Source organism: Diaphorina citri, unplaced genomic scaffold, assembly GCF_000475195.1.
Source record: "Diaphorina citri unplaced genomic scaffold, Diaci psyllid genome assembly version 1.1 scaffold542, whole genome shotgun sequence".
NCBI classification, from domain to species: domain Eukaryota; kingdom Metazoa; phylum Arthropoda; class Insecta; order Hemiptera; family Psyllidae; genus Diaphorina; species Diaphorina citri.
In genome coordinates, this window is record NW_007377976.1 from 69,627 (window position 1) to 179,669 (window position 110,043).

General features: G+C 37.8%; 6 protein-coding genes and 5 long non-coding RNA genes across 11 annotated transcripts; 5 read left to right on the forward strand and 6 right to left on the reverse strand.

The window, feature by feature from the left end:
• Nucleotides 1-11,892: 11,892 nt before the first annotated feature.
• Nucleotides 11,893-29,856, forward strand: LOC103509905 (motile sperm domain-containing protein 2). Its single transcript, XM_026824099.1, has 10 exons — nucleotides 11,893-12,282; nucleotides 13,232-13,378; nucleotides 13,592-13,769; nucleotides 14,120-14,283; nucleotides 15,080-15,290; nucleotides 17,068-17,085; nucleotides 17,670-17,811; nucleotides 24,286-24,474; nucleotides 25,333-25,554; nucleotides 29,008-29,856. Exons 1-10 carry the CDS (start codon nucleotides 12,207-12,209, stop codon nucleotides 29,203-29,205), a joined length of 1,545 nt encoding a protein of 514 aa, XP_026679900.1. The 5' UTR covers nucleotides 11,893-12,206; the 3' UTR covers nucleotides 29,206-29,856.
• LOC113467740 lies at nucleotides 18,179-18,796 on the reverse strand. Its single transcript, XR_003391701.1, has 2 exons — nucleotides 18,708-18,796; nucleotides 18,179-18,219 (listed from the first exon to the last, which is right to left on the reverse strand). It is a non-coding gene; the product is annotated as an uncharacterized LOC113467740 (long non-coding RNA).
• A 1,723-nt stretch (nucleotides 29,857-31,579) lies between the features above and the next one.
• LOC113467741 lies at nucleotides 31,580-32,026 on the forward strand. Its single transcript, XR_003391702.1, has 2 exons — nucleotides 31,580-31,640; nucleotides 31,851-32,026. It is a non-coding gene; the product is annotated as an uncharacterized LOC113467741 (long non-coding RNA).
• Nucleotides 32,027-36,104: 4,078 nt separating this feature from the next.
• LOC103509906 (nipped-B-like protein) lies at nucleotides 36,105-42,581 on the forward strand. Its single transcript, XM_026824100.1, has 8 exons — nucleotides 36,105-36,425; nucleotides 36,751-37,019; nucleotides 37,193-38,652; nucleotides 39,515-39,605; nucleotides 39,773-39,964; nucleotides 40,926-41,098; nucleotides 41,169-41,944; nucleotides 42,073-42,581. Exons 1-8 carry the CDS (start codon nucleotides 36,182-36,184, stop codon nucleotides 42,345-42,347), a joined length of 3,480 nt encoding a protein of 1,159 aa, XP_026679901.1. The 5' UTR covers nucleotides 36,105-36,181; the 3' UTR covers nucleotides 42,348-42,581.
• Nucleotides 42,582-44,471: 1,890 nt separating this feature from the next.
• LOC103509907 (methyltransferase-like protein 17, mitochondrial) lies at nucleotides 44,472-46,208 on the reverse strand. The gene is made up of 5 exons (XM_008474538.1): nucleotides 46,204-46,208; nucleotides 45,784-45,949; nucleotides 45,318-45,461; nucleotides 44,847-45,060; nucleotides 44,472-44,614 (listed from the first exon to the last, which is right to left on the reverse strand). Exons 1-5 carry the CDS (start codon nucleotides 46,206-46,208, stop codon nucleotides 44,472-44,474), a joined length of 672 nt encoding a protein of 223 aa, XP_008472760.1.
• A 439-nt stretch (nucleotides 46,209-46,647) lies between these two features.
• Nucleotides 46,648-47,188, reverse strand: LOC108252467. The gene is made up of 2 exons (XR_001809522.2): nucleotides 46,946-47,188; nucleotides 46,648-46,806 (listed from the first exon to the last, which is right to left on the reverse strand). It is a non-coding gene; the product is annotated as an uncharacterized LOC108252467 (long non-coding RNA).
• A 1,423-nt stretch (nucleotides 47,189-48,611) lies between these two features.
• Nucleotides 48,612-49,312, forward strand: LOC103509900 (xenotropic and polytropic retrovirus receptor 1-like; the record flags this gene model as incomplete). Its single annotated transcript, XM_008474529.3, has 1 exon — nucleotides 48,612-49,312. A coding segment is annotated over one exon (615 nt), but the record flags the coding sequence as incomplete, so codon positions are not given.
• A 612-nt stretch (nucleotides 49,313-49,924) lies between these two features.
• LOC103509915 lies at nucleotides 49,925-78,450 on the forward strand. Its single transcript, XM_026824101.1, has 24 exons — nucleotides 49,925-50,076; nucleotides 50,707-50,975; nucleotides 51,505-51,622; nucleotides 51,966-52,070; nucleotides 52,552-52,590; nucleotides 53,498-53,556; nucleotides 54,481-54,580; nucleotides 56,652-56,857; nucleotides 57,651-57,842; nucleotides 58,153-58,439; nucleotides 66,258-66,357; nucleotides 67,184-67,320; nucleotides 67,622-67,685; nucleotides 68,122-68,267; nucleotides 71,220-71,324; nucleotides 71,608-71,770; nucleotides 72,596-73,093; nucleotides 73,893-74,211; nucleotides 75,008-75,139; nucleotides 75,318-75,442; nucleotides 75,952-76,449; nucleotides 76,907-77,233; nucleotides 77,822-77,841; nucleotides 78,195-78,450. Exons 1-24 carry the CDS (start codon nucleotides 49,926-49,928, stop codon nucleotides 78,448-78,450), a joined length of 4,416 nt encoding a protein of 1,471 aa, XP_026679902.1. The 5' UTR covers nucleotide 49,925.
• Nucleotides 60,544-60,909, reverse strand: LOC113467742. The gene is made up of 2 exons (XR_003391703.1): nucleotides 60,843-60,909; nucleotides 60,544-60,639 (listed from the first exon to the last, which is right to left on the reverse strand). It is a non-coding gene; the product is annotated as an uncharacterized LOC113467742 (long non-coding RNA).
• LOC103509899 lies at nucleotides 64,633-65,472 on the reverse strand. The gene is made up of 2 exons (XR_541394.3): nucleotides 65,350-65,472; nucleotides 64,633-64,770 (listed from the first exon to the last, which is right to left on the reverse strand). It is a non-coding gene; the product is annotated as an uncharacterized LOC103509899 (long non-coding RNA).
• A 2,258-nt stretch (nucleotides 78,451-80,708) lies between the features above and the next one.
• On the reverse strand, nucleotides 80,709-82,865 carry LOC103509917 (protein THEM6-like). Its single transcript, XM_008474548.2, has 2 exons — nucleotides 82,744-82,865; nucleotides 80,709-81,932 (listed from the first exon to the last, which is right to left on the reverse strand). The coding sequence occupies exon 2, from the start codon at nucleotides 81,716-81,718 to the stop codon at nucleotides 81,056-81,058; it is 663 nt and encodes a 220-aa protein (XP_008472770.1). The 5' UTR covers nucleotides 81,719-81,932; nucleotides 82,744-82,865; the 3' UTR covers nucleotides 80,709-81,055.
• Nucleotides 82,866-110,043: the final 27,178 nt, after the last annotated feature.

Below are 110,043 nucleotides of genomic sequence, written 5' to 3' on the forward strand. Positions count from 1 at the left end.
ACTTTCGTGTTCCTGGTAAAAAGACCTTTAATTTGATATATAGGTCGACCAAGTTTGGATAAGTCCTTCTATGGGAACAGACAGACAGACACACAGACAGACGACACCGAAGCGAATACAATAGTCCGTCCGTATACCTTTTATTATTTACTATTGTAATTTAATAAAGGAAGAACGGACTAAAAATGAATAAACAAAAAATCTACAAGTTGGGGGAAGTTCATTAAAAGTTTTCCCCATAAAATGACAATGTTGAGATTTTGTATTCAATATGTTATCAAGTTATCATTGTCATGATACCTTGTTATATTCATTGTCATTTTATTTCTCTTGTTATAATCATTGTTATGATATTTCTCTTGTTCTCTTTAGTTTGTGTTGGTATTGTTTGCAGTTCGACATGCTGTCTCAAGCGTCTTCCGAAACTCGTAGCTAATTATAAGTTTGGTGTTACCCTTTCCGGAACGGCTCTCATAACTTGAGGCCCGGGCTTACTGTTGAGATCGATTTCTGCTTTCAATGGTCTGGCTTGGGGACGTTGAACAGGGAGTAGACCAGCCTGCGTTTCCCTTGCTAAAGAAGTAGCAAAGGTTGAGTGCGAAAGGCATCCACTCGTAATTATGAGTCTGGTTGCTCCTGTCTTGTGAGAGGGTATGCAATTTTATCACTGCGACCTTTTTAGATCTATTTAGATCTATCCACTCGTAAAGTTTGTAGCCAAAACGAAATGTCAGCTCAAAGAAATCACCCTAGTTAGGGCTGAGAAGCTGACGAAAAATGCCAACCCCATCTGTACACCGGAAAAGGAGGAGAAAAAGAAGATCTTTTATCATGTAATCAGTATTGTCATTCCCTCAATAAATTAGTCCTTGTGATCCGGGCCTTACTGAAAGTTTTGAAAAAAAGACCATATTGATAGTGACTGTTGCCATAAAAAAGACTTACTTTTCTATGGGAACAGACAGACAGACACACAGACAGACGACACCGAAGCGAATACAATAGTCCGTCCGTATACCTTTTATTATTACTATTGTAATTTAATAAAGGAAGGACGGACTAAAAATGAATAAACAAAAAATCTACAAGTTGGGGGAAGTTCATTAAAAAGTTTTCCCCATAAAATGACAGTGTTGAGATTTTGTATTCAATATGTTATCAAGTTATCATTGTTATGATACCTTGTTATATTCATAATTCATTGTCATTTTATTTCTCTTGTTATAATCATTGTTATGATATTTCTCTTGTTCTCTTTAGATTGTGTTGGTATTGTTTGCAGTTCGACATGCTGTCTCAAGCGTCTTCCGAAACTCGTAGCTAATTATAAGTTCGGTGTTACCCTTTCCGGAACGGCTCTCATAACTTGAGGCCCGGGCTTACTGTTGAGATCGATTTCTGCTTTCAATGTCTGGCTGGGGGACGTTGAACAGGGAGTAGACCAGCCTGCATTTCCCTTGCTAAAGAAGTAGCCAAGGTTGAGTGCGAATGGCATCCACTCGTAAAGTTTGTAGCCAAAACGAAATGTCAGCTCAAAGAAATCACCCTAGTTAGGGCTGAGAGGCTGACGAAAAATGCCAACCCCATCTGTACACGGGAAAAGGAGAAGAAAAAGAAGATCTTTTATCATGTAATCAGTATTGTCATTCCCTCAATAAATTAGTCCTTGTGATCCGGGCCTTACTGAAAGTTTTGTCTCCGACAAGCTGCAAGAACAAAATGTGTTGGGGTATGCGAAATAAAATCCACCTTTGTTCTCATTATGCAAAAAAATACAGGTAGGTAGATATTTGTAGTATTTGAGTAGATTTCCGTTTGTTTTGTGAAATCCATGTCTCAAATCTGTTCTTCAAGTGCTACCACTGGAAACGATTCAGGCTTTTATTCTGAAAAAATTTATTCAAACAACCCGAAATTTTCTTCTTCTTCCTCTTCTTCTCCATCTTCTTCTTCTTCCTTTTCGTAGTATTCTTCTTCTTTTGAATTTTTTGTCGCAATGTTTGTTTTCCGCTGGGTACCTATTACCTACCAATATCTATCTATTATAAAGAAATGCAAGCTTTTATCTGTTTCTTTCACATAACACCTAATCCACTATCCACACGTAGCTCTGGCTATGTGTGGATAGTAGACCTACTCTAGGTATAGGTATTAGGTTTAGGTATACTTTACTAGTGTTTCGAATAAGTATTCCTCACCTATTTAGAACTTCCTAAAAACGAATCAATCTCGTCAAATTCTACCATAAGCACGGCTAGATACTCATTGTGGGAAACCAAGAACCACAAGAAAACTTTCCAATGCTGTGGCACATGAAGATAGCCATAACTTTCAAAAACAAAACTGATAGTTCTCGAAAAACATGACTGTAGGTACTGAAATGTGTGGCTTACCATCAACTTGTTCGAGAAATGGGCGATTTATTGGAATTGAAAACAGGCGATTGCTTCCAAAAGTTTACCTGTGTGCTTGTGACGTGTGAGAAATGTGTCAATGACTCTTTGTTCTCATTATGCAAAAAAATACAGGTAGGTAGATATTTGTAGTACCTATTTCAGTAGATTTCCCTTTGTTTTGTAAAATCCATGTCTCAAATCTGTTCTTCAAATGCTACCACTGGAAACGATTCAGGCTTTTATTCTGAAAAATTTATTTAAACATTTTCTTCTTCTTCTTCTTCTTCTTCTTCTTCTTCTTCTTCTTCTTCCTCTTCGTAGTATTCTTCTTCTTTTGAATTTTTTTGTCGCAATGTTTGTTTTCCGCTGGGTACCTTTTATACCTACCAAGATCTATTATAAAGAAATGCAAGCTTTTATCTATTTCTTTCACATAATACCTAATCCACTATACACACATAGCTCTGGCTATGTGTGGATAGTAGACCTAACCTAGGTATAGGTATTAGGTTTAGGTATACTTCACTAGTGTTTCGAATAAGTATTCCTCACCTATTTAGAACTTCCTCAAAACGAATCAATCTCGTCAAATTCTCCCATAAGCACGGCCAGATACTCATTGTGGGAAACCAAAAACCACAAGAAAACTTTCCAATGCTGTGGCACATGAAGATAGCTATAACTCTCAAGAACAAAACTGATAGTTCTCGAAAAACATGACTGTACTGAAATGTGTGGCTTGCCATCAACTTGTTCGAGGAATGGGCGATTTATTGGAATTGAAAACAGGCGATTGCTTCCAAAAGTTTACCTGTGTGCTTGTGACGTGTGAGAAATGTGTCAATGACAGATGTCCGGAGACCCTTGCAAATGTCGCGGCTTACTCATTATAAACTTAATATAGGAGAGGATTGGGTGAAATAAACAGGATAGAGTTTCGGGCCGGTTGAAGAAGCACTTGCCATTCGCCGTTCTTGTCAGGTTAACAAATTGATAGTGGTTTCGTTCAGAGAAAACACAGAAAATGGTTCTATAGATCTAGACTTTTGTGTATACTTTTCCTAGGTTATGCAAAAAGCGTGAAACGATTTTGGTGGCTGTCACAACATTACAAGACTCGAAATTCTTTCACAACCTATTCTTGGCGGCTGCATCTAGCTTCTAGCTGAAAGGATAATGTAGCTGAATGACTGAATAATCCAGTTGTGACTTTAGCATCTTGACAGTTAAATTGAGTACAACATTGAATTTCCAAGTGTCTGAATGTCAGTGTTTGGGATTCATTATTAGAAAACAAAATGACCCGCGGTCAATCTAACTTGCTTCAGATGGAAACAAGAAAATAAGTAATTGAAAATCTGACGCCGGATGATATTTCGGAGTGTTAAATCCTTTACCCTAAAAGTCAACGAAAGCAGAACAAAAGAATTCAATCTAGACAGAGGAAATGAGAACCTCTCGTCTTAGATTAAAAAATACTGGTAGTGCTGACCTTAATAGAGCGTTTTATCCTCGTGACTGAAAGTTGAAAGTCCTGTGGGACTAGGGAGGTGTTTTCAGTAAATATTATCAAGTCCTTCAGTCAGCAAAAGACTGTTAATAAACCCACAGGTTGTCAAAAATAAATATTTGATCTTTCGCTCCACTGCCCTTCACCTTGAATTCTAAATGAGATTAAAAACTGTCTCGGTTATATTTTTTCCGAAATTCTAACCAAAATGCAAGGCTAGGAATCAACAGGATAAAAGAGTGAGGTATTTGGTGTTATTACAAGCTTACAAAGCTTTTGATAGGTATCAAATACAGTGAGTCATTCTTTGGAGATACCTAAATTCAAATAAGGCTTTACGCGACATCGACATAGATTTCTTAACTAAATACTAGATACATTCGCGCCCCAACTTCTTGATTTAAAAGGCAATTTGCTGAAGCAAATAACTTTGATCCAACAACCCAAAACTTGAAATAATATTTTACAAAGAAATTACTAAAGACAGCTGTATCTTTTGTATTATGGTAATGTCGAGATTAAAAAAATGGCTTTTCATACTTGTGATTATGAAAATATGCTAGGATGAGGGCCTTTGTTATCTTGCCCTTAGCCTATTTACCTCTTAGCCTGCTCTACGTATATTGCTATGACAATGTCATTAGGGATCAACTTGTAATTTTTTTATTTAGATTGTAATTAATAAATAGAGTTGGTATGGAACTATGTATTAAAAATAATAATATTTAGGTAATAAATTCGTAGAACTTAGCTATAATTCTTATGTTTAATTCAAACTTATAGCAGCAGGATCAACTTGTAATTTTTAGTCCGTCCTTCCTTTATTATTTTATTTAGATTGTAATTAATAAATAGAGTTGGTATTGAACTATGTATTAAAAATAATAATATTTAGGTAATAAATTCGTAGAACTTAGCTATAATTCTTATGTTTAATTCAAACTTATAGCAGCAGAGCCTATCCCCAGCATGATAGTCATATGTACTTACCTACCTATAAGTGTACCGTATAATATATTATGATGCGCGATACTTGATTGACATGAAACATAAATTACTTATGTCAAGAGTGTAAATAAACCAGTTAAATGTAAGTGAAAGAGACAGTACTGACTAATATTACGCAGGTATTATCGATATCAACTAGGAAAGAGACAGTAGGTAACTACTTTTATTAGGTAGCTATCTAGGTACTTATGAATGTTTCATAAGTGGATATGTTAATCATTTCTTCGGAAATGTAACGTTCACTACAAGATATTTTGATTGTATTTTTTCCTAATTTCAAAACCAAGTAGGTACGTTTGATAGAGGGAACTGTGAGGTCTTATCGTCCCGAAAGCGAAAAGAGAAGGATGACAGGATATTAGAAAGCCAGCTGTTGCGCGTAGCTATCTAGGTACTTATGAATGTTTCATAAGTGGATATGTTAATCATTTCTTCGGAAATGTAACGTTCACTCCAAGATATTTTGATTGTATTTTTTCCTAAATTCAAAACCAAGTACGTTTGATAGAGGGAACTGTGAGGTCTTATCGTCCCGAAAGCGAAAAGAGAAGGATGACAGGATATTAGAAAGCCAGCTGTTGCGAGAATGAATCTTATCTGTTTGTGGTATATAACCCACCCTAGGCAGGAATCGACCCTGCGGTCTAACCCTTACAGAGAAGACGCGCTACTCTCCAAGCTAACCTGGCAATCTTCATGATGGATTTCTCGATTTCGCAACATCTGTTCATCTTTTTCCAGAACGAATTGACCAGCGACCCTGACCAGAACAAGAACAGGACGGGCAAGTTGTATTTTGACGAAATCTTCGGCATCAACCTAGGCGACATCACAGACGGGGACGAAAAGGACAGACTTGGCAATTGTACCTGTCGTGAGTATTGTCAGCACTTTTCGTTTTGTCCTTTATGACTCCAAAAATATGACGTTGAAATGTCTAGCTTCAAGGATTTACGAGAAAAAATTTCACTAAAGATTTTTTATGGCGAAAAATCAACCAAAGGTAGAAACACACAACTATCACGGCACTTTAGCTCATGGGGAGTCAGAAAAATGTGGTTAAAAGTTCTTCCATAACAGGTGATTTTGTCCATGATAGCTACACTGCCCTCACGTCACGTGAGCTTACATCGTGTGATAGTAGTGTGTTTCTACCTAAAGTTTTGTAAGTTTGGGGTAGACAGACACCAGTCTATCAAGACAGACATATCATAATAGAAACTTTACGTAACCAAATATTACGAGATAGTTGGCTTGATGACAAATTCTTCAGAAGTCGAAGACATGGGACTCCCTGTGCTGATTTGTCAGACTTGAGACAGTGGATTACTGCATTGCCTCACCAATGGCACTCCCGTGTGCCATATGAAACATTATGCATTTGAATAAGCACAATGCATTAATGAATCAAGTCTTAATGTCCTATTCAACAACCAACCACAGCAAGACTGTTGTTAGAATTTACATAGACAATTAACTCACTAAATGAATCGTTAATGTGAATGAATTAGATGGATACAAAGTTAAGTAACCAATTTCTGTCTTGCGGATGAGATGGTTTTGTACTTTCAAAATCCACAAGTTCATCTGAGGAATCAGTAATTTTCACATCACATAGGTCCTACCTATCGAAAATATAAATTAAAATTCATACGTACCTAAAGGATTGGTTTGGCCGTCCAGCGCGGGAATGGGGCAAGTGTGGAGGGGACCTTCCCAGCTGGAGACAGATTTGACAGATGGTGTTTGGCTTGTAATCTTAAATTACTATGTTTTAAATTGTATAATTAATTTGTTCAAATACGAATAAAGTCCAACCCTGATTATACTTCAGAAATTTTACCTACTAAGCGACATGAATCTTTTCATCATGGATCTAACCAGTCCAGTGTACAGTTACATTTATTTCAATCCCATCTAGCATTATCTAATTCCCGAGTCGTCTCACTTAAATAAGTCAAAGATTAAGAGATATTTTCTATTTAAAATTATTATTCAAGAAAAGTGGGGGAAAAGTAAAGCATGGAAAACATAGGAGGTAGAAGTAGATGTACCTATACAAAGAGGTAGGTACACGAGGAGAAAAAAGAAAAGCACGACAAATTAAATTTCAATGTAATTTTATATTTTTCTTTGTAAGGAAACGTTTAGAAGAGATGCAAAAATGAAGTTTATATAAAACAGATTAGTAAAAATAAAAATCCACTTTTTTAAGTTGTTTTAATTTTGAAGTTCATTAATAATTGAGTGCCTTCGCATTCACAATTTTGTATGACGGGACCTCACAGATACATAGAAATAAGATGGAGAAAGAAGGAAAAAGAAATTCAAGGGGAAAGGAGAGAAAGAGGGAATAAGGGGGAAAAGAGGAGGGAGAAATAAAGAGAATGGAAGAGAGAGAGAGGGAGGAAGGTAGAGAGAGAGAGAGAAAGAGAGGGAGAAAAGAAGGAAAAGAAAGAAAAAAAGGGGGAAAGACAGAGGGGAAATTGTCATCACGTTTGAACTGTGGATGTCCTGATGGGGCGATATTAATAATAATGTCGACATCCATCCCATGTGAGGTTTATAACCTCTAATGTTCATAATTTGTGTCTTCTTTTCCATTCATTCCCTACCACACATTATACAGGGTGTTCCGGAAGTCCTTGTGGATCTTTTAAGGTGTGTCCAAACATAGTCGACCGCCCGTCAATTCACATCGATCGACGGCCCTCGACTATGTGTGGACACACCTTTGTAAATGTTGAAAGTGGGTGAAATTTTCAATTCTCTTTGTCTCAAAGGAAAGAAAAGGGCTGGGCCACCAACAGCAGATTAGGTTATAGTGATTTGAAAATCTATTCGACCCCCCAGAAGGCGCCCTTTTTTATGACAGGATTCTCACTAGCGAGCTCTTCCACCCAACCGGTGGATAGGGTTCTCATTTTCTCAAGAAACTAGGGATTTTTTTTTAAATCAAAATTCTACCTATGTCAAACGTCCCGAAGGGGTTGGCGGGACTTGTGAGACATCCTGTATAAAATGAAAGGAATTAAAAGCTTCGTGATGTGTGACATGTTCACACATTGGCCTTTGACTTGGCCTCTAATCTTCCTGGTTTATGTACTTCCTCGAATCAAGGACCTCAAGAGGTAGCTCGATAAAGACTGCTTTCTATTACCCTTACGTATTACCCTTCTATTACCCATTTTTACTTTCTATTACCCTTACGTATTTCTATTACCCTTACGTATTTTTTTAATTTTTGATAAAGCCAAGAATCAACCAATCGAAATTCTGCATTTTAGACTTTTTATCCGGAGTTGATTCTTACATTTTTTAATATGCTCTTCAAACATTTTTATTCCACTTTATTTTTGTGTGTCATACTTACGAGTATTTATCATTCTCCGTGTTGAAATAATGTGTAAACAGGTGAAAATATATGTGGAACACGAGGATGTATGGATGTTTTTCTTATTGTTGTAGGTAGATACCTAAAGGTAGGTAGGTAGGTACGTAGGTGAGGTACTTGAGGTATTTTGGTATTTTACATGTGCTGTAAATTCTGTAAGAATGCATAGGTCCATAGGTATTACCTACAGTAAAATTATTATACACATGGCTGCAAGATGCTATTTAATATCTAAATACCTGAGGTACCTACCTACATTGAGAAAAAAAAAGAAAGAAAAAAAAAAAAAAAAAACCGAATCAAGGACCTCAAGAGGTAGCTCGATAAAGACTGCTCTACATTTTTTTAATTTTTGATAAAGCCAAGAATCAACCAATCGAAATTCTGCATTTTAGACTTTTTATCCGGAGTTGATTCTTACATTTTTCGTTACTTGTCTTGATTTAGGCTGTTGGAATGCTATATTATAGTGTCGAGCTTCCCGATATAGAGTTCAATATTAGAGTGCGGGAACCCAGTCACCCGATTGGGCTGCCGGCACCCTAGTTTTTTTCTCAGTGTACAGTGTGTAAGTCTGTACCTATAGGGTACCTACTATTATAAAATCAAGTACTTAAAATATGTATAAACAGGGTGTAGAAGAAAATCATACTTTTCTCTCCGATTGAACCACACGGTTTATTTCACTCATAAATTCATAATACCTACCCACCTACCTTTTCGTCTCTTCTCGAAACATCTCATGGGGATGACTGGAAAACGAGACAAAGAAAGAGAGAGAAGAGAGAGAGAGAGAGAGAGAGAGAGAGAGAGAGAGAGAGAGAGAGAGAGAGAGAAAGAAAGATGTAGGTAAGTACCTTACATAGTAATAATGAGATTTTCACAGAATGGCTGTTTTCTCTCTTCTTCGCATAGTTCTGCCACTTCACCACGTTACGTTGGCATTGCCAGCAGAAGTTTTTCCTGCTTACTTTTAATGACTTACAATTTGTGCAATAATTTTTCTCTAATTAAAATGCTTGAAAGTGCACCCCTGCGACTACTCCTGGGCCTAGGGTCGTAGGGCTCCCGAAAGTCCCGAATTTCCGATTCTGCAGATCAGCTGTTCGGTATAAAGATCACCGCTGGGTGGGAATCGAACCCGCGACCCAATAGGGCTTACAGAGCACTCAGAGCAGGCGCGCTACCCTTAAAGGTAACTACCTACCTATAAGTTACTACCTGCCATGTAAGCGCTAGGTTGCGGGTTCAATTCCCGCCCATAGGCTGGTTAAAATTAATTTGCAAAAATCACAGACCTTGATTTCTTGGGACTATCTAGGTTCGACCCGGGTAAAATTACAGTGTTGCCAACGAGTACCACACGCTTAGCATCATCTTAGGAAAGACCGGTCTTACCTCTTATCGGACTTGTTTATAAATACCATTTTATTTTGAACGGGCTTAGAACGTGCTTACCTCTGAGTACGTTTTTTCCCAAGTGCATTCTCAGAATGATCTGAAGAACTTGTTTATAAATACGGGTGTATGTTGACTGTTGAGACTTTGAGAGGGAGTGAAAGCGTACATAGGTACTCCTACTTGAGTATTTAGAATGGAACAGGGAGCAGTACAAGTTTATCGGTGTGGAGTGTAGACATAATTTTGAATGTGAAAACTTTGTTTCTTTTTCCCCGGCTGAAAGCTATAACTCAGGACTGTGTTTGGACTTGGGGAGACGGTGGAATAATGTTAAAGTATAAAAAAAACGGTAATTTTATTATGAATCACAGAGAGACGGTTAAAGCTTGAAATATATTAATGTGAGCAGAGCTTGTTTCCAGTTATTTTTCTGATAAGAGAAATTAGATACTTGGGCGTCGTCGTTTCCAACATTCGCCCGATTTGGTGACGCAAGCGAAGAGAGAACGAAGGTAGGATCGGAGAAAGCCAACTGTTCCAAGAACGAACCTTATTTGTTTAGGATCCGCTCCAGGCGGGAATCGAACCCGCATCCTAACGTTTACAAGGCACACGGTCCATTAATTGGTGCTCCTTGCCAATTTCATTCGAATTGACCTCCGATTTTTCCCCTCGTGGTGGAATTTTTTTTTAATATTTCTGGCACATCTTTTTTTTCTCTCGAATTTGATAACCGCAATTTTTTCCCGTATACCTTCCTTGTCGATTTTACTCCCTCGTGGTGGAATTTTTTTTAATATTTCTGGCACATCTTTTTTTTCTCTCGAATTTGATAACCGCAATTTTTTCCCGTATACCTTCCTTGTCGATTTTACCCCCTCCAAAGAAAATTTAAATATAATTTCCATTTATTTATATTTTAAAATAAACTTTGTGTAAAATATTCGGAACTTCTTTTTCTTCCCACTTGCCGAACGGGTATTTCTTTTTTTTTTTTCAAATGGGAACTGATTAGTATGGGGAAAAGTTTGTTGGATAAAATATTGTAGGGAAAGACGGGAATGGCAGGAGGAGAAATTTTAAGAGAAAAGTAGGTAGTATAGGTACCTAGTACAGACTACTAGATAAGTCATCAATGGGTGATTCAGACTGAGTACTATCTACTATCTAATTCAGTGAACCGATTGTCCAAACGGTCACCCATCCAGATATCAACACACTCTACGTCTACGTTACGTGATCCCTTGGGAACAGGAACATTCATCATACCGTGACCCGCCGCGCCGCTGGCTTTGAGTGAACTGTTTTTTTTTTTTTTTTTTTTTTTTTTTTTTAAAAAGGGGTGAGTTAAGTTAAAAAGGAGCTTTTCTTTTCAACGGACGTGACTTCTGCATAATGGAGGAGTTGCAAATGGGTAAAAATTATAAATAAATGGTCAATTCCTATGTAAAAAGTTGGGAAAAATCCAAATCTGAGGTCAATGATAAGAATAAGAAGTGATTAATGAATGGATAATGATTATTTTAATATTTATTTAGTTTTTAATTGAATGAATATCAATTCAAGTTACGGATAATATTGGTCTGAATCCCTCTTCCCTCTATACGTCTATATCTATAGGGATACCTTGAGGTAAATCATTAATTATTTATCATAACTATGTATTAATTGTACCTATTCAATAAATTGAGCAAATATAAAAATCATTGATCGACTGCGACGCAGGCGAACTTTTTTTCTGAAGCAAATAGAGTTCATCAAAAGGTTTTTTTTTAATTAGAAAATAATGAAAATTTAAATTTGCCGACTACAAAAATTGTAGGTAGGTATACCTAGCATACATAGGTAGTAGTAGATGTAAATATTTAAATATGTAGGTAGGTTAATTATAGGTACCTACCAAATTTTGTGAAGACGAACTATATTGCAATTTGCACAGCAGGCGATTTTTTTTATATTACATATTTCGAATTTACATATTAAATGTTATCTACCTATTGAAAAAAATAATAACAGATTTTCTCTCAAAATCCCTAGCAACGCGACACGCGACCTATCGACGCGACACACTCCGACTGCCAAGCCAAGAAAATGGCCGACTTGGCGAATATTTTAACCGGAAAAAAGTAACAGGAACAAAAAGAGAAATCTGACAACATCGCATGTTTTCAAAAGTCCGTTTGCTACTTTGGCTGATAAGAATAAGAAGTGATTAATGAATGGATAATGATTATTTTAATATTTATTTAGTTTTTAATTGAATGAATATCAATTCAAGTTAATTACTGGTTAGATATACCTAATTACGATCAAATTCCAGAGGTGCACAGCTGCACAGTGTAGTTTATCATACTTTTGTTCCGATAATAATTCAATACCTATGTGATATTTCATTGTGTTTGAGTACCTAGTTTTTTTATGGTCCCTGCTTCAAAACAGTCCAGATTTCAAGTCTTTGTTCTTTCTTATTTTCCTTTTGTGATAGTCACCCGAGACAATGGTTTCTAAAGAACTGATCAATGAATTGAGAGGTGCTTTTAAGGAAAAACTCAATAAGGAAAGTCTTACCGAAGGTAAGTACAGGTGGTGTTCAGTGTTTCAATGTAAATTATTGAATCACACAATGTTGGTAACAAGCTAATAAGTAGTGTCATGTTTGTTATAGGTAACACTTATAACTTTACTTGAATCCCTTTAGACTTACTCAATCTTATGAAATGATCAAATCAAATGGAGCCATAGTCAGTATCATGTATGAATTGCCTTCCTAGAGTAGAAGAGGTAGGTATGTGGCTAGACATACTAATTCAATGATGGGTGCCTACTTTCTGTGTGATTTATTTAACCTAGAGGTCAGAGATATTCAGGCATTATGCAAATTTAAATATGAAAAAATCTCTTCATAGGAAATTATTAATTAATTGGAGAACAGGGAACCTTTTTTTTAATGCAATTACCTATCAGATATTTGTGATTCTGTTCAGGTATTACATCATTTGTAACCTCTACTTATATATTTGTCAATTTTTTCATTTGTTTGATTGTTTGTTTGATATGTTTAACAAGCTATTTAATGACTTGATTTTTAGCTTAAAATAAAGGTTCAGAGTTTATGCTTGTCTATTTGCTTAATATTTTAGTTTTAATTTAAAATAGTTTGCTTTTGGCACTTTGGGTTTTAAGGTATTTTGGTGTTTGTATGGCTTGACATCTTGTTTTGTTGCGAGGGGGAGCAGTGGTAGGTGGTCCAGGTGATGGTATGCTGGGGCCAATTTTTTTATGTCCTAACAAAATTTAAGTAAGAAATTCCAGCATTCAAAATGAACACCTTGTCCTTGGTTGATATGAACAATACCTTGTGACCATTTTACACTAGGTACCTACAGTTGGGTATACATTAGTCTCTTCTAATGATTTTTTTTTTTGTATGTTAGGTGTTGGGATTCTGTTGTTATTCCATGAACATGAATAACATTTTATTCACACTTAAATCAATCAAATATCTCTAAATCAACATTTCAGATCATTTTCACAAGAACGATATCCACAGAATCCATGCCAATGATGATTGGTTAACTCGTTTCCTCATTCACCATGACGAAAGTGTGCAGGATGCGTTGACTATGTTGTGGGACACATTGCTTTGGCGTAAAGAAAACAATGTCAATGGTAAGACTCCTTACACTCAGCTGAGAAAGCTTATTTGATAATACATTATGATGTCTTTATTGGCTTGTAAAAGGCTGCATCCCCACTATGGTTTTAGTCAACACAAGGTAATTTATTTGGCTTTGTGTTAAAACCTTGGGATTGTAAAAGCCTAAAAAATACTAACAAAAAACTACCTACCTACCTATGCTTGACTTGATATTACAATTTCAGATATTAATGAAAAAACCATCAACATGGATTTCCTCAAAGACGGTAGCATGTTCCTTCACAGTCAAGATGTTGATGGTAAAATGTTGCTCATCTTCAAATGTAAAATGCATATCAAAGGGCAGAAAGACTGGGAGGAGAACAAAAGATGCATCATCTATTGGTTTGAGAGAGCAGAGAGGTAGGTAAAAACTTCAATCTTTTACCCATTCTGGTGTACTCAATGAACAGTAGTAAATTGACTTGAAACTTGAAACCAGGCATGAGGCAATATTGGAGTTAAAGGCAACTTGCTGTTGTGCTGGGATATCAGTCATTACTTCATTAGAAACTTTCCATGGCTGAGTGGGTATCACTAGGCTCACAGAATAGAGGTTTTGGGTGTAATGCCTGCTAAAAGAGACAAAAAAGAAAAACTTTGATTTTGTGGTTTCCTCAGCCTCGTGAGGACACTCAATCTACATTAAATGCCTAGCAACCTGTAGTGACATTACTTTAACCATTGATTTAGTATTCACCATTGATTTCCAGGTCCAACAAAGGTGACAAGATCACAATATTCTTTGACATGGCTGAGTCAGGATTAGCTAATATGGATATGGACTATACAAAATATCTCATAGGACTTTGCAAGCAATACTATCCGAACTTCCTCAACTATATTGTTATTTTTGAAATGCCCTGGGTCATGAATGGTAAGTCAAACAGTAACACACTTGCTTGCAATGTTTTTGTTGTATTTTTCAAGCCCAGCCTTACCTAGCCCTGTTATTAACCACCACCTAAATACACGTCTAGCCACTAATCCTGAATCAGAATTGCTTCTATTTTTTTTTTTTTTTTTTTTTTTTTTTTTTAAAATTTTTGACACATCGAACTGCTAAGGTCTTATTGTCCCGAAATCGAAAAGAGAAGGATGACAGGATAGGAGAAAGCCAGCGGTTCCGAGAACGAACATTATCCCTTCAGGATAAAATCCGCCCTGGGCGGGAATCGTCCCCGCGGCCTAGCGCTTGCTAGGCAGACGCACTACCAACCAAGCTAACTAAGCTGGCTAAAGTTTCCTTTCCATTTTCACAAGCCAGCTATTTAAGTTGTATAATTCCAGTCTCCTGTCTAGGTACTCAAATATAGTCACTCTTATTTGAATTTGTGCAACTGATGGTGAACTGTGTAAAATAACCACATACCTATTTTGAAAATAGCTTTAAGCTTCTATTAATTGTCAACAAAGTGATCTGGAAGTTTCCTGTTTCACAAAGTAATTTTGAAGCTCCCTTTGTAAGTATTTCTGTATCAGTAAACGCTAGGTCGCGGGTTCGATTCTTGCCCAATTCATTTTTTTTTCCCAAACAAATGAGGGTCGTTCTCCGAACGAATTTTTCTTTTATCCTGCCCTCTTAATCTGTTTGATTTTGGGACGATAATACCTCTGCTGTTACATTTCCCTCAATTGGAAAAGTAATATTTAAATTCCCTTGCTTGTTTCAGCCGCATTCAAAATCATCAAATCCTGGCTACCTGCCAAAGCAGTAGAGAAGATCAAATTTGTCAACAAATCCTCTCTGAAAGACTTTGTGTTACCCAAGTATGCTTTGACCAGCTGGGGTGGAGAAGACAACTATGTGTTCGTTTTTGAGTCTGAAAATGTGATGTGCTCGCCTGTACAAGAGAGTGCTTTCTTGCAGGATAGAAAACGAGTGAGTAATGAAGCTTGAATGAAGTGAGTTCCAGGGTTGGTTCCCTTTGAGATTTTTTAAATTTTATTTCACTCCAAAATTTCCTTTTTTGACAGATTGTTTTATTTTTCCAATTCGGATGAAATAAAAAAATAATAATAATAAATAAAAAAAAATAGTGATTGGTTTTTCAGGTCCTTGCAAAGGTTTTATTTCGATTTAGAGGTACTGTTCACCCAGTAGTTCAGACTAGAGTAAAATAAATATACATACCACTCGTTTTTTGGAGGGATAGATTTTTTTTACTTTCCTTATCCTACAGAAGGACAGTAATGTATCCAACAAAATTTTCGATGGTCAGCTCTTTCCTTACCTATTCCTTTTAAACAATATTTAAAAAAGTTGGCAACTTCAAGGATATACCTAATACACAACAAAGTAGGTAATAGTTGGCAAATATTAACGCTTGAAAAACAGGCCACGAATTGTGTTAATAGATCAAGTTGCGCATAACTTGGGTGGATGTTTCAAGAAGCCATGGAGCAGGAAAAAATGAGGACCAACGGAATTTTTCTTTTTTTTCTACGACTTCTAGATCCCGAGATAAATCGATTTAAAAAATACCGGTAAATCGTAAAACTTTAACGTCACGGCATAGAACGCTCCTCCGTACATAGGACGACGACTGTCACACGTCAAAACAAGTGTCCCGAGCAAAGCCTCCCTTGCAGGCACGCATCGAATTAATGTGTTTGTGCGGCCGATACGTTAGTGTTCATGCAGTAGTCTTTCTGTCTCCTGTGGCGCTAGGCGTTATAGCGGCGTGATAGTGGCGCAACCTAGCGTGAAGAAGAGCATGTTAGAAATAAGCCTATCGTCAAGAGCGTGCGTAAGTCCTAGACGATGACACCAAATAAACTGCTTAGTATGATCACAATATCATTTAAGTTATTACATAATGACATTGAATTGAAGTTCGACCTTTTTACCAGTTAATTTTTTCGGAGTTTTGGACCTCAGATTTGGGATTTTTCCCAACTTTTTACATAGGAATTGACCATTTATTTATAATTTTTACCCATTTGCAACTCCTCCATTATTCAGCAGAAGTCACGTCCGTGAAAAGAAAAGCTCCTTTTTCTTAACTAACTCTAATAATCAGTTGCGCTTACTTGTGTGATGTTTCAAAGTCCATAGAGCAGGAAAAATGGGACCAACGGAATTTTTCTTTTTCTTCTACGACTTCTAGAGTAACCGACGAAGATAAATCGATTTAAATAATACCGGTAAATCGTAAAGTTTGACGTCGACTGCACGGCATAAGGCTCCCGTAAGGCGATGACGTCATACCATAATCTCATGACTCCCGCTTCGTTTGTTTGTGCGCAAGCGTTTCTTGCGCATTTTGACGTTATAGGTCTGACGTCACGAAACTCTTTGAACTTTTTTAATTAGAACGGCAATTATAAAAATTAATATTCTTGTTCGACCTTTTAAAGTTACTTTTAGTCGAGTTTTGACTTCAGATTGGTTTTTCACCAACCTTTTTACGTAGGAAATCGACTTTTTATTCATAATTTTTTACTCCAGATGGAAACTGACCTGCGCAATTGTAAAACTCCTTCTTGGCGTTTAACCTAACCCTATAAGAAATACACTGATCACTGCTTGTTTGGTGCCAGTTCCCTTTGTAGCAATATTCCACGGACGTGACTTCTGCACAAGTACCCAACTTGAAATTGACTTGTTATCATTTTCCCGCTATTGAGCTATTCCCCTTTTGTGTTAAATTTCAGGTTGTCACTTCATGGACGGATCAACCTGATGATGTGGAAAAGCCAATGGTGTTGGGGTGTGATGTTGGTCGCAGTGTTTTCTCAGATGATATAGACCATGGTGTCTATTGTTACGTCCAGGTAGGTCACCTCAGTAGTCTTAGTCTCTATGATTTAAACACAGTGTGGTGTTATTTAGACTTTATCATGGACACTCCGGTGCTATGTTGAAAGCCCAGAAGAGGTTAGGTAATAGAACAGCCGCGGTAGCCTATAATAGTTTACCTTAAAAAAAAACCAGAAAAAAAAAAAAAAAAAAAAAAAAACGGTGGATTTAGCAGCTGGGGTTTACTGGTTAGAGTTCTGGTCAAGCCATAGAATTTAGCTCAGTCCATTAATTAAGGAATCACATTGGTGACATTGGTGTTTTTGTTTTTTTTTTTTCCCCCTCTCCAAGAGGTTTAATAGAATGAACTGTAACAATGGAGGTCTTATCGTCCTAAAATCGAAGATGGCGGAGGACAGGTTAGGAAAAAGTCAGCCGTTTCGAGAACCTTAAGTATCCAAGCGAGAATCGAACCCGCTTTCGTGCTTTTTGAGTTTATAATGTCACCCCTTTTAATGCAGTCTATTTTGTGTTCTCAATTTTTCAGTGACGAAACTTCGCATCTCACCGGCAGATTTCGTTCTGTTTAAGAAGGAGAAGGGTGGGGAAATCGTAGGAACAATCAGTATAGCCAATAACAATACGAGAAACGTTGCCTTCAAGGTAAATTAAAAATATACCTACTCTAGTTCACAAATTTAGGATTCATTCTCTTGACACAAGCTTTTAGGCACGCGTAATACACTCAGAAATCTTGAAAGCTATCTTGAATTCCTCCCAATGAATTCAATCAATTTTCATTTTCAATTCAAATTTAATTTGAAGAAATCATTTACTGATGAAAATTTGTAATGAAACAATAAGTTGAAGAAATATCAGCTTTAGGAAAGTAGTACAGTAGCGAATTTAGGTTTTTCAGTTGCTAAGTGGATTCATAACTCGGGGGACTGTAGTTCCAATCCCAGCCGTGACACCTGACACATAGCCTATATTCAAACAAATTAATATCTTTTGAACTTACAAAAAGGAAGAACAGAACGAAATCTGCCGGTGAGATGCGAAGTTTCGTCACTGAAAAATTGAGAACACAAAATAAACTGCATTAAAAGGGGTGACATTATAAACTCAAAAAGCACGAAAGCGGGTTCGATTCTCGCTTGGGGCGAACTTTATCCTAAACAGATACTTAAGGTTCTCGAAACGGCTGACTTTTTCCTAACCTGTCCTCCGCCATCTTCGATTTTGGGACGATAAGACCTCCGTTGTTACAGTTCATTCTATTAAACCTCTTGAAGAGGGGGAAAAAAAAAAACAAAAACGTTGTCACCAATGTGGTTCCTTAATTAATGGACTGAGCTAAATTCTATGGCTTGACCAGAACTCTAACCAGTAAACCCCATGTGCTAAATCCACCGTTTTTTTCTGTGATTATAGGCTACCGCGGCTGTTCTATTACGTAACCTCTTCTGGGCTTTCAACATAGCACCGAGTGTCCATGATAAAGTCTAAATAAATCCACCATGTATAAACTAGAGACTAGACTACTGAGGTTGACCTACCTGACGTAACAATAGACTGGTTATCATCTGAGAAAACACTGGAACCCCACACATTGCTTTTCACATCATCAGGTGATCCGTCCATGAAGTGAACCTGAAATTTAACAAAAGGAATAGTCAATAGCGGGAAATGATAACAGTCAATTTCAAGTTGGGTACTTGTGCAGAAGTCACGTCCAAAAAAGTTAAAAATGATAACAGTCAATTTCAAGTTGGGTACTTGTGCAGAAGTCACGTCCAAAAAGTTAAATACAAAAAGGAGCTTTTCTTTTCCACGGACGTGACTTCTGCATAATTACCTCAAGTTATTTTACCAAGTGTTGTGTAAAAAAAGTTAAATACAAAAAGGAGCTTTTCTTTTCCACGGACGTGACTTCTGCATAATTACCTCAAGTTATTTTACCAAGTGTTGTGTATTAGGTATATCCTTAAAGTTGCCAACTTTTTAAAATTGTTTAAAAGGAATAGGTAAGGAAAGAGCTGACCATCAAAAATTTTGTCGGATACATTACTTACTGTCCTTCCTGTAGGAAAAGGAAAGTAAAAAAAAATCTATCCCTCCAAAAAACGAGTGGTATGCATATTTATTTTACTTCTAGTCTGAACTACTGGTGAACAGTACCTCTAAATTCGAAATAAGATTATTATCCTAAAAAAATAAACTAAAATGAAAGATGAAACGCCATTAAATTGACAGGAAAAATAGACGTACTTCCGATGTGGACGTACTTTGAAATCTGGCAACAGTGTGAAATTATTTTGTTACTATCCCTTCTACGGATTTTAAACTGTTATCGATTTTATTAACTAACCCAAGCTTGGCATTTATTTTATCTACTATTCAACACTGAATCACTTTTGAAAGATGGTATTACTTTGAATCAAGTAAAATCAATTAACATTTCAGTTTCAAAATGAATTTATTTTCTACAATAATCTACCACTCAACTCGGGCTTTGAAATGTGTACTTTGAATGTGCACACTCGTCGACGACAAATAAATGCAAAATCACAAACATCATGTTGGGCAGTCAAAAAAAAAAATAAAAAAGTTACTAGGTAGGAAAATGATTTATTTCGTTGATGGAATGAATGGGAAGGTGGCAAAATTTAATGTATACCCTGTACCACACTTCTAAACACTTCAGCTTCTTTGAAATTTTGATTTATATGCATGTTTGAGGATGTTTCGCTAAACTTTATTTTTATTAATATTAATATTCATTATTTCAAAAGGAAGCATAGCTACCTACTTAACTTATTCTTTTACATCCATACGTCCATATCTGAGAACAAAAAAAATTGTAAATTTTCGCTCCCGTCAGGATTCGAACCCAGCACTTCCGGAATTGAGAGTCCGGGCGAACGTCAAAACTTGGAAACGACGACGCCCAAGTATCTAATTTCTCTTATCAGAAAAATAACTGGAAACAAGCTCTGCTCACATTAATATATTTCAAGCTTTAACCGTCTCTCTGTGATTCATAATAAAATTACCGTTTTTTTTATACTTTAACATTATTCCACCGTCTCCCCAAGTCCAAACACAGTCCTGAGTTATAGCTTTCAGCCGGGGAAAAAGAAACAAAGTTTTCACATTCAAAATTATGTCTACACTCCACACCGATAAACTTGTACTGCTCCCTGTTCCATTCTAAATACTCAAGTAGGAGTACCTATGTACGCTTTCACTCCCTCTCAAAGTCTCAACAGTCAACATACACCCGTATTTATAAACAAGTTCTTCAGATCATTCTGAGAATGCACTTGGGAAAAAACGTACTCAGAGGTAAGCACGTTCTAAGCCCGTTCAAAATAAAATGGTATTTATAAACAAGTCCGATAAGAGGTAAGACCGGTCTTTCCTAAGATGATGCTAAGCGTGTGGTACTCGTTGGCAACACTGTAATTTTACCCGGGTCGAACCTAGATAGTCCCAAGAAATCAAGGTCTGTGATTTTTGCAAATTAATTTTAACCAGCCTATGGGCGGGAATTGAACCCGCAACCTAGCGCTTACATGGCAGGTAGTAACTTATAGGTAGGTAGTTACCTTTGAGGGTAGCGCGCCTGCTCTGAGTGCTCTGTAAGCCCTATTGGGTCGCGGGTTCGATTCCCACCCAGCGGTGAACTTTACACCATAAAAAAGTTACTAGGTAGGAAAATGATTTATTTCGTTGATGGAATGAATGGGAAGGTGGCAAAATTTAATGTATACCCTGTACCACACTTCTAAAAATCTAAACACTTCAGCTTCTTTGAAATTTTGATTTATATGCATGTTTGAGGATGTTTCGCTAAACTTTATTTTTATTAATATTAATATTCATTATTTCAAAAGGAAGCATAGCTACCTACTTAACTTATTCTTTTACATCCATACGTCCATATCTGAGAACAAAAAAAATTGTAAATTTTCGCTCCCGTCAGGATTCGAACCCAGCACTTCCGGAATTGAGAGTCCGGGCGAACGTCAAAACTTGGAAACGACGACGCCCAAGTATCTAATTTCTCTTATCAGAAAAATAACTGGAAACAAGCTCTGCTCACATTAATATATTTCAAGCTTTAACCGTCTCTCTGTGATTCATAATAAAATTACCGTTTTTTTTATACTTTAACATTATTCCACCGTCTCCCCAAGTCCAAACACAGTCCTGAGTTATAGCTTTCAGCCGGGGAAAAAGAAACAAAGTTTTCACATTCAAAATTATGTCTACACTCCACACCGATAAACTTGTACTGCTCCCTGTTCCATTCTAAATACTCAAGTAGGAGTACCTATGTACGCTTTCACTCCCTCTCAAAGTCTCAACAGTCAACATACACCCGTATTTATAAACAAGTTCTTCAGATCATTCTGAGAATGCACTTGGGAAAAAACGTACTCAGAGGTAAGCACGTTCTAAGCCCGTTCAAAATAAAATGGTATTTATAAACAAGTCCGATAAGAGGTAAGACCGGTCTTTCCTAAGATGATGCTAAGCGTGTGGTACTCGTTGGCAACACTGTAATTTTACCCGGGTCGAACCTAGATAGTCCCAAGAAATCAAGGTCTGTGATTTTTGCAAATTAATTTTAACCAGCCTATGGGCGGGAATTGAACCCGCAACCTAGCGCTTACATGGCAGGTAGTAACTTATAGGTAGGTAGTTACCTTTGAGGGTAGCGCGCCTGCTCTGAGTGCTCTGTAAGCCCTATTGGGTCGCGGGTTCGATTCCCACCCAGCGGTGAACTTTACACCGAACAGTTGATGAGGTTCGTTCTCGGAACGGCTGGCTTTCTCCTATCCTGTCCTCCTCTCTTCGATTGCTGGACGATAAGGCCTCCGCTTTTACAGTTCCCTCTTATCGAACCAAACTATACTTATTTCACCGAACCGAACTACACCTCGATGATTTCATTGACTTGACTTGGACTCGAACCATCAACCTCAAATCAGAAGTCCAGCGTGCCACAGACTATAGTCTACGGGAAAAAATTGCGGTTATCAAATTCGAGAGAAAAAAAAAAGATGTGCCAGAAATATTAAAAAAATTTCCACCACGAGGGAAAAAATCGGAGGTCAATTCGAATGAAATTGGCAAGGAGCACCAAATAAAGGACCGTGTGCCTTGTAAGCTCTAGGATGCGGGTTCGATTCCCGCCCGAAGAGGATTTTATCCTAAAGAGATAAGGCTCGTTCTGGGAACGGCTGGCTTTCTCCTATCCCGTCTTCCTTCTCTCTTCGCTTGCGTCACGAAATCATCTTAAAAAGAGGGAATTGTAACAGCTGAGGTCTTATCATCCCAAAATCGAAGATAGTAATACAGGAGAAAGCCAGCCACTCCGAAAACGAAACTTGTCTATTTACAATAAAGTTCACCCCGGCAAGAATCGAATCCGCGATCTTTTTTCCATAACCCAAACCTAAATTTCATTTGGGACCTAAATGCCAGTTAGAGGTGCCACTACCCAAATAACACGATGTTGAGGTGACAAAAAAGTTCGTAAAGGAGGGAGCTCCCCCACCCCTCTACCACTCCGAAAACGAAACTTGTCTATTTACCTACAATAAAGTTCACCCCGGCAAGAATTGAATCCGCGATCTTTTTTCCGTAACCTAGGTCCCAAATGCCAGTTAGAGGTGCCACTACCCAAATAACACGATGTTGAGGTGACAAAAAAGTTCGTAAAGGAGGGAGCTCCCCCACCCCTCTTATAACAGGAGGGAGGGTGGGGGGAGGGGACCAGATGGAAAAATTAGAATAATTTTTCTTTGTTTATTTTACATGAAATGCCCGCGTGAGAAGAATATTTAGTTGGGGAGGCCTGGAAAAAAAAAAAACAGCCTACGACTTGAAAATTACATCAGGGCTCTCCCTATTTCTCTCTCTCTCTCCTCTTTTTGTACACTTGTTTCTCACTCTATATGCGCTCACCAATCTTGCCATGCATACCTTATTATATTATTTTGTCCTCTCTCTCTCTTCGTTCTTCACATGTGAGAATGATTTCATAGGACCATGGGCATTGGGCAACTATGATCATATGCCGCCACCACCCTGTATTGTTTTTTTTTTTTTACTTTTACCACACAGTAGGTAGATATACCTATTATGCACAAATTTTAGGGACCATAAAATTGTCCAGTGATCGTCCATAAATATTAAAAAAAAAAAATCTGGTGTGAACATCACACGACTTTCCTTATCCTATTGAATGATGCTTATTTTTATGTTCTATTGTAACTTTTACAACCTACTTAACTTATTCTTTTACATCCATACGTCCATATCTGAGAACAAAAAAAATTGTAAATTTTCGCTCCCGTCAGGATTCGAACCCAGCACTTCCGGAATTGAGAGTCCGGGCGAACGTCAAAACTTGGAAACGACGACGCCCAAGTATCTAATTTCTCTTATCAGAAAAATAACTGGAAACAAGCTCTGCTCACATTAATATATTTCAAGCTTTAACCGTCTCTCTGTGATTCATAATAAAATTACCGTTTTTTTTATACTTTAACATTATTCCACCGTCTCCCCAAGTCCAAACACAGTCCTGAGTTATAGCTTTCAGCCGGGGAAAAAGAAACAAAGTTTTCACATTCAAAATTATGTCTACACTCCACACCGATAAACTTGTACTGCTCCCTGTTCCATTCTAAATACTCAAGTAGGAGTATGTACGCTTTCACTCCCTCTCAAAATCTCAACAGTCAACATACACCCGTATTTATAAACAAGTTCTTCAGATCATTCTGAGAATGCACTTGGGAAAAAACGTACTCAGAGGTACCTATGTACGCTTTCACTCCCTCTCAAAGTCTCAACAGTCAACATACACCCGTATTTATAAACAAGTTCTTCAGATCATTCTGAGAATGCACTTGGGAAAAAACGTACTCAGAGGTAAGCACGTTCTAAGCCCGTTCAAAATAAAATTTCTTGACACAGCTGAGAAACGCTGTGTCAAGTGAACAAGTACTTTATAACGCTCCGAAAGTTTTTCAAAGTTTTTACCGATTTTAAGTGTTTTACAAATAAGAGAAAAGTTAAAACAAACCAATATTCCATTCATTTTCATTTTCTTTCCAGATCAAAACCACATCCCCGGAAAAGTTCCGCGTTCGTCCCGGGAGTGGCGTGTTAGCTGCTGAGGATAAGGCCAACATTTGTGTCTCCCTGCAGGAGGGAGTCCCTGCTAGGGATGTTGTAGGTGATAAGTTCCTTGTCCTGTCTACCCTCCTGGATGAACAGGATCCAGATTCTAGCACAGATCTCGTGGTAAGTACAAAGTTCATTTCAAAATTTCCATTGGGCACATTATTAAAGTCTTTTTTATAAGAAAGAAAATAGTTTTTTTTTTTTAAATTATTATTATTATTCCTTTTGTCCCAGGAGGCTAACCCTCCATTTGCCAGTAGGTAAGTGAAGCGGCATTCTCATAGTATCTTAAATGGTATTATTATGTTAAGGCGGTCTCTTTCTGATCCCTTATGTGCCGCGTCTATTTTAGTTTAGGACTATTGCATTATTTTTGGTCTTTTTTTATAAGAAAGAAAATAGTTATTTTTTTTTTTTTAATTATTATTATTCCTTTTGTCCCAGGAGGCTAACCCTCCATTTGTTAGTAGGTAAGTGAAGCGACATTCTCATAGGGTCGAATTTTAAAACCGGATTACCTTTTAGGGGCGGTTAGGCTTAGAGTGTTCGGAGAGGTTTTAAGATTTTTTTTTTAAAACTACTTTCAGTTCCTGTCTTAGTTAGTCAAACTAATTGTCCAACATTACTTTTCCACATAGAATAGCTCTCCTAGAAGCTAATCCTGACCAGGATTAAATGATAATCCGGTTTAAAATTCGGCCCATAGTATCTTAAATGGTATTATTATGTTAAGGCGGTCTCTTTCTGATCCCTTATGTGCCGCGTCTATTTTAGTTTAGGACTATTGCACTGCATCTTAAATAGTAAGTAGATCCTATTTGATTGAAATTTGATAGGTACTCATTAAGGGAAATTTTCTGTTTACTGTTTGAACCTCTTGGAACTTTTTCTACAGGGGTCCCTTCTACTTTTATTTTCTACAGATCACTGACTCCTGTCGATTTCATTTAACTCTCTCATATTTTCCCCCGCTTTCAGGTGCTGTGGAAGAACATAGCCAGTAGCTTGGTGGACCAGCACCGGCTCAAGTGCAGTCTGCACGCGTCTCTACAGTTAGACCCGATAGTGGCGCTATCTAGCGGGGAGAAAATGAACGGTGCTGCGTGGCGAGGTGGGGAACTAGATGCGTTGACCAGTGGGGGAGCGAGTGGGTTTGCACGCCAGGACCAGGCGACCAAGCTGGACAGTTTGTACCATGCGGTGAGTAATGGTTTAATGGAAACAACGCGAGATAGTAAAGATTTTTCATAATTAACGTCATTTAAAACATATTAAAGGTTTACAATAAAGGTTTTTATTTTATTTTTAAGGCCGATTATCTTACTGGTCCGAAATCGAAAAGAGAAGGGTTACCTTTGTAGACAGACCCCATTAATGGTTTTCAATAATTCATTTGTTCAAGTCATGACATCTTAGGTGTCTGTTGTGAAAAAAGTAGCTTTTGATGAATTAGTGAGTAGTGAGATTATTCCTGCTTTTTAGCATCTCAATTTGCTAGTAAGTTGGTAAAAAGCATTGAGTTTCCAAATTTCCATGTCTTTGTTTTGTTTTGTCCCTCCCCCCTCCACTTTTAGATGCTTTATCACAAAGCCTAGTAGGTCATTTGCACCAATCTCATGTCTTTAGCTGAGCATGTTTGTAGACTATTCTGGCGAGTGGTGGGACAAGTCAATTATTTCACTTGAGTGGACACAAGTTTGCATTCACCTGAGTCCATTCAAGTAAAGTTTTGAAATAATCAAGCCCCACTTGGTTCTGATTTCCTGAATATTTGTTGACTCCTAGGGTAATTATTTGAATATGTTTTGTTTTAGAAACTCTACTCATATATTAACTCTTGTATTTTATTTCAGAAACAATAATGTATTACCATTGGATTCATTCTCATCATTTATGTGTGTACTAATGGGTGGAACATGAAATGCTTATTAAGGTAAGTTTTGTATTTTAAAGCCAAAGAAGCCAGCCTAGTTTGTTTGGAGATGAAATTCATCTTATGTCTTGTAAGCACTAGCTCACGGAAAAATTCTTATTCTATAAATCTACATACTATGAAAATAAGACCAAGTGAGATTTTTTTAAAAATAATATTGATGGACATCAGGAATTTATTTTGGTCTCTAAGTGAGCACACCATACACATAACTCATAAAAAAAAATTCAGGTGACACTAGTGGCTACTTTTGTGGACATTATTTATTTCGTCTTGTGTTTGATCTTCACTAGTGTCCATATAGTGGTACCTGGTAGCGAATTTAAAAAGATAGATGCCAAGAAAAAGTTTCTGCTCAGTAAAATCACACCCTATGTTCAGGGTAACACCAGCAATTTATTTGCAATTCATGAACACATCGAACAGCCATTACATAATAGTAGATGGAATAAAAGGAATAGTAATACCGAGAAGGAATAATTATGTAGTGGAAGGAAGAGTAGGGAAAAATAGAGGAAGTAAAGATTGCAAGATAGAGATAGATTTAAATCCATATCCTACTTGGATAATTTAAATAAATCAAGTGGTGCAATATTAAACTGTTGAGATAAAAGGACTACATGTTCTAATTAGACAGTCTAAATAAAGCACTAATATCTGACTCGCTTCAAGAAAGGCCTCCGAAGGGGCTCTCATAGGCCCGATTAACGAGCAAAATATGTTCTTTAGATTATGAAGGTTTTTGCTAACATGGAAAGACAGACGGACAAACTAAAGACAAACTTACCCAGTTAAAACTTGGAACTTACTTTGTTTCGTTCATTCAAATAAATATCCAAAAAGGCAGATATTAGAGTGTCTTACCTCACGGGTTCGACTCGCTTCAAAAAAAGGCCTCCGAAGGGGCTCTCATAGGCCCGATTAACGAGCAAATGTTCTTGAGATTATGAAGGTTTTTGCCAACATGGAAAGACAGACGGACAAACTAAAGACAAACTCAGCCAGTTAAAACTTGGAACTTACTTTGTTTCGTTCATTCAAATAAATATCCAAAAAGGCAGATATTAGAGTGTCTTACCTCACGGGTTCTGGCTGGGTCTTCCATTTCTAACTCTTCAAACACAGCATAGTTAATCCACAGGTAGATGTAACGACGCCAGAACTGTTTCTCCTGAAATGAAAACAACAACGGGATCGTAAGAGTATATTAAAGCAGGTTAGCAGGACTTTAGACTGTTACCACCTCAAACTGAACAGACTTAGGGTCGAATTTTAAAACCGGATTACCTTTTAGGGGCGGTTAGGCTTAGAGTGTTCGGAGAGGTTTTAAGATTTTTTTTTTAAAACTACTTTCAGTTCCTGTCTTAGTTAGTCAAACTAATTGTCCAACATTACTTTTCCACATAGAATAGCTCTCCTAGAAGCTAATCCTGACCAGGATTAAATGATAATCCGGTTTAAAATTCGGCCCATAGTATCTTAAATGGTATTATTATGTTAAGGCGGTCTCTTTCTGATCCCTTATGTGCCGCGTCTATTTTAGTTTAGGACTATTGCACTGCATCTTAAATAGTAAGTAGATCCTATTTGATTGAAATTTGATAGGTACTCATTAAGGGAAATTTTCTGTTTACTGTTTGAACCTCTTGGAACTTTTTCTACAGGGGTCCCTTCTACTTTTATTTTCTACAGATCACTGACTCCTGTCGATTTCATTTAACTCTCTCATATTTTCCCCCGCTTTCAGGTGCTGTGGAAGAACATAGCCAGTAGCTTGGTGGACCAGCACCGGCTCAAGTGCAGTCTGCACGCGTCTCTACAGTTAGACCCGATAGTGGCGCTATCTAGCGGGGAGAAAATGAACGGTGCTGCGTGGCGAGGTGGGGAACTAGATGCGTTGACCAGTGGGGGAGCGAGTGGGTTTGCACGCCAGGACCAGGCGACCAAGCTGGACAGTTTGTACCATGCGGTGAGTACTTAATGGGTTAATGGAAACAACGCGAGATAGTAAAGATTTTTCATAAATAACTTCATTTAAAACATATTAAAGGTTTACAATAAAGGTTTTTATTTTATTTTTAAGGCCGATTATCTTACTGGTCCGAAATCGAAAAGAGAAGGGGGGTAGGATAAGAGAAAGCCAGCCGTTCCTAGAACGATCCTGATCTGTTTAGGATAAGGTTAGGATTAAGTTCGCTCCGGGTGGGAATCGAACATAGGTTAATGAAAACAACGCGAGATAGTAAAGATTTTTTTTTTAATTTGATAAATAACTAAAGGTTTTTATTTTATTATTTTATTTTTAAAGGTTTTTATTTTATTTTTAAGGCCGAAGATCTTACTGGTCCGAAATCGAAAAGAGAAGGGGGGCAGGATAACTGGATAAGAGAAAGCCAGCCGTTCCTAGAACGATCCTGATCTGTTTAGGATAAGGTTAGGATTAAGTTCGCTCCGGGTGGGAATCGAACACGCGACCGAGGGATTACAAGCCGGGCGCCCACTTTCCAAGCTAACAAGGCATTCAATATTTATGACAAACCTTGATGCTTTAATGGCCAGGGCCACAGAATGTAAACTCGGTTCAAGTTTAACTCTTGGGTTAAGCTTAGCTTAGGCCGATCGTTAAACTTGAAGCAAGTTCAAACTTTACTCGGATTGTGCGCGTCGCTATAAAACGATTAAAATTCCAATTATCTGTGACGGTTTATTTGTATGTCCAGGTTCAAACACTGAACGAAGGCAACAAGGCGCTGAAGAAACAGATGCGTCACAACCAATACCTCCTCCTCCTAACCATCTCCATCATGATCCTTCTCACGGCCATTGTCACCTATATGTTGCTCAACGTTCCTCCAAACACCCCTAGCCAAGCCAACACTTGCTCAGCCCCCCTGCCGGCCGTGACGCCAACCGTGTGACCTTGACCTGACTGTCATGTCTGTGAAGTCATGGATCAGATGATCGTGACGTTCCATTCCAATGTGTACGTCATGCTGCAGTTGGTCTTGTTCGGCATCATTTTCGTTGTTTACGTTTGTACGCTCTGTTAGTTGTGTGGTGTTGGAAGCGACCTAAGATATTTCATTTCAGATTGTTTAACAGTTTTCCTTCGTTCTCAATTCTCATTAGAGTCAAACTCGTAAGGCCAGCCACTCACTATCAGATAGACCTGGTATACCTGATCAAGTTCGCCTGTCACAGCATTTTTATATGCAGTACCGATACAGCATTTTCATATCTTCATAAAAAAAGATTCGCTTGTCAGGTTTACCTGATAGTGTGTGTGCTCATCAGTTATCAGTTAGACCTGACAGGCGGACTTGATCAAGTGTACCTGTCAGATCTACCGGATGGTGAGTGGCTGGCCTAAGTAACACGAAGACAGGTTTGGAATAACAACGCACGCGCGCACAATACGAACATGTTTCCCAGCGGCGATATGCTGTTGAAAGAACCAGTTGGACCACTGAAGTTCCAGGTGGACCACTGAAGTTAAGCAATGTTGTGCGTGGTTGGTACAAGGACAGGTGACCAAGTGACCATCTGGACAATCGCGGTTTAGTGCCTACGGTGTTCTCTATCTCTTGAAATAATCGAAATGGTCTTTCACATTTAAAAAAAAAAAAAAAAAAAAAAAAAATTTAGGGGCGAAAAAAATCAAAAACGGAAAATAAACGGGGAAGAAATACCTATAATATGTGTACCTATTGCCTATCTAATACATATTTAACTGGCCTAGCTGGAACAGGTATAAATAATTGTAAAAAATAAATTGGTTAAAGCAAAAAAAAAAGTTAGGAAAATATTGACAGAGTGACAGAGTGACTTTTATTTGTTCTACTTGTGTACACTTTGTTAAGTTTAAATCACCACTGATTTAGTCAAGGATTATGCATTAGGTATTTTTTCCTGTGATAGTGTGCTTATCACGCGGGCCGTGCACTGTGCAGTCCCGGGTTCGATTCCCGTGTGCCCCTTTCTGTGCTTGGCATGATTGTTAATTATCGAATCGCCTTCAGCCCCTTGAAGAAAATTACTTTCTTTTTTTCCTGTGATAGTGTGCTTATCACGCGGGCCGTGCACTGTCCAGTCCCGGGTTCGATTCCCGTGTGCCCCTTTCTGTGCTTGGCATGATTGTTAATTATCGAATCGCCTTCAGCCCCTTGAAGAAAATTGAATGTCTGTTACAATGGAGTTACCAAGTGACTCTGTCTTGTTATTACTATTTATTTTAAGTTATTTATTTTCCCTCTGTCAAACCTCTTAAAAAAAAAAAGTTATTTATTATTATTTATTTACTCTACCTTATCCTTTCCCCCACGAATATTTTCTTACTTGAAAATGGTAGTATTATTATTTTTTTACGTCACTTTTTCTGTGTCCAATACAACATATCCCGGCTTTTGCGGTCCTAACCCGAAATCGAAAAGAGAAGGATGACAGGATAGGAGAAAGCCAGCGGTTCCGAGAACGAACATTATCCCTTCAGGATAAAATCCGCCCTGGGCGGGAATCGTCCCCGCGGCCTAGCGCTTGCTAGGCAGACGCACTACCAACCAAGCTAACTAAGCTGGCTAAAGTTTCCTTTCCATTTTCACAAGCCAGCTATTTAAGTTGTATAATTCCAGTCTCCTGTCTAGGTACTCAAATATAGTCACTCTATTTGAATTTGTGCAACTGATGGTGAACTGTGTAAAATAACCACTTACCTATTTTGAAAATAGCTTTAAGCTTCTATTAATTGTCAATATTTGAATTTGTGCAACTGATGGTGAACTGTGTAAAATAACCACATACCTATTTTGAAAATAGCTTTAAGCTTCTATTAATTGTCAAAGTTCGCCTGTCACAGCATTTTTATATGCAGTACCGATACAGCATTTTCATATCTTCATAAAAAAAGATTCGCTTGTCAGGTTTACCTGATAGTGTGTGTGCTCATCAGTTAGACCTGACAGGCGGACTTGATCAAGTGTACCTGTCAGATCTACTTGATGGTGAGTGGCTGGCCTAAGTAACACGAAGACAGGTTTGGAATAACAACGCACGCGCGCACAATACGAACATGTTTCCCAGCGGCGATATGCTGTTGAAAGAACCAGTTGGACCACTGAAGTTCCAGGTGGACCACTGAAGTTAAGCAATGTTGTGCGTGGTTGGTACAAGGACAGGTGACCAAGTGACCATCTGGACAATCGCGGTTTAGTGCCTACGGTGTTCTCTATCTCTTGAAATAATCGAAATGGTCTTTCACATTTAAAAAAAAAAAAAAAAAAAAAAAAAGTTTTGGGTAATTGTCAACAAAGTGATCTGGAAGTTTCCTGTTTCACAAAGTAATTTTGAAGCTCCCTTTGTAAGTATTTCTGTATCAGTAAACGCTAGGTCGCGGGTTCGATTCTTGCCCAATTCATTTTTTTTTCCCAAACAAATGAGGGTCGTTCTCCGAACGAATTTTTCTTTTATCCTGCCCTCTTAATCTGTTTGATTTTGGGACGATAATACCTCTGCTGTTACATTTCCCTCAATTGGAAAAGTAATATTTAAATTCCCTTGCTTGTTTCAGCCGCATTCAAAATCATCAAATCCTGGCTACCTGCCAAAGCAGTAGAGAAGATCAAATTTGTCAACAAATCCTCTCTGAAAGACTTTGTGTTACCCAAGTATGCTTTGACCAGCTGGGGTGGAGAAGACAACTATGTGTTCGTTTTTGAGTCTGAAAATGTGATGTGCTCGCCTGTACAAGATAGTGCTTTCTTGCAGGATAGAAAACGAGTGAGTAATAAGCTTGAAGGAAGTGAGTTCCAGGGTTGGTTCCCTTTGAGATTTTTTAAATTTTATTTCACTCCAAAATTTCCATTTTTTTTTTTTGACAGATTGTTTAATTTTTAAATTCGGATGAAATCAAAAAAGAAAAAGAAGGGGGGAAAAATGGTGATTGGTTTTTCGTGACCTTGCAAAGGTCTTATTTCGAATTTAGAGGTACTGTTCACCAGTAGTTCAGACTAGAAGTAAAATAAATATGCATACCACTCGTTTTTTGGAGGGATAGATTTTTTGAGTGCTTTCTTGCAGGATAGAAAACGAGTGAGTAATGAGCTTGAATGAAGTGAGTTCCAGGGTTGGTTCCCTTTGAGATTTTTTAAATTTTATTTCACTCCAAAATTTCCTTTTTTTGACAGATTGTTTTATTTTTCCAATTCGGATGAAATAAAAAAATAATAATAATAATAAAAAAAAATAGTGATTGGTTTTTCAGGTCCTTGCAAAGGTTTTATTTCGAATTTAGAGGTACTGTTCACCAGTAGTTCAGACTAGAAGTAAAATAAATATACATACCACTCGTTTTTTGGAGGGATAGATTTTTTTTACTTTCCTTATCCTACAGGAAGGACAGTAATGTATCCAACAAAATTTTCGATGGTCAGCTCTTTCCTTACCTATTCCTTTTAAACAATATTAAAAAGTTGGCAACTTCAAGGATATACCTAATACACAACACTTGGTAAAATAACTTGAGGTAATAGATCAGTTGCGCTTACTTGGGTGATGTTTCAAAGCCATGGAGCAGGAAAAATGAGGACCAACGGAATTTTTCTTTTTTTTCTACGACTTCTAGATCCCGAGATAAATCGATTTAAAAAATACCGGTAAATCGTAAACTTTAACGTCACGGCATACGCTCCCGTAGGCGATGACGTCACATCAAATGTCCCGAGCAAAGCTCCCTTGCAGGCAACGCATTAATGTGTTTGTGCGCATACGTTTCTGCGCAGTTCTTTCTGCTCCTCCGCTAGCGCGCTTGCATACTGGCGCTACCTAGCGGACGAAAATAGCAACTGCGTTAAGTCTGACGTCACACATCTTCATTAGAACGGAAAATAAAAATTGAATTTTCGAAAAAGTCGTTCATAGTCGAAAAAGCACTTTCGCACATATTGTATGAACTACCAAACATAGATGTAATTTTCAGTCCTAGAGTTCGCGGGCTTTCGCGGGCCGCGGGTTTGACAACCTGCAATATCCTGTTTCACCTAGTCCGAGCTCATCTCAACCCGGTACATATGGTTATAACCACAGCCTGAAAGTAGGTATGAATAAAATAATCATAATAAAATTATTAAAATAATAATAATAATACGATTCTACAAAGAAGGGTACGATATGAATGACCACGATGCCTACTTTTGAGTCACCCTGTACTGTACGCTTGATTGTAAATAAAAACCTAGTAACAAAATGTTAGGTTGGTATTAAATTTACCGTGTTTTCTGGGAAGTAGGGTAGCCACTTTTCAGTAAACTGAAACTGTCTTCTACTAAAAAAAAATAAAAATACCTTTTTGTAGGTTATTCTTATATGTTTATTATTTAAAATTTCTCTTTAAAATAAAGTATTTAACTAATATTTTAATGGAATTACAAAGAAAAATCACCCAGGAAACATATAATATTACACCTTATTTCCATATCAATTTCATCGGGAAAACTCAAACTACTGCTTGCAACTTTTGAAACATGAATATGAGAAAGTTCTGATATGATAAAATTTAACAACTTTTCTTTAAATAATTAGAAAATAGTCGCACTATCTGTTTATTCTTAATAAAATAATCTAAAATAAGTGCTTTTTAATGTTCTGTTGGAAAAAAATCGTTAAACTTTGTTTGGATTGAAGGAGGAAAAGTTGAAATGCCCCTCAAGATCTTGAAGTAAATCCAAGTCAACAAACAGTAAAAGAATATTCATCCTACAATAATATTCAAACCAACTGATCTTTACATAGCTGGAAATCATTTGAACACCAAAATCAAAGGAATCTGTCTAGAAAATAGGTGTTCAAGTAATCTTCAAGTTTCAGTAAGTTTTGGGGGGCTTTGGATGTAATGAAAACAGTTGAAGTATTTTGAAAAAGTTTGTTTATCTATTCAAGAGAAGAAGTGAAATTGCTAATTTTTTCAAGAAAATTTACATTGTATGGTTTTTGTGGTAAATTTAGCAAAGTTTAAAGCTTATTGCTTAACAAAAGTAGAAAATAGCCTATTCAAGAGAAGAAGTGAAATTGCCAATTTTTTCAAGAAAATTTACATTGTATGGTTTTTGTGGTAAATTTAGCAAAGTTTAAAGCTTATTGCTTAACAAAAGTAGAAAATAGAGCAAAATAACTAATGTATTGAAAAATGTCAAATGAGATTCATAAGAGCAGTGAATCTCTCCATTACATTAAACGGTAATTGGGGGGTCATTCTACGAAGCCACTTTAAAAATTACAATTTTAGAAATTCCTTGTGTCAGTTGATTTCATAAAAAATACTTTGCCTTTTTGATTTTCACACCAAGCAAAAGTTGGGCATGACATGATATCTCAAAAGAAAAACCTTCGTTGCATAACCACTATTATAGGTAGTTGCTATTAACTAATCAGACAATCAAATTTTGCAAAGTCTCAATTACCTTTGTAGACAGACCCCATTAATGGTTTTCAATAATTCATTTGTTGAAGTCTCATGACATCTTAGGTGTCCGTTGTGAAAAAAATAGCTTTTGATGAATTAGTGAGTAGTGAGATTATTTCTGCTTTTTAGCATCTCAATTTGCTAGTAAGTTGGTAAAAAGCATTGAGTTTCCAAATTTCCATGTCTTTGTTTTGTTTTGTCTCTCCCCCCCCCACTTTTAGATGCTTTATCACAAAGCCTAGTAGGTCATTTGCACCAATCTCATGTCTTTAGCTGAGCATGCTTGTAGACTATTCTGGCAAGTGGTGGGACAAGTCAATTATTTCACTTGAATGGACACAAGTTTGCATTCACCCGAGTCCATTCAAGTAAAGTTTTGAAATAATCAAGCCCCACTTGGTTCTGATTTCCTGAATATTTGTTGACTCCTAGGGTAATTATTTGAATATGTTTTGTTTTAGAAACTCTACTCATATATTAACTCTTGTATTTTATTTCAGAAACAATAATGTATTACCATTGGATTCATTCTCATCATTTATGTGTGTACTAATGGGTGGAACATGAAATGCTTATTAAGGTAAGTTTTGTATTTTAAAGCCAAAGAAGCCAGCCTAGTTTGTTTGGAGATGAAATTCATCTTATGTCTTGTAAGCACTAGCTCACGGAAAAATTCTTATTCTATAAATCTACATACTATGAAAATAAGACCAAGTGAGATTTTTTTAAAAATAATATTGATGGACATCAGGAATTTATTTTGGTCTCTAAGTGAGCACACCATACACATAACTCATAAAAAAAAAAAAATTCAGGTGACACTAGTGGCTACTTTTGTGGACATTATTTATTTCGTCTTGTGTTTGATCTTCACTAGTGTCCATATAGTCCTCATCATTGTCATCAATTTCAACAGTTTCCTTGTGAATAGATATTGGCAGCAAATCACCCCATTTGCTTCCTTTGGCACACCTGTGCTCGTATCTAAAACAAAAAACAAACGGGGAAAATTTAATTTTTTGCTAGGTAGGTGGTAGGTAGTTGGGTGCCTTTCATGTATTTTTCATGAAGTATGTACCTGTTTAGTGAAAAAAGTAAAAGAAGTCCCACTTAAAACTCCCCTCTCATCATTTATGCATGATCAGACGAGAATGACCCACAGACCCCATCAAACTTTTTACAATAATGTTCTATACTCTTCTGCAGAAATGTCATGAGGAATTGTAGCATAACTTGATTGGAACCACCTCCCAGCATCACTTGATTAGTATGAAATTGAAAGATCATTGGTGAGCACACAGGACAGACCAAGTGACAAAGATCCTAGCAAGATGAACGGAGAAATACCAAGTGTGCCAATCATAGCATCACTTGATTAGTATGAGATTGAAAGATCATTGGTGAGCACACAGGACAGACCAAGTGACAAAGATCCTAGCAAGATGAACGGAGAAATACCAAGTGTGCCAATCACAACATTGGCAGGCATTTCAAGCCTGACCGATCTACTACCAGAAATGCCTTTGCCGTCTCCTCTCCAACAGACACTGAGCAACAAGTCACTTCTGTTCCATCCCAGAGTAGCAGAGGAGGCAAATATTCTGCTAAGTGGGAGAGACGAGCACTTGGCTCCCCTCCTAGCACAATCCTTATCAAAAACATCAGCTGATCACATAGAACTCAAAGGTAAGATACATTTTCTATGCCATTATGTTGGAGCAATTTCAAATGCACAGCCAGGAAAAGCCACTACACTACCAAGGCACATTTTAAATGTAGGTACATATTTTTGTATGAATAAATTTTTGTGCTACTTATGGGCATAAGTTTCAAAAAATCATCCAGGAGGTAGTTTTTTTCCTTCATACTCCTCACAGATTGCATTTTACTTGAATATCTACCTAATCTCTTTAATTCTTTTGTTTTTAGATCACTATGCATCCTTCATACTCCTCACAGATTGCATTTTACTTGAATATCTACCTAATCTCTTTAATTCTTTTGTTTTTAGATCACTATGCAGCATCTGAACATCCAGTTGACCAACAACAAAATGTACCTGAACTACTAAAAGCAATCCTGAGCCGAAACCCCAACGTGTTTGGTGGTTCTAGTAAGAGTAGCAGTGTTCCCAATGCTATACCACCAGTTGCTGGTAACAGTACATCACAGCAACAAGTGGCATGGAATCAACAGCAACAACTCAAACAACAGCAACAGCAGCTACATCAACAACAATCACAAGCCTTGCATCAAACTCCACAGAAATCTTTAGCACAGGTATATAACACAGACCTCCTTTTTTTTGTAATTTGTTTTAGGTTGTATAGTATCAAAGACCCACACAACAAGAGATAGACCATAAAAAAAGAAAAACCCAGTTGACTGCAAAATAATCAGTAATAATTAAATGACAGTTTTCTCTATTAAGTGACAATTTCCTTTGTTTTCAGGTCCAAAACCAGATTCCCCAGTCCCCTGCAGTAGTGCAACAACAGTCATACCAACTACACCCAGGATTGCAGCCGTCCCTTCCTCAACAAAACTCTCCCTTTGTACAGAAACCTCTGCTCGAGGAACAACAACAGCAACAGTTCCAGCAAAACTTTGTACAGAAGCAGCAGCAACACCACCCGGTATCTTCCAACAATCAATCCCCTTACCCTGGTCCTCCTGTGCTAACACGCAGTTCTGTCATTACCTCAGAGAAAGATATGCACAATGGTAATCTCATGAGTTCTCCCTCCTCCTCTTCTTCTTCCAGTACAGTAATGCCTCCTCAGTTACACCCACAGTTAGGCCATAACTTAATCCCCAATAATTTTAATTCTTTGCCTTCTAAACCTTTACACCCGTCTATCCCTAATCACGAACAAGTGAACAAATTTGAACCATCATCTTCTCCAATGACATCTCTTGTAAATACCGCCGAACCCCCTAGACAAACTCCCATGTATAACGCTCGTCCTGAATCGAATAGCACCAAACCTCCCGATACACCGAAAGCAAATCATGAAAATCTCATGCTAATGAAAGAACCTGTAATTGTACTTGATAGAATGACAGCCAAAGATCAAGAACAAGTCCAGAAAGACTTGAAAGAAGCGGCGAACAAATCCAACCACAACCATAAAATTAAGTCTGACTCTGAGAGTGAAGATGATGATAAGTCTAAGAAAAGATCTTTTTTCAAAAACAGAGACCGTGAAAGACGAAGAGAGACGAGAGGCACTAAAAATGATGATAATGATGCTAACAATGACGAAAATACATCAATGGCAGATCGGATTAAGAAAAGGAAACGAGAGGAAGAGGAAGAGATGAAAGAAGAACCATTCATCCCGCCTAAACCAAAACTACAGAAAGTAGAGAGAAAACTAGTTCCAGTATTAGAGATGTTATCAGTAGAAGAGCTCATGGAAACCAATACATATCACAGGTTCAACAGAACAGCAGAAAAAATATTTGACAGTATGGAGGATGTGAACTTGACAATTGATGCAGGAGATGACATGGATGAGGATGTCCCACCTGAAGTTCTCATTCCCAAGTATCAATTGCAAGACTTGACAAGTGAAGCAGCCAAGTTGAAGAACCTTGGTGCAACCTCTTCTGTACCTGCTGACAGAATCATTCGGTTACTTAGTATATTGGAAAAGAATATCAGGGACGGAGCAAAGGTAACACCTCTAGCTGACCCTGATGATGATGAAGATCAGCAGAAACTTTGGATGGAACTCGCTATGGAGCGTGTTATGCGAGCGGTCGATGCATCACTTACTGTTTTGTATATTCTAACGTCTCCTAAGATGTCGAAGCGGGTTTACATTGAAGATGTTATAGACAGGGTAGTCATATTTGCCAAGTTTCAGCTGCATAATACCGTGTATCCAGCCTTTTTCTCTATTCCTATGTTTTAATTGATTTTGTGTACCTTCATTCTTGTCGCGTTTTTGTCCCCACTCAGCCAGCCAGCTTAGCTTGGTGGGATGGTGGGTAGAGCGTCTGGCTTGTAAGCGCTAGGTCACGGGTTCGAGTCCCGCCCTGGGCCGATTAAGCCGATTTCATCCCAAATACATAAATTCAAATTTAAATACCTATTCTGTATCATGAGGTTGTGCTTATGTACCGGGTAACCGGGTTGGGGAAGGCAAGGTTGGTAATAATAATAAATATCCCAGGGCTGTCCAACCTTTGTGCACCCGAGGGCCACAAGAGACCAAGGTAGAGAGTTGGCGGGCCGCAAAAGTCGTTCATAGTCGAAAAAGCACTTTCGCACATATTGTATGAACTACCAAACATAGATGTAATTTTCAGTCCTAGAGTTCGCGGGCTTTCGCGGGCCGCGGGTTTGACAACCTGCAATATCCTGTTTCACCTAGTCCGAGCTCATCTCAACCCGGTACATATGGTTATAACCACAGCCTGAAAGTAGGTATGAATAAAATAATCATAATAAAATTATTAAAAAATAATAATAATAATAATACGATTCTACAAAGAAGGGTACGATATGAATGACCACGATGCCTACTTTTGAGTCACCCTGTACTGTACGCTTGATTGTAAATAAAAACCTAGTAACAAAATGTTAGGTTGGTATTAAATTTACCGTGTTTTCTGGGAAGTAGGGTAGCCACTTTTCAGTAAACTGTCTTCTACTAAAAAAAATAAAAATACCTTTTTGTAGGTTATTCTTATATGTTTATTATTTAAAATTTCTCTTTAAAATAAAGTATTTAACTAATATTTCCAGCCTTTGATCCCGTGTACAGAGTAAGCAAGCAAGAGAAAAGCTACAGTGGTAGTGCTAGGAAGAAACGTCAGTACACAAAAGAAGAAAACCTTGATGCTTTAATGGCCAGGGCCACAGAATGTAAACTCGGTTCAAGTTTAACTCTTGGGTTAAGCTTAGCTTAGGCCGATAATTAAACTTGAAGCAAGTTTAAACTTTACTCGGATTGTGCCCGTCGCGCGTCGCTATAAAACGATTAAAATTCCAATTATCTGTGACGGTTTATTTGTATGTCCAGGTTCAAACACTGAACGAAGGCAACAAGGCGCTGAAGAAACAGATGCGTCACAACCAATACCTCCTCCTCCTAACCATCTCCATCATGATCCTTCTCACGGCCATTGTCACCTATATGTTGCTCAACGTTCCTCCAAACACCCCTAGCCAGGCCAACACTTGCTCAGCCCCCCTGCCGGCCGTGACGCCAACCGTGTGACCTTGACCTGACTGTCATGTCTGTGAAGTCATGGATCAGATGATCGTGACGTTCCATTCCAATGTGTACGTCATGCTGCAGTTGGTCTTGTTCGGCATCATTTTCGTTGTTTACGTTTGTACGCTCTGTTAGTTGTGTGGTGTTGGAAGCGACCTAAGATATTTCATTTCAGATTGTTTAACAGTTTTCCTTCGTTCTCAATTCTCATTAGAGTCAAACTCGTAAGGCCAGCCACTCACTATCAGATAGACCTGGTATACCTGATCAGGTTCGCCTGTCACAGCATTTTTATATGCAGTACCGATACAGCATTTTCATATCCTCACAAAAAAAGGTTCGCTTGTCAGGTTTACCTGATAGTGTGTGTGCTCATCAGTTATCAGTTAGACCTGACAGGCGGACTTGATCAAGTGTACCTGTCAGATCTACCGGATGGTGAGTGGCTGGCCTAAGTAACACGAAGACAGGTTTGGAATAACAACGTACGCGCGCACAATTCAAACATGTTTCCCAGCGGCGATATGCTGTTGAAAGAACCAGTTCCAGGTGGACCACTGAAGTTAAGCAATGTTGTGCGTGGTTGGTACAAGGAGAGGTGACCAAGTGACCATCTGGACAATCGCGGTTTAGTGCCTACGGTGTTCTCTACTCTTGAAATAATTGAAATGGTCTTTCACATAAAAAAAAAAAAAAAAAAAAAAATGATTTAGGGTCTAAAAAAAAAAAAATTCAGGTGACACTAGTGGCTACTTTTGTGGACATTATTTATTTCGTCTTGTGTTTGATCTTCACTAGTGTCCATATAGTCCTCATCATTGTCATCAATTTCAACAGTTTCCTTGTGAATAGATATTGGCAGCAAATCACCCCATTTGCTTCCTTTGGCACACCTGTGCTCGTATCTAAAACAAAAAACAAACGGGGAAAATTTAATTTTTTGCTAGGTAGGTGGTAGGTAGTTGGGTGCCTTTCATGTATTTTTCATGAAGTATGTACCTGTTTAGTGAAAAAAGTAATAGAAGTCCCACTTAAAACTCCCCTCTCATCATTTATGCATGATCAGATCAGAATGACCCACAGACCCCATCAAACTTTTTACAATAATGTTCTATACTCTTCTGCAGAAATGTCATGAGGAATTGTAGCATAACTTGCTTGACTGACAATATGGCATACTTCCCTTACCAGGTACAAGATGAGCCACTCTTCATTATTCACAACATCGATATTATTCTCTCTGTAAACGGTACCAATCTGATTCAGAGTTTCAAAGAAGCCTTGTTACCACTGTATGGACTTTGACTGACAATATGGCATACTTCCCTTACCAGGTACAAGATGAGCCACTCTTTATTATTCACAACATCGATATTATTCTCTCTGTAAACGGTACCAATCTGATTCAGAGTTTCAAAGAAGCCTTGTTACCACTGTATGGACCACACCCTGAAGTACACATAGATCCTATGACAGGACTTGCTAGACCTGTCATTGATGAAGATGAAGATGAGGATCAAGAAACATTGCTAGCACGCATGCCTGAGGATGCGCAACCTCTGGTAGATTGCATGACTGCTTCACAGGGTTGTATTCTTCTACTTGTCCTCAAGAATCATTTGAAAGCTATGTACGGGTTCAATGATGCCAAAATATCGCAATATTCTCCTTCAGAAAATTCCAAACTTTATGAGAAAGCGGTCACTCGGAAGAGCAATTCCAAGTTCAATCCGCAAGCCACGTTAAAGAAACTGCAAGAACTCAAGTCCAATTCTATATTGAACGAAGAGGAAAGGAAAGCGTTGATCTCAGAATACCTGGAATTCAAACACCTCATCATATCTCTGGATCCTGATGAGGTAGATGATGAAGATGTCAAGCCTGCAGGAGCACCAAATGCACCAGGTGCATCATTACCTCATGTAACTTCTGTACATAACTCTAGTAGTGTAAATACTGTCCCTCAGCATCAAGTACATAGCATGCCTCAGATGATGAAGATGTCAAGCCTGCAGGAGCACCAAATGTACCAGGTGCATCATTACCTCATGTAACTTCTGTACATAACTCTAGTAGTGTAAATACTGTCCCTCAGCATCAAGTACATAGCATGCCTCCACCACCTCCCCCCTCTCATCATCCATACCCCTCACAGCAAGCCACAACCCCTCAGGTTGTGACACCACTCAAAGTACCCAAACTGACTATTATAGCACCCACACCTCCCACCGCAGACTTTAAACATCATCATCACAAATCTCACAAGTCAAGAAAATCTGAGAAACACAAGAAACATCCGAAGAAGAGAAAGAAACATCGACACAATAGTTCTGACGAGGATGATGATAGTGATGAGAATAGCGATCCAGACTATGAGTGAAAACAATACAGGGTATCCCAAGTGCAATGCTACCTTGTCCCCCCCAGTCAGTAGAATAATAGTTTAATTGTAAAGCCCCGAGATTTTACACTTGACGATTTAACTCTGTTTCGTATTAATTTATTAAATTATTGAATAGATGTCAAATACTGAAACGCTTCAGTAGAGATGGCAGCATAAAACTTGAGATAAAATCTTGAATACATATTAGTCTTATGAGAAAGAAATGGCATGTACTGTTAGGGGATAAACTTGAGTAGTCATTTTTCAAAAGTCAATATCCCGTGTGTGGAATTGTGGATTTTGGAAATTTCAAATACTTAGACTTATTTTTTCTTTGTGAATTTAATAAAGAGGGAGATTTACAAATCCTTTAGGAATTTATCAAAAACTGTCCTTCTCAATCTTATTATTATTTGATATGTATAGTTTATACATAAAATTGTACAAAAAATTTATTTATACAATTGAAGTTTTTAACCAAGAGAAGGAGGTAAATAAGTGTAAAAATAATGTAAATGTTATTTTTTGTGGTGAATAAAACTATTCGTGTTTTATTTAAGTAATTATAAAGAAGAAAATACAAATTATATGTACAGGTGAAAAAGATAAATTTTATTTGTTTTACTTAGGTTGTTTGTAGTCTTGTATTTTGTACATAACAACTATAAAAAATCTGTATTTTTAAAAAGTTTACAAGTAACTTTGGTTAAGCAAGAGGCCTTTCCCTTATTATTTGTTGATTGACAAATCTTGTAAATAGGAAAATCGAGTGGGTAATTTTAACTTTATTTAATTACCTGAAAATAGAATTATTTTGTATCACTTGAGTGGTCAACCTTTGTTTATTTTTAGTAGCAAATATGTGAAAATTCACGTAGTTAAAAGCTGTTTTGTATTTTTGGACCAATCGAAATTTGGAGATTGGGTCCTTAGAGTGAAGGTTACTTTCAGCCCAATGGTCTGTGTGTTGTAGTGTCGTATTATTTATTAGAATTTTTTCATTATTGTAAAATTAAACAGGTGTTTTTTATTTTGTTGTGCAAGATTCATACCTTTAGTTGGTCTACAATGTTAAGGGATCAAATGGTTTTTTCAAAGGAGTATTTGAAAATATTTTCCTTGATGGTTTTGGAAATTTACTGATATGTAAATCTATGATTATGATGAACTTGAGTTCATAAATTTGTCCTTGGAATTACTCAGCACACATATTTACAAAACCCCAGTTATTGAACGTCAAATATTAAGCCTACTTCTTTTTTCTTTATTTATTATTGATGTATAGATTTTATTTATTTCATTTATTCTCTTTTTTTTGTCCACCCTGTGTTAATATATTTAAAAGGAAACCGTATTTTTTATTACTTTTAGTTTACCTAAAAAAAAAAAAAAAAAAAAAAAAAACCCCTTTTTTTTGAAAATATAATAAATATTTGCTTTTACCTACAAAAAAAAAAAAAAAAAAAAACCTCTTGTATTTGAATATACTATAAATATGTCGCTTTAGATTTTGAACGTACTGTAAAAAAAGTAATAAAGAAAAAAATAATATAATATTGATAAAAATATATTCGTCATTTTCTTAATTTTTATTCACGCGCACATTTTACACGCTAGACGAGTTAAAGTCCCTTTCAAATAGAATAACATCTCAACAGTATAATATTTGGAATAATAAAACACTGAACTGATGGATAGGTAATAAACTAATTGTAGGTACATATAAATATATTTTAAAAAACAATATAAATCACAGCAATTGGTATCATTGGAGATCAAAATTGGTAACAACTAGATTACAAAAAATGTCTACTATGAAAAAAGTATAAAAAGAGGGAATTTACTTCAAACGAAAAATTATAGTTCAATTTCCAATAAATAAATTGATAGAACAGAGAATCGAACGCTCGAACTTCTGAACCATCTTAATTCTTCTAAATCTTCCATCTTTTTCGGATCTGGAGTTTGGTGGTTTAATCCAAATAGATCTTGAGAAAATGTATTTAGTGAGGGAACAACATCTGTGGAAAGTACTTGACCATAAAGAGATCAACAACGTTAAAATTTCTTTATTGTATAGCTATCTTGTTTTATACTTACATGCCATGTTTTGTTTTATACTTACACGCCATGTTTTCTATTGGTGAAAACAAGCTGGGCTAGGCTCCCCTCATTGGTGCATAGTTTACACACTGAATGTTTGGATTTCTGTAATACAGGTCGAACAACACGAGGCCAGGATGTCAAGGGGTCTCGCCTTTCACCTGCAATCAAACGAAGTGAATTTTTAGTTTAAATATGACCATTTTTTCTTCATTTATTTTGTCCACACCCAAACCTCAGTGAAAACCATCATGAAACCCCTTGTAATCTCCAGGTAGCCAGGCTGGTTAGGGTTTGGCTGTTCTGATCCCTATTTAGAGTCCTACAGCAAATCACTGGTCTGCTCCCTGTTTAAAGCCCCCAGCCAGACTTTTGGAGAAAAAGTTCTCTTACCTCGCCTCAGAATAACATAGGAGAAGTTTTCTGGTAAAATGATTCGTTCCCCTCGTTTGAATCTCATGTTTTCATATTTGACGGAGAATGTACAATGGTTGGCCAGCTGTTGTTTGGGACATGCCAGGTCGTGAGGGCATGGTGCAAATACATGTGCTGAACCTGGACGCTTGTTATTAGTACTGAGAATGTAATCCCTCGCCTCTAGCACTACCTGCAAGAAAATCAATCGAAATAATCAATGAATTACTTGTAGTGAAGCTGAGTCTTCACATTTTTTTGTGGATGTCACAGCAAATAGAATAGGAAAAACTGTGGCATGACACAAAGGCCAAAGGGTTCAGAAAAATCTCAAGGTGGCATAAGTAAAAAGGCCAAGTAGTTGAAAGGATTGCCCAACACAAAAGAAGTATGTAAGTAGTCCTGAGCTTCTTACAGAGGAGTAATAGTGCTGGAGACATTAACAATTACCTGATTACCGGAGGCAGATCCTAGATCTACAATGACGAGAAAGTCTTCAGTCTTCTCCCAAAGTTTGGCAATAGTTTGTATCCTGTGCTTCTGAGAAGGCAATTCCAAGAGAGAGTACGCACATATGACCAAACTGTATTGGTTCTGAAAATGGAATGAAAACATGACTCAAACCAAGTTGCCAATTTATTTTCGTAAGGCAACTTTCATTAGGTAAAAAAAAAAAAGGAATTTAACTTTGATTAGGTATATCAAAGCGAATGTTATCTTTTTTATTGTAACATGTCTTTTTGAGTAGTATCCTGTGTCATATGGCAACCCAGACGCTGGGCAGCTCATCAATAAATTATTGATTGTTTCTCTCTGATGATTGATGATACTTGTATGTTTACTGGACAAGGTGAGGGGACAAAAAAGGTTCTTGAAAAAATGACCTCAAATTATTATTATTAGGTTCCTAACTTACAGTAGTAGAGGAGGGTAGGAACTGTCTATACACCACATGTGAGATACAGGGTTGCTTGTTTTGTCGTCCACCCTGTAAGAGTAGAGAGCTGAGATCTAGCATATGATCTGAGGTGTCCACACAGTAGAATTCTCCTATGCTTTTGGGCCAATAGGAGTGGGTTGCCCTGTAGGAGAATAGCAAAAAGGTTTTTCAGGTTAGGTAATTTACTGGTAACATTAAGAGGTAAGTGGTTAAGTACTGTACCTAACGTTAAAAAAAAAAAAAAAAAAAAAAAAAAAAAAAAAAAAAAAAAAAAAAAAAAAAACGTTTCAAGTTGAAATTTTCGGTCTGATAGTTCCTTCTTTACTTCAAAGTGAGAACTCCTTTTTACTTTCCTTTTCTTTGTAAGTGAGAACTCTTTTCTTTGGAACTCAGAACTCCATTTTTTTTGGTGTGTTTCCTTTCCACATTATAAGGTCGTATTAACCTCAGGGAAAAACGGTATGTGGTTTTAATCCAATTGGTACCTTAGTTGATCTGTTTTTGATTAAATTTAAAACTGTCTTCTAGATCTCTGTGTCAATTTTACGTTTCTTGATCGTCTGTTTACTAATTTTAACCTCGTTTGATTATTATTATTTTTTTGTGAATTTATTGGTGCAATATTTTCAATTTTTTTTCGACCCCAAGTATCTACGTTTAGTATTTCCACAACAGTAGGATTTATATCTAGTCGAATATTTTCTAGTCATAGATTTTTTTCAACTTTTTTTTGTATGATGTTGAACAATATTATCTACTTTTTTGTTTTCCGAATTTGTTTGTTCCTTTTTAGCGTGGTAATTTTTGTTTTGTTTTTAAAATGTAAATAAATGAACAGAATTCAAAAGGGTAAAAGTTCAATTTATTAATTACTCCCAAAATGATTCTTTTAAAGCTGATTTGATCCTGACCTTCCTCCTAAATACGGCCGAGTAGGAGAGTATCGACTTTCAACCTGGATATGTTGGGTTCGAATCCCTACAAGAAAAGGATTTTTTTCTTTTCTAGTTGAGAGAGCGATTCCAGGGTACTTGTTAAGAAGGCAAGTATCTTGACTACCACACCAACAAGGCAGGTTCCCAGTGAAATATCCTCCAAAAATTTTGAAAAAACAACACAAATCACTTTAGGTTTACACTTTTCTAGTTGAGAGAGTGATTCCAGGGTACTTGTTCAGAAGGCAAGTATCTTGACTATTCTTGACTACCACACCAACAAGGCAGGTTCCCAGTGAAATATCCTCCAAAAATTTTGAAAAAACAACACAAATCACTTTAGGTTTACACTTCTCATGGATTTTTATTAACAAATAGACGGTGTCCCCACTGTTAGCATAGATACAGAGGTTGAATATAAAAAGTAACAAGAAGAGATGTTTAACTGGACGCAGCCTTGGCTGCCAGACGCTTGTCTCTTTCTTCGGAGATGGTCAGCTTGATACCCTTACCCTTGGGCAGGGAGATGTAGGCCTTGGTACCTTTACCAATGATGAACACGTTGTTCAATCTGAAACCAAAGAGAAAACTCGGATTAATGATTTTGTTTCATGATTTATAGTATCTTCTTCACTCCATCCCGTGTTGAGATGGGGTCAGCGTTTTTTGTCAGCCTCTCAATCAGCAATAGTAGGGCAGGTTTGCTTCGGGCTCACAAAATTTGGTTTTGGTTTGCTACAAAAATTTCAAGAGTGAATGCCCTGTGCACTCGCCCTTTGCTATTTCGTTAGCAAGGGAAATTTCAGGCTGGTATCCTCCCTGTCCCCCAACTAGAGTAGGAATCAAACATGCGACCTAGAGCTTGCAAGGTAGGCACTTGAGATTGAATTTGGACGAATTAGATCAAAATATAGAATTGTAAATACTTTTCCATACTTTGGTGTTATAGGGTACAGGTAAGTACTGGCCTGCCTTTAAGCTGGCTGAACTGCAGAATCTCTAGCAAAGCAATGTGTAGCCAAAATTTTACTTACGTTTCTGCGGATAATAGAACCAAGAATAGAGGACATTGTTCTTCCCAGATAACACTTCTTCCAGGATAATCCAGAGGTAAAATAGATTAATAAGGGACTCAAAAATCCATTGAATAACACATCTTCCGGCTAACTTTTTGATTTTTAAATTCAAGATTTTCAAATATTTCCCGCTGTCGGACTCCATGTTCAAATTTTATCAAATGAGACAACAGATAGATCAAAAAGTTACTGACATGAAAATAAAATTCCTACTCCTTAAACAGAATTATTTTAAATCAATTTTGGATACAATAGATAGAAACCTACTTTAATATAAAAAGGAATAATTTACTTGGAATCTTTTCTTGAAGGATATGAGCAATTCCTTTGATTATTTTTTATTTAAATTAATTTTTTCAACTTTTGGGAAAAGGACGCTATAGCCAAACCGGTGTAGAGGGTTGGTACACATGTAAAAGCGAAGTCTGGACGCGGCGTGATAACAACTCCATCATTTATCTGGCAATGGCAACAGTGCATCTTATCTTTCAAAAAATTCAAATTTCAAATCAAATTTTTGATCTGCCTGCTGCCTGTGTGCCAGCCTAGTTAGCTTAGTTGGTAGTGCGTCTGCCTTGTAAGCGCTAGGCCGCGGGTTCGATTCCCGCCCGGGGCGGATTTTATCCTGATGGGATAATGTTCGTTCTCGGAACGGCTGGCTTTCTCCTATCCTGTCTTCCTTCTCTCCTCGATTTCGGGACGATAAGACCATAGCAGTTAAAGTTCCCTCTGTCAAACCTCTTAAAAAAAAAAAAAAAAAAAAAAAAAAAAAAAAAAAAAAAAAAAAACAAAAAAACATCTTGCTAACGCTGGCAAGTATGCCACGACATTCTTCGTTGTCATCTTCTCGTTTCTCAACATAGAACTCACGAAGCGTGGTCACCCGTCCAACATGTTCTTCTACCTGTGGATCCTCAGCTCTATTATTAGCTCTTGTTATTCCTACATGTGGGATATTCGTATGGACTGGGGTTTGTTTGACGACAACACGGGTGAGTACACGTTGCTACGGGATGAGATTGTGTATTCTTCCACCACCTACTACTATGTTGCTATCATAGAGGATTTCATTCTCAGGTTTGGCTGGGCGCTGTCGTTATCTCTCACGGAGATGGGTTATATTCATGGAGACCTGATGGTATCTGTGCTCTCACCGCTTGAAGTGTTTCGTCGCTTCATCTGGAACTTTTTCCGTTTGGAGAATGAACATCTGAACAATTGCGGTAAATTCCGAGCCGTGCGTGATATCTCTGTGGCACCTATAGACTCTTCAGATCAGACGCTCATACTTCGCATGATGGATGATCATAATGGAGTCATCAATAGACATCGACAGAAGCAATCGCTACGTCAACACTCGGCACTGAAGAGGGAGACTATTGATGAATCCACGGATGAACCTGATTAAATAATAGAGGGAGAGATGGCGCGAGTAAGGGCAATCCTAGCGAGATATCCCAAAGTACATAGGTAAACACCTTCCTTCCATGATGCTACCTTCTTGGAATGGTGATTCATAAACTCAAGTTCGAATTATTATCACTATACCTATTCTATTATAAATGCCTAATTTATTCTATTGAGGCAGACTTAAACTGACATTTCAAAGGGAATTACAGCAGCTTGTCAATTGCCTTAGCAAGGAGGAAATGTATCTATGTATAGAACACTAACATTTTTTTATTGATCTTCTGTCCACTCAGGAAATGAAAAGCATGATCTACAATGCAGTGGAGGAAGCACCTTCCATTGAAACTGTTGAGCTTTATAAATGCCTAATTTATTCTATTGAGGCAGACTTAAACTGACATTTCAAAGGGAATTGCAGCAGCTTGTCAATTGCCTTAGCAAGGAGGAAATATATCTATGTATAGAACACTAACATTTTTTATTGATCTTCTGTCCACTCAGGAAATGAAAAGCATGATCTACAATGCAGTGGAGGAAGCACCTTCCAGTTATAAATGCCTAATTTATTCTATTGAGGCAGACTTAAACTGACATTTCAAAGGAAATTACAGCAGCTTGTCAATTGCCTTAGCAAGGAGGAAATGTATCTACATATAGAACACTAACATTTTTTATTGATCTTCTGTCCACTCAGGAAATGAAAAGCATGATCTACAATGCAGTGGAGGAAGCACCTTCCATTGAAACTGTTGAGCCATCTCTGGTTACAAGGCACTTTGCACGGTTTGATGAGGAATTCATCACCTACTGTGAAAAAGAACTGGCCAAAATTAACACATTTTATTCAGGTAAAAATCAAGGATTTTTGAAGAGGGAATAATTCCAGAATACTTATAGGTAGTAAGCAGAAGAAGACAGTAAAAGACACCAAATGGTGTGTACCTACCTGGGAGATATTAGATAGGTATTATGGTACCTATTGAAATTGAAAGAATTCTTAGGATAGGTAATGATAACAGAAGAAAAAGAGGTTTGTTGTTCATGAGTTCAGTTTTTCATTATTATTATTTTTTAGGTACATTAGGTTTACCATAGTGGTTCCTGACCTGAGAATAGTGCATCCTGTAGTGATGATGGGAGAGAAGGGTATGGTACCTATTGAAATTGAAAGAATTCTTAGGATAGGTAATGATAACAGAAGAAAGAGGTTTGTTGTTCATGAGTTCAGTTTTTTATTATTATTATTTTTTAGGTACATTAGGTTTACCATAGTGGTTCCTGACCTGAGAATAGTGCATCCTGTAGTGATGATGGGAGAGAAGAGACACTACACAATACTCTTTCCTCAGGTTCTACCATCAAAATACTAATACATATTTTTGCAAACTCTGGGCATTGATCCAATGATTGGTACGACAAGTAAGCACATTACCATCGCGCTTACCCCATATGTTAACAACTGTCTATTCTCCCCACAGAAAAACTTGCTGAAGCTACGCGAAAATACGCGAACCTTCGCAGCGAACTTTCCGAAGCTGAAGAGGAAGAACTTCAGAACAAGTACAAGAAGAAAGGACTGCGTTATCGGGCCGAAACGAAAATCCTACGCAAGAAAGACTGCCCGGCTCGGAAGATACAAGAGCTGAAGCTCGCGTTCAGCGAGTTTTATCTGAGCTTGATACTCCTTCAGAACTATCAGACTCTCAACTCAACCGGGTTCCGAAAAATACTTAAGAAACATGATAAGGTAGGAGAGAAGAAGATAACAGATTAAACGTAAAAAAAAAAAAAAAAAAAAAAAAAAAAAAAATCTAGGCGTCACGTCGTGTCTATCCTGATTGGGCTGTCCAGTGTCCATCCAGGCTAGGAAACACAATTGGCTCTGCACAAATAGGGCTTCTAAATGTTAACAACATACGGTAGGTAAGTATACGTATACTTACCTACCGTATGCATAAGCAATAAAGAAAAGCAAGTATAAGACACTCAGCAGACATAGAATAAAATGAAAAGGATAGGTATCAAAGGAAAGTATTGAGAGAGGGATCTCTAAAGATGTATCCACACATAGTCGACGGCCGTCGATCGATGTGAATCGACGGCTGGTCGACTATATTTCGACACACTTTAATAATTTTGTGGGAGAGTTTACCAAGAGGGGCTGCGTTTCCAAACTCTAGTTCGAATCCTAGCAGTGTGAAGTGCAAATGGAAATAATATATTCTTCGCTTTATGTCGATTCTTCTTCTTTTCTAATGATTGATACCTGTTCCCAGATGCTCAATGTGGACATTGGAGCTAAGTGGCGATCAGAACATGTAGACGTAGCTCACTTTGCCACAAACAAGGACATAGATAAATTGATTCGGGACACTGAGGCTACAGTCACCCAAGGTATGATAATATGGCGCGAACGACCTACTGTCTGTAGTATTAAAGCGCCTGTCTGTAGTATTAAAGCGCCTTAAAGAAAAAAAAAAAAATATGGCCATTACCGCAAATCAATATAGCCAGCTTAGAAGGTAGTACACTCTTCTTGTAAGCGCTAGGTCGTGGATTCATTTCCCGCCCGGGGCCAATCCTCTTGTTCAGTGGTTCGTTTTTGGTAATAGATGAAGGTCACTGAAGACTCTTTCTGTATTATGTTCTATGGGTTTTTGAAAGTTGGTTTCTGTAAATTGGTTCCTTTTTGCTCAGTGTTGTCCAATTGACCTTAAACCTTTTCCCTCCCCCACAGGTCTGGAAGGAGGTGATAGGCAGAGAGCTATGAAAAGACTAAGGGTACCCCCTCTGGGTGAACATCAAAGTCCCTGGACCACGTTCAAAGTAGGCGTGTTTTCCGCTGGCTGAACTGCAGAATCTCTAGCAAAGCAATGTGTAGCCAAAATTTTACTTACGTTTCTGCGGATAATAGAACCAAGAATAGAGGACATTGTTCTTCCCAGATAACACTTCTTCCAGGATAATCCAGAGGTAAAATAGATTAATAAGGGACTCAAAAATCCATTGAATAACACATCTTCCGGCTAACTTTTTGATTTTTGTTAAATTCATATGGGTAGGACCACAGTCTCAGTTTAAAGTAGTTAAAGCTCGTTCACATTTGTCATTGGGGAAAAAAATCGTGTCGTGTGTAGTGCGAACACTCTCATTAAAATTACATTGCCTACAGAACATTCGGAAAAAAATCGGATGAATTCACGACAGGTGTATACAGGCTCTCAATTTAGGTCAAGCATTTCATTTTGTTGAGGCGAATTATTATTTTATTTTTAATGTTCTCAAATCTATCAACTTTGCCGAGCGTCGCGTCGTGTTTTCCGGAGCGTTCTTTGTCCTGCTGGTGACTGTGATGATATCAGGTAAGTGTGCTTTAATTAATTTTATTTATGGGTAGGACCACAGTCTCAGTTTAAACTAGGTAGTTAAAGCTCGTTCACATTTGTCATTGGGAAAAAAAAATCGTGTCGTGTGTAGTGTGAACACTCTCATTGAAATTACATTGCCTACAGAACATTCGGAAAAAAATCGGATGAACTCACGACAAGTGTAAACAGGCTCTCAGTTTAGGTCAAGCATTTCATTTTGTTGAGGCGAATTATTATTTTATTTTTAATGTTCTCAAATCTATCAACTTTGCCGAGCGTCGCGTCACTTCTAATGAATGGACTTCCCAGAACGCTTTTGATTTCTACACCTCGGTATTAATTTCCCTGTACTATCTTGATATGATGAGTCTGGCTGAGGGACTATAAACAGAGAGTAGATCAGCGTCTAGCTAGGGGACTATAAACAGGGAGTAGACTATAGTTCATCCAGATCAATGTGACAGCAAATTACTTTCAGTCAAATCACACAAAACAAATAAGACATATTATGTAGCTTCTTGTAGGCTGAAAATTAACTCCATCATAATCACATTACTTCAGGGATGTACTAATTTTGTACCAAGTGTATTTTTCAAGACATTGCTCTCATAATGAATACTGTCTGAACTTTGGGTAGTGCTCCAGCTTGCATATCAAATCTACATCTGAAGCGACCGTAAAAAGTTCAATGTTACTATCAGCAATATATATTTTTTTTAGGCAGTGCACTGAAGTGTAGCGATTCCAGAAGATTTATCCAAATCACCTATATGTTATGTTAAGGCGGTCTCTTCTTGAGCCCTTGTGTGTCGCGTCCACTTTTGTTTAGGACTATTGCACTGTATGTGATATGTAATCACTTATAGGTATGTAATATGAATTATCTATGTTTTCCTGACAGGTATATTCCGTCAAACACGTGATGATTGGCGGATAGGCGTACGCCTGTTCCGTGGTCCCCTTCTCTTCGCTAACCCTATATATAATAACACTAATCACTGCTCTAGTAGTGAAAACTCCTTCTTGCATTTAACCTAACCCTATAATAACACTGTTCACTGCTTGTTTGTGCCAGTTCCTTTGGTAGCAATATTCTCAGCTGAGAATCTTCTTTACACAATCATTTTGGTAATTAGTCACGTCCGTGGAAAAGAAAAGCTCCTTTTTGTATTCAACCTAACCCTATATATAATAACACTAATCACTGCTCTAATAGTGAAAACTCCTTCTTGCATTTATCCTAACCCTATTATAACACTGTTCACTGCTTGTTTGTGCCAGTTCCTTTGGTAGCAATATTCTAAGGCCTTCAGGGTCATGTTGATGGTATTGTCTGAGAAAATGGGAATACCTAAGTCTCTGAACATAATCAGAAGGGGATAAACATTTACAACATGAACCATCAGACCCCTGAGTAAATGGGCTAAACACCTAGGCAGTAACATATTTATGTTTTGCCTCTATAGGTATACTGAGCCTCAAAAGTTAGTGAATCTGTTCAATTTAAAAGATCTCATTTCTGATACATTTTCTTTCTCTCAATATTTCAGATTCAACATGAAGTTTGCGGAACACCTTAGTGCTCACATTACTCCGTTTTGCCTCTATAGGTACCTATACTGAGCCTCAAAAGTTAGTGAATCTGTTCAATTATAAAGATCTCATTTCTGATACATTTTCTTTCTCTCAATATTTCAGATTCAACATGAAGTTTGCGGAACACCTTAGTGCTCACATTACTCCAGAATGGAGGAAGCAATACATCAATTATGAGGTAACATTCCTTTATAAATGTCGCTTCATCTGGAACTTTTTCCGTTTGGAGAATGAACATCTGAACAATTGCGGTAAATTCCGAGCCGTGCGTGATATCTCTGTGGCACCCTTCTCTTCATAGAGTTCCTATTCCTCATTGGTATTAATGTGTATGGCTGGCGTTCCTCTGGAGTCAACCATGTCCTGATCTTCGAGCATGAAATATTCAGTGACTGGAATTGAGTTCCAAAATTCTATCAGCCAAATCACACCACATAAAACAAATAGAACATTTTATGTAGCTTCTTGTAGGCTGGAAATCATAATCCCATCACCTCAGAGATTTACTATACCATGTATGTAAATAGTAGGAAAAGTCTGCAAAATTGTTAGACCTCAGTAAGTACGGAATATTCACTTATTCAGGCTACAACGTGAAATATTCAGTGACTGGAAATGAGTTCCAAATTACTATCAGCCAAATCACACAACACAAAACAAGCAGCATATTTTATGTAGCTTCTTGTAGGCTGGAAATTCTTCAGAACCATGTTATCTCAGAGAAATACTCATTTCTTTCTCAAGAAAGTTAACACTTTTGATCTCCTTTGATGTGTTCTCTTAGTGCATTTTATTTAGGACATTGCTTTCATATTCAAACATACAGGGTGTTTAATAAAAAAAGTAGGCTTGAAATTAACTCCATCATAATCACATCACTTCAGGGATGTACTAATTTTGTACTAAGTGTATTTTTTAAGACATTGCTCTCATAATAAATACTGTCTGAACTTTGGGTAGTGCTCCAGCTTGCATATCAATCTACATCTGAAGCGACCGTAAAAAGTTCGATATTACTATCAGCCAAACATGACCAATATAAAACATCAAGAATTTTACTTGGCTTCGATATTGGCTGGATTAGTTTTTCAAAAAATAAATATTATTGTAATCTTCTGTAGACATAAATTTAGTATCAAGTCAATAATAAAGAATGTAGACCTAGTATCAAATTTCTGGAAAATTGTTAGACTTCATTAAGTACTGAATATTCAGGCTACAATATGAAATATTCAGTGACTGGAAATGAGTTCCAATTTACTATCAGCCAAATCACACCACACAAAACAAATAGAACATTTCATGTAGCTTCTTGCAGGCTGGAAATCATAATCCCATCACCTCAGAGATATACTAATTTTGTTTAAAAGAAAGATAATGTATTTTTAGGGCACTTATCTGAACTTTGAATGGAAATTGCATCTGAAGCAACCATAATAAGTTCAATATTACTATTAGCCAAACATTGACCAAGATAAAATTAAATAACAAATGAAAATGAAGTAAATACAATACTTATACAAAATTATATGCATGTAAAGTGACCAAATATACTTTGCTGTAAAAGTTGTCAGACCTCAGTAAGTACAGAATATTCAGACTATGATGTGATATATTCAGTGACTGGAATCCAAATTTCTATCAGCCAATTAACCCCACACAAAACAAGCAGAATATTTTGTGTAGCTTCTTGTAGGCTGGAAAAAATAATGATAAAAAAAACTCATGTTTCAAATTTATTATTGCTTTCCTTATTTTCAGCATTAAAAAAACTATTATAGTATAAAACTCTTTCCACTTCTTTTCTTGGTACAATTCTAAAGAATGTAAGGGAGGTGAAATAGCAGAACAGGATTCATAAGAGCTGAACTACCTTAGAATTCCCAACAATACTGTAGCACTACACTATACTTGCATAAGAACACATAAAAATCATGTTCTTACAACAATAGTATAAAACTGTACTTATGTAGTGCAAAAATAAACCAATAATCATGTACCTATGAATATCTAGTTTCTTAGTCTAACAGGTAGTTTCATTCACAGTGGACATCTGTGAACAAGAAACCAGATAGATAGGGTTAGGTTAAATGCAAGGAGTTTCCACAATTAGAGCAGTGATTAGTGTTATTCTAGGGTTAGGTTAAATACAAAAAGGAGCTTTTTTTCCACAGATGTGACTTCTGTATAATTACCAAATAGTTGACAAAGTAAGAAATATAATCTGGGCCCTAAGTATTCCAAATACTCATCACTCACCAGTTTTTACTTAACATGCAGATTTTTTTTTTCCAATATTTTCTGTGCATAAAATAAAAAGAGCAGTGTGGATTTTTCCATAGAAGAGGACCCTGATTAAGCATTCTCTTTTCCAAAACTAGTCTCAAGTCATTTTTATTATAGGTAAGTCATAAAAAATAATGATAATAAAATATGGAATTATTACTATCTCTCCTCAGATCAACCCTCCATCCCATGTAATGTGGCTACCGTCGAGTACAACACAGGTGTAAGTGATATTCTCTCCAGACTTTACGGATGTCCACTGGTGGTCCTAGGAGCTCCACATCTCAGCTGTGACAAGAGTGATGCTTACGAATGCCATGTGAACATCCTGCCAGCTCTGGCCATTGTAGAAAGCAAGACATGCTTCTATGTGTTTCAAGTAGGTAGATTTGTATAAATCCAGCCTTTAGGGATGTTTGCCCCTACACCTAAGCCTCAGAGTGGGAGTTTTGTGTACAAAGTTAAGTTGTTCAAGTAGGTAATTAACCAAGGATCTTGGATAGAATAGGATAGGATATAATATCTTGTTTATTCTGCCCCAACATAACTGGGTCCCTTTATCACAGCAGTCTAATAAACACATACCGACCTGTGTTTGATTTGAATATGGGGCCTCTTATTTTTTCCCACAAGTGTTTTTTTTTCCAATTTAATATCTGACTTGAAATTTGTTGTTTAGAAATGTTTAGAATATTAACCATGAGTCCATTTTCCTACGACTTGAAATAAAATAGGCAAACTACCTATTCTTTTCTTTTCAGGAGGGCTGTGTTCAGCACACACTTCAAGATTAGCTTTTAGGGATGTTTGCCCCTACACCTAGTGGGAGTGCCCCTACACCTTATAAGCCTCAGAGTGGGAGTTTTGTGTACAAAGTTAAGTTGTTCAAGTAAGTAACCAAAGGATCTTGGATAGAATAGGATAGGATATAATATCTTGTTTATTCTGCCCCAACATAACTGGATCCCTTTACCACAGCAGTCTAATAAACACATACTGACCTGTGTTTGATTTGAATATGGGGCCTCTTATTTTTTCCCACAAGTGTTGTTTTCCAATTTAATATCTGACTTAAAACTTGTTGTGTTACAAATGTTTGGAATATTAACCATCAGTCCATTTTCCTACGACTTGAAATAAAATAGGCAAACTACCTATTCTTTTCTTTTCAGGAGGGCTGTGTTCAGCACACACTTCAAGATGCAGTGGACTATAGTCCCGCTCTTCTTAGCAGTAACTATACCAAGTCCCTGTTCATAGTGTATCAACTGCTCAATGTGATGAGAGACCTACATGATCGGCGTCTGATCTTGGGTGAAATCACCCTTGCCGATATCTATGTCACAGAAAATCTATGGATACAGGTTGGTTTCACGATGAGAGGCAATTGGTTTTACAGGCCCTAGACTTTATTCCGGTAATTCTGGTATAAAATTACTACAAAGGTTCTGGCATAAATTAGCTAAAAAAATTCCGGCATAAAATAGCTACAAAGGAGTAACCTTTGGAGGAGAAGACGAAAAAGAAAGGAAGAAGAGATCAATAATTTTCACAGTTTTTTCAGCTATGTGATTGAAATATGGGGTGCACTCAGGCTCAAGAGAACAATATTAGATTTTTTCGAAGTAAAATAAGTCCCTATATTCTAACAACTACGAAACTATTACATTTCAGGTCCAACCAAAAATTACCGACAATATTTACGAGCTACCTCATTGTCCTTCATCTCCTAACCCTCCGCCCCTGTCAAAACCTAGCCACTCCCCCCACCTCGCCCATCCAACCTCCACTGATCTCAACCCCGACCTAGACACGCTTGTCAAGCAATGGGTCGCGGGAGCATTGAGCAATTTCGACTACATTTACTCCCTCAACGTTCTGTCGGGTAGGAAGTATGGTGATCCGTCTTGTCATTTTGTGTTCCCGTGGGTGACGGATTTTAGCGGCTCAGATGGAAGCAACTGGAAGTTTTACCTCACTACTTGATTTTTATTATTTTATTTAAATAAAATAAACATACCCAAGCTATCCAAAACCTGGGATAAAATGGGCTTCAGTTCCATATTGACTTTATGATTTCATTAAAGGTCAAAATGCATTTCAAACTTACCCATAAAACCAGCTGGGTAGTTGGTGTCAGTTCTAACTTTGCCATCAACCTTGATCAGCCTAATTTACATAATAAACATACCCAAGCTATCCAAAACCTGGGATAAAATGGGCTTCAGTTCCATATTGACTTTATGATTTCATAAAAGGTCAAAATGCATTTCAAACTTACCCATAAAACCAGCTGGGTAGTTGGTGTCAGTTCTAACTTTGCCATCAACCTTGATCAGCCTTTGCATCAGGATTTTCAAGACTTCTTGGTTGGTGAGGGCATACTTGAGACGATTTCTCAAGAAAATGACCAGGGGGAGTGATTCTCTCAGCTTGTGAGGACCAGTGCTCGGTCTGGGAGCAAACACTCCACCCAGCTTGTCCAACATCCATGACTTGGGTGCATGTAATCTCTTCAAATGCTTCTTGGGTCCCCTGGCCTACACAGAAATAAAGAACAGGACAACCTTTAGGTAATGCAACACAGATGATGTATGTACTCCGGGTTTATAAAAGTAGGTACTTACCTAACCTCATTTTCTCATGAGGACTCACGGCTGAAGGGGTTTTGTTCAAGCCTTGAGATCTCTACAAATACGCAAACCTTTGTATTACGATAAGATCAGGGCAATTTGAACATTTCCACGGACGTGACTTCTGCATAATTACCAGAATCTATTTGGTTAATTTTTGCAATGAAGTAGGTACCGGGATTTTAGAACTTTCCCCGAGTACTAGCCCTTCCAAGTGTTCAACCAGCAGGGTGCACACGTAGACTTTACCTGGTGGAATCAAACTTCGGGGAAGTTGGATTTCATCTTTAAAGTATGGAGTATTATATATTTTGAGATAAAAAGTAGAAAAACTTACCATATTGGAGTTATTTTATCCAAAAAATAAGAAAAATTCGTGCTCTCGGTGACTTCTGCATAATTACCATAATCTATTTGGTTAATTTTTGCAATGAAGTAGGTACCTACCGGGATTTTAGAACTTTCCCCGAGTACTAGCCCTTCCAAGTGTTCAACCAGCAGGATGCACACGTAGACTTTACCTGGTGGAATCAAACTTCGGGGAAGTTGGATTTCATCTTGAAAGTATTGAGTATTATATATTTTGAGGTAAAAAGTAGAAAAACTTACCATATTGGAGTTATTTTATCCAAAAAATAAGAAAAATTCGTGCTCTCGACACGGACAACTCACACGACCATGTTCGTTTTCAAAACAAAAAGGAAAACAAAACCGAGGAATCTGCGAAATGAAATTGTTTACCAACGAGCAAAAATTCCATTATCCGAATGGCGGGGAAATTCAAATTTTTTGATCTCTTTGGATTAACCGCGAAATTTAAAAAAATTGAAATTTGAATATTTGGAAATGGGGAAAGTTGGAGTTTGGACTAAATTTAGAGTGTTTTAAAGTGTTTAAATGATTACTACATTCTAAAGAATTAATGTTCGTTTGGTAAAATGGAAAATATTCTGAATGATTTTCATGTGCCAAAAAATTATATCATCAAAACAGCTTCCCCAAACAGATGGGAAATCTTAACATCCCTAACCAAACTAATGCTTACCAGTGTCAAAACGGATGTGATCAATAATCTTGGATGTGGCAATTTCATATTGGATGCTGTCATTTACTTTAATCTTGGGGTCTGGGTATCTGATTGTTCTACCATCGTGTGTCACCAAGAACGGAATTCCCTTGGGTCCGGTTTGTACACTTAAATCCAGCTTTTAGGGATGTTTGCCCCTACACCTAAGCCTCAGAGTGGGAGTTTTGTGTACAGAGTTAAGTTGTTCAAGTAAGTACCAAGGATCTTGGATAGAATAGGATAGGATATATCTTATTCTGCCCCAACATAACTGGGTCTCTTTACCACAGCAGTCTAATAAACACATACTGACCTGTGTTTGATTTGAATATTTTTTTTTTTTTTTTTTTTTAAGGCTTTAATGGCAGGGTCTGGGTATCTGATTGTTCTACCATCATGTGTCACCAAGAATGGAATTCCCTTGGGTCCAGTTTGTACACGACGTACTTTGCATAATTTGTACTGGAAGGAGAAATGACAAAAATAAGTTAGAATCTGCACAAAATAATTTGGAATGTGTGTCAAAGAAGTAAGCAACAACTGAAATGCAAGAGCTCAACATTAGGCTGTCAACAAGCCTGTGTGCCTCTACTAGTGAACTTCAAAGTAATAATAAATATACTGAGTAAAGAGTAAATGTTTCTTAAATTAAAAGAAGGTCTTACTTTAGATTCTTCATTTGTGATTCTGTGGATTGTGAAACGTCCTTTAACATCATAGATCAATCTGAAAAATTCACTTCAAGATGCAGTGGACTATAGTCCCGCTCTTCTTAGCAGTAACTATACCAAGTCCCTCTTCATAGTGTATCAACTGCTCAATGTGATGAGAGACCTACATGATCGGCGTCTGATCTTGGGTGAAATCACCCTTGCCGATATCTATGTCACAGAAAATCTATGGATACAGGTTGGTTTCACAATGAGAGGCAATTGGTTTTACAGGCCGTAGACTTTATTCCGGTAATTCTGGTATAAAATTACTACAAAGGTTCTGGCATAAATTAGCTAAAAAAATTCCGGAATAAAATAGCTACAAAGGAGTAACCTTTGGAGGAGAAGACGAAAAAGAAAGGAAGAAGAGATCAATAATTTTCATAGTTTTTTCAGCTATGTGATTGAAATATGGGGTGCACTCAGGCTCAAGAGAACAATATTAGATTTTTTCGAAGTAAAATAAGTCCCTATATTCTAACAACTACGAAACTATTACATTTCAGGTCCAACCAAAAATTACCGACAATATTTACGAGCTACCTCATTGTCCTTCATCTCCTAACCCTCCGCCCCTGTCAAAACCTAGCCACTCCCCCCACCTCGCCCATCCAACCTCCACTGATCTCAACCCCGACCTAGACACGCTTGTCAAGCAATGGGTCGCGGGAGCATTGAGCAATTTCGACTACATTTACTCCCTCAACGTTCTGTCGGGTAGGAAGTATGGTGATCCGTCTTGTCATTTTGTGTTCCCGTGGGTGACGGATTTTAGCGGCTCAGATGGAAGCAACTGGCGAGATCTGACCAAGTCCAAGTTTCGACTGAACAAGGGGGATCGGCAGCTGGATTTAACGTTCGAGAGTGTGATGCCCACTGGTATTTTGAATCAGGTAAGTACGTCTCTTAGGTTTTTGCCCCAAGAATAGGTTTGATAGAGGCAACTGTAACAACTGAGGTCTTATCGAAGATTGAGGACAGCATTGGAGAAATCTAGCCGTTCTGAAAGCAAACTTATTCTGTTTCGGATAAAGTTGTGCCTTGCGGTAAAATGAACCTACCACTCACAAGGTAGGTGCTACCTTTCAAGCTATCTAGACTCGCTATTTCAGGTATAATTGATTATTCTGTTTTCAGTCATTGTTACATTTTTCCCTCCTTTGTTTTTAAAGGTCAATGCCTTTTTTTAGTTTTTTTTTTCATTATGCATTTACAATATTTACATGCTAAGTGACAACTGCAACAAGGCCATAATATTATGTATATGGATTTCTCAAGTTTCATGTTTATTAAAATGTTCCCCCATCTTCCAGGTTCCTCATCACGTGTCCGATGTTCTCTCGGAAATCACTTACTATGTCTACCTCGCCCGTCAGACCCCCAAAGAGGTCCTCTGTACCTATGTCCGTCCCAAATGGGTACCGGGCGAGTACCCATCGTCCATACAAAGGTTACAGGAGTGGACCCCGGATGAGTGCATTCCGGAGTTCTTTTGTGATCCCAACGTTTTCAAGGTGAGGCTAAAAGATTAATTTTTGCCAGGGTTTTATTATGTTTTTTTTTATGTTTGATAGAGGGAGCTCTAACAACACGCAACGGAGGTCTTACTGTCCCGAAATCGTACCCGCAACCTAGCGTTTACGAGGCAGGCGCTCTACCTTCCAAACTAACTAGGCTGCCTTGAGTTGCATTAATAAGCAAAGTTAATGGTGGGTTTCACCAAGAGAGGTTTTACTAATGGGAGAATTTTTAATGATGATAAAAAAAGAGTATTTATTTTTTAATGATCAAAAGGGAGTTTTTAATGATCCAAAAAGGAGGAGTTTTTAAAAATTCCTTTTTGGATCATTGAAAACTCAACTTTGGATTAAAAATTCTCCCATTAGTGAAATCCCTCATTAAGTCATTGGTGAAACCCACCATATAACTGATCTTTTTCTCGTTTTGCAGAGTATTCACGAGGATCTTCCTGACTTGGAATTGCCAAGCTGGGCTCATGATGCAGACCTCTTCATTTCAATACATAGGGGTATGCTGGAGAGTCCGTAGTTGGGGAAAATCCAAATCTGAGGTTGAAACTCCAAAAAAATAACTTTAAAAGGTGGAAAATTCAATTTTTATTTTCTGGTCTAATGAAAGAGTTCAAAGATGTGTGAAGTCAGACTTTACACAGTTGTTTTTTTCGTCCGTTAGGTAGTGCCACTATGCAAGCACGCTAGTGGAGGAGCAGAAAGAACTGCGCAGAAACATATGTGCACAAACACATTACTGCATTGCCTGCAAGGGAGCTTTGCTCAGGACATTTGATGTGACATCATCACCTACGGGAGAATATGCCATGACATCAAAGTTCATGATTTACCAGTATTTTTTAAATTGATTTATCTCAGGATCTAGAAGTCATAGAAGAAAAAGAAAAATTCTGTTGGTCCTCATTTTTCCTGCTCTATGACTTTGAAACATCACCCAAGTAAGTGCAACTTATTTTTTAAATTGTTTTATCTCGGGATCTAGAAAGCTTAGGAGAAAAAGAAAAATTCCGTTGATCCTCATTTTTCCTGCTCTATGACTTTGAAACATCATTCAAGTAAGTGCAACTGATCTATTGTCTCAAATCTCTCTCACAGGTGATCCCAAAGAAACATTCTAGTCAAATTGTTGCCCTACCTCAAGAACATTCCATTCCTACACCCGACCATTCCAAACTTTCATATTCTCAGACATTGCATTATGTGTCGGTCACCAACTATAAAAACCTTTGGAAGCAAGCATATAAAAAGTACAACAGTAAGTACAGGGTAATAGTTGGTACTTGTGCAGAAGTCACATCCATGGAATATTGCTACCAAAGGAACTGGCACAAACAAGCAGTGACCAGTGTTATGATAGGGTTGTCCATGGAATATTGATATCAAAGGAACTGGCACAAACAAGCAGTGACCAGTGTTATTATAGGGTTAGGTTAAACACAAGAAGGAGTTTTCACAGTTCGATATTACTATCAGCCAAATATTGACCAAAATGAAACATTGAGAATTTCATTTGGCTTCGATGTAGGCTGGATTATTCATCCTAAAAATAAATATTGTAGTCAATGTAGTCTGTAGACACAAATAAATTCAGAATCAAATCAAGGCTGAGAGTTCCAAATTACTTTTGACCATTCCAAACTTTCATATTCTCAGACATTGCATTATGTGTCGGTCACCAACTATAAAAACCTTTGGAAGCAAGCGTATAAAAAGTACAACAGTAAGTACAGGGTAATAGTTGGTACTTGTGCAGAAGTCATGTCCGTGGAATATTGCTACCAAAGGAACTGGCACAAACAAGCAGTGACCAGTGTTATTACTTATAGGGTGAGGTTAAACGCAAGAAGGAGTTTCCACAATTAGAGCGGTGATTAGTGTTATTATAGGGTTAGGTTAAATACAAAAAGAAGCTTTTTTTCCCACAGAGGTGACTTCTGTATAGTTACCAAATAGTTGACAAAGTAAGAAATATAATTCCACAAATACTCATCACTCATCAGTTTTTACTTAACATGCAGATTTTTTTTTCCCAGTATTTTTTGTGGATAAAATAAAAAGTGAGCAGTGTGGAGTTTTCCAAAACTAGTCTCAAGTCATTTTTATTATAGGTAAGTCATAAAAAATAATGATAATAAAATATGGAATTATTACTATCTCTCCTTAACCTAATGCTTACCAGTGTCAAAACGGATGTGATCAATAATCTTGGATGTGGCAATTTCATATTGGATGCTGTCGTTTACTTTAATCTTGGGGTCTGGGTATCTGATTGTTCTACCATCGTGTGTCACCAAGAACGGAATTCCCTTGGGTCCGGTTTGTACACGACGTACTTTGCATAATTTGTACTGAAAGGAGACAAAAATAAGTTAGAAATGGCAAAAATAAGTTAGAACAGCCTAGTCTGGCTGGGGGACATTATACAGGGAGTAGATCAGCCTAGTCTGGCTGGGGGACATTAAACAGGGATAAGTTAGAATCTGCACAAAATAAATTGGAATGTGTGTCACAGAAGTAAGCAACAACTGAAATGCAAGAGTTTACTCAACATTAGGTTGTCTACAAGCCTGTGTGCCTCTACTAATGAGAGGCAATTGGTTTTACAGGCCGTAGACTTTATTCCGGTAATTCTGGTATAAAATTACTACAAAGGTTCTGGCATAAATTAGCTAAAAAAATTCCGGCATAAAATAGCTACAAAGGAGTAACCTTTGGAGGAGAAGACGAAAAAGAAAGGAAGAAGAGATCAATAATTTTCACAGTTTTTTCAGCTATGTGATTGAAATATGGGGTGCACTCAGGCTCAAGAGAACAATATTAGATTTTTTCGAAGTAAAATAAGTCCCTATGCCTCTACTAGTGAACTTTAAAGTAATAAATATACTGAGGAAAGAGTAAATGTTTCTTAAGTTAAAAGAAGGTCTTACTTTAGATTCTTCATTTGTGATTCTGTGGATTGTGAAACGTCCTTTAACATCATAGATCAATCTGAAAAATTCACCAGTCTTTTGGATGGAGATAACATCTGAAAAGAGAAAATTTGACAATTGTTTTACCTCACTGATGAGAGGCAATTGGTTTTACAGGCCCTAGACTTTATTCCGGTAATTCTGGTATAAAATTATTACAAAGGTTCTTGCATAAAGTAGCTAAAAAAATTCTGGCATAAAATAGCTACAAAGGAGTAACCTTTGGAGGAGAAGACGAAAAAGAAGGGAAGAAGAGATCAATAATTTCCACAGTTTTTTCAGCTAACTATATGATTGAAATATGTGGTGCACTCAGTCTCAAGAGAACAATATTAGATTTTTTCGAAGTAAAATAAGTCCCTATATTCTAACAACTACGACTATGTGATTGAAATATGTGGTGCACTCAGTCTCAAGAGAACAATATTAGATTTTTTCGAAGTAAAATAAGTCCCTATATTCTAACAACTACGAAACTATTACATTTCAGGTCCAACCAAAAATTACCGACAATATTTACGAGCTAGCTCATTGTCCTTCATCTCCTAACCCTCCGCCCCTGTCAAAACCTAGCCACTCCCCCCACCTCGCCCATCCAACCTCCACTGATCTCAACCCCGACCTAGACACGCTTGTCAAGCAATGGGTCGCGGGAGCATTGAGCAATTTCGACTACATTTACTCCCTCAACGTTCTGTCGGGTAGGAAGTATGGTGATCCGTCTTGTCATTTTGTGTTCCCGTGGGTGACGGATTTTAGCGGCTCAGATGGAAGCAACTGGCGAGATCTGACCAAGTCCAAGTTTCGACTGAACAAGGGTGATCGGCAGCTGGATTTAACGTTCGAGAGTGTGATGCCCACAGCAACTGGCGAGATCTGACCAAGTCCAAGTTTCGACTGAACAAGGGGGATCGGCAGCTGGATTTAACGTACGAAAGTGTGATGCCCACTGGTATTTTGAATCAGGTAAGTACGTCTCTTAGGTTTTTGCCCCAAGAATAGGTTTGATAGAGGCAACTGTAACAACTGAGGTCTTATCGAAGATTGAGGACAGCATTGGAGAAATATAGCCGTTCTGAAAGCAAACTTATTCTGTTTGGGATAAAGTTGTGCCTTGCGGTAAAATGAACCTACCACTCACAAGGTAGGTGCTACCTTTCAAGCTATCTAGACTCGCTATTTCAGGTCTAGCCGTTCTGAAAGCAAACTTGTTCTGTTTCGGATAAAGTTGTGCCTTGCGGTAAAATGAACCTACCACTCACAAGGTAGGTGCTACCTTTCAAGCTATCTAGACTCGCTATTTCAGGTATAATTGATTATTCTGTTTTCAGTCATTGTTACATTTTTCCCCCTTTTGCTTTAAAGGTCAATGCCTTTTTTTTAGTTTTTTTTTTTCATTATGCATTTACAATATTTACATGCTAAGCGACAACTGCAACAAGGCCATAATATTATGTATATGAATTTCTCAAGTTTCATGTTTATTAATTTGTTCCCCCATCTTCCAGGTTCCTCATCACGTGTCCGATGTTCTCTCGGAAATCACTTACTATGTCTACCTCGCCCGACAGACCCCCAAAGAGGTCCTCTGTACCTATGTCCGTCCCAAGTGGGTACCGGGCGAGTACCCATCTGTCTTTAAAAGTCAATGCCTTTTTTTTATAGGTTATTTTTTTCTTTCATTATGCATTTACAATATTTACATGCTAAGCGACAACTGCAACAAGGCCATAATATTATGTATATGGATTTCTCAAGTTTCATGTTTATTAACATGTTCCCCATCTTCCAGGTTCCTCATCACGTGTCCGATGTTCTCTCGGAAATCACCTACTATGTCTACCTCGCCCGTCAGACCCCCAAAGAGGTCCTCTGTACCTATGTCCGTCCCAAGTGGGTACCGGGCGAGTACCCATCGTCCATACAAAGGTTACAGGAGTTTGTTTTTAAAGGTCAATGCCTTTTTTTAGTTTTTTTTTTCATTATGCATTTACAATATTTACATGCTAAGTGACAACTGCAACAAGGCCATAATATTATGTATATGGATTTCTCAAGTTTCATGTTTATTAAAATGTTCCCCCATCTTCCAGGTTCCTCATCACGTGTCCGATGTTCTCTCGGAAATCACTTACTATGTCTACCTCGCCCGTCAGACCCCCAAAGAGGTCCTCTGTACCTATGTCCGTCCCAAATGGGTACCGGGCGAGTACCCATCGTCCATACAAAGGTTACAGGAGTGGACCCCGGATGAGTGCATTCCGGAGTTCTTTTGTGATCCCAACGTTTTCAAGGTGAGGCTAAAAGATTAATTTTTGCCAGGGTTTTATTATGTTTTTTTTTATGTTTGATAGAGGGAGCTCTAACAACACGCAACGGAGGTCTTACTGTCCCGAAATCGTACCCGCAACCTAGCGTTTACGAGGCAGGCGCTCTACCTTCCAAACTAACTAGGCTGCCTTGAGTTGCATTAATAAGCAAAGTTAATGGTGGGTTTCACCAAGAGAGGTTTTACTAATGGGAGAATTTTTAATGATGATAAAAAAAGAGTATTTATTTTTTAATGATCAAAAGGGAGTTTTTAATGATCCAAAAAGGAGGAGTTTTTAAAAATTCCTTTTTGGATCATTGAAAACTCAACTTTGGATTAAAAATTCTCCCATTAGTGAAATCCCTCATTAAGTCATTGGTGAAACCCACCATATAACTGATCTTTTTCTCGTTTTGCAGAGTATTCACGAGGATCTTCCTGACTTGGAATTGCCAAGCTGGGCTCATGATGCAGACCTCTTCATTTCAATACATAGGGGTATGCTGGAGAGTCCGTATGTATCAGAACGACTGCATCACTGGATAGATCTGACTTTCGGCTATAAGTAAGTTCAATGAAGTAAAAACGGGGTTTACTATTGAATGAAAGAGAGCGGTCCCGCCAAGTCACGAAAGTTTGATAGAGTTCAGAAAAATTTGAATTTTCAAATTTCGAAAAGAAAATTTGAAATGGGGAAAGCCGAAAGTTGGACCAATTTAATTTAGAGTGTTTTAAAGTGTTTAAATGATTACATTCTAAAGAATTAATGTTCGTTTGGTACAATGGAAAATATTCTGAATGATTTTCATGTGCCAAAAAATTATATCATCAAAACAGCTTCCCCAAACAGATGGGAAATCTTAACATCCAGAAATTGGATCAGGTAATAGCAACTAACATTTGGATTGTCTTCCATACTTAACTTTGCTCTTAGCTTCACAAGTTTGGATTGTGAATAGCTGAATAGTTCAAAATGCTAAATGTTTGACCTGTGGAGTTGGGTGGCCAACAGCCAATCATGCAATAATTTCCTTTGTAAAGCTGTACCTAAGTAATTTGATAGATGTGAGCCATGCATATATGGAGTTGGGTGGCCAACAGCCAATCATGCAATAATTTCCTTTGTAAAGCTGTACCTAAGTAATTTGATAGATGTGAGCCATGCATATGATCATGTGTACTTTGCAGGTCATGTTTGTAGAGACTAGAAGCAAATTTGGTGCCATCAATTATACCTTTTTAACCTTCTTAACACACAAATATTTGTTTCAGAGAAATATTGAGTACTTCTGCAGTTCCAAACTTCATACTCCATGAAACTTTCACATCAAGTGAAGTCTACTCCAGACTGAAACAAAAAGACTCATTTGAGGATCCCTGCTTGAAACTCCTAATATCTGTAAGTTTTAAATGTGAAATCCAAATATTTGCCTATCTAATATTTCAATAGGTACCTAAGACTTTTTCATTCAAATTCCTTTGTAATATTGTGATCTAGGTATTTATCTCTTTAATTTTAATGGAGCAGTTGCAAATGGGCTTCAATACCTAAGACTTTTTCATTCAAATTCCTTTGTAATATTGTGATCTAGGTATTTATCTCTTTAATTTTAATGGAGCAGTTGCAAATGGGTAAAAATTATAAATAAATGGTCAATTCCTATGTAAAAAGTTGGGGAAAATCCAAATCTGAGGTTGAAACTCCAAAAAAATAAATGTAAAAGGTCAAAAATTCAATTTTTATTTTCCGGTCTAATGAAAGAGTTCAAAGATGTGTGAAGTCAGACTTTACACAGTTGTTTTTTTTTTCGTCCGTTAGGTAGCGCCACTATGCAAGCACGCTAGTGGAGGAGCAGAAAGAACTGTGCAGAAACATAGGTATGTGCACAAACACATTACTGCATTGCCTGCAAGGGAGCTTTGCTCAGGACATTTGATGTGACATCATCGCCTACGGGAGAATATGCCGTGACATCAAAGTTCATGATTTACCAGTATTTTTTAAATTGATTTATCTCGGAATCTAGAAGTCATAGAAGAAAAAGAAAAATTCCGCTGGTCCTCATTTTTCCTGCTCTATGACTTTGAAACATCACCCAAGTAAGTGCAACTGATCTATTGTCTCAAATCTCTCTCACAGGTGACCCCTCCGACAAGCCCCCTCCCCTCTCCTCCCAAATCATCCTCCCCAAAGATTACAATCCTGCCCTTCTCCTGAACAACCTGGAGAGTCTCTATCATTTCATCAACAGGACGACGTACAAGCACATCAATGACGAAAAGAGTCGCAAAATTGATCCTATGGAGTCAAGAAGTGCCCTTGATAGTGCCATCCATCGATTGAATCAGCTGGAAATGAACTCCAAGAACTCCAAAAATGCAGAAAAGGATGTTCTAGATTTGGCCTCTAGAAACTCTACCAAAAATGCTTTGGAAAAGGATGGTGATCCAGACCCTATGGAACTGAGTACCGCACCCAGAAATGCACGAACTCCTTTTTGCGTGCCTAGTGATTTAATGTCTATGTTCTTTTTAATGATCCAAAAAAAAGAGTATTTATTTTTTAATGATCAAAAGGGAGTTTTTAATGATCCAAAAAGGAGGAGTTTTTAAAAACTCCTTTTTGGATCATTGAAAACTCAACTTTGGATTAAAAATTCTCCCATTACCTCATTAAGTCATTGGTGAAACCCCCCATATAACTGATCTTTTTCTCGTTTTGCAGAGTATTCACGAGGATCTTCCTGACTTGGAATTGCCAAGCTGGGCTCATGATGCGGACCTCTTCATTTCAATACATAGGGGTATGCTGGAGAGTCAGTATGTATCAGAACGACTGCATCACTGGATAGATCTGACTTTCGGCTATAAGTAAGTTCAATGAAGTAAAAACGGGGTTTACTATTGATTCACGAGGATCTTCCTGACTTGGAATTACCAAGCTGGGCTCATGATGCAGACCTCTTCATTTCAATACATAGGGGTATGCTGGAGAGTCAGTATGTATCAGAACGACTGCATCATTGGATAGATCTGACTTTCGGCTATAAGTAAGTTCAATGAAGTAAAAACAGGGTTTACTATTGAATGAAAGAGAGCGGTCCCGCCAAGTCACGAAAGTTTGATAGAGTTCAATGTATAATAGCTCGCGGATTCTATCACTTAAAAAGATGTGGCATTCCCTCCTAAGGTCAAAAACTGAAGGGGGGGAAGGAAACACTTGAAATGCAAAGTCCCGCCAAGTCACGAAAGTTTGATAGAGTTCAATGTATAATAACTCGCGGATTCTATCACTTAAAAAGATGTGGCATTCCCTCCTAAGGTCAAAAACTGAAGGGGGGGAAGGAAACACTTGAAATGCAAAGCACACCTGAAAGACAAAAAAGTATTCAATCCGTTGAACAAAGAAAAAGTAAAAGTCTTAAATTTCGGCCCGAAGGACATGCATAAAACCTAACTGGGGAAAATAATCCCAACATTTACCTAACTAAAACCATTTTCCCCCGTTGTTTCACAGATTATCAGGCGTCGCGGCTGTGAAAAGTAAGAACGTGTGTCTTCAGCTAGTAGACAACCATACTCACCTTACCTCATCCGGTATTGTACCCCTATTCTCCGCCCCGCCAAGTCACGAAAGTTTGATAGAGTTCAATGTATAATAGCTCGCGGATTCTATCACTTAAAAAGATGCGGCATTCCCTCCTAAGGTCAAAAACTGAAGGGGGGGGAAACACTTGAAATGTAAAGCACACCTGAAAGTCTCCCACAAAAAAGTATTCAATCCGTTGAACAAAGAAAAAGTAAAAGTCTTAAATTTCGGCCCGAAGGACATGCATAAACCCTAACTGGGGAAAATAATCCCAACATTTACCTAACTAAAACCATTTTCCCCCGTTGTTTCACAGATTATCAGGCATCGCGGCTGTGAAAAGTAAGAACGTGTGTCTTCAGCTAGTAGACAACCATACTCACCTTACCTCATCCGGTATTGTACCCCTATTCTCTACACCTCACCCACAACGTCTTACCCCTTCACCTTACTTCGCCAAAAACCCACCTCGTCTCACAGCCATTTGTCGGTCAAGTAAGTTTTTGTTATTATTATTTTATTGACGCCGTTTTTATTTCGTAGTATGGATGTGTTGTTGTTAGCTAATGTCAAGGATTGACCATTAGGCCATTAGAAAAACATCTGCTGTTAGACTCTTGTGGTCTTTGTCGTAGCCGTTTTTATTTCGTAGTATTGATGTGTTGTTAGCTAATGTCAAGGATTGACCATTAGGCCATTAGAAAAACATCTGCTGTTAGACTCTTGTGGTCTTTGTCGTAGCTTGTCCAATGTCCATCCTGTAGTATCGCCCTCATCAGATGGGTGAGAAGAGACTCAATACTTCCCTCGGTTTTATTTCGTAGTATTGATGTGTTGTTGTTAGCTAATGTCAAGGATTGACCATTAGGCCATTAGAAAAACATCTGCTGTTAGACTCTTGTGGTCTGTGTCGTAGCTTGTCCAATGTCCATCCTGTAGTATCGCCCTCATCAGATGGGTGAGAAGAGACTCAATACTTCCCATTTAGGTCTGGGTCAACAGGAGAGCAGCAGACGATAACCTGTTGAAACATTTGAAATCGAAATACGAGTGCGATTTTTTTTCGATGGTGGGCATCGAACCCGGAACTTTCTGGATGCCAAGCTTGTGTGTTACCACTGGGTTAATCGTGTCCTTAAAATATCATTTGAAACTTGAGAGTTGGGTCAAAATACCGAATTTTCTTCTTTTACACTGGTGCATATGGCCAAGAAGTTGACGATCACCACTTGAATATAATAGATGATAGATAGATATAGATTCTACTACACTAACATACTCTATTTTGTTCTCCACACTCACAGGGTACGAGTTCCACTCAACAGCACATGTCCACCTCTCCCTCCTCCGATTCGATTTTCTCTCCTCCCATTTCCCTTCCCTCCGACAAGCCCCCTCCCCTCTCCTCCCAAATCATCCTCCCTAAAGACTACAACCCTGCCCTGCTCCTAAACAACCTGGAGAGTCTCTATCATTTCATCAACAGGACGACGTACAAGAACATCAATGACGAAAAGAGTCGCAAAATTGATCCTGTGGAGTCAAGAAGTGCCCTTGATAGTGCCATCCATCGATTGAATCAGCTGGAAATGAACTCCAAGAACTCCAAAAATACAGAAAAGGATGTTCTAGATTTGGCCTCTAGAAACTCTACCAAAAATGCTTTGGAAAAGGATGGTGATCCAGACCCTATGGAACTGAGTGTTAAACAAATAGCCAAATATCGACTCAAAGAAATGCTCCTTCTGGGGTGTTTGATAGTGGAGTTGTTCCTGAGCTCAAAGCTGAAACCATTTAACCAGGTAAGAATATACAGTTTTCAGCATTTTAAGAGCAGTATTTACCTATGGGTTCGAGGCAGTGTGGACGGTTTTTGTCGACAACAATCAACGGCCGTCGCCTATGTGTGGACAAAGCTCAAGACCTCAGTAAAACTGTATTTTACTATGTGACTTTTTTTTTAGATTCAACATAACTGAACCAAAGAGATTCCGGTTTGGACGTTCACACTTGCTGCCATAGGCTACTTATGTGTTTTCAATGGTTATCTGAAAGAGGGCCTCTGAGTGAAATTTCGACACTTTTTGCTGAAAAAATTTTGATAGTGGAGTTGTTCCTTAGCTCAAAGCTGAAACCATTTAACCAGGTAAGAATATACAGTTTTCAGCATTTTAAGAGCAGTATTTACCTAGGGTTTCGAGGCAGTGTGGACGGTTTTTGTCGACAACAGTCAACGGCCGTCGCCTATGTGTGGACAAAGCTCAAGACCTCAGTAGAACTGTATTTTACTATGTGACTTTTTTTAGATTCAACATAACTGAACCAAAGAGATTCCGCTTTGGACGTTCACACTTGCTGCCATGGGCCACTTATGTGTTTTCAATGGTTATCTGAAAGAGGGCCTCTGAGTGAAATTTCGACACTTTTTGCTGAAAAAATTCCAAGAATTAAAGAGTCTGTCTGTCATGTTAAGGCAGATGTTTTACATGGATATCTGTGAATAAACAGAGGGTGTGGAATATGCTGTGGCAGCCAGGGTGTTAAAGTTGAAAAATGGCCACAGAGAGGAATAATAAAATACGGCTACTTTCCGTTCACCAGGTGAACATCGAGTTCAACCGGCGGTTTCGCAACATTCATTCCGTCCTCGTTAACAACTGGTCCGCCCTGCCCCTCTGTGTGGCCAAAGCGGTTCGCATCCTTTTCAATCTACCCGACACGAGCTCTCGCCCCCGCGAAACTCTGAGTCTGGAGGGCTTCAAATATCCCCCCGTGAACGAGTTTGGTCTCGCCCCGCCCTCGGCACATCAACTGCTCATACCCAGTCTGTCGTGCGTGTGGTTCCCGGCCAGCTTCGGGCAGATTTATGCCACGCTGAAGGCGGTGTCGTCTTATGATGGTTTGATAGGAGGAGTCTGTCGTGCGTGTGGTTCCCGGCCAGCTTCGGGCAGATTTATGCCACGCTGAAGGCGGTGTCGTCTTATGATGGTTTGATAGGAGATATTCTTGATATTAAGGTGAGTCTGGCTGGGGGACACTAAACAGGGAGTAGACCAGCCTAGTCTGGCTGGGGGACATTAAACAGGGAGTAGATCAGCCTAGTCTGGCTGGGGGACATTAAACAGGGAGTAGATCAGCCTAGGATACTTCCCATTCAGGTCTGGATCAACAGGAGAGCAGCAGACGATAACCTGTTGAAACATTTGAAATCCAAATACGAGTGCGATTTTTTGTCGATGGCGGGCATCGAACCCGGAACTTTCTGGATGCCAAGCTTGTGTGTTACCACTGGGTTAATCGTGTCCCTAAAATATCATTTGAAACTTGAGAGTTGGGTCAAAATACCGAATTTTCTTCTTTTACATTGTCTTTTTCCACCTCAAATGGGGTCGACATGGGTAAAAATAGCGAATAATTACCTTGGTGTTCTCAGGTCTGGGTCAACAGGAGAGCAGCAGACGATAACCTGTTGAAACATTTGAAATCGAAATACGAGTGCGATTTTTTTTCGATGGTGGGCATCGAACCCGGAACTTTCTGGATGCCAAGCTTGTGTGTTACCACTGGGTTAATCGTGTCCTTAAAATATCATTTGAAACTTGAGAGTTGGGTCAAAATACCGAATTTTCTTCTTTTACAATGTCTTTTTCCACCTCAAATGGGGTCGACATGGGTAAAAATAGCGAATAATTACCTCGGGGTTCTCTTTTTTCCAGGATCTCCATATGACGAGAACGACACAGTACCTGCTGATTTAGATGATGAAGACTTAAGCACTACGCCCATATCTAGGCCCCTGGCGTTGTCTAGGTTCCTGAGTCGATCCAAGAACTCACTCTTGGTAAGTCGTATAGTAATTAAATAATAATTTATTCATCTACATATAATAATTAATCAGTAAAAATTACAAAGTGAACAAAATATCTAGTGGTGAAAAGTAAAAAGGAGGCCCCGGGTTACCTTGAAAAAAAAAAAAAAAAAAAAAAAAAAAAGGAGATAATTACCTTGGTGTTCTCTTATTTCCAGGATCTCCATATGATGAGAACGACACAGTACCTGCTGATTTAGATGATGAAGACTTAAGCACTACGCCCATATCTAGGCCCTTGGCGTTGTCTAGGTTCCTGAGTCGATCCAAGAACTCACTCCTGGTAAGTGGTATACTAATTAAATAATAATTTATTAATCTATAATAATTTATCAGTGAAAATTACAAAGTGAACAGAGGTCTTATCGTCCTGAAATTGAATAGAGAAGAAGCACAGGATGGGAGAAAGCCAGCCGTTCCGAGAACGAACCTTGGCTGTTTAGGATAATGTTCGCCCCTGGTGGGAATCGAACCCGCGACCTAGGGCTTACAAGATAGACGCGCTACCCTTCAAAGCTAACCACCTACGGTCTACCTTGATATCAGGAATATCCGCTATCAAACCATCATAAGCCCTTGGCGGGAATCGAACCCGCAACCTAGCGCTTACAAAACAAGACTACTACTAACTAGGCTAGCTGCACTAATCTTTTAACACCACGAATTATTCTACTACACAGTCTGGTGCATATGGCCAAGAAGTTGACGATCACCACTTGAATATAATAGATGATAGATAGATATAGATTCTACTACACTAACATACTCTATTTTGTTCTCCCACACTCACAGGGTACGAGTTCCACTCAACAGCACATGTCCACCTCTCCCTCTTCCGATTCGATTTTCTCTCCTCCCATTTCCCTTCCCTCCGACAAGCCCCCTCCCCTCTCTTCCCAAATCATCCTCCCCAAAGATTACAACCCTGCCCTGCTCCTGAACAACCTGGAGAGTCTCTATCATTTCATCAACAGGACGACGTACAAGCACATCAATGACGAAAAGAGTCGCAAAATTGATCCTGTGGAGTCAAGAAGTGCCCTTGATAGTGCCATCCATCGATTGAATCAGCTGGAAATGAACTCCAAGAACTCCAAAAATACAGAAAAGGATGTTCTAGATTTGGCCTCTAGAAACTCTACCAAAAATGCTTTGGAAAAGGATGGTGATCCAGACCCTATGGAACTGAGTGTTAAACAAATAGCCAAATATCGACTCAAAGAAATGCTCCTTCTGGGGTGTTTGATAGTGGAGTTGTTCCTGAGCTCAAAGCTGAAACCATTTAACCAGGTAAGAATATACAGTTTTCAGCATTTTAAGAGCAGTATTTACCTATGGGTTCGAGGCAGTGTGGACGGTTTTTGTCGACAACAATCAACGGCCGTCGCCTATGTGTGGACAAAGCTCAAGACCTCAGTAAAACTGTATTTTACTATGTGACTTTTTTTTTAGATTCAACATAACTGAACCAAAGAGATTCCGGTTTGGACGTTCACACTTGCTGCCATAGGCTACTTATGTGTTTTCAATGGTTATCTGAAAGAGGGCCTCTGAGTGAAATTTCGACACTTTTTGCTGAAAAAATTCCAAGAATTAAAGAGTCTGTCTGTCATGTTAAGGCAGATGTTTTACATGGATATCTGTGAATAAACAGAGGGTGTGGAATATGCTGTGGCAGCCAGGGTGTTAAAGTTGAAAAATGGCCACAGAGAGGAATAATAAAATACGGCTACTTTCCGTTCACCAGGTGAACATCGAGTTCAACCGGCGGTTTCGCAACATTCATTCCGTCCTCGTTAACAACTGGTCCGCCCTGCCCCTCTGTGTGGCCAAAGCGGTTCGCATCCTTTTCAATCTACCCGACACGAGCTCTCGCCCCCGCGAAACTCTGAGTCTGGAGGGCTTCAAATATCCGCCGGTGAACGAGTTTGGTCTCGCCCCGCCCTCGGCACATCAACTGCTCATACCGAGTCTGTCGTGCGTGTGGTTCCCGGCCAGCTTCGGGCAGATTTATGCCACGCTGAAGGCGGTGTCGTCTTATGATGGTTTGATAGGAGATATTCTTGATATTAAGGTGAGTCTGGCTGGGGGACACTAAACAGGGAGTAGATCAGCCTAGTCTGGCTGGGGGACATTACATTAATACAGGGAGTAGATCAGGCCTAGTCTGGCTGGGGGACATTATACAGGGAGTAGATCAGCCTAGTCTGGCTGGGGACATTATACAGGGAGTAGATCAGCCTAGTCTGGCCTGGGGACATTTATACAGGGAGTAGATCCAGCCTAGTCTGGCTGGGGGACATTATACAGGGGAGTAGATCAGCCTAGTCTGGCTGCGGGGACATTAAACAGGGAGTAGATCAGCCTAGTCTGGCTGGGGGACATTAAACAGGGAGTAGATCAGCCTAGTCTGGCTGGGGGACATTAAACAGGGAGTAGATCAGCCTAGTCTGGCTGCGGGACTTTAAACAGAGAGCATACCACCCTGAATTTCCCTTTGCTAAAGAATTAGCAAAGATTGAGTGCGAAGGGGCATCCACTCGTAATATTTGTAGCCAAAACCAAACGTCAGCCGTCAGGATGCCCTACGCACTCAACTTTGCTATTTTTCTTTAGCAAGGGACTCTTATATAAAAAATAATGATCAAAATTATCCTTACAGGGGTCAATGGACCCGAGACTGTTTCGAAGCCAAGCGCCCGGGTTCTCATGAGCACCTATGATCAACTTAACGAACCTCAAAGTCCAAAACCCTAGCCCGCGCACTTTAGAAAGCTTGGTGGAGTCCCAGGGCGCAGCTACATCGTGCGACCATTGGCTCAGTGTGGTCTGTCCCTAATGTACAGACAATGCTGCAGGACAAGGCGGTGCAGCTACAGGCGGGCTGGGTCTTTTTGGGCCCGGGGGGGGGGGTGTGCCACCGTGGAAAAAAAAAAAAAAAAAAAAAAATGGAATAAACATTCATCTAAATCAATTCTGAAAATTAGAAAAAAAAAAACAGATTTGGAATAAATTCTATACTTTTCTCTTCCCAGGGCTCTAGGGCCGCGGAAGGCGAGTGAACTGTTCCTGCCTCTCGTCGTGAAACTTTACGATTCGAGCGACGAAAAACTCGAACCCGCGGACAAGCGAGCCAAACTCTACCACCGGAGCTTCTTGCTTCGTCTCATGCTCAGGTTCGGACTGGCCAACTTTCTGGATCACTTTGTGGTGGCCCTGGTAGAAGCGGTTGGGGGCTATCAGGACGTGACCACGCCTGAACACAAGACTGTGTCGTCTTTGCTGAGGTAAGTCAAATTTCTAGGGAGTTTTCAGTTCTATCTCAGCAGGATAAACAAGGTATATTCCATTCTATTATATTCTAGTCTAGTTTTATAACTATAAGGTACCGTAGATTTCTATGATAAACTGTTAGCATACCGGGACATGCTCTTCTTCTTCGCCTTTTCCCATGTTCAGATGGGGTCGGCGTTTGTCGCCATCAGGATAAACAAGGTATATTCCATTCTATTATATTCTAGTCTAGTTTTATAAATTTATAACCACAAGGTACTGTAGATTTCTATGATAAACTGTTAGCATACCGGGACATGCTCTTCTTCTTCGCCTTTTCCCATGTTCAGATGGGGTCGGCGTTTGTCGTCGGCCTCTCAATCAGCTTTAGAGTGATCACTTTGAGGGCAACTGGTATTGGCTAAACAAAAATTTTCCGAGTGGGATGCCCTTCGCACTCAACCTTCGCTACTGAAACAAACACCCCAATTTTATATATTCACATAAAAAACACCCCTTGGCAATGAAGGTAATGATATAATAAGAGTATTTTTAGACTATTTAGGAATTCGGACAAAAAGAGATGAAAAGGCAAGGCTAAATATTTTGTTTTAATGGAGATTTTTATTTTGACTTTTCTTTAATCGACTTTCAAGATTAAGATGTGAAAACCAAGATGATAATTGGCTTCAGAAAAGCGGAACAGAAAAGGTGACCCAAAGGGAGCACAACAATGTTTACCTAAACAAAAGAGCCACCTCAGCATATATTTTGTTTTAATGGAGATTTTTATTTTGACTTTTCTTTAATCGACTTCCAAGATTAAGATGTGAAAACCAAGATATAAGATAATTGGCTTCAGAAAAGCGGAACAGAAAAGGTGACCCAAAGGGAGCACAACAATGTTTACCTAAACAAAAGAGCCACCTCAGCATTATGTGGTCGAATGATACGTTATAATCACCAAGCTTTTATGCTGTTTAAATTTTTGAACAAAGGCTTTAAACTTCCTGAGATGTTTTCGAATTAGAAAAATCGATTCTTATATTTATTACTTTCTGTACTTTCCTTTGGAGACCATCTACTTGCTATACTTACTTGGAAGTCGAACCAAAAGGAAAAATACAAAGGACATAATTATAACACACTGGGCGTACTTGTAATTTACAAATACAAAAAAGAACAATAAATCTATTCCGATATAAAATTTACAAATAAAAAGGTAACATAAGTAGATATTTAGTACTTGTAATTTACAAATACAAAAAAGAACAATAAATCTATTCCGATATAAAATTTACAAATAAAAAGGTAACATAAGTAGATATTTTAATGGTGTGGTTTTTGTGGTAAATGTATTGGTATGGTAAGTGAAGTTTTGTAGACAGGTATACAAAGAGATTCAACTATGGGAACGTCCACCGTCACTAGAGTGACCCCAAACCCTAAGAATTGAGTACTTCTTGTCTAATTACGAAGTAATAAAAAAATAAAACGTATGGAAATGTAGTTGTTTAGGCAGGTATACAGAGAGTTTGAACTAATTGGGTTTTTAAGGCTGTCACATCTAGAATTTTGCTTTACCGGCAGACTAGATCGGGCTTTTAAGAGCAAAAATACCCCAGGATTCTTAGTACATTTTTGGAGAAGGTATTCTACATGTGACAGTTGAAAGATCTGAACAACTCTACTATTTGAACTGGTAGAAAAAGAGGTATTTTAAATATTATTCAAAAATAGGGAGAAAACCCCAATATTCAATATTGTAAATAAATGCTCTTTTGCCGTTTTTGAAATTTGGCTGCAAATGTAATATTTGAAATCTAATGCCATTTTTTAAATGCGTCATTTCTCCCAGACAAAAGGAGTTAACTAGTAGAAACTCGGTATAATTCATTGAACATTAATGAGTTTTTCGTTGATACATCTACATAAATCATAGACTTAAATCCTAAATATAAATAAAATAGAAGCATGTACAAAACTGAAAATTTACAAATAAAACTAAGAGCTAAATGACTGAAATGAAATGACGAGCTGTTCTGTATATTGGAACAGAACTCGCAGGGAGGTAACAAAAAATGCATCGTGCAAATAAATAGGTAAATGTACATGCGAATAGTCATTCTTGTGTATTTTTTCACGAGGAATCTGATGGTTTAACTTATAGCTCTATACGACCAACAGTTAAGGAAATCATAGACTTAAATCCTAAATATAAATAAAATAGAAGCATGTACAAAACTGAAAATTTACAAATAAAACTAAGAGCTAAATGACTGAAATGAAATGACGAGCTGTTCTGTATATTGGAACAGAACTCGCAGGGAGGTAACAAAAAATGCATCGCCTTCAGCAAAGACCCAGGCCGTACCAGAAGCAATCTCAAGACAACAACAAACTATGTAATATGTACCTTCTACTGGGTTACTAAAAACATATTCCAGTATGAGGTGTTACCTATACAGCTATACACGTTAAAATTATTAGCTTTCTGTTATGGGTGTTCAAACTTTCGGTTTCAAAGGGGTTGTGGCCATTGTACGTTGCTGAGGATCCCTGAAGTCATTTGTTGAAGGAGCGCATCTTTTGACAGAGTAAATGATGGTGTTCCAGTTGTACTCTACACTGTGTCCAATGAGTTCGCTTCAGATCTCAGCTGACTACTCGATAGTTCATCCATTTCCATTAGCTTGCGTATCTCCGGCGGTATCGGAGGTTTCTCCAGGACAGAATTTCCATTCTCACTCAGCACGACATTCTTGCCTACAAACTGCTTCATCATGTCTTCAACGTCAAAGTTTGTGATTCTTTGCTTAGCGTAGGCGATGGCACACACGAAGTTGTCTTTGACTGAGATGAACCGATGCTCAAAGTACAAGCTGTTCTTGTCCCAGTATACAATACGAGTGGTGATCTTGAAGATCTGGAATATTTTGATGAAGCGACGATACCGAATGTTGGTGCTGCCAATGAGGAGCATTCCGTTCTTTTTTCGCACGTGCTGGAATATTTTTGTCCTCACCAGGAAATCTGTTTTGGCAAAGTCCAGCTCGCGCAGATACTTGGCGTTGTTCATATGGAACACCCAGATATCAATGTCTGTGGTCCAGCAGATTCCGTAGTAGTGGGTCTCATTGAGGATGTGGATTTTCTTCTTGCACAGAACGGTGTGAACGACACACACAAAGGCTCGGAAGAACCAATGAATGTCAAGGATCAAGTATTGTACAACCCAACAGATCAAGATGCAAATAATTATCAAATATGTGTTTTCGAGATCCATGGCATGTATTGGGAACAAGTAATTTCAAGGCTAGTGTAATGCGATCAATTATTTATTTACGTTCGCTTCCTTTTGTTTGCAATCCTTGAGACGATAGCTTTTTCTTCTTCTATTTGTAAAAAGACTTTTCTAAATTTAGAACATGAGATCGGTAGGAATAACAAAACAACTTTTCTTGTCACTTGAGTGCTTACTACAAATTTTAAAGTGGAACCTACTTCTTTTACTCAAATATAATCTTTGGATACAAACTTTGTTTATTCGTATAGGAAAACAAAAAAATAAATATTACGTACGAAAATAAACTAAAATTAAATCACACAATACTAACAAATAATTAAAGTTAGGAATAAAGTATCTCTGGTGTTTTCAAACTAGATTGAAAAATGTTTAAATAATAGCCACGTTGAGGAGAGTTTTTTTACAATATGGGACAAAATACTTTGAAGTAATCGGGTAGGTAAGTAGGTATGTTCCGCGTACCACTGTTTATGGTAGTGAAAATCCAAACAATGGAACCTTATGCGTAAAATCAGCTTCAGGGAAATCTATCTTTTAGCCTTTCTATTCGAGCATATAAGATTGACCTTATATGACAATGAAAGTTGAAGGAATTCACTTCTTAATTTGTAGACGAAATAAGGTGTAGAAATATTCCAAATGGGATTTTAGGATGGGATGGTGGGGATTTGGGGGGGTTGAAATAACACAAATGGTGATTGAGTTTGTGTTACAAGATCCATGGCATGTATTGGGAACAAGTAATTTCAAGGCTAGTGTAATGCGATTAATTATTTATTTACGTTCGCTTCCTTTTGTTTGCAATCCTTGAGACGATAGCTTTTTCTTCTGTTTGTAAAAAGACTTTTCTAAATTTAGAATATGAGATCGGTAGGAATAACAAAACAACTTTTCTTGTCACTTGAGTACTTACTACAAATTTTAAAGTGGATATGAGATCGGTAGGTATAACAAAACAACTTTTCTTGTCACTTGAGTGCTTACTACAAATTTTAAAGTGGAACCTACTTCTTTTGCTCGAATATAATCTTTGGATACAAACGTTGTTTATTCGTATATATAGGAAAACAAAAAATAAATATTACGTACGAAAATAAACTAAAATTAAATCACACAATACTAACAAATAATTAAAGTTAGGAATAAGGAAAACAAAAAATAAATATTACGTACGAAAATAAACTAAAATTAAATCACACAATACTAACAAATAATTAAAGTTAGGAATAAAGTATCTCTGGTGTTTTCAAACTAGATTGAAAAATGGTTAAATAATAGCCACGTTAAGGAGAGTTTTTTACAATATGGGACAAAATACTTTGAAGTAATCGGGTAGGTAAGTAGGTATGTTCCGCGTACCACTGTTTATGGTAGTGAAAATCCAAACAATGGAACCTTATGCGTAAAATCAGCTTCAGGGAAATCTATCTTTTAGCCTTTCTATTCGAGCATATAAGATTGACCTTATATGACAATGAAAGTTGAAGGAATTCACTTCTTAATTTGTAGACGAAATAAGGTATAGAAATATTCCAAATGGGATTTTAGGATGGGATGGTGGGGATTTGGGGGGGTTGAAATAACACAAATGGTGATTGAGTTTGTGTTACCACAAGAGTATGGGTGTCACGTCACCATTTTGTTTAGACCACCATCAATATCACGATTATCATCAGACCCCATTTGAGAACTTGAAGATGTTTGAACGTAACGCCCGTATTCATTGTGAAAGGCTTCTTGATATTTGCTGATCAGCAATAGTTGATTGATTTGTTGATATCTCTGATGACTCCAAAACTGATTTTGATTGAAACTGCTGCCGCTTTTGTAAGGATGACTGCAGTGAGTTTTCAGTCCAACAGGTTCAATTGAAGAAGTCCTCTTCTTTTTCAAGACTTGTGTCAATGGCGGTCTATGTGTTGATAAGTTTCTGAAACAGAAGAAAAGAGGAACGGTTTTTTCGTAAAGCTTCTTCACCTTGTTTTATTTATACTTTGTTTATTCGGGAGAAAGTTGAAAGAAACTTGGAAGAAAAATCATAAATTATAAAGTAAGAGGAACGGTTTTTTCGTGAAGCTTCTTCACCTTGTTTTATTTTTACTTTGTTTATTCGGGAGAAAGTTGAAAGAAACTTGGAAGAAAAATCATAAATTATAAAGTATCCATGTTTTGTTCTCATTAGAGTTTCTTCTTGATATTTTCTGCTGATCAGTAATTATCAATTGATTTGTTGATATCTCTGATGTTGTTGTCCTCTGATGAGCCCAAAACTTGATTGAAACTGCTGCCGCTTTTGTAAGGATGACTGCAGTGAGTTTTCAGTCCAACGGGTTCAATTGAAGAAGTCCTCTTCTTTTTCAAGACTTGTGTCAATGTCGTCTATGTGTTGATAAGTTTCTGAAACAGAAGAAAGGAGAAACGGTTTTTTTATTAAGCTTCTTCACCTTGTTTTATTTATACTTTGTTTATTCGGGAGAAAGTTGAAAGAAACTTGGAAGAAAAATCATAAATTATAAAGTATCCATGTTTTGTTCTCATTAGAGTTTGATGAAAGAGAAAGTAATAAGGGAAAAGGGAATAAAAAGAAGTAAATATCAAAAAGAAAGCAAGAGGAAGAGAAAGAGGAGCTGTACCGATCGTCCCTTTTCCCAGTTTTTGATCGTCCCGAAAGCGGAAAGAGCAGGAAGACAGGAGAAAGCCAGCCGTACTAAGAACGAATTTTATCTGTTTAGGATAAAGTTGCGCAGAAAGAACAAAGTTCATTAATGAAATTGCTAGGTGACCAAATTATTCACAAGTAATTTTCTATGTTGTGTACCTATAACCTAGTCACAGGCTGAACGTAATTTGCAATATTTACATCATCCTATGTCATGTATTTTATTTTATTATTTACTACGAGTATGACGTATTAAACCAATTTTCTTGGGAAACATCATACTATGTTTAAAGTGTAAAATACCTAATGCTAAAGTGTAAAAAAATGTAGGTAAGCACTATTAAAAATAAACATCTGGGAAATTTATTATCTTCTTCATATCTGTAGTAACTACTAACTAGTGTGATTTATAATTTAAAATGGGTATTTGTTTGTTTGTTTGTTTTTGTTTTTTTTTTTTTTTTTTTTTTAATATTTAGTTTGAATGCTAAAGAATAAAAAAAATGTAGGTAAGCACTATTAAAAATAAACACCTGGGAAATTTGTTATCTTCTTCATATCTGTAGTAACTACTTACTAGTGTGATTTATAATTTAAAATGGGTATTTGTTTGTTTATTTTTTTATTTACATATTTATAATTATCTGACTTTTTTTGTAACGTACATATTTTTTGGATAATTATTTTTTATTTAAATTTGTGTTTGGAGTTGTTGGAAAATTCCTAGGGGTTTTTTCATGGGATTCTAGCGAGTTAGCTTAAATCTTATTACATATTTATATGCACGCTAAACATCCATGCTATGTGTGAGACCTAAAAATTACATCATTTTGGGGATTTTCGCATCAGAGGAATTAGTGCAATAATAAAGTGTTTTCCCGCCAATTTTTGCCACTTTTCATGTACCTACTCATCATTAAATATGTAATTTGATCTATATCCAGATAATCAAATATGAAACCCGTGAGAAAATCCACAAGTTTTTTTTTATAATTATACATATGACCTAAACATTACATAATTTGGGGATTTGCATGGGAAAAATTGGTGCAATAAAAAAGTGTTTTTATAGGTCTACCCCCTTTCTTATCAGATAACATCAGATCATAACCCCTCTGTTATCAGATAACCCCTTTCTTATCAGATAGTTTTTTTTTTATAATTATACATATGACCTAAACATTACATAATTTGGGGATTTGCATGGGAAAAATTGGTGCAATAAAAAAGTGTTTTTTCCGCCAATTTTTGGCCATTTTTCATGATGTATTAAAAACACAATTTGATTTCTATTCAGATAGGATGCGAACATGGGAGAATTTATTTATTTTTTATGTTTTAATGTTTTATTTCCTTTATTTCATAATATCAAGATTATCAAGTACATATTACAAATACAGGAGGATCCTTCCTAAGCCAACCATTCTTCTAAGAAGGATATTATTACAAAAGAGAATTTTTTATTTACTTTTTATGTTTAATGTTTTATTTCCTTTATTTTATAATATCAAGATTATCAAGTACATATTACAAATACAGGAGGATCCTTCCTAAGCCAACCATTCTTCTAAGAAGGATATTATTACAAAAGATAATGTACTTAACTATATGTAAATAAAAAAATATACCTAAATGAAAATTACTTTTTTTTTTATAATGGGTCTTGGGAAATTTTTCTTTTTCCCATATGTGCGTGTCAGTCAAATCTACAGCCAGTCTTGTGTTCCATTCTATTCTGTTAAGTCTATTCTACTCTATTCCCGTACTGACGAATCCCTTGGTCAGGCCGGGCCTGTGTTAATCACTCAGGATGACTCGTTGGTTAGGTATGTCGGCACTTCGTCACCTACCGGTGCTATCAGTAGAAGCAGCTAATCAATAGAAGTACCCACTAGGATAGGTAGCCTAGCTATTAGGTGGTGCTACTGATTGGTAGTTGTATTACTAAGGCTCTCCGCTCATGTTTATTGTAATAAGCCCAAGAGGGGATTGAACAACCATTTACACTTTTTAAACTACTAGAAAAAAGATGACCAAAAAATTAATAAAAAAGGCCTTTTTATTGTCAATCTTCTCTTGTACTTAAAGGAATTTATTGCATTTTTTTATGGACGTGGCTTCTGAACAATTACCAAAAATCCAATGCATAGTGCCTAACGAAAGCGACAATCAATATGGTACAAAAATTGTGCCTTCAACTTACAAAAGAAATTTATAGGATATGTAGCCTAGCTATTAGGTGGTGCTACTGATTGGTAGTTGTATTACTGAGGCTCTCCGCTCATGTTTATTGTAGTAAGCCCAAGAGGGGATTGAACAACCATTTACACTTTTTAAACTACTAGAAAAAAAATGACCAAAAAATTAATAAAAAAAAAGGCCTTTTTACTGTCAAACTTCTCTTGTACTTATAGGAATTTATTGCATTTTTTTATTGACGTGGCTTCTGAAAAATTACCAAAAATCCAATGCATAGTGCCTAACGAAAGCGACAATCAATATGGTACAAAAATTGTGCCTTCAACTTACAAAAGAAATTTTTATGAACTGTTTTTTCACTATTTTCGACTTCAAAATCGGCGCCTGGGAGAGGACACTGACAAAATCACAATCCATGAAATCCTTCCACGGAGTGCCGAAAAACATTTGGGACCAAAATATCGCACGACCGTACCGTCCATTATGAACTGTTTTTTCACTATTTTCGACTTCAAAATCGGCGCCTGGGAGGGGACACTGACAAAATCACAATCCATGAAATCCTTCCACGGAGTGCCGAAAAACATTTGGGACCAAAATATCGCACGACCGTACCGTCCGTACACACTCCGATGTGCTGTGCTTACGCTAAAAGTTGCCAACCGACTGAGAAAGGCATAGCTGTGAAAACTATTTCCATCATATGGCACCAAGGAAACGTTTTTCCCTTATTATTATTTTAATCGACCTCAATTTTTCCCTCTCCTCCACTCTGTCCTTACTTTGGGAGGAACAGGGGAAGGCATTCTCTCTCTCTTCATCGACCTCAATTTTTCCCTCTCCTCCACTCTCTCCTTACTTTGGGAGGAACAGGGGAAGGCATTCTCCCTCCCTCTCTCTCGCTCGCTCCCCCTCCCTCCTTCTCCCTCCCTTACTTTGGGAGGGATATTGGAGAGGGCAGAGTTGTAAAGTGGATTATGTAGTTTACATTGTCATGCTTGTTTTCCACCTATAACCTAACCTTCCCCTCTCCTCTTTTTCCTCCCCCCACTATCCTATAACTACTTCCATTGTAGTTGTATCTAGTTATATGTTGTAGTTACACCCCCCTTTTCTCATGTATGTTCGCGAACATTTTGCCCGCATTCGCCCGCATTTTGTTTTTAAATAATAACATAATGTTAGGTACCTACAAATGTCAAGTAAATAATAACGGTAATACCTACCTCTCGCTATTGGAAGAAATGAGCATTGGCAGAAATGAGCGAAAGGTTAAAAAGAGAGAGAGAGAGAGAGAGAGAGAGAGAGAAATAAAGTACTTAGTGGTGTAAAGAGTAGTTGGGATCTGGTGAAAGGTGTGAAAAGTGGAAATATTAAAGAAAGTTTGACAGGAAAAGAAATGCCGAGGAGATATGACTATCCTTTATCAAAAGGGAAGGAAAGAGACTGAAGATTGAGGAGATGAGGAGGGAGAGAGATTACAAAACATTATAGGATGAGGAAAATAAAAAAAAAAAGAATGATAGTAATGACCGTTTTCAATTTCGTTATCTTTAATTATTTCTAAACTATCAGATTTCTACGATTAATGGTTTCAACAGTCCAAGATCTCAGTAATTAGACACCCTCAACTAAACAAATTTTTGCAGGTACCATGCTATTAAATGAAAGCTGAACCCCATTAAGTCTTCCCTTGAAAAATTGTACCCCTACCCTATCTTATACCATTGGATGATTATACATTGGGATTGGGACACGATATCTCGCAATTTTTGTCATATTTTCTATGGGGACTTCTCAATTGAAACAGAGTATTCCTATCCTATTTACCTATATCTTGTACCACGGGACACACTGTCCCACAAATCTTGCCTCATCTTTCAATTAAGGCTCTCTCCCTCGAAACATTGAATGGGGTACAACATACCCCGACTTCATTCTCTTTCCCGAAACTTCCCAATTTTCGTTCCCTACATCCCCCATTGACAAGTCTCCCATTATTCTCACTGTACTTACCTCTTTCTGTACCCATCACAACACGCACTCCCATTGAAATTAAAGTATTGTACCCCCACGGTCCCCCATTTTGATGCTACTTGCGCATTTGTATCTGCCTCCATAAAAAAAAACTATAATTTCATATAAAATTAAGTTATTCATGTATTACTGTGCATTATGTGCATTTTTGATTTATTATTTAGGTTAAGGCGCTTTTTTGGCATATTTACGAGAAAAGTTGACGTATGAATCGTATGAAATGTTTGAAATTTTCAATGAAATTTTATAAAATGCACTATGCACAAGTATTTATACATACGTCATAGGTAATGGGTACACGAGTTTCTTTTTATAGCCTGCACTGCATTTTGCCTTGCATACTTCACGAGTATTGCGAGTAATGATTATGACACAGTTTGACAGAAATAAATTTTATTTAGGTGAAAGATGAAAGAAAGAAACAAGTGGTGAGTGAAGGCAATATTCTCAAGAAGACGCTATCTTTTGAAGGTCCTTTTCTCTCTCTCTCTCTTCCTCTCTCTCTCTCCCTCCCCCTCCCCCTCCCTCCTAGAAGTGACAAAATCTTAGAAAGACCTGCTTCCCTTTCCGTTTAGGAGGGATTTTTTGTACCGCCCGCGCCCTTTGCATGTCTGTACAACCCTTAGAGTTCATTTGTGGTGCTTGCACTTTTGGCAAACAATGCAATTTATATGCATTTCGGAATTGAATAGTTGGAGTTTTAATTGTCATTTCCGTAGACTAGAAACTAGAACATCGTTAGTAAATCGAGTAAAAAAGTTCAGTCTAATCGAGTCCAAAGACACCATTGTCACCAGGATTTCCTGTTGTATTGTTTCCTGTTTTTTTATTTTTTTGTAGAATATATGCAAGATTATTTAAATTGAATTGAATTATGATAATTTGGATTTGTAAGATTTCCACAAATAGTTATACATAATGCGTTTTGAACTCTTTGGAAACATTTCCCTAATCATGTCATAAATGTCATACATAAATGACATTTATGACATTTTCTCTCCCTAATCCGAATCAATAGAAAATTACTCAATTAAAATTCCAGTCAATAAATGGCAATAGAAAAAAGAAGTATAGGTAAATTTACATTTTAAATTAATAGTAGAGTATTAACACATACCTAGTTAAAGCAAAAAAAAAAAAATGGTACTTAGACACAGTTTGACAGAAATAAATTTTATTTGGGTGAAAGAAGAAGACAAGTGGTGTGTGAAGGCAATCTTTTCAAGATATGAGAGGCTATCTTTTGAAGGTCCCTCCTCTCTCTCTCTTTCTTTCTATCTATCTCCCTCCCTCCTAGAAGTGGCAAAATCTTAGAAAGACCTTCTTCACCCTGCTTCCCTTTCCGTTTAGGGGGGAATTTTTGTACCGCCCTTTGCATGGCTGTACAACCTTTACAGTTCATTTGTGGTGCTTGCACTTTTGGCAAACAATGCAATTTATATGCATTTCGGAATTGAATAGTTGGAGTTTTAATTGTCATTTCAACTCACCGCACGTGTGTCGATCTACCCAATAATTTGTGGAAACACAAACAGCCGTATTTTTCATAAGCTTGTCATTTTTTTCTGATTTTCTTTGAAGTTTTGAAAAGTTTTGATAGAGGGAACTGTATTAACAACGGAGGTTTTATCGTCCCGGAACGGAAGAGAGAAGGGAAATGGGATAGGAGAAAGCCAGCTGATCCGAGGATTGCCTCTTCAGCTAAAGTCCACACTCTGAAAGCGAACCTTATATTTGTTTAGAATTCGCTCCGGGCGGGAATCCGCGACCTAGCGCTTACAAGGCAGGCGCACTACCTTCCTATCTAACTAGGCTGGCGTGGCCCGAACTTTCGATGGGCCAAATATGGTTCCATATCGGGTTCACCGGTCAATCAGGTTAGGAATCGCTGCAATAAAAAATTCGATTCCGAATCAATCGGATTAGTCGAAGGTGATCTACTACAAGTCAGTGAGCCATTAACCAGTGTCCTAGCCGAACAATATTCTGAAGATCTTGATACTTGGTACCCTCTGTGTAACCGTCTGACCGTAGATCAGGGTCATTAGTCACACAGTCTATCAGGAGATTAGGACCAATGTTGTTCTAGAGGTATATGTATAGGTAAAGGGCAGGTTAGGAATCGCTGTAATAAAAAATTCGAATCCGAATCAATCGGATTAGTCGAAGGTGATCTACTACAAGTCAGTGAGCCATTAGCCAGTGTCCTAGCCGAACAATATTCTGAAGATCTTGATAGTTGGTACCCTCTGTGTAACCATCTGACCGTAGATCAGGGTCATTAGTCACACAGTCTATCAGGAGATTAGGACCAATGTTGTTCTAGAGGTATATGTATAGGTAAAGGGTTAAAATAGCTTTTCAAGAAAGTATGCTAAAGCTTGCGTCTCTCATCTCATATTCTATTCTTTTTTTTCCAAATAAGGCCCTTTAATTATACTTGTACATATGTACCTCCACAAAAAAGTACTGATATAAAAAAAAGACGTCAATGTGGGACCTCCCTTCTACATTAGCTCTTCTAAAGAAAATAATAATTATTCCCTATCATTTGCCCGGTAATTTTTGTCATTAGGAAATTGTCTACATAGCGTATACTCACCGCACGTGTGTCGATGTACCCAGTAATTTGTACTTTGTAGAAACACAAACAGTCGTATTTTTTATAAGCTTGTCATTTTTTTCTGATTTTCTTTGAAGTTTTGATAGAGGGAACTGTATTAACAACGGAGGTTTTATCGTCCCGGAACAGAAGAGAGAAGGGAAACGGGATAGGAGAAAGCCAGCTGATCCGAGGATTGCCTCTCTAGCTAAAGTCCACACTCTGAAAGCGAACCTGTTTAGAATTCGCTCCGGGCGGGAATCCGCGACCTAGCGCTTACAAGGCAGGCGCACTACCTTCCTATCTAACTAGGCTGGCGTGGCCCAGCTGATCCGAGGATTGCCTCTCTAGCTAAAGTCCACACTCTGAAAGCGAACCTTATATTTGTTTAGAATTCGCTCCGGGCGGGAACCCGCGACCTACCGCTTAAAAGGCACGCGCACTACCTTCCTATCTAACTAGGCTGGCGTGGCCCGAACTTTCGATGGGCCAAATATGGTTCCACATATCGAGTTCACCGGTCAATCAGGTTAGGAATCGCTGCAATAAAAAATTATCCCAATCAATCGGATTAGTCGAAGGTGACCCACTACAAGTCAGTGAGCCATTAGCCAGTGTCCTAGCCGAACAATATTCTGAAGATCTTGATACTTGGTACCCTCTGTGTAACCATCTGACCGTAGATCAGGGTCATTAGTCACACAATCTATCAGGAGATTAGAACCAATGTTGTTCTAGAGGTATATGTATAGGTAAAGGGTTAAAATAGTTTTTCAAGAAAGTATGCTAAAGCTTGCGTCTCTCATCTCATATTCTATCATTTTTAGTCCGTCCTTCCTTTATTATTACAATAGTAATTTGTTCTTCCTTATTAACAAGGTATGTCAAGTTGGGGAATGCAAAGTTGACATTATGAAGATCTACGTATTTCTCTAGGCACATACTTAAGTACAGTAGGTAAGTACATATTATGTACTTATACGTACATATTAGGTGACAAGTACAATAAGTACATACTTATACATACCTACTTATTAGGTAGAAAGTGACATGAAGGGATGTTGAAACTTATCTAACACATCATGGAGCTTATTTTTAATTGGCTTACAGGTGTCAAGGTAATGACCTAGACCTTACGGTTACGGTTAGGATAGCTCAGGGTTCGCCCTAATCTCTCGTTCTCCTGATCCCGCCCTTTTAATCCCTCTTAAGCTTAATCCTCAATCCCACTACCCTTTTAATCATCCCACAGCTTACCCTTGGTCGTAGATTCGTATTAGCTTAACCCATCTTTTGAGGCAGAGCTTACCCTTTAACTCGTCCCAAGTCTAAAAAAGATTAGGAATGGAGAAGAATTTTCATTTGAAAAGGCCTCATAATCTTATGTATCTTTGAGTTTTATCTGTGATGAAGGATGATCTTGTTTATGTGGTCAAACAGAGACTTGGTCAAGGACAGGTTTATGAAACATTTTATTTTTTTCTCCAGTGGAGAAATTTCTGCCCCTAGTACATTGTTATAAATGCCTATATGTAATTAGTTCAATAATTTTGAACCTACCTTTGAAAGTACTCTATCCTGATTTGTTGAAAAGTTGGTGTGGTACTGGACTGTCGGCAGTGTCGGTCAAGTGTGAATCAATCTTAACGATGAATCATACGAATATTATTAATAGCGCTAAATCTGATGAATTTTGTAGCTATATATGTAGAAGTAGGAGTAAATAGAGTCTATGACGTATGGATTTTGCTGCTACATGATATGATACATAGTTACATTGGTGACTATAATTCTATGACTAAGATAAGTTAAGATCTGATGGTGTTATGACACGCATAATAACTATTACTCACAGATCGTCAATGATTTGGTTTTATACGGTGACGTTAAACATATTTTGTTTACATGTACACAGTTAATGTACAAGACAGCTACAATGTTTATGTACATAAGTTTTATTGCACAAATGCACAATGTACATTGTACAAAAATGTACACTGTACATTACTAGGTATAGCTTTGAGTTTGTACTCTAGCCGTGTACATAAAGGAAACCGGGCGATTGGTTAATTAGATATCTATCAATTCTGCACAAACGTATACCCTCGACCATCGAGAAATATTAAATTAGAATAACTAATTTACTAACGAAAAACTTCTTCAGTAAATACGTACCATGATTCAAGATCCTTATCTTCCACATTAAAGTATGTGGGTAATGTAGAAGTAGGAGTAAATAGAGTCTATGACGTATGGATTTTGCTGCTACATGATATGATACATAGTTACATTGGTGACTATAATTCTATGACTAAGATAAGTTAAGATCTGATGGTGTTATGACACGCATAATAACTATTACTCACAGATCGTCAATGATTTGGTTTTATACATGCTTAATGTAGATTTTATTCGCATAGTCGCACTAACATGGCATAAATATTCCTATGCTTCCCCTGAATTCCGGGTAAAATAAGGTACTCTGTAGCACATTATTACAGTCAGTGGCGTATCCTAAGGAAGCACCCTTCCTCCCTACAATTTCCTCACCCCCCTTTTTGCTACCGAAAATAGGAAGTAAGGTGTATTTTCCTTTAGGGAAACTTTCGGAATCCGAACCAGTTCCCTTTTGAAAATAGAAACATTAATCTTCGATGGTTGAGAATGCGCCATCTTGGATATCCAATGGTTTAGTCCAGGAGCTACCACGCCACCTAGTGGCAGGTTGGGGAATGAAAAATTGTCATAATTAAGATCTACATAAATGTATATTTCTTTAGTTACATAATAGGGTACAATAAGTACACCCTTATTACTTATTAGGTAACAAGTACATACTTTTACAATATACATACTTATCAGGTAGAAGTACATAATTATTAGGTGACATGAAGGGATGTTGAAACTTATCTAACACATCATGGGCTTAATTTTAATTGGCTTACAGGTGTCAAGGTAATGACCTAGACCTTACGGTTAGGATAGGTCAGGGTTCGCCCTAATCTCTCGCTCTCCTGATCCCGCCCTTTTAGTCCCTCTTAAGCTTAATCCTCAATCCCACTACCCTTTTAATCATCCCACAGCTTACCCTTAGTCGTAGATTCGTATTAGCTTAACCCATCTTTTGAGGCAGAGCTTACCCTTTAACTCGTCCCAAGTCTAAAAACAGTGGAACCAAGAGAATCGAGCTTACATGATAGAGAGAAACGACGAAAGACCTGAGAGTATAACGCTCTATGCTCTGAACTGCACTCTGTTTTTAGCCTAATACTTACTTGTTCCCATTTGTACATTCGTATAAGCTTAACCCAACTTTTAGGGCTGTTTATCACTACACCTAAGCCTCACAGTGGGCTTTTTGTGTATGGGGTTAAGACTTGTACCCATACTAAGAGTACTTACCAGAAAACATAACGCAAGTTCCCATTTGTACATTCGTATATAAGCTTAACCCAACTTTTAGGGCTGTTTATCCCTACACCTAAGCCTCACAGTGGGCTTTTTGTGTATGGGGTTAAGACTTGTACCCATACTAAGAGTACTTACCAGAAAACATAACGCAATGTCTAAAAACAGTGGAACGAAGAAAATCGAGCTTACACGATAGAGAGAAACGACGAAAGACCTGACAGTATAACGCTCTATGCTCTGAACTGCACTCTGTTTTTAGCCTAATACTTGTTCCCATTTGTACATTCGTATAAGCTTAACCCAACTTTTAGGGCTGTTTATCCCTACACCTAAGCCTCACAGTGGACTTTTTGTGTATGGAGTTAAGACTTGTACCCATACTAAGAGTACTTACCAGAAAACATAACTCAACGTAGAATAAAACCATAAAAAAGACGAACACATTAAAAACAACAATAAAACCAAGACAAACCAATAAAACCAAGTGAACTACTTGTACAGGAAATGACATTGAAGCTTTCAAGATCTGATAGCGTCGATATGGGAAATCAGACGGTGAGATGAAGTAGATAAAAGGGTCTGCACGTCACCCGGGCACGTTCTCAATATCCCGTGTTCCGTTGGTATGTCCATTCCGCGGATTTCTAGATTTGCCGGACTTTTGCGGGAAATTCAGTAGAGCCTGGGCCGTAGAGTGGTCGAGTAGATTGGAACACATCATATGCCTTCAGGCAAACTCCATTTGGCAAGGGTTTAGGGTTTACCTTGCCCTTGGGATCAATTTATTTAGAAGAAAAAAGAAAACCACTTACTGATAAAAAAATTTCAGAGGCAAACGACAAGCAAAATAGTCACCATTATACGAAGATAATAGTCTCAAAGGGGTCGATATTTTGTCACGAAGTCAACAGAGTAGGAAATGACTGTATGGTAACACTAGGAGTCAGTTGTTATAGCCTTCATATTGGGCTCCCAACTCAAAATCACGTGCCAGACTCAGATGTCAGGGCTTTCCTATTATCCACCATATGATTATAGGATTACGTCCCTCCTCTCCGATTTCTCTCCCTCCCATTTTTCTTCCCATTTTCCCTCCTACCCTTGTCATTTCGAACTTCTCTGACTTACGTACATTCGTTCGGAAAACGTGAGTTTTTACCCTTATTTAGAGACAGGTACAATTAGAGAGACAGTGAGGGGTAAGGTAGGATTAGTGAGGGAGTGTAGTGTAGAAAGATGAGAGGTAGGATAGGAGAAAGATTAGTACTGGACAAAAAATATGACGAAATACTTGGGCACATACTCGTAATATGTACTCGTAAACATAATTTTATTAAAGTACAACACCCATTATACGTAAAGCTCTGTTTTTCTTCGCCTTTCTAAGGAATCTAGGGATTGCCAGGCGTATTATGTACTCGTTACTCAGTTGCTGCTGTTGTTGTTTTACGATAAATAACTAAACCTCCTCTTTGCAACAACGAAAAGCTTTTTTTATACTTTCCTTATCCTATAGGAAGGAAAGTAATGTAATACACCTTACTTCCTATTTTCGGTAGCAAAAAGGGGGATGAGGAAATTGTAGGGAGGAAGGGTGCTTCCTTAGGATACGCCACTGACTGTAATAATGTACCTCATACATAGGTGCTACAGAGTACCTTATATTACTTGGAATTCAGGGGAAGCATAGGAATATTTATGCCATGTTAGTGCGACTATGCGAATAAAATCTACATTAAGCATGCTACATGTATATTCTTCACACGTCCAGTCCATCTTGCGGTGGACTAGAACTTCCCACTTGGTGTTATACCACCAGCCTAGCTCCTTTTGGAAAAAGGGGGGTGAGGAAATTGTAGGGAGGAAGGGTGCTTCCTTAGGATACGCCACTGACTGTAATAATGTACCTCATACATAGGTGCTACAGAGTACCTTATTTTACCCGGAATTCAGGGGAAGCATAGGAATATTTATGCCATGTTAGTCCGACTATGCGAATAAAATCTACATTAAGCATGCTACATGTATATTCTTCACACGTCCAGTCCATTGCGGTGGACTAGAACTTCCCACTTGGTGTTATACCACCAGCCTAGCTCCTAGCTCACCAAATGGTACGTGAAGCTAATGCAAATGTGGTACTCTGTACACCCAAAGTGAGAACTTTGCCTTGGTTAACACACTGTAACTTGGGCACAAAAGTTCCCATTTTTATTAGAGGGTACAACAATTACAACATGCCTGTAGGGCAAAATTGCCTTAGTTAACACACTGTAACTTGGGCACAAAAGTTCTCATTTTTATTAGAGGGTACAACAATTACAACATGCCTGTAGGGCAAAATTGATTTAAAAGTAACTGATTGTTTATCTGAACCATTTTTCGGCACCGTTAATATCTTGGGAAGACATTTCCAACGTCTAGGTCTGTCTGACCTAAGGCCGAAAAGTGCTGCCAAAAAGCTGGACAAGCTGGTAAAAAAAAAAAACAAGTGTGTTCGGTCAATAGTCAAATCACACACAAGATTCTTCATTTGAATGGAAGTTTAGCAGACTATGATCTCGGACCCAAGTTGTATTAAAGAAACATACATATAGGTAGTATGTATGCAGAAGTCAGTAGTAATTCTAATGCAGCTAATAATTCCACGCCTCCTACTGGTAAATTTCCACTTTTGGAATCTAGATCAAAAAAGTCAAGCACTCCATATCTTGAGGCTTTTCTTCAAAGTCAATATGGTTGTGGTTCTTAATACACCAAATGGCTTCAGAATCTTCTTTGATGTTATTTCTGAATTTGATTATCTACAGTTTTCTTTCCAAGTTGTATTACTTGTAGCAGTTTTTCTCCAAATTTTATGTATTAAAGGATGGTACGAATTCGTATTCTCAGTTCATCCACAATTCAAAGCTATCACATTAATCATCTCCGGCCACCTGACAAAAGTCTCCATAATGTCCATTGGAATGCTGAATCCTCTTCTTGGCTCCCAGCCAAGAACATTCCAGAAACCGTGGCTACAGGGGAAGAGAAAGAGAGGGAGACTGGAACTGAAGGGGAGAGATAAGGTTGAGGAAGACTTAAGAGAAGGAATGGAGAAGGGAAGAGGCCAGTGGCGTAGCGTCTATGTATGGCGTGTATGGCGGCCATACAACTCAAAAGTTTACTCTAATGCCCATAAATATTAATGGCATGTACCTACTGTGATGGGACTTGCTGCTGCTGCTTGTGACGTCACCAAGAAATATTCACACCAAGATTGTTTTGTCTGTGACGTCATTGTACAATTTGTGCATGGATATTATTATGGGATAGGCGCTGGGCAGAGGGGTCTAAGTTTTAGGTACTCCAGTAGTCCAGTATAAAGTGACTCCAAAGTTAGTTGCAAAATTGACTGACAGACACACAGACGACACCGAAGCGAATACAATAGTCCGTCCATTATACCTTTTTATTACTGTTGTAATAATAAAGGAAGGACGGACTAAAAATGGGGGTTCCCATAAGAGTGACCTATATTTGGCAAAAAATGGGCCGTTTTGCAAAAAAAAAAATTGCAAATTTAAAAAAGCCATTTTAATCATCAAAATTTCATCTACATGATGCCGTTTATTTCATTCCTTAATTCCCAGCCGTTTCTGAGATATAAGCCTGGTTCGCAAATCACGAACCACCCTGTATAATTAAGTACATCTTATACCTGTTACATAGTATACATGGAGACATAATTAGACACATATTTTACGACATAATAAGGCACCAATAGATTCCTTAAATCTACAATTATACCTTAATGTCAAGATCATTTTCTACCATTAAATCCCTTGGGGGTGCCAGTGGAACAAATCGGAAATCGTATGTGTAACTATTGCCCTTCGATAATGTTTAATACATATCTCTAAGTACTTAACTATCAAGGTCCTTACCTATGACTACTAAGGAACTGCAATCGGATAAAGTGCCTATAAGTATTAAGTACAGAGGGTAATAAAATTATACTACATAATTATTCGTTATTTTCTTCTTGGATACCTCTACAGTACTCTAGAGTAGTCTAGAGTCTCTAGACATGTGTATACGTACATATCTCCGTCACCCTTAAGATTAATATTAATTTGACCTCTGGTTAACTCTGGTACTTGGAGAAGTCTGGTCACTGAACATTGAACTTGGCATTTCATATGGTGCTCAGAGACATTGAGAGCGAATCGAATATATTAGAGGTTAAAAAAAGTGGACCGGTAATAAATGTAGTTATGTTGTGGACCTTTACAAACAGCAAATTTATTATGGTCAAATTCACAAATTTGTTTATAACTTATAACAGTAGTGTTAAGTATTTGAAGGTCGGGATCAGTGCAGACCATTTTTTTATTATTATTATTATTATTATTATTCTCATTTTTTATTTTTATATTGTAATCCATATTTGATTACAATGAAGGGCAAAATACCTATTAAGAGGTCAGTCTTGTATATCTGGTAAAGCTGAGGCACACACTCAAATAAGCATCATTCAATAGGATAAGGAAAGTCGTGTGATGTTCACACCAGATTTTTTGAGAAGGATTTCCTGGTCAGGTCTCTTCCGTTTTCGTATATTGTGGTTTGGTTTGAGCTTGTCTGAATGGGAACTCTAGGTATTACTATCTGAGATAATATTTCAGTTTTTTTGAGAAGGATTTCCTGGTCAGGTCTCTTCCGTTTTGGTATATTGTGGTTTGGTTTGAGCTTGTCTGAATGGGAACTCTAGGTAATTTTGAGCGAATTTTTTCCCCAATACTTTTTGTTCTATTCATACTATCTGAGATAATATTTCAGTTTTTTTGAGAAGGATTTCCTGGTCAGGTCTCTTCCGTTTTCGTATATTGTGGTTTGGTTTGAGCTTGTCTGAATGGGAACTCTAGGTAATTTTGAGCGAATTTTTTCCCCAATACTTTTTGTTCTATTCATTACAAATTGTAAATATATGGATTGTGAAGATGATGCCTTATGAAGAGAACAAAGGAATGTTGGTAATTATCTGTTTACTGTTGGCTCATACAATATTGGCAATATTTCTTATTCTTCATACCTCAGTACCTCACGTGTTTTGAATTTTTAATCGTTGCTGTTAGACATCGCTGTTGTAGGCGATTGCGTTTTTTTCCCAATGATTTCTAAATTAAATGTTCATTTTCTGTATTTTTCTATTTTCCAAAACTTTATAAAGGTTTACTTTTATGAGGGTGCTTTCTATTTTTCTATAAAATAAATGTTGCTCGGCAATAAATAAAAAAATAAAGAGTCTAGTCCATCACCCGAGACTTCTTATTAGAGTAATTATAAAATTATAACACATTTCGCTTGATTATTATAATTACCTACATATCTAGTTCAAACTGGTGTCAGTTTTTGCTAGAATTTTATTAAAACGAAACAAGTACCTATGTAGGTACTTATATCAAATTACGAGTATCTATGTATTATGTCGAATGTTTCAATGGTCAAATGTTAATTTTAAAATATGCAGAAAAAAATACCGTATTACTATTACCTATGTACAGTTTTTAAAATATACATTATGCAGCTACAGTTAATTCGGTGGAAGAGCTCCTCTAGGAGAACCCTGCCACTTAAAAGATCTCTCAAATTAAGTGGAATTGACATGGACTGGTAAAACTATATTTTTTTAATTACGTGTACCTCTAAAGTTTAAAGATATTGAAACTGATATTGAATCATCTACTTTAAAAGCATAAAAAAGTTTTTCACCTTCACACAGCAAACCAAATGACCTTTGGGGTAGTTATGTTGTGATTAAAAATTGAACCTTCCCACTGGCACCCTGAGTAAACCAGCAATTTTCGCATAGCTTTCCTGCGATTTTTGAAACTACGTTGTTGAGATTGAAGGTTTCTGAAGCTCCGAATGGCTTTTTCGCTGTCGAAAGCCAAAAGTAGTATGTATTGTAAATTGTAATCTATTCGTAAGCTATGTAGGTACATACATGGGTAATAGGTGTTGGGCTCACCAGGACTAAAAGGCTTGTCAAAAGACCTTTTATGCCAACAATTCATAAAGGTTCTCGAGACCACCTCTTTTATCAACTAATTCCAATTTGTCTCAGATAAATCAAGAAACGGACTTGGCGGACCAATTTCTTACATCTTATACCTGTTACATAGTATACAAGGAGACATAATTAGTCACATATTTTACGACATAATAAGGCACCAATAGATTCCTTAAATCTACAATTATGCCTTAATGTCAATATCATTTTCTACCATCAAATCCCTTGAGGGTGCCACTGGAACAAATCGGAAATCGTATGTGTAACTATTGCCCTTCGATAATGTTTAATACGTATATCTCTAAGTACTTAACTATCAAGGTCCTTACCTATGACTACTAAGGAACTGCAATCGGATAAAGTGCCTACAAGTATTAAGTACAGAGGATAATAAAATTATACTACATAATTATTCGTTATTTTCTTCTTGGATACCTCTACAGTACTCCAGAGTCTCTAGATATAAGTATACGTACATATCTCCGTCACCCTTAAGATTAATTTGACATTTGACCTCTGGTTAACTCTGGTACTTGGAGAAGTCTGGTCACTGAACATTGAACTTGGCATTTCATATGGTGCTCAGAGACATTGAAGTTTAGTTTGATCATTTGATCAACAATTGAGTCATCCGGATCGAAGGCAATAAATGGTAAGTAGGATTTGCTTTTCACAGACTGATAATAATCGAACATGACACAATCTATGCATAGATATGTATTTAACCATTTAACATGCATAATTGCATACAAATGTATCAACCATATCTGTTAATTATCTTGTAGGAGGCCTACAGGGGAAGAGAAAGAGAGGGAGACTGGAACTGAAGGGGAGAGATAAGGTTGAGGAAGACTTAAGAGAAGGAATGGAGAAGGGAAGAGGCCAGTGGCGTAGCGTCTAAAAGGGATGGAGAAGGGAAGAGGCATTAGATAGGAGGGTATATGGAGGGGTAAAATAAAGGAGGATAATACCGACCATTCACGTTCAGAACGTCTGACAGACCGGTACGCCGACCCCAAATAAAGTTGAGAAAAAGTGTAGTAAAAGAAGAAGGCCAGAGCTGCGCGCCGATACAATTAGTATATCAATGCCCATGTACATAATGCATCTCATCACAATGAATTTGTCAGGAACGCTTTTTTTCATTATCATTTTGCCATGACATGAATTGTCCCCCTGTCCGTGCCAATACCTTGAAGTTAAAATGTTGTACTGAGTACACTCAGAAAAAAACTTGATTCAGAAAAAAAAAACTATTGGACTTGTTTTTTTCTGCCAAAGTTCAATGCAAATAGACCAATGTTAACGGGTAGGTATAGGTAAGTTACAAGAAATTGGTCCGCCAAGTCCGTTTCTTGATTTATCTGAGACAAATTGGAATTAGTTGATAAAAGAGGTGGTCTCGAGAACCTTTATAAATTGTTGGCATAAAAGGTCTTTTGACAAGCCTTTTAGTCCTGGTGAGCCCAACACCTATTACCCATATATGTACCAACATAGCTTACGAATAGATTACAATACATACTACTTTTGGCTTTCGACAGCGAAAAAGCCATTCGGAGCTTTAGAAACCTTCAATCTCAACAACGTAGTTTCAAAAATCGCAGGAAAGCTATGCGAAAATTACTGGTTTACTCAGGGTGCCAGTGGGGAGATTCAATTTTTAATCACAACATAACTACCCCAAAGGTCATTTGGTTTACTTTGTGAAGGTGAAACACTTTTTTATGCTTTTAAAGTAGATGATTCAATATCAGTTTCAATATCTTTAAACATTAGAGGTACACGTAATTAAAAAAATGTAGTTTTACCAGTCCATGTCAATTCCACTTAATTTGAGCGATCTAAGTTGGATATAGAATTATAGACTTTACCAGAATATATTTATTGGACTTGACACTTGATTTTTTTTTTTTTTTTTACGGCTTTCCATGCATAGATTGTGTCATGTTCGATTATTATCAGTCTGTGAAAAGCAAAGCCTACTTACCATTTATTTATTGCCTTCGATCCGGATGACTCAATTGTTGATCAATCCCTCAGGGTAGCACCAACTGATATCACAGACAATGCAACTGAATCTTGGCAGGTAGCACCAACTAAAAGACAAGACACTTGTCTGGTTAGCACGGTAGCACCAAGTGTATTTGTTTCACAATTGAATTTATTTAGATATATTTATATTGATTATTATTTTCTTTTAATTATTGTCTATTATATCCGAAGCTTGAATTGAGACTCACTAATTCGTCTGTTTCCAACCACTTTGTTTATATTGTCAATAATGTCGATCAGATCAATAAAAGTAATTAAGCTAACTGACACTATGTGCATTTGTGCAATAAAACGTCAAACTTGGGTGGTTTCAATTTCACAGACCGTTGAACTTGATTTAAATGAGAGAATCTGAAAACAAGTCAAAGAGGTTACTAATGCTATTTTATCCCTTCGTTGAAGCTTAGCCCATACTTTAGGGCTGTTTGCCCCTACTCCTAAACCTCGGATTGAGCTTTTTGTGTGCGTGAGGTGTCACAGTTTATCCATGATTCACTATTGTCTCAAAATCCGGATGCACTTATTCGCGCTTAGCGCGGCTCCCTATCTGTTCAGGAGCACCAACGCACGTGAACAGATCAGTAGCGCTTGGCGCTCCATATTTACTACGTAAGCGGTCGCGCTTTGCGCTACCTACGCATTGGAGCGCATATGGTATATTGAGTATATTCATAGTGCAGTTGTTCCTACGCACGAACGCACATCCATGTTTTACAGGAAACCCCTTATAGGTTTCCCTTACCTAATGCCAAATAATAAGCAGAGCAAGTTAACTAGTGAACCAAATTTTCCCTCCCTCGTTTAAATTTGTCAATAAATACTAGGAAAACAAGCAAGTTAAACAAATCTTTAGGTATGTTGCTTTTATAGAATCCAACAGAAAAAACTTAAATACATAAAAACATTTTATTTGTTTAAATGTATTTCCTACTAATCAGTCAACATTATAAAACAGTAAACAAAAATCAAACAAAATTACGTTACCAAAAATTGTCGTAAAAAAATTGTTTACATAAAAAAGTGAAACAAGCACTAAGGTTCAAGTTTACACGAGCTATGCTTGCTAGCAACTGATTCTTATTGGAATCAACTGGAGGAAATGTGATCTTGAAAAATCTTGAACTTCAATGTCAGTACAGGGGAGGGCATAGAAACTATTTGGTTCATGTGAGTGGGAAATTTGGTTGAGCATAAGATTTGATGAAGAACTTGGGAAAATTAGCATATTTATTAGGAAGAGTCATAATATGCGTTGAATATGAAGAGTTGAAGACGTATACATATTAATTGAGGGGAAACCTAGCTTCAAGATTTACTTATAGTATAAGTTATGCTGGTATGGGGCTTCTTCTTTGGGTGCCTATCTGCCTGTAATGTCCATTCATTCAGCCTGACGGAATTACCAGTGTAAAAAGATTATTGAAATATGGAAATTAATTGAAATAGAGGCACTTAGTAATGCTGTGATATTCACTAAAGTTGTGAAAAACGCCAGTGCCGTTGTTGGACTAGTTATACTGAAATAAAGACTACTTATGCTTATGTTGTAACTATCGTATACTTAAGTATTCGTTGGGCATATATTTACTCTTCCTTATGATCCTGGAAGGTCCTGGAAGGTCAAGGTCCTGGAAACGGTAATGATAATGAAATTATGGGCATGCCTTTCAGGACTCTGATAATGTTGGGCTCCCTATGTCAATTTGACTAAAGGCATGGTCATAATATGAACTTCACATACGCTGATGTATAATTATTGATTACACGACTTTATCAAATACATGTACCTTATACCAAGTTCCAAGTTCATTACTTAGGCCAGCCATTCACTATCACGTAGACCTGACAATTACACCTGTTAAGTTCACCTGATCAGGTATACCTGACACCAGATGAGCACACACACTATCAGGTAGACCTGACAGGTACGGCTGAAAAGATCCGTCTAGCTTGATTCACACTATAGTGCCAGTCAAGGTCCAGTCACGGTCCAGTAACGGTCCGATCAAATGATTGTTGAAAGACACTAAGAAGAATTACCTGGGCATTAATTCCTCTAAAAGAATCACTTGGACATTAATGTTGGCATCTCGAGGTAGGTACTCCAATGCAGCAAATATAGGGGATAGATATCCTTTCAGTTTCCGAAAGCAAACTACAACTGGAATTTATGTGATTATTTAACCTGGATTCTAAGATCACCAGCAGATCGGCATACTGTATTGCTTTCCCTGCTGTAAATCCCACGCTACGCCTCTGGTTATAGGTGTTTTGTATGCGCTAATGTTAAGAGCTATGCTCATTAAATAATAAATATGTTCAAGTCAATAAAAGATCGCACATATCGCAGTTCCACTGATTTGGCCAGTGGACAAGTAACATATTGGCAATAAGGAATTGCCAGATCTGAGGACAGTTCAAAGTCAAGGCTTTATGGACAAAAGACACTAAAATGATTACTTGTAAGTCCTCTTAAAGAATCACTTTGACATTAATGTTGGTATCTTGAAGTACTCCAATGCAGCAAATATACTAATTAACTAGGCACTACAAGTAGTATAAGTACGTACTTGTATGTAATTGCTTTATAGTGTCCATTGGACTTTGGAATTTTGGATGTTTGCGTCATTTGCATCTAAAGACTCTTTATGCATTCTTATGATTACTTGTAAGTCCTCTTAAAGAATCACTTTGACATTAATGTTGGTATCTTGAAGTACTCCAATGCAGCAAATATACTAATTAACTAGGCACTACAAGTAGTATAAGTACGTACTTGTATGTAATTGCTTTATAGTGTCCATTGGACTTTGGAATTTTGGATGTTTGCGTCATTTGCATCTAAAGACTCTTTATGCATTCTTCAAGGACTTTCTTAAGAGATTTCCATGTTATTTTCAGTTTATAAATCGCCATCATTTAGTTGTTTTGCACATTTCCTTAAATTTCCCCTGAGTTTTACAATCAGTCTACCAAGTCTACCCAGCCTATTTATTAAAATGTTATTTACAGGTATTGCACCTTTTAGAACTACTTAGAATTTTGGTTAGAGTGGGTAATTTATATTTTAGAGTTGCACAACATTATTACTTTTATTTTACAAGCGTTTTATTTGATCTAATGACTCTAATGAGTAATCCATATTTGATTACAATGAAGGGCAAAATACCTATTAAGAGGTCAGTCTTGTATATCTGGTAAAGCTGAGGCACATTTGTGGCTCTATTAAAATGAATTTTACTACCTATCTGAGATAATATTTCAGTTTTTTACTTTCCTTATCCTATAGGAAGGAAAGTAATGTAATCGGGTCAAATTTTCGATGGTCAGTTTTTAATGAAAAAACACGTTTTCTTCTTTGGGTGCCTATCAGCCTGTAGTGCCCATTCAGATTTAGTATTCACTCAGCCTTGTGAGGACAATAGAGTAGCACTATGAAAATATTATTGAATTACTTATGGAAATTGATTGCAATAGAGGCACTTAGTAATGCTGTAATATATTCACTAAAGTTGTGAAAAACGCCAGTGCCGTTGTTAGACCACTTATACTGAAATGAAGACAACTTTACTTAAGTATTCGTTGGACATATATTTATTCTTCCTTATGATCTCAAGGTCCTGGAAACGGTAATGATAATAAAATTATGGGCATGCCTTTCAGGACTCTGATAATGTTGGGCTCCCTATGTCAATTAGACTAAAGGCATGGTCATAATATGAACTTCACATACGCTGATGTATAATTATTGATTACACGACTTTATCAAATACACTTACCTTATACCAAGTTCCAAGTTCATTACTTAGGCCAGCCATTCACTATCACGTAGACCTGACAATTACACCTGATAAGTTCACCTGATCAGGTATACCTGACACCAGATGAGCACACACACTATCAGGTAGACCTGACAGGTACGGCTGAAAAGATCCGTCTTGTCAGGTGTACCTGATACCCGATGAGCACACACACTAATATCAGGTAGAACTGACACCTGGTCAGGTCTACCTGATAGTGAGTGGCTGGCCTTACGGACTCGACCAAAGAGGTATTATCAGACTAAACGTATCAGTTTGTCTATACTGCACCTGCGTTATTGCTGCCCTCCTATGCCTACGCAATACTTTATTATTATTATTATTTACTCTTTATTGTTTATAATTACATGTACACAAAATACACAGAAATTACAAGCAAGGGGCGAAATTATTGCCTAAGGCAATCTCTACCATTCAACCCTAAAACGAACAATGTGCCACATAGTTACAATAATGAGGTTAAGTTTTAGAGGTCTACTCGATAATTAAGTGAAGAAATACGTGATGACGTAAGTTTGATTCATTTGATTGTGGAACACCTAGTGGCCGAACTAATTTCCGTATTTTGATTTAAAAGAGGAGAAATGAGGTTCAGAACTTCAAAAGAGGGGATAGATATCCTTTCAGTTTCCGAAAGCAAACTACAACTGGAATTTACGTGATTATTTAACCTGGATTCTAAGACCACCAGCAGATCGGCATACTGCATTGCTTTCCCTGCTGTAAATCCCACGCTACGCCCCTGGTTATAGGTGTTTTGTATGCGCTAATGTTAAGAGCTATGCTCATTAAATAATAAATATGTTCAAGTCAATAAAAGATCGCACATATCGCAGTTCCACTGATTTGGCCAGTGGACAAGTAACATATTGGCAATAAGGAATTGCCAGATCTGAGGACAGTTCAAAGTCAAGGCTTTATGGACAAAAGACACGGGGGATAGATATCCTTTCAGTTTCCGAAAGCAAACTACATCTGGAATTTACGTGATTATTTAACCTGGATTCTAAGACCACCAGCAGATCGGCATACTGTATTGCTTTCCCTGCTGTAAATCCCACGCTACGCCTCTGGTTATAGGTGTTTTGTATGCGCTAATGTTAAGAGCTATGCTCATTAAATAATAAATATGTTCAAGTCAATAAAAGATCGCACATATCGCAGTTCCACTGATTTGGCCAGTGGACAAGTAACATATTGGCAATAAGGAATTGCCAGATCTGAGGACAGTTCAAAGTCAAGGCTTTATGGATAAAAGACACTAAAGAGAATTACCTGGGCATTAATTCCTCTAAAAGAATCACTTGGACATTAATGTTGGCATCTCGAGGTAGGTACTCCAATGCAGCAAATATACCAATTAACTAGGCACTACAAGTAGTATAAGTACGTAGTTGTAATTGCTTTATAGTGTCCATTGGACTTTGGAATTTTGGATGTTTGCGTCATTTGCATCTAAAGACTCTTTATGCATACTTCAAGGCCTCCTTAATAGTAACCTACTGGAAATAGATAGGCCACGATAAAAAGCATGTGTAGAATTGTAGATACATAGGTACTAGCCATGATGAAAAGTATGTGTAGAATTGTAGATACCTACTCGATAATTAAGTGAAGAAATACGTGATGACGTAAGTTTGATTCATTTGATTGTGGAAAATTATGCACGGCGTTCCTGGGCTCTGGGAATTTTTGTTTTTGTGTCCCTCTTTTCCCTCTCTGCAAGTAGAATAATTTGATGTTTTTCCCACAGAAGTTTCCCAAAGTGTACCTATACTACCTATAGTCTGCCTCGTTGATTTGAACACTTATATTGGAAATAAATGTCCAGGAAGGGACGCTATAAAGGTGTGTTCAAACATAGTCAACCGTCCGTCGATCGACGAGGAAAATATATGTTGTCGAAGCAGTGAGGATGTGTCAGTTGACATCGATTGATGGCCGGTCCACTATGTGTGGACACATCCTTAAAATCAACCACAGTGGTGCAGTGGTTACCGCGGTAGGTCGAAGTAAGTCATAAGATTTACCAGAGTGTACTAATCGGGGAACGACTTTTATGGCAAGTTGACAAGCACTCCTGGCAAGCACACTATTAAAATCTCCTTAAATTCCCTAGTTATTTGTAGGATAAGGAAAGTAAAAAGAGACTCGAACTTTTAGAATACACCTTTTTAGTCTGACTTCATCATGTAACCATTTTGACCAAATTTTGAGGTTAGGACCTAGTATGGATTTGTCTACGTTTTTAACATGTTCCTCTTGTCTGTTTAAGGTGAAATCCCCCCGGGCTAGCGCTTACAAGGCAGCCAAGCTAACTAGGCTGGCAGGAATTCCTTAGAAACTGGTGCATTTAACTCCCCTGTGCAAACTAATTTAACCTTTATTTTGCGGATGTTTTTTCAGATACTTCAACGAATCGTTCCTAGACCAGTCCCTCGTGAATCACGACCATATCAAGGCGTTGTCACACGAGGCGTCCCAACAGGAATCCCGTCATGACGGTCTGGGAAGTGGCGCAACACCTAGTCCATCCGATATACATAGCTGGGTTGAAACACTCAGCCAGGATCCTTATCTGTTTAGGGTGAAATCCCCCCGGGCCAGCGTTTACAAGGCAGCCAAGCTAACTAGGCTGGCAGGAATTCCTTAGAAACTGGTGCATTTAACTCACTATCGACCCTGTGCAAACTAATTTAACCTTTATTTGCGGATGTTTTTTCAGATATTTCAACGAATCGTTCCTAGACCAGTCCCTCGTGAATCACGACCATATCAAGGCGTTGTCACACGAGGCGTCCCAAGAGGAATCCCGGCATGACGGTCTGGGAAGTGGCGCAACACCTAGTCCATCCGATATACATAGCTGGGTTGAAACACTCAGCCAGGATACAGGCAGCTTCGGTACTGTCAAAGGTAAGACTGATAAAATAGGCTTTAAATGGGTTAAAAAACGCCTTATTAAAAAAAAGCTATTAAAAGCTCGTTTTATTTGTAGCATTGAAATCGGCCTAGTAAGCTTCGTAAAGGTAAGACTGATAAAATAGGTTTTAAATGGGTTAAAAAACGCCTTATTAAAAAAAAGCTATTAAAAGCTCGTTTTATTTGTAGCATTGAAATCGGCCTAGTAAGCTTCGATGATAGCACACCTGCCTTGTAAGCGCTAAGTCACGAGTTTGATCCCTGCCGGGGACGAAAACCTTGTACTTTATCCTAAACTATAAGGTTCGATCTGGGAACGGCTGGCTTTCTCCTATCCTGCCCTCCTTCTCTCTTCAACTTCGGGACAATAAGACCTCCGTTGTTACAGCTCCCTCAATCGAACCTCTTGAAAAGTACTTCATAATGTGCTCATCGCATTTTGGATCTGATAAGGTCTTTGAGGTCCTTTTTTTTCCGAGTGAGGTAAGTTCATTTTCTTTTTTTTTTTTTTTTTTTTTTTTTTTTTTTCTTACCACCAATTTT

What these genes read in the sequence shown, in the direction of transcription:
- LOC103509905 (XM_026824099.1), top strand. Translation starts at nt 12,207, where the DNA reads ATGGTTTCTAAAGAACTGATCAATGAATTGAGAGGTGCTTTTAAGGAA. An exon ending in TAAAGAAAACAATGTCAATG is followed by an intron (nt 13,379 to 13,591) that starts GTAAGACTCCTT and finishes TTACAATTTCAG; the next exon opens with ATATTAATGAAAAAACCATC. An exon ending in ATTCTAGCACAGATCTCGTG is followed by an intron (nt 24,475 to 25,332) that starts GTAAGTACAAAG and finishes CCCCGCTTTCAG; the next exon opens with GTGCTGTGGAAGAACATAGC.
- LOC103509917 (XM_008474548.2), bottom strand. Translation starts at nt 81,718, where the DNA reads ATGGATCTCGAAAACACATATTTGATAATTATTTGCATCTTGATCTGT.
- LOC103509906 (XM_026824100.1), top strand. Translation starts at nt 36,182, where the DNA reads ATGAACGGAGAAATACCAAGTGTGCCAATCACAACATTGGCAGGCATT. An exon ending in TTGATGCTTTAATGGCCAGG is followed by an intron (nt 39,606 to 39,772) that starts GCCACAGAATGT and finishes TTGTATGTCCAG; the next exon opens with GTTCAAACACTGAACGAAGG. An exon ending in TGCCGGCCGTGACGCCAACC is followed by an intron (nt 39,965 to 40,925) that starts GTGTGACCTTGA and finishes GGTAGGTGGTAG; the next exon opens with GTAGTTGGGTGCCTTTCATG.
- LOC103509907 (XM_008474538.1), bottom strand. An exon ending in GATCTGCCTCCGGTAATCAG is followed by an intron (nt 45,061 to 45,317) that starts GTAATTGTTAAT and finishes ATTTTCTTGCAG; the next exon opens with GTAGTGCTAGAGGCGAGGGA. An exon ending in CTATGTTATTCTGAGGCGAG is followed by an intron (nt 44,615 to 44,846) that starts GTAAGAGAACTT and finishes GTTTGATTGCAG; the next exon opens with GTGAAAGGCGAGACCCCTTG.
- LOC103509915 (XM_026824101.1), top strand. Translation starts at nt 49,926, where the DNA reads ATGAAAAGCATGATCTACAATGCAGTGGAGGAAGCACCTTCCATTGAA. An exon ending in CAAAGTAGGCGTGTTTTCCG is followed by an intron (nt 52,071 to 52,551) that starts CTGGCTGAACTG and finishes TCGTGTTTTCCG; the next exon opens with GAGCGTTCTTTGTCCTGCTG. An exon ending in GGGTCAATGGACCCGAGACT is followed by an intron (nt 77,842 to 78,194) that starts GTTTCGAAGCCA and finishes TTCTCTTCCCAG; the next exon opens with GGCTCTAGGGCCGCGGAAGG.